Source organism: Pseudophryne corroboree, chromosome 1 (genome assembly GCF_028390025.1).
Source record: "Pseudophryne corroboree isolate aPseCor3 chromosome 1, aPseCor3.hap2, whole genome shotgun sequence".
NCBI classification, from domain to species: domain Eukaryota; kingdom Metazoa; phylum Chordata; class Amphibia; order Anura; family Myobatrachidae; genus Pseudophryne; species Pseudophryne corroboree.
In genome coordinates this window covers 522,390,620-522,534,798 of record NC_086444.1, presented here as the reverse complement: position 1 = coordinate 522,534,798, position 144,179 = coordinate 522,390,620, and the positions used below count along the sequence as shown (strand labels likewise).

Below are 144,179 nucleotides of genomic sequence, written 5' to 3'. Positions count from 1 at the left end.
GCACTCAGCTCAGCCCAGTGTGCTGCACAGTCATCAATGTATAAATTAAAAGCTTATAATTAATTGTGGGGGAGACTGGGGAGCACTGCAGGTTGTTAGCAGGAGCCAGGAGTACAATTATATTAATTAACAGTGCACACTTTTGCTGCAGGAGTGGTGACCAGTGCCTGACCACCAGTATAGTATTGTTGTATACTACTAATATCTCTTTAAATATCAACCAGTCTATATTAGCAGCAGACACAGTACAGTGCGGTAGTTCACGGCTGTGGCTACCTCTGTGTCGGCACACGGCAGGCAGTCCGTCCGACCAGAATTGTATTATTTATTATTATATACCTACCACCTAACCGTGGTTTTTTTTCCATTCTTTATACCGTCATAGTGTCATCCTAATTGTTACGAGTATACTACTATCTCTTTAACAACCAGTGTACAGTGCGGTAGTTCACGGCTGTGGCTACCTCTGTGTCGGCACACGGCAGGCAGTCCGTCCGACCAGAATTGTATTATTTATTATTATATACCTACCACCTAACCGTGGTTTTTTTTTCATTCTTTATACCGTCATAGTGTCATCCTAATTGTTACGAGTATACTACTATCTCTTTATCAACCAGTGTACAGTGCGGTAGTTCACGGCTGTGGCTACCTCTGTGTCGGCACACGGCAGGCAGTCCGTCCGACCAGAATTGTATTATTTATTATTATATACCTACCACCTAACCGTGGTTTTTTTTTCATTCTTTATACCGTCATAGTGTCATCCTAATTGTTACGAGTATACTACTATCTCTTTATCAACCAGTGTACAGTGCGGTAGTTCACGGCTGTGGCTACCTCTGTGTCGGCACACGGCAGGCAGTCCGTCCGACCAGAATTGTATTATTTATTATTATATACCTACCACCTAACCGTGGTTTTTTTTTCATTCTTTATACCGTCATAGTGTCATCCTAATTGTTACGAGTATACTACTATCTCTTTATCAACCAGTGTACAGTGCGGTAGTTCACGGCTGTGGCTACCTCTGTGTCGGCACACGGCAGGCAGTCCGTCCGACCAGAATTGTATTATTTATTATTATATACCTACCACCTAACCGTGGTTTTTTTTTCATTCTTTATACCGTCATAGTGTCATCCTAATTGTTACGAGTATACTACTATCTCTTTATCAACCAGTGTACAGTGCGGTAGTTCACGGCTGTGGCTACCTCTGTGTCGGCAGTCGGCAGGCAGTCCGTCCATCCATAATTGTATTATTATTATAATATATACCACCTAACCGTGGTTTTTTTTTCATTCTTTATACCGTCATAGTGTCATACTAGTTGTTACGAGTATACTACTATCTCTTTATCAACCAGTGTACAGTGCGGTAGTTCACGGCTGTGGCTACCTCTGTGTCGGCACTCGGCAGCCCGTCCATAATTGTATATACCACCTAACCGTGGTTTTTTTTTCTTTCTTTATACATACATACTAGTTACGAGTATACTATCTCTTTATCAACCAGTCTATATATTAGCAGCAGACACAGTACAGTGCGGTAGTTCACGGCTGTGGCTACCTCTGTGTCGGCACTCGGCAGCCCGTCCATAATTGTATACTAGTATCCAATCCATCCATCTCCATTGTTTACCTGAGGTGCCTTTTAGTTGTGCCTATTAAAATATGGAGAACAAAAATGTTGAGGTTCCAAAATTAGGGAAAGATCAAGATCCACTTCCACCTCGTGCTGAAGCTGCTGCCACTAGTCATGGCCGAGACGATGAAATGCCAGCAACGTCGTCTGCCAAGGCCGATGCCCAATGTCATAGTACAGAGCATGTCAAATCCAAAACACCAAATATCAGTAAAAAGCCTCTTTTTTTCTTTGCGTCATGTGCTGTTTGGGGAGGGTTTTTTGGAAGGGACATCCTGCGTGACACTGCAGTGCCACTCCTAGATGGGCCCGGTGTTTGTGTCGGCCACTAGGGTCGCTAATCTTACTCACACAGCTACCTCATTGCGCCTCTTTTTTTCTTTGCGTCATGTGCTGTTTGGGGAGGGTTTTTTGGAAGGGCCATCCTGCGTGACACTGCAGTGCCACTCCTAGATGGGCCCGGTGTTTGTGTCGGCCACTAGGGTCGCTAATCTTACTCACACAGCTACCTCATTGCGCCTCTTTTTTTCTTTGCGTCATGTGCTGTTTGGGGAGGGTTTTTTGGAAGGGACATCCTGCGTGACACTGCAGTGCCACTCCTAGATGGGCCCGGTGTTTGTGTCGGCCACTAGGGTCGCTAATCTTACTCACACAGCTACCTCATTGCGCCTCTTTTTTTCTTTGCGTCATGTGCTGTTTGGGGAGGGTTTTTTGGAAGGGCCATCCTGCGTGACACTGCAGTGCCACTCCTAGATGGGCCCGGTGTTTGTGTCGGCCACTAGGGTCGCTAATCTTACTCACACAGCTACCTCATTGCGCCTCTTTTTTTCTTTGCGTCATGTGCTGTTTGGGGAGGGTTTTTTGGAAGGGACATCCTGCGTGACACTGCAGTGCCACTCCTAGATGGGCCCGGTGTTTGTGTCGGCCACTAGGGTCGCTTATCTTACTCACACAGCGACCTCGGTGCAAATTTTAGGACTAAAAATAATATTGTGAGGTGTGAGGTATTCAGACTAGACTGAAAATGAGTGTAAATTATGGTTTTTGAGGTTAATAATACTTTGGGATCAAAATGACCCCCAAATTCTATGATTTAAGCTGTTTTTTAGTGTTTTTGGAAAAAAACACCCGAATCCAAAACACACCCGAATCCGACAAAAAAAATTCGGTGAGGTTTTGCCAAAACGCGTTCGAACCCAAAACACGGCCGCGGAACCGAACCCAAAACCAAAACACAAAACCCGAAAAATTTCAGGCGCTCATCTCTATGATTTAGACCTGATTGCTGCTGTGCGTTTTCACACAGCAGGCGATCAGGTACTAACTGCACATGCGTATTCACCGATGGGATGGTGCAAAAAATCCGATTGCACGGGCATTTGCAGAGTGATTGAAAGGAGGAAGCAGTTTGTGGGTGGTAAATGATCGTTTATTGTGATTGTCCGGAAAAACGCAGGCGTTCCCAAGTGTTTTCAGGGCAGTTGTGTGACATCAGCTCCGGACCCGATCAGCCTGTTCTCATCGCACTGTAGGAGTAAGTCCTGGGCTGTGCAGAGACCTCACACAGTGGATTTTTGCAGCTAAGCGTACACATCGGATCACACACTTGCACAGTGAATTTACACTCCCCCTGGAGGCAGTGATTATCTGAACGCAGGACAGCAAAGTTTGCAGCCCAGCGATCAGGTCTGAATGACCCCCATATTTAGATCCTGCCCCCATGAGCGTGACCTAAACTGAGTTACATTTCCAAAATGTAATATCCTGATCTGCCAAGAAGCCAGTAGTCACTAGTATAGGGAATGTTCCTAAATCCTACTGGGGAGACAGTCAATCATAGAGATAATTTGCTGATGAAATGTTAGAATACGGTTATTACATAAGAAAGCATGGTGCAAGGATGAATGATGTATGTAATGCCTAATCTTTGTGTCTATACCGACAAATATTAACCTAACTTGGATCTCCAACATATTCCGCAAAAGTCGTCTGTCCAGCAGGAATATCCATTTACTGTAGATAAACTGAGGTCCAGGACCTTGTTGATGTTCCCCAATCAAATAGTTGGAATATTTGGAAACTGAGACACAAGTAAGAATCGCATTATTATAAGAGTGACTATTGATAAAGCCTGGGCATTTTGGGGCATATACCCTAAACCCCCTCCTAGTACACTGACTAGAGGGAATCGTATCTTACTTATCAAGTTGGCTGCGGACATGAAAAAAAACAATACTCTCCCAATGGATTTCCTCTGAATCTGTTCACATTTCCTTATTACACCCTAGAACAGTGATGGCTAACCTTGACACTCCAGCTGTTGTTGAACTACATATCCCAGCATGCCTTGCTACACTTTTGTTATTTGGCCATGCTAAAACTGATGCAGGGCATGCTGGGATGTGTAGTTCAACAACAGCTGGCATGTCAAGGTTAGCCATCACCTCACTAGAATCTCATATTTGTTTCACTTAGATTGGACCGATAAGACGCTTCACAAATAAAAGTTGATGGAAATATTTTGACACATGGCTCCCGTACGTTCACACTCTATCCCCGCCAATTAAGGAGGCACTACGGAAATGCTTCCAGTCTACTAAATGGTATAATTTAGAAGTCCTAGACTCTGGTGCTCCATTCTGAATTTCCTTTGGTCATGGGATGTGACATCACATACCCAAAACAGTGATATATTCATACTATGTCTGTTTTCTTCTGATTTTGCATATCAATTTGTATCTGTTTTAGTCTATTGTTAGTTTGAGGTTGCTTCTCTTATTTGATGTACTGTACTACGTGCACATATTGTATTTAGTCAGTGTATTTGTGCTGTATGTGTGTATTGACTATTTTTTATTTTACCTGTCAATAAAAACATTTTGCAAAAAAAAAAAAAAAAGAGTGGGAATGTAAGCACCTATCAGTATGAAGGTGGATACAATTAGGCTCTGAGGAAAATGTTACGTCAAAGTGGGTCAATTTGAACACTGTTCAAAATGAAAAATACCTGCTTATGAATTAGGATTGTGACCCTTTTAGAGCTTAGAGTGTTTGTGATGTGATAAATACACCCCACACTTGTTTTTTTTTTACACAAAATCCCTTCTTCCCATTAGATGAGTCTTCCCCAAACAGAATATGTCAGGGTCACTGTAGCAGGTAGATTTCAGGTGATCACCGGAGACTGAAGTGCTTAAAAATAAGAAAAGAGGAGGCAGGATCTGTTGCACAGGAAGAAATTATTAAATACAATTTACATTTTGAGAAAATCCCCTATTAATAACATAACTCTATTAGTGTGATTAATCAGGGGTGCTACCACAGATCCATAAGAATAGGTACAGCAAACTAACACAAAGAAGATTTGTTTATGGTGCACCCCAACAGATCTTCTTTGTGTTAGTTTGCTGTTCTTCAAAATAAGTAAGCTTTTATTCCTGCAAAATGCCAGAGCCACTGCAATTGCTTCTTATTCAGGAATACCAACAACAATTCAGGAACAGAAAGTACAGCTTCACAGGAAAACACCAGTAAAAGCAGTACAGCATTTACAGGACTGTAGCCCAGATTTATCAAGCCATGGAGAGTGATAAATAGCACGGTGATAAAGTACCAACCAATCAGCTCCCAACTGTCATTTTTCAAACACAGCCTGTAACATGGCAGTTAGGAGCTGATTGGCTGGTACTGTATCACCGTGCAATTTATCACTCTCCAAGGCTTGATAAATCTGGGCCTCTATGTCAAGGTCTGTAGTATTCAGCACCCCTCACAGCAAAAAGGTAAATCAGGGTCTCTAGTATCCAGCGATGGGTGCTAAAGGTGTGCATCCTCCTTTCTCTCCCCAGTGACTACTCATACAAGCAGGTTTATATAGCTGAACTCCCATTTACAGAGCAAAGGGTGTATTTATTCCCCCAGAACCACAGAAGGTTAACCCTTTCCACAAATGCTGGTGAGATCCACTCTGCCACATTTCTCCCCCATTCAAAGGTAATTCTGAATCACCCTCGGCTGAAGCCAGACTCCCCAGCCTTGTCCGGGACAAAAAGTCTACGTTCATATGCAGGAGTCTCGGTTGCTGAGGCCCCTCGTCTCATTTCCCCTTTGAAAGCCTATAGGGACTTTGCTGCACCAACATGCCTTGTGGTTGAAGTGGATCCACTAAATCAACCCCTCTTTTATCAAAGGAGACCCCCTACAATCGGGAGGGGAATCAATGGAATAGGGTAAGCCATTTCACCCTTTTTTTTACACTTTGAGCAGGCAGCACAAAATCAAGCAATTTATCTTCCATACCACCTCCACCATCTGTTTGTGCTTGTTTAGATGACAAAAGGCTCTTGGAACAACATAAAACAGGGATATCTTAGTTCTGTTATATGGGGCAACATGACACCATCTTCTGAAAGTACATCCTCAAAGTCCCCTGCTTCTTAAATCAGCCTGAGGCACAATGGCAAGGGTCAACACCTCTTCATAGACACTACTTGTCTGCACCTCAACACTATCATCACTACTACCATGGTGACGGGGAGTGGCCTGGCCACAGACACCGGACTGGCTGCTAGGCACATTACTCTTACTAAACATTTCAGCACTAATAAGCACAACATCATGGTTAAATGAACCAGCCTTAGCAGTCATATTAGCATAGTTGGACTAATCATCATTAGCAGGCAGATTAACATTGCTAGGTATACCCACAATAATGGGTACAGTGTCTTGGTTGGATTTATCAGCATTCACATGCACATTAGCATTATTAAGTATGAGTATATTAGCACTAGTGGATTCATGGTTAGATAAATCAGCATTTATAGACACTTTAGTATTGCTGAGTATATCAGCAGTATTAGGCACAGGATTGTGGTTAGATATATCAGCATTCGTAGACACATTAGGAACAAGCCTGACTACGAGATCCCTCCTCTATTGTCACTTGGGTTTAGGGGAATTTACCCAAATCAGAAACAAATACAGGGTGAAGAGAATATCTCTCCAGGAGTCATTGCAGGTACCTGGGCAGACACCTGTTAATTAGGCAATACAACAGCCTGAAACTGAGGCCAATATATTAACACAGGGATGGATAACAACAGACACACACCCACATGTAATTCAGTATTATTTCCCCTTATTGTCAAAGAAACCACAGTGACAGGATATGCCTGAACATTACCATGCACACAACAAATGCAAAGTAATTTTTTGTGGTGCAACAAGCACTTTGATGAAACCAAGTCCTTTTTTATCAGGGTAGCAACAGAGCCAGAGTTCACCAAACCTTTGACCAGTCTGTTTCCCACCTGTGCATGTATCTGTAGCAGAGGTGGGGCAGGTTTCAGCAGTGGTAAAGACTTGAGAAAGGAGATAGCCTATCTGCGGACACAATATTGATGCCTGGTTTGGCCACATGAAAATCACATCTGAGGTAGAGGTACTGGGGATGTCTCAAACACAGGATTTCTGACTTCAGGGAAGTGGGCAGTCATCACCTACCCTGTAAAAAGATTCTTAGGGCAAAAAGCCTCCCAATACATAGGGAAATGTGGACCTGTGATTCTGGATCTTTCCTGGGATTCACTGTTGAGGGGATTGTACCTGTCCAAATCCAGACTTGGTGACAACTTACACAGGGGCGCCAACAGCCATGCTGGACCGAGGGACTGGGGAGGGGGACGAGGCCAATGAAGGGAGACGTGGCCAGTCCCCCTCCCTAGGATATATTAAAATAGTTAAATAGTTCTGTACCGCTGCATGGGGGGATGCCAGATAGATACTAATGGGCAGAGGCAGCCACTGCTGGGGAGAGCGGGTGGGATCGCGATCACTTAACCCTTTCGCATCATGCAGGGAGAGAGAGGACACTGCTTCTGCTTCCAGTACAGCACACAGCAGCGTGGGATGTGTGCTGGGGAGAGAGGCTGCTGCAGCAGCAGCAGCATCAGGGAGTCCTCTTACTCCCCACAACTAAGTGGCCTCATGCTGTCTACAATAGGGAAGGTGGGGAGGGGGTAGTGGGCACCGGGACCCTCCAACAAGCCTGGGCCCGGGTTAAGAGTACCCACTCAGCTCCACTGAATTTGCACGACACTTGCATTTTGCTGTAGAGGCAGACGGTGAAACTCTGGCCTGGATACAGAACTGAACCTTCATCGGTAATCCTCCGAATAGGGAAAAAGCAGTCCATTATGGCAGCTTTCACTTGGTCATAAACCTATGCATTCTCCACAGAGAGGGCCGCATATGTAGTTAGGGTCTCCACAGTTAGCAGCAGGGCAATCTCTTTGGCCCTGAATAATTTGTTCTATAAGTCCTGAATACATTTGTACAATATGCCAGTTTTAGGGATGAGTTCAGGGTGTGAAGCCCCCTGGGTTGGTGTGGTCTGGTTGATTTGGAATATGACATTGTAATACTTAATATAGCACTTGTTTAGCACCTTATTATTTTTCTACCTTTTTAACAACTTTTAATTTTTTAATTATTCCTCCTCTCCTATGTAACACACTTTACACATAGCTTCTGCTTCAAACTTATGTGACACTAATTAACACTTTAACCTCTCATGAGTGTGATACCTTGGGCTGGTTGAGCTGTGCTGACTTAGGGGTCCCGTGCCCTGGACTTGAACCTTAGTGTCAGGGACCTACCAGATGAGATCACCTGGTTGCGGTTTGTGGGACCATATTTTTGGCAAAAAAAAATAGGCTAAGTACCTCAATTTTGCTCTTTGTTAGGTTGCAGAGTTTATTATAATTATTCTGATTAGCAGTGCTTAGTACTATAGAGTGTGCATCAGCATTTTTTTCTGTGTGGAACTACAAGTCTCAGCTTGATAGCACCTTATTAAGCTTGGAAGTGGGGTGTGCAGTCCAGTCCAAGTCATCCCCCCCTCCCCCCAGAGTTACAAAAATGTATGACCTGTGTTCTACTTCTCTGAAAGTCCACAGAGAAATTAGGAAAGACAGCAATGCGACTATTGAAGTGAGAAGAAACTTCAGTCTTGCCAACCAGAAAATAGCCTCTCAATCCTTTAAAGGTAGCACCTTAGCAATAAAAGTGTGCAGAAGCTCCCGATGGATGGATGGGTGAGTTGGATTGTAATCCAGTGCGTGTACCCCACAGCAAAGAGGGGCAGATGTATTAACCTGGAGAAGGCATAAGGAAGTGATAAACCAGTGATATGTGCAAGGTGATAAGGTCACCAGCCAATCAGCTCTGATATGTAAATTAACAGTTAGGATCTGATTGGCTGGTGCCTTTATCACCTTGCACATATCACTGGTTTATCACTTCCTTATGCCTTCTCCAGGTTAATACATCTGCCACAGAGTTCTGTAAAATAATCTCAGCCATATTATTTAAGAAGTCATTACTCTTGTTTTGTAGTAGCTGGCCCACAATGTCAGCCAGTTTTAGTTTGAATTTAAGGCACTATGGGTGGTGTAATGATTAGCATTACTGCCTCACATCACTGAGGTCATGGGTTTGATTCCCACCATGGCCCTAACTGTGTAGTATTTGTATATTCTCCCTGTGCTTGTGCGGGTTTCCTCCGACAATCCAAAAATATACTGATACGCTAATTGGCTCCTGACAAAAAAAAATAAAAAATAACCCTAGTGCGTATGTATGTGTGTGTACATGGGCAGACTAGATGGGACAAGTAGTTCTTATCTGCTGTCAAATTCTATGTATCTGTACTCCTAATGTGGCAATTTTCAAGTGCATTGAAGCCTTTTGACCCTACATAGGGGCTGTATCACTTCTGTATCACTTCTATTTAGGGTTACCACCTCATCCCTTTAATTCTGGACACATTCATTACACAGGTTCTGTGATTAAAACCAGGTGAGATGGAGTTTTGAAGTCAGCCAGCCACAGGACCTGTGTAATTAATGTGTCCAGAATTAAAGGGATCAGGTGGTAACCCTACTTCTATTGTACAAGTAGATTGTGTGAAAATCATGGCATAACTGGGACACATCAGATTTGTCCACCTTTAGTTTGTCAGATAAAAGTTTTTTTCCAAGGTGGTGATCGTCAAAAGGCAACAGAGTGGCTGGTTTTGCCCATGCTAAAACAGAAATATTAGAAACTCCATCAGGATATACAGTATATGTCAATGTTTTGCAATATAGGAGTGAGCAGGTTGTAATATACTTAGAGGCTTACACAAAATTAGAAGTAAATTAAAAAAAGTATCAAAAAAGGATAAAATTTGCATCTTGGCAAAAACTGTTGCACTGTAGGTAGGGCAGAATTAAAACTAGAGATGAGCGGATTCGGTTTTACTCGGTTTTACTCGGTTCTCAAAACGGCATCTTATTGGCTCACGGATGTCACGTGTTTTGGATAGCCAATAAGATGCCGTTTTGAGAACCGAGTAAAACCGAGTAAAACCGAATCCGCTCATCTCTAATTAAAACATGCAGATTAATTTATAGTAGGGGCAGCTTGTACTCAATCTGAATTCTACATTTTAATATAAAAGCCAAGATGCGCCAATATTTGTGCACTGCATGTAACAGCAGACAGTACTTTAACTTAATGCAAAATACAGAAAATAAATGCATTTCCACCTATTGCATTGGGTTCTTCCAGAAACAAATTAATGCCGTTATGCTCCTTTTTTATTTGCTCATAACTCTGCATAAACCCTTTAACCAGTGCTCAAGGAGTACAGTACCCGGGAAAATTACCTTCAATAAAAGCACAGAGAATCGTCATAGTTAATCCCTGAGATATTTCATATTGCAACAGTCAGATGTTATCAGAAAACAGCAGGTGTTCTATGGAATGTCATTAGACTACAGGTGTAACTAACTGCCAGGGGCAGTAAAGCAGATGGTGCCTGAGTGATTTCACATCATCTTAAATGAGCCACATTAAGATTTGGGAATAATAAGTGAATACAAAATGGAATCTGATTAATTTGCTACCTGTAGATGAAGATAATAAAATGTTAATATGACCCGCAGACCATGCTTGGCAGCATAGGCGCCGATTCCATGGTTACACCCATGGCTGGTCCCGGGACTCCCTTCTTACTGCAGTGCCGGAAGCCGGGTGGTATTCATGTGACCGGCGGTCGGGAGACCGACAGTCACATGACCTCCTTCACCATCCCGACCCCTCACTATCCCGATGGTCGGCATGCCAACTAACAGGGCCTATTTCCACTCGTGGGTGTCCACGACACCCATAGAGTGGGAATAGAACCCGTGGTGACCGCAGGTCGCCACCGAGCCCGCAGCGTGGCAAGCCCGCAAGGGGCTTGCTGCACTCGCCCCTCCCCACCGGGATCCCGGTGTCGGTATGCTGCCGGGATCCCAGCGTTGTTAAGCTGACTGGCGGTCTCCTGACCGCCGGTCAGCCATACTACACCCCTGGGAGCCCATTGCGATGTATGTTAACAGAGCCGAGAATGGAAGAGACGCCATGACATCTCTCCAGCTCTCGGCTCCCACAGTGCACTGCGTCTGCACCACAAGGAGTCGCTGAGAGCCTGAGCATAGCAGAGGGCTCAGGGCAGGCGGTAGGTAGGCAGAAGGTGGGGGAGAAACCGAGTGCTGCAAGGGGGGCATGTGGGGAGATGTCTCAGACTGACACAGGGGGCTGCAGCATGACCAGCAATACAATATACTCTGTTACCATGGCTGCCATCAGGGGGGTACAGGCTGCAGAACTCACACATCCACCCCCCCATGCAGCACTGAGACTCTCAGTGCTGCATGGGGGGAGATGTGTGAGTTCTGCAAGGGGGCAGAGATGCAAGGGGGGGGGTAGTGAGCAATGAGTGCTGCAAGGGGTTGAGCAGTAAACAGAGGCGTCACTCAGTGTTGTAGCTCATGGTGTTACCTTCCCATGCCATATATATGCATAATGCCCCCCAGCAGGGCCATATACACACAGAATGCCCCCCCCAGCAGTGCCGTATATAGACATAATGTCCCATAGCAGTGCCCTATATACACATAATGTGCCCCAGCAATGCCATATACACACATAATGCCCCAGTAAAAGTTCTCACCCCCCCTCTATAGCTTGTGCTGCTGGTGCTAGCACTGGTGCTGCTGCTGGTACTGGCCCTGCCAGTTGTGCTGCTGCTGGTGCTGGCACTTGTGCTGGTGCTTGTGCTGCGTCACCTGAGGAGAAAAGAGCACAGCGCTGTCTCCTTCCCCTCACTATGTCCCATCTCTGGCAGCCCTTTGAATTATGGTGCTGGTTTGTGAGCCACTCAAAGCTCACTGGCCGGCAGTCAATCATGAGCCGCCTCTGCTGGTCTGCGAGCTCTGTTTGGCCGGTGGGGATGGGACACAGTGAGAGGCAGTGTGCTTTCCTCCCCTCAGGCTCATGCAGCGGGGGTGCAGGTGTGAGTGCAGCTCATTTTGGTGTCACGCCCTTGAAGGCTGACAACCAGGTACCCCCCATAACCCCCTAATTATGCCACTGGCAGTGAGCAATGAGGGCTGCAAGGGGGGAGCAGTGAGAAAAAAGGGCTGCAAGGGGGAGCAGTGAGCAGTGACATTCTAAAGAGATTCTCACTGCCAATCAGTAAATGTAGAGGACAGTGTTATGACAGCGTGTCAAATGTTTCTGGCAGAACAGGTCTACAGGCTCTCATCCAGGAACAGGAGCCCCGAGCACTGCACATCCATTGCACTGCACATGTTGTCAATTTGGTTGTGCAGGATGTCACACAAAACATTCCTGCATGTCACAACTTCTTGGCACTTATTCGTGACATGATAACACTGATCAGAAATTCGCACAAGTGACTCACCTGGTGCCAAGAGTTTCAAGGCAAAGAAGCACCATCTTTGAGACCTCTGTGCCTGACATACTGGACCATGAAAATGGCCTCATTACAATCCACTGATTCCAACTACAGTGCACTAATGGAATTTCTCGAGGACTTGAGTTTAAAGGACATAGATGATGCCGTGGTCTGTTTTTGCAGCTTCATATAAAAAGTAGCACTTTTTTGTCATTGAAACTCATGCTGAAAATCTTCTCATACATGGAAACAGTTAATGCTGCACTCCAAAAGAGCCAGTTGTACCTACAGAATGCTAGACAGATGGTTGACATGCTCAGGGAAGACATATCGTGTCTTCGTGAAGAAGGGTTCCAAGAATTTTGGGAAAGCACTACCATAGCAGCACATGACCTGAACTTGGAAAGCCCAACAGTGCCAAGCCCAGGAAAAATTCCCCACCAACTGGAAGATGGAGGTGCGCCTCTACACAGCTTTCAAACACCAGAAGCTATGTACTGACAGCAATACTTCAAGGTCATGGGTACAGCATCAACGTCCCTGGATTGCAGATTTAGTCCATCAGCTTTCAAACACATACAAGATGTTGAGGATTTTGTAACTGGAAAGGGTGACTGCAAAAGGATTGTGCAGTTCCATCGGGATTATTTGGATGAGGTAAGGCTGACACTGCATATGTGCATGGACATAGCAAAACAATGAGGAGTTTGCCTAGCTACTTTTCAAGATGTAGTGGATTTCCTGAAAGATGACCAAGGGGAGCACTTGAGAGCCATGTTACCAGAGATCACCAAATTATTTATACTCACACTGATTGCTCCTGTAACATTCTGCAGTTCAGAAAGGTCATTTTCAAGCCTGCAGTGTCTTAAAATGTACAGTATCTGCGGTCCATAATGGGGCAAAGGGGCACAGTGGGGCCCACCATGGATCTTTGCCAAGAGAAAGATGAGAGATATGAGGCCGAACAATGCATAAGAGCTGAAGGCCGCTATTGAAGCATCCTGGTCTTGCATAACACCTCAGCAGTGCCACAGGCTGATAGAATCCACCTGCATTGAGGCAGTAATTCATGTAAAAGGGTCCCAAACCAAATACTGAGTACATATGCATAATTATACTTTTCAGAGGGACAACATTTCTGTATTTAATATCCTTTTTTAATTGATTTTATGTAATATTCTAATTTTCTGAGATTTGGGATTTGGGGTATTCTTAAGCTGTAAGCCACAATCATCAAAATTATAACAAATAAAGGCTTGAAATATCTCACTTTGCATGTAATGAGTCTATATAATATATTAGTGTTACAAACCTGCAGCGGCCGCGGCGGCCGCGCTTGTCCCTACGGGTGGTCTGGTCTGCCCGGCGCCTCGTTCCCCCTGGCGGTCTCCGGATTCAGTGGCGGGTCGGCGCTACTCCCCGGCGGCTTCCCGGAAGCAGGGACGCCGCCATCGCAAGTGAGGGCAAGCAGGCGGAGCAGGTCTGACGTCACCTGCCTGCTCCGTCAATCAGGCTGGGGCGGGGAGTTTAAAAGCGGATACCAGGCAGAGATCCGGTGCCTGAGTATCTTCGTTTCTCCTTCGGAAGCTGTGATTCCAGAGCTCCCTCGTCCTGTGCCTCCAAGCATCCTGTGCCTCCAAGCTCGTCCTGTGCCTCCAAGCATCCTGTACCTCCAAGCATCCTGTGCCTCCAAGCTCGTCCTGTGCCTCCAAGCATCCTGTACCTCCAAGCATCCCGTGCCTCCAAGCACCTCCGTGCCTCCAAGCACCTCCGTGCCTCCAAGCACCTCCGTGCCTCCAAGCACCCCGTGCCTCCAAGCACCTCGTGCCTCCAAGCACCTCCGTGCCTCCAAGCACCTCCGTGCCTCCAAGCACCTCCGTGCCTCCAAGCACCTCGTGCCTCCAAGCACCTCCGTGCCTCCAAGTACCTCCGTGCCTCCAAGTACCCTCGTGCCTTCAAGCACCTCCGTGCCTCCAAGCACCTCGTGCCTCCAAGCACCTCCGTGCCTCCAAGCACCTCCGTGCCTCCAAGCACCTCGTGCCTCCAAGCATCTCCGTACCTCCAGGGGCCTCCTAGCACGCCCTGTACTTCCAGCACCTCAGAACCCCAATACCGCGGAGCCTCCGACATCACGGTACCTCTAATATCTCAGTACCCCAGCCTTCAGTATTTCTACGAGTCTTGTCTTACAGGAGACCGTCAAGAACTCCTCTGTGCCTCCCGCCTGCCGACGTAGTCCTGCATGAGGAAGTCCTACATCCGGCCATCCCTACTGCGACCCAGTGGCGGTTCCTCTTCCCGGTCATCGGAAGAAGCCCCGAGTCCACAACACTCCCAAACCAGGTCAGTGATAGTATACTCAGGCCAAATGGACTCGGGGATTCGGAACACGGACTCGAGTGCCATCCAGAACCTGGCTTCCCGAGTACAAAGTCAGGAGGCGGCGCAAGGCCAGGTGATGCAGTACCTCCAGCAGTTGTCCGGACGTCTGGATCAGATCCAGGCGTCTCTGGCCTCAGTAATTCCGGCTCCTGCTCCAGTGGTCGCACCAGTTGTCGTTGCCAGTAATGTTCAACCATCGGCTGGTATCACTCCACGTCTTCAGTTGCCTACTCCGTCCCGCTATAATGGGAATCCCAAAAATTGCCGCGGTTTCTTGAACCAATGCGAGGTACATTTCGAGCTACTTGCACACAACTTTCCTACAGACCGGTCCAAGGTAGCATATATCATTTCTTTATTGGAAGGTTCTGCTCTGGATTGGGTGTCTCCACTATGGGAACGGTCCGATCCCATGGTTTCCAACTATACCAACTTCATCTCGTCCTTTCGAAGGATTTTCGACGAACCCGGCAGAATGACCACGGCTTCTTCCGATTTGCTCCATGTTCGGCAAGGCGCCCGTTCCGTGGGCCAGTATGTGGTTCATTTCCAGACCATTGCTTCCGAACTACGCTGGAATAATGACGCCCTGAGAGCTGCCTTCTGGAACGGTCTTTCCGACCGGCTGAAAGATGAGCTGGTTACTAGAGATCTGCCGGATCCATTAGAAGATTTGATTTCTCTGTGCGTCAAGGTGGATCTTCGGATGCAAGAGCGTGGAAGAGAACGTAGCCATTCAGATCGTCCCAGGCTCCGGAATCCTACTCCTAGGCCGGTGGCCTCACCTAGCTCAGATGAGCCCATGCAAATTAACCGCTCCCGACTGTCTCCAGAAGAACGACAGCGTCGTCGTGAGGGTAAACTCTGCCTTTACTGTGGAGCCGCAGATCATTTTCTTAAATCTTGTAAAGTCCGTCCGGGAAACGGGCAGTCCTAGCTTGTTCCGGAGGAGTCAAGCTGGGAGTTGCGACAAAAGCTTCTCCAACTTCGGACTGTTTGCTTCCAGTAACTCTAGTCTCCAACTCAGTCTCCAAGTCTTGTGAAGCCCTATTGGACTCCGGAGCTGCGGGGAACTTCGTTTCTTCCATCTGTGCCCAAAGTTTGGGTTTGAAGTTACGGCCTATCAAGCGGCCAATCTCACTGACGGCTATCAATGGGACTAGAATTGCCAAAGGTCTTATAAGGTGGCGCACGGGGCCAGTTAAGCTGCAGGTCGGGGCTCTACATCAGGAAGATTTGGAACTCTTGGTAATCCCAGAAATGTCCCATGATCTGGTTCTTGGAATACCTTGGCTAAAAAGTCATAATCCCCACATCGACTGGAAGTCGTCACAAATTCTGTCCTGGAGTTCCTTTTGTCACACTAATTGTCTTACTCCTGTCTGTCCGCTCCGTGTCACTTCCAAGACGGATGAAGAGCACATTCCGGAGGCATATCAAGGGTACAAGGACGTGTTTTCGGAACAAGCTGCGGACCTATTACCACCTCACAGGCCTTGGGACTGCTCTATTGACCTTGTCCCAGGGAAGACGCCACCCCGTGGTCGCACATATCCTCTGTCTCTTCCTGAGACCCAAGCCATGTCGGAGTATATTAAGTCCAATCTGCTCAAAGGATTCATTCGCCCCTCTTCCTCCCCTGCTGGTGCAGGCTTCTTTTTTGTGAAGAAAAAAGACGGAGGGTTGAGACCATGCATCGACTACCGCGGCCTAAATGACATTACTATTAAGAATAAGTACCCTTTGCCACTAATCACAGAGTTATTTGATAGGGTTCGTGGGGCCCGCATTTTTTCCAAACTCGACTTGAGAGGAGCTTATAATCTTATACGCATCCGAGAGGGGGATGAATGGAAGACTGCCTTTAATACCCGAGATGGGCATTACGAATACTTGGTGATGCCATTTGGTCTTAGTAATGCTCCCGCGGTTTTCCAGGGATTCGTCAATGAAATCTTTCGTGATATGCTGTATCAGAGCGTTGTGGTATATTTGGACGACATATTGATTTTTTCCAAGAATCTTGTCGAACACAGGTTACAAGTCAAAGAAGTACTACACCGTTTACGAGAGAATCATCTCTACGCCAAGCTCTCCAAGTGTACATTTGAAGTAACATCTATTCCGTTCCTCGGTTATGTCATCTCGGGGACGGAGCTTCGCATGGATCCGGAAAAGTTATCTGCCATTCGTGACTGGACTCAACCTCTTTCCCTGAAAGCAATACAAAGATTCCTGGGCTTTGCGAACTACTACAGGAAATTCATTAAGGGTTTCTCCACCATTGTTGCGCCCATTACTGCCCTGACGAGGAAGAGTTCCAATCCTAGTCTGTGGTCCCCGGAAGCCATTTTAGCTTTTTCTCGTTTAAAATTAGCCTTCATGACGGCTCCAGTTCTCAAACAACCAGATTTCGATGAACCCTTCTTCTTAGAAGTTGATGCGTCTTCAGTCGGAGTTGGGGCTGTTCTCTCCCAGTATTCCTCTGATAAGAAACTACATCCGTGTGGCTTCCATTCTCGTAAGTTCTCTCCGGCCGAACGGAACTACACTATTGGAGACCAGGAACTCTTGGCAATCAAGTCTGCCTTGGAAGAATGGAGATATCTTCTGGAAGGGGCTAAACACGTGTTTACTATCTACACAGATCACAAGAATTTGCTGTACATCAAATCCGCACAGTGCTTGAATCCTCGCCAGGCAAGATGGGCACTTTTCTTTTCCCGATTCTCGTTCATTATCAAGTACCGGGCCGGGAGTCTCAATATTAAAGCAGATGCACTTTCTCGTTCACAAGTTTCCTCTGACGAGGATGAACCTCCGGAGCGGGGTTTAATTCTGAATCCAGTTTCTGTCTCTGTTGCTTTAACTACTCCAGCTCCTCCTCCTGGAAGAATGTCCGTACCAGCTAGATTCCGCTCAAGGATACTACTGTGGGTCCATAACTCCAAGTTTTCCGGTCATCCCGGCGCTCAGAAGATGTACAAGTTTCTGCAAAGATCTTACTGGTGGAACACCATGAGGAAGGATGTACAAGATTGCGTTAATTCCTGTCCCCAATGTACACAACACAAATCTCCTCGTTTGCCTCCTGCAGGGTTACTTCGTCCTCTGCCTATCCCTGTGAGACCCTGGACTCACATTTCCATGGACTTCGTCACTGACCTGCCCTGTTCCAAAGGTTTCAACACCGTTTGGGTTATCGTTGACCGTTTTTCGAAGATGGCACACTTTGTGCCCTTGACTGGTCTTCCAACAGCACCGAAACTGGCACTACTGTTTATCCGAGAACATTTTCGTTTGCATGGGTTGCCACAAGAGATTGTTTCTGACCGAGGAGTACAGTTCACCGCCAGGTTTTGGAAAGCCCTTTGTTCGACTCTGCAAATCAAACTTAAGTTTTCGTCTGCTTATCATCCCCAAACAAATGGACAAACGGAACGTGTCAATCAGGATCTAGAGACTTTTCTTCGTCTGTACCTCTCTCCTTCACAGGACAATTGGGTGGAGTTGCTGCCTTGGGCGGAGTTTGCCCACAACCATTTGTTTCATTCTTCCACTGGGGAATCACCATTTTTCGTCAATTACGGGTTCCATCCCCGTGTTCCGGAATTTCCAAGCCTTCCGTTAGTAGAGGTTCCTGCTGTAGTATCCACTCTACGACACTTTGGACAAATTTGGAGGAAGGTTCATGCCAATCTTAAGCAGGTTTCGGCTCGGTACAAGTTCTTCGCAGATAAGAAACGGCGAGCTGCACCTCAATATAAAGTTGGGGACAGGGTATGGCTGTCCACACGGAACCTCCGGCTGAAGGTGCCTACCATGAAATTCGCTCCAAGGTTCATCGGGCCCTACCCTGTGCTAAAAGTCTTAAATCCTGTGGTCTGTAAACTGGGTTTGCCTGCCCATCTTCGAGTACCTAACGCCTTTCATGTTTCTCTACTCCGTCCCCTCGTTCTGAATCGGTTCCACTCAGCACTCCCTAGGTCAACGTCAGTAGTGGCAGAAGCCGGAGCAGAGTTTGAAATCAAAGCTATTCTTGACTCCCGTTATCTTCATAAAAAATTACAGTACTTGGTGGACTGGAAGGGTTACGGTCCTGAGGAAAGAAGTTGGATTGGAGCTACTGAAGTAATGGCTCCTCGTCTGATTCGGATCTTCCACTCCAAACATCCGACTAAGCCCGGGAAGTGTCCAGGGGCCACTCCTGGAGGAGGGGGTACTGTTACAAACCTGCAGCGGCCGCGGCGGCCGCGCTTGTCCCTACGGGTGGTCTGGTCTGCCCGGCGCCTCGTTCCCCCTGGCGGTCTCCGGATTCAGTGGCGGGTCGGCGCTACTCCCCGGCGGCTTCCCGGAAGCAGGGACGCCGCCATCGCAAGTGAGGGCAAGCAGGCGGAGCAGGTCTGACGTCACCTGCCTGCTCCGTCAATCAGGCTGGGGCGGGGAGTTTAAAAGCGGATACCAGGCAGAGATCCGGTGCCTGAGTATCTTCGTTTCTCCTTCGGAAGCTGTGATTCCAGAGCTCCCTCGTCCTGTGCCTCCAAGCATCCTGTGCCTCCAAGCTCGTCCTGTGCCTCCAAGCATCCTGTACCTCCAAGCATCCTGTGCCTCCAAGCTCGTCCTGTGCCTCCAAGCATCCTGTACCTCCAAGCATCCCGTGCCTCCAAGCACCTCCGTGCCTCCAAGCACCTCCGTGCCTCCAAGCACCTCCGTGCCTCCAAGCACCCCATGCCTCCAAGCACCTCGTGCCTCCAAGCACCTCCGTGCCTCCAAGCACCTCCGTGCCTCCAAGCACCTCGTGCCTCCAAGCACCTCCGTGCCTCCAAGTACCTCCGTGCCTCCAAGTACCCTCGTGCCTTCAAGCACCTCCGTGCCTCCAAGCACCTCGTGCCTCCAAGCACCTCCGTGCCTCCAAGCACCTCCGTGCCTCCAAGCACCTCCGTGCCTCCAAGCACCTCGTGCCTCCAAGCATCTCCGTACCTCCAGGGGCCTCCTAGCACGCCCTGTACTTCCAGCACCTCAGAACCCCAATACCGCGGAGCCTCCGACATCACGGTACCTCTAATATCTCAGTACCCCAGCCTTCAGTATTTCTACGAGTCTTGTCTTACAGGAGACCGTCAAGAACTCCTCTGTGCCTCCCGCCTGCCGACGTAGTCCTGCATGAGGAAGTCCTACATCCGGCCATCCCTACTGCGACCCAGTGGCGGTTCCTCTTCCCGGTCATCGGAAGAAGCCCCGAGTCCACAACACTCCCAAACCAGGTCAGTGATAATTAGTTTCACCTTTTAAGTTGAATTACTGAAATAAATGAACTGCACAATATTCAAATTTTCTGAGTTTCACCTGTATTTCACTGCATGGAGACTTGTATGCTTTCATTGCACATGTAACTTGTTCAGTTTGACAATAGGCCCCATGTAGCCTATACTGTTATGTTGAGTTCACTATATCAGCAGTGTCTCACAGTGTTGGATTGTGCACTTGGTCTGTGTCTGTGTTGTACATACAGTATAGTCATGTGAGAGTTAATACTAAATAATTTTGATGGAATTGATTACTTTCTGTGCATTTCATGGTGTGTATCGTAACAATGATACTATTGTTGCCTCAACATTTGAGCTCCAATCCTTGTAAAGTGTTTGTGTGTGTGCGCACAAGCAGAGGTGTCAGTCACTGTTAGTTTCCTGTGGTACTGAAATACATCCAAATCTGCATAGCAACAAGTCATGAAGGCTACTGCAGAAGGCTTATAGTGGGGATGGCGCATTGAACAGGCTTGAGCACCCACCAGCAAAAACATAAATTGGCACCTCTGCTTGGCAGGACTGATCTTGAGAATAATAAACTGTATATCAATTGGTAATGGAGGCATATAATGTATTTTCAACTTATATTGTGCAACAAACCATACTGAAATACTTGCAGAGGGAAAAATGATTGAATCTTATATGCATCCCTCCTTGCTAGCACACCCAAAAAAGTAATGCCTATTTTAGTTGCCATAAGCTGCTATAAACCTGTCTGATGAAAAAAAAAAAAAAAAAAAAGCAGCTCTACTTATTTGTCAGAAATCTTGATATGTCACTGCTGTATGCTTGTCAAAATGACACCTGGTCCTCATTCTGGCCCTCACTACTAACATTACGCTGGTCAAATGTAATATTTTGAACCCAGATGCATAACTACCAGTTAATTTAATTAAGTCTCGGAGAGAGGAATGAGGGGAAGAAATGCAACTACTCATGATTGCTGAACATTCGTGGATGAACAATCCACTCCTAGGAGGGGATTTTGAAGAAGCACCAATCCAGAACCCTGACTTAGGGCTTTATTCAGCTTTAGTTGCAGTTTTGCTAAAACAGCAAAACTGCAACTGCTATCTCTCACATTTGGGGGGCCGCCCAGCACAAGGCAATGCCACCTAGCATGCTAATGGTGGCCAGTGATGCGATCGCATTGCTCACTTAGAGAAGCCCCCTACCTCCACAGCCTGGCTGCGAAGACAATCAGGGTAAGGCTATGCTGTGGCTAGTGCAACAGAATCAATCACTGCTAATAAACTTGCACAGGAATCTGTCAGTAGATATGGTATACATTATGTAATATCATTGACCACGGCACACATTTTACTTGACTGTTTTTGTTTTTTTTAAACCCAGAAGTGTTAACTTCTTGGAATAAAACAACAGCTGCATACAGCATGTCATCCACAATCCAGTGACAAAGTTGATCACTACAATGGAACAATTAAGAACAAACTTTCTAAAATATGCAGAGAAACTAGTTTGCCGTGGCCAGAAACACTGCCATTATTACTGCAGCCTATCAGAATAACCCCTCAAATATTTTCCCCTATCAAATGCTGTTGGAAAGCTATCCAATGTTTTTATTGCACCCACATATGAACACAGAAAGAGATATCACTCAACTGCAAATTTTCTCATCTCAATAAGCAATCAGCTGATGATAAATGCTGCTGTGATCAGTACACAACCAATCACTGTGAAAATGCTTGCCATGATCTATAGCCTGGTGATTAGGTGATGGTCCACAATTTCCTGAAAACAGGCTCATCGCTACATAGAAATATGCCACGGGGTGGGGGGCGACGACAATTTACAGCTTTTGTGGTAACTTGATAGGTACATCACTACATAGAAATATGCCAGGTATGTCCTTTGGACATATCTGGTACTAATCTTTCTGCTCCTGGCAATTGTTCTCATCATATTCACTGAGAACAGGGTGTGCTGGCTCTGGAAGCATATGCTCCTTGATATGTCACTGCAATCAGAGCATGCACATTATGTTACAAGCTGAAAATGGTCTTTTTGTCAAGCATAGCAATAGTTGCAAGCAGTGGCGTCTCCTATTGTGGGTCTGCAGCACTCTCCAAAATTCAAATAGAAGAGCCCCACCAACTGCCACTCCAAACACTGCCAAACAACACCATCTGGGACTCAATGGCAGTTTGTGTGGCTCACCCACCCTTGGAGCCACCTCTGTTGTAAGTGCAAATTAGGACAGTGCAATTTTATTACTGTGCCAATAGAATAGTGAAAGGCAGCTATGGCACTTAGTAGGGGCGGTTCCTCTAAGGTCCTCACCTCATTGTCCCATTAATGGAGTCCGTTGCAAGGATAATCCTTCAATTCAGTAGGTATTCTTCCTTGGGTAAAGTGGAAGATCATCATTGGCATTCTTGGCCTCAGATTCCGAGTTTCACCTATGGGTTCTTGCGCACTAGATGGAAGCTGTAACCTTACACCAGTATGTAAGGCCCACTTTTACCCAGAAGAGTACAGAAAAGTGGGCAAAACAAACACGGAGGTTCAAACCCTGAAATTTCCTTACAGCTATATCCTAAACATGTGCCACACAAAACTAGACTCTAGATTCTAAGCTCATGTGCCTAATGAAACAAACAACAAACCTGACTAACACATGTGATGCACTATCTAGAACCTGAATGCTTACTATAAGTTTTTCCCTCCTGTGCGGAGACACAAAGACAAATACACAAATATTCTAGGACCCAGTGGCATGCAGTGAGGTGAGGTAGAGCCTTTCCTGTCATACTAATGTATAATTTGGAGATTTGAATATATAAAGTATCTGAAAAATACAAAGAATATATTATAAATACCTTTTTTGTATTATTATAATCATTTTTATAAGCAAAACTCTAGAGCAAAAAGTCTATGGCAGGTGAGCCTATCTGTTCTGCCCATCTCCGATAAAAACTCACCAAACTTTCGGCAGTATATACTGCTGCACCTGTGTATAATGCCCACATGCACACTTTGGCTAATATATTGTGTGTAAATCTGGCTCCGGTACTAGCCAGTGGCTCCTCAGCCATTTTTTTTACTGCACGTCCCTGCTAGGACCACAATAATAGAACAACTCAAAGACAGTGGGGGTAATTTAGACTGGATCGCTGCAGCGGCAGCGATCACAGTCTGAATCCCTATGTGGAGTGCGCCTCAGGAGCCCAGTCAGATTGTAATATCATCTCTGGGCTGCGATCGCCTCTTCCTGGTTGACTGGCAGAGGCGGTCGTGGGGCTGGAGCGGGCATGTCAGGATCGTTGGGGGGGCAGGCCGTGTCAGCTGCGTGACATCACACGTAGCTGCTGCGACCTGTGATGCAGTGGGTAGCCTGCAGGAGCTGTGCTGGCAGGGAGCTACTCGCCAGGTGCAAAAGCATTGCCACAGTGTGATGCTTTTGCACCTGTGTGGGGGTAAAGTGTAGGGCCTGACATGCAGGGTGGACTAGCTCTGTGCTGGGCATCCCCAGCACAGGGCTAGTCCACATGTCTGAGAAACTGGTCGTAGATGTGCTAAATTTAGCACATACAGATGGGTCCATGCTTATCTTGACCTTTAATAGGATTAACTGACACTGGGCAGTCGAACTTAATCCCCTGCTGTAATGACTTAATCCCCCACTGTATTGTTCTCTGTATTGTATTGCAGCTGAGAACAATAGATGAAGGGTTTATGTTAATAAACCATGTTGTGTCTAGGCACAGCAAACCAAGATAACCGTGGACCCATCTGTATACAATCAGATCTGAATTAGGCACAGTATTTGGCAAATACCCCTTTTTTGTCCTCCTATTTCCTTCCTACAGCCAGCCTGCCAGACCCTCCTTATCCCAAGGCCAAGTGCCCTTTTCTCTCAGTGCATAATTCAGGTAAAGGAAAAAATGGTTTTGATTGCACTGGGCCTGCAAACCTTTTCTCTCTTTTTTGAGAACCCCATGACCTGAGCCTAGTGTCCAAATCTCATGTCCACAGGCCTAATGTCAGAATCTATGCTTGCTAAATGACCTGGGCCTAATGCCCAGGTTTACTTAATGAGAGCAAAGTCTACTTAATCTGGGACTAATGCCAAGATACACTGGTGGATAAGGGCCTACTGCCCGCATATCTGTATGTCAGGTCTGAGGCCTAACTATGACCAATGGGCCTAGTGCCCAACTACCCTGGTTGTCTAGGAGGATTACATGGAGCTAGTATTGCCCAATATCACAGGGGGAGACTGCAGTAGGGAGCTTCATATAGCCCTTTTTCTTTTAACTACTGCAAGCCTCATTGATCCTCAGCTTCAGTTTTCTGCCGCTGACCAGTCCTGGCCATCGGTGCATTCTCTTATTTTCTTCTGATGTCATGCTATAATATAGCTAGTGTAAGTGGGTGGAACGCTAATGCAGCTGCTTCTAACTGGCTGTCAGTCTACAAAGCCATGATTGGACCTTCACCAAATAATTAATGCCACCACTGCTCCTCTGGCATTGGGATCTGATGCTCTGTCCCAGTGATGGCCGCTGATGTGTATCCAGTGGTACACATCTCTTCATTATGTCTCCACTGCTCATCCAGCACTAGGATCTGACACTTGGTCCCAAAGCCAGCTATCACCATATTCCTTAGTTGGACACATCTCCATTGTGAAAGTCAGATTGCATATTCGATATTTAGAACACCATGATATTTATGGATATAATGGATGCGCCTTATACGCGTTGTATAGGTAATACGGTAGGGCATGAATTACCGTAACGACGAATTACCACACACTGGGCGGATTATGGTAGAAGAAGCATTTTGTTCATAAATATCATACTGTAACACATGGCAAACATTTCTATATTTCACATAAAATGCACATATCCACCATCAACCCAAAACACAGATTTAAAATATAGCAACATATGTTTAACAGCAACAAAGTTGCATTAAAGATTGTATACGCATAGGGATGTATTATCTCACTATGTATGGTATCCAAATGTTCGTCATTTGAGGATCCGGCGACTGAGATTTGCCCAAGAGGGAATTACATGTGGATGAAGAAGACTAGGGGGCTGGATATAATTCCTTCTCATGAGACAGGAGATCAATGGAGGATGTAGGCGGAGCTAGGAGTTAGTGAGTTGTAACTTGAGAAACGAGACTGAAAGGCACAGCAGGGAATGAACTGTGGACAGTGATTTGTGGTTGAAAAACGCGACTGAAGAACCCTGAAGGTGAATTGCAGGCTTGTGAACTGTGGCTTGAAAGACGAGGCTGAAGAATACTGAAGATAAAGAACTGCGGACTTGTGAACTGTGGCTTGAAAGACGAGCCTGAAAAATGCTGAAAATAAAGAACTGTGAACTTGTGATCTGTGGCTTGAAAGATGAGGCTGAAGAGCACGGGGACTGTCTGTGACCTTAGACCCTTATCGGGTCGTGATTCCCAGGTGCGCTCTCACAAGCGGCGGTAGGTTAGAGATGGCAGGGATGCTGCAACTTGTAAATGAAGAAATAGCAGAGCCAGGGAGTAACCAAGACACTGAAGCAATCCTGGGAGCACAGAGCTATAGCACCTACACCTAGGTAAACTAAAGCACTGGCACCACTGTCATGAACCGGCCCCCTTTTATAAGGAGAGGTCTCGCTGGATTGGCCGGACACAACAAGGAGCCTGCACCATTGGCTCAGAACTGGTGTCCAACATGGTGGCTCCCTGAATGGCTGACACATTTAGCAGTGCTATAATAGCCTGCAATCCCTGGCCTCCCAGCAACCGCATCCAGTGTGATCTGATGCAGCAGCTTCCCACCACCGCAAGCGGACCCACCACAGCCGCATTACCGCAGCAAGTGGACCTGCTGCAGCAGCCCTCCACCACCACTGCCCACCAGCCGCCTGCATGGCAGACCCCGCGGCCTCGGCATCAAGGTAAGATCCCGAACGCTGACATCAGATTCCTGGGCTCCATGATCTCCAAGGATCTAAAGTGGAAGTCTAATATTGAGAGCTTTGTAGGGAAAGCCCAGCAGAGACTGTACTTCTTATGCCAACTAAGGAAATTTAAACCACCGCAGGAACTTCCGATCCTTTTTTACTCAGTAATTATCCAATCTGTTCTCTGCACCTCGATAATAGTGTGGTTTGTCTCCCTCAACCCACAACAGAAATAGGCTACAATGAATTGTAAGGTTAACGGAAAAAATCTTCCAGCAGTTGAGGATATCGGGAAAGGGTTACGAAGCAGGTGGGGAGGATCATTGATGACCATTCCCACCTGTTATGAGCCACCAATGTGACTTATTCCTGTTTGTGTTCTGTCTCCTAGCAACCTGGAAGCCGGCTGCTACGTATGTAGCACACCTGTTTGAATTGCTTTTGTTACCTGACTCCTGTGATTTGTCTCTTTCCCTTTCATTTGGAATTCTGCCCTGTTCCTGGATCCGGTGATATTACTTAGTTTCTGCACTTAGGGGGTAATTCCAAGTTGATCGCAGCAGGAAATTTTTTAGCAGTTGGGAAAAACCCTGTGCACTGCAGGGGGGGCAGATATAACATGTGCAGAGAGAGTTAGATTTGGGTGGGTTATTTTGTTTCTGTGCAGGGTAAATACTGGCTGCTTTATTTTTACACTGCAATTTAGATTTCAATTTGAACACACCCCATCCAAATATAACTCTCTCTGTGCATGTTATATCTGCCCCCTCTGCAGGGCACATGGTTTTGCCCAACTGCTAAAAAATTTCCTGCTGTGATCAACTTGGAATTACCCCCTTAGTGAGCCTGTCACGTGGTTGCTGCATGCTGTGCAATTCCCTGTTCCTGTAACCCTGGCCTGTCTGTTCCTGAGTCCTGGTCCCCGCCAGTCTTATGACCCGTGACCTACAACCATAAAAACTATCAATGCAAAGAAAACCCATACAAACTGATTAAGGATTCATTTGAATCAGGAAAACACACAGCACTAGATAAAGAAAACAAAGAATATGAGTAACTATTATAGAAAATTTCAAAAAAAGACGAAGACACATACCAACAACGGATAATGAGAAAACAGTCTGAAACATAATCATTGTGAAGCAAGTGAAGGAGAGAGTGATGAGAAAGACCTGGAGGATTTTTTAGAACTCAGTGTGGGAACAAAGAAACCACCAGATTACACCCCGCAGTACAAGAAACAAAGGAAATTTATAGGACAAGAAAGAGGTGAAAGAGAGGAGGTGCAAAATTCAAGAAACAACGGGGTAAATTTACTAAGATTCGTGTTTTCCCGTTTGAGGTCAAAGTTCAATCACGAATGACATCGAAAGTGTAAATATGCAACTTTTTGAATTGATTACGACTAATTTACTAAGCTGCCGTATTCTGCATTTTCGGGTTTTCCGATGTCAATGTCATTCGTTTTTTTAGGCAGTGTTTTACGTGAGTGACTTGTAAAACACTGCCGACTTTAATACAATGAATCTCGGCCGGATCTGAGAGATCCGTGCTGGGCTTCATTGTGCACTTTGTTAATCAAAAAAATAAAGTTTAAATGTAAAAAAAAAATTGCGTGGGGTCCCCCCTCCTAAGGCAAACCAGCCTCGGGCTCTTTGAGCCGATCCTGGTTGCAGAAATATGGGAAAAAAATGGACAGGGGTTCCCCCATATTTAAGCAACCAGCATCGGGCTCTGCGCCTGGTCCTGGTTCCAAAAATACGGGGGGCAAAAAGAGTAGGGGTCCCCCGTATTTTTGAAACCAGCACCGGGCTCCACTAGCTGGACAGATAATGCCACAGCCGGGGATCACTTTTATACAGTGCCTTGCGGCCGTGGCATCAAATATCCAACTAGTCACCCCTGGCCGGGGTACCCTGGGGGAGTGGGGACCCCTTCAATCAAGGGGTTCCCTCCCCCAGCCACCCAAGGGCCATGGGTGAAGCCCGAGGCTGTCCCCCCCCCATCCAATAGGCTGCGGATGGGGGGCTGATAGCCTTTGTGAAAAGTGATTGATATTGTTTTTAGTAGCAGTACTACAAGGCCCAGCAAGCCTCCCCCGCAAGCTGGTACTTGGAGAACCACAAGTACCAGCATGCGGCGGAAAAATGGGCCCGCTGGTACCTGTAGTACTACTACTAAAAAAATACCACAATAAAGACATTACACACACACCTTGACAGTATAACTTTAATACATCCATCCACACCTCCATATACACATACTTACCTTATGTTCCCACGCAGGTCGGTCCTCTTCTCCAGTAGAATCCATGGTGTACCTGTAGAAAAAATTATACTCACATAATCCATGGTTGAAGGCTCCTCGGTAACTCCTTTTGTAATCCACGTACTTGAAAAAATAAAAAAACGGATACCCGACCACGAACTGAAAGGGGACCCATGTTTTCACATGGGCCCCCTTTCCCCGAATGCCAGAAACCCACTCTGACTGATGTCTAAGTGGGTTTCTTCAGCCAATCAGGGAGCGCCACGTTGTAGCACCCTCCTGATCGGCTGTGTGCTCCTGTACTGTCTGACAGGCGGCACACGGCAGTGTTACAATGTAGCGCCTATGCGCTCCATTGTAACCAATGGTGGGAACTTTCAGGTCAGCGGTGAGGTCACTTTCGGTCATCCGCTGACCTGAAAGTTCCCACCATTGGTTACAATGGAGCGCATAGGCGCTACATTGTAACACTGCCGTGTGCCGCCTGTTATACAGTACAGGAGCACACAGCCGATCAGGAGGGTGCTACAACGTGGCGCTCCCTGATTGGCTGAAGAAACCCACTTAGACATCAGTCAGAGTGGGTTTCTGGCATTCGGGGAAAGGGGGCCCATGTGAAAACATGGGTCCCCTTTCAGTTCGTGGTCGGGTATCCGTTTTTTTATTTTTTCAAGTACGTGGATTACAAAAGGAGTTACCGAGGAGCCTTCAACCATGGATTATGTGAGTATAATTTTTTTCTACAGGTACACCATGGATTCTACTGGAGAAGAGGACCGACCTGCGTGGGAACATAAGGTAAGTATATGTATATGGAGGTGTGGATGGATGTATTAAAGTTATACTGTCAAGGTGTGTGTGTAATGTCTTTATTGTGGTATTTTTTTAGTAGTAGTACTACAGGTACCAGCGGGCCCATTTTTCCGCCGCATGCTGGTACTTGTGGTTCTCCAAGTACCAGCTTGCGGGGGAGGCTTGCTGGGCCTTGTAGTACTGCTACTAAAAACAATATCAATCACTTTTCACAAAGGCTATCAGCCCCCCATCCGCAGCCTATTGGATGGGGGGGACAGCCTCGGGCTTCACCCCTGGCCCTTGGGTGGCTGGGGGGGGGACCCCTTGACTGAAGGGGTCCCCACTCCCCCAGGGTACCCCGGCCAGGGGTGACTAGTTGGATATTTGATGCCACGGCCGCAAGGCACTGTATAAAAGTGACCCCCGGCTGTGGCATTATCTGTCCAGCTAGTGGAGCCCTGTGCTGGTTTCAAAAATACGGGGGACCCCTACTCTTTTTGTCCCCCGTATTTTTGGAACCAGGACCAGGCGCAGAGCCCGATGCTGGTTGCTTAAATATGGGGGAACCCCTGTCCATTTTTTTCCCATATTTCAGCAACCAGGATCGGCTCAAAGAGCCCAAGGCTGGTTTGCCTTAGGAGGGGGGACCCCACGCATTTTTTTTTCTGTAAATTTAGAACATTTCCCCCCCCTTCCCACTGAAAAACATGCACGGATCTCATGGATCCGTGCATGCCTATACAAACACGGGATAAAAAAGCAGGTCTGGTTTTTTTTTAGCACTTTTTCACGATTTGTATTTTATCACGGCAGTGTTTGGCTATTGTCGGCAGTGTTTGTGTTTTGCACTTTTTAGTAAATTCCCGATTTCTAGCAAATTGCAGGCGTATTTGACCGATGGTGTATTGATTCGTGATTTTTTCCTAGGACTTCCAAAATATTACGAATGCCCTCATCACTGCCGTGATTTTTGCTTAGTAAATTACCGAGATGACACTTTGATGAAAAAACGGCATCTCGGTCAAAATCGGGACCTTAGTAAATATACCCCAACATATGGAAATAGAAGAGAGCAAAAGAAGTTTATTAAACGCAGAAACTATCTTGTTGCAAAAAGGCTTGAAATTTGCTCCGCAATGAAATATCAACAAGTTTAAGATCTACATTGTTGTGCATAGATTTGTCAGAAATTGATGCATAAAAAACTATTTTCAAGAAACCCATTGACAAGGGAAACCACCAACCACATCAACAATATCTGCATACGAAATTCAAACCCCTTTCAACATTCAACCCGACACACTGCAATAAATTAACTACTGGACAAACCAAGAATGAAATTCTACTTATCTACTTAAAAAGAGCATTGAAAACACTGAAAGAAGTTACAATGATAATAATAAAACCAGCTGACAAAGGCGGAGGTGTAGCCATCTTAGAATTGGAGGGTTACGAAAAGGAAGTACAACGGCTACTGTCAGACACAACTACATATAATAGGATTTTAATACCTACTGGTAAATCCTTTTCTCTTAGTCCGTAGAGGATGCTGGGGTCACATCAAGAACCATGGGGTATAGACGGGATCCGCAGGAGACATGGGCACTTTAAGACTTTCAAAGGGGTGTGGACTGGCTCCTCCCTCTATGCCCCTCCTCCAGACTCCAGTTATAGGAACTGTGCCCAGGGAGACGGACATTTCGAGGAAAAGGATTTAATTTTTTAACTAAGGTGAGATACATACCAGCTCACACCTCAAACACGCCGTACAACATGGCATTCAACACAACGCAAGTCAACGGCATGAACAACATCAGCAACAGGCTGACTATAAATGTAACACAACATGTGTGTAACCACAACTAATAACTGCAGATACAGTACGCAGTGGGACGGGCACCCAGCATCCTCTACGGACTAAGAGAAAAGGATTTACCGGTAGGTATTAAAATCCTATTTTCTCATACGTCCTAGAGGATGCTGGGGTCACCACATCAAGAACCATGGGGTTATACCAAAGCTCTAGAATGGTCGGGAGAGTGCGAACGACTCTGCAGCACCGATTGACCAAACATGAGGTCTTCCTCGGCCAGGGTATCAAACTCGTAAAACTTTGCAAAGGTATTTAAACCCGACCAAGTAGCTGCTCGGCAAGGTTGTAATGTTGTAATGCCGAGACCCCCCGGTCAGCTGCCCAGGACGAACCCACTTTCCTGGTAGAATGGGCCTTCACCGAATTCGGTAACGTTAATCCAGCCGTAGAATGAGCATGCTGAATCGTATTACAGATCCAGCGCTTGGAAGCAGGAGCGCCAATCTTGTTGGGAGCAAACAGGACAAACAGCCTCCATTTTCCTAATCTGAGCCGTTCTGGCTACATAAATTTTCAAAGCTCTGACTACATCGAGAGACTTCGATTCCACTAAGGCGCCAGTAGCCACTGGCACCACAATAGGTTGGTTCATGTGGAATGATGAAACCACTTTCGGCAGAAATTGCTGATGAGTCCTCAACTCTGCTCTATCCTCATGGAAAATCAAGTAGGGGCTCTTGTGAGACAAAGCCGCTAATTCAGACACCCACCTCGCAGATGCCAAGGCCAACAACATGACCACTTTCCAAGTGACGAATTTCAACTCTACCTTCTGCAAAGGTTCAATCCAATGTGATTGAAGGAACTGCAACACCACGGTAAGATCCCATGGAGCCACTGGGGGCACAAAGGGAGGTTGGATGTGCAACACGCCTTTCACAAAAGTCTGAACTTCTGGAAGAGAGGCCAATTGTTTTTGAAAGAAAACCGATAAGGCTGAAATTTGTACTTTAATTGAGCCCCACTTTAGGCCCGCATCCACACCTGCTTGTAGAAAATGGAGAAAATGTCCTAAGTAAAACTCTTCCGTAGGAGCCTTCTTGGATTCACACCAAGACACATATTTCCTCCAAATACGGTGGTAATGTTTAGACGTTACCCCTTTTCTAGCCTGAAGAAGTGGGGGAATGACTTCACAGGGGATACCCTTTTGGGGTAGGATCCGGCGCTCAACCGCCAAGCCGTCAAACATAGCTGCAGTAAGTCTTGATACACGCACGGTCCCTGCTGTAACTTTTAGAATGAGAGGAAGCGGAGGGAATACATACACCGACTGAAACACCCATGGTGTTACTAGTGCGTCCACTGCTATTGCTTGAGGGTCCCTCGACCTGGAACAATATCTCTGCAGTTTCTTGTTGAGACGAGACGCCATCATGTCTATTTGAGGAATTCCCCAACGACTTGTCACTTCTGTGAAGACCTCTTGATGAAGACCCCACTCCCCTGGATGGAGATCGTGTCTGCTGAGGAAGTCTGCTTCCCAATTGTCCACTCCTGGAATGAAGTTCGCTGACAGAGCGCTTGTATGTCTTTCCACCTAATGGAGAACTTTTGTGGCCTCTGCCATCGCCGCTCTGCTTTTTGTTCTGCCCTGGCGGTTTATGTACGCTACTGCTGTTATATTGTCCGATTGAATCAGGACGTGCAGATTGCGCAGAAGATGTTCCGCTTGAAGAAGGCCGTTATAAATGGCCCTTAACTCCAGAACGTTTATGTGTAGACAAGTTTCTTGGCTTGACCATCTTCCCTGGAAGTTTTCCCCCTGTGTGACTGCCCCCCAGCCTCGGAGACTCGCATCCGTGGTTACCAGGATCCAGTCCTGGATCCCGAACCTGCGCCCCTCTATGAGGTGAGAGCTGTTCAGCCACAACAGGAATGAGATTCTGGTCTTGGAAGACAGGATTATTCTTTGATGCATGTGCAGGTGGGATCCGGACCACTTGTCCAACAGGTCCCACTGAAACACTCTGGCATGGAATCTGCCAAACTGAAAAGCCTCATAGGCTGCCACCATTTTCCCCAGTAACCGAGTGCATTGATGGACTGACACACTTGTCAGTTTCAGAATTTGTTTGACCAGGTTCTGAATTTCCAGAGCTTTTTCCACTGGAAGAAAAACTCTCTGTAATTCTGTGTCCAGAATCATTCCCAAAAACGACAGCCGCATCGTCGGCACCAACTGTGATTTCAGCAAGTTTAGGAGCCAACCATGTTGTTGCAGAACTGTCAGGGAGAGAGTAATGTTCTGCAGTAACTGGTCCCTAGATCTCGCCTTTATCAGGAGATCGTCCAAGTACGGGATAATTGTGACTCCCTGCTTGCGCAGGAGAACCATAATTTCCGCCATTACATTGGTGAAAACCCTCGGAGCCGTGGACAGACCAAACGGCAACGTCTGAAATTGGTAATGACAATCCTGAACGGCAAACCTCAGGTAAGCCTGATGCGGAGGATAAATGGGTACGTGCAAGTAGGCATCCTTTATGTCTACCGACACCATAAAATCCCCTTGCTCCAGAGTGGAGATCACTGCCCGGAGAGATTCCATCTTGAATTTGAATTTTCTTAGGTGGAAATTGAGGGATTTTAGATTCAGGATTGGTCTGACCGAGCCGTCCGGCTTCGGGACCACGAACAGGCTTGAATAAAATCCTTCTTCCTGTTGTGACGGGGAAACCTTGATAATGACCTGATTTAGACACAACTTTTGTATTGCGTCACGTACAACCTCTCTGTCTGGAAGAGAAGCTGGTAAGGCCGATTTGAACAATCGGCGAGGGGGAACGTCTTGAAACTCTAGTTTGTACCCCTGGGATACTATTTCTAAAACCAGGGATACTATTTCTAAAACCAATGGGTCCAGGGCCGAACGAACCCAGAACTGACTAAAGAGTTTGAGACGCGCACCCACCGGTGCGGACTCCCAGCGTCATGCGGAGGATTTGGCAGAAGCCGGGGAGGACTTCTGCTCCAGGGAACCTGACTCTGCCGGTGACTTTTTTCCTTTCCCCCTTCCTCTAGTAGCAAGGAAGGAAGAACCTTGGCCTTTCTTGTATTTATTGGGCCGAAAGGACTGCATCTGATAGTGGTGTGTTTTCTTTTGTTGTGCAGGAACATAAGGTAAAAAGGACGACTTACCTGCGGTAGCCGTAGATACCAAATCGGCGAGGCCATCACCAAACAAGACACCACCTTTATACTGCAGAGACTCCATATTTTTCTTAGAGTCGGCATCAGCATTCCATTGATGAATCCACAATGCTCGTCTAGCTGAGACTGCAATGGCATTGGCCTTTGCACCCAAAAGGCCAATATCCCTTGCAGCTTCCTTTAGGTATGCTGCAGCGTCCCTGATATGACCTAGTGTCAAGAGAACGCTCTCCCTATCCAGGGTATCTACATCAGATGACAAATAATCTGCCCATTTTTCGATAGCACTACTCACCCACGCAGATGCAATGGCTGGCCTGAGCAGCGTACCTGTGGTGACATAAATGGATTTCAATGTAGTTTCCTGCCTACGATCCGCCGGACCCTAAAGGGCTGCCGTGTCAGGGGACGGAAGAGCCACCTTTTTGGACAGCCACTTTTCCCTATCCCCAGAGGGAAACGGATACGCCACCGGAATCCTTTTGGGAATCTGAAACTTTTTGTCAGGATTTTCCCAAACCTTTTCAAATAGGGTGTTCAGTTCATGAGAGGGAGGAAACGTTACCTCAGGCTTCTTCCCCTTATACATGCAGACCCTTTTGTCAGGAACAAGAGGGTCCTCCGAGATATGTAATACGTCTTTTATCACCACAATCATGTACTGAATGCTCTTTGCTAATTTTGGATCTAATCTGGTATCACTATAGTTGACACTGGAGTCAGAGTCCGTGTCGGTATCCGTGTCTGCCAACTGGACTTGTAACAATACATCCTCCACAGATTTCTTTCATGCCTGGTTCTGAGACTCCGATTTATCCAATCTCTTATTAATAAGAGCCACATTAGCATTCAAAGCATTCAACACATTTACCCAATCAGGAGTCGGCGGTGCCGACAGGTTCACTCCCACAGTCGTTTGTGTCCCTAATACAACCTCCTCCTGGGAAGAGCACTCCGCCTCAGACATGCCGACACACGTGTATTCACCACTCACAGACACATTGGGCATATAGGGGACAGACCTACCTAAAGTCTGTCAGAGAGACACAGAGGGAGTTTGCCAGCTCACAACCCAGCGCTTCACCAACGGTTCTGAAAACACTAATACCCCTTTTACACTCGCAGAAAAATCCCGGGATATTGCACGTGAACGCGCATCATCCCGGGATTTTTGTGAGTGTGAATGGTTACAGGGACAATTTCCCGGGACGAGCATCCCGGGATTTCAACCTAGGTCTCGAATCCGGGACAGTCCCGGGAAGCTGTGCAGTGTGAACGGGTATACCGGGTCAAGGCGACCCGGCACCCGTTCTCTGCATATGAGGAGGCGGTGCTTGGAGAAGATTATCTCCAAGCACTGCCGCCGCTAGAGTCAGCGGTGACGTCACCGCTGACGTCAATGACGTCAATGACCCGCTAATGTGAAAGGGTCATTCCTGGGAATGTGTCCCGGCAAATATACTGGGACACATTCCCGGGAATGACCTTTCACTGTGAGTGTAAAAGTGATATAAATAATGCCCCAGACCTGCAGCGCTTTTATAATCAACATATATTGCACCAAATTTACTGTGCCCCCCCGTTTTTCACCCTGATACTTATGCAGCAGTGAGACGAAGGACCAGCGTCTCTGCAGCCTGTGCAGAGAAAATGGCGCTGGGCTGTGTGAGCTGTGAGGGCTAAGCTCCGCCCCGTAATGGCGCGCTTCAGTCCCGCTATTTTTTCAAAACTTTTATACTGGCGGGGGTTAGGACAGTGCCCTGGCGCTACATCCCTTGTTGCCAGTGTCATATAGAGGTTTATATGCTGCCCAGGGCGCCCCCCGTGCCCTGCACCCTGTAGTGCCGCTGTGTGTGGGAGCATGGCATGCAGCGCGATCGCTGTGCTGTACCTCAGAAGCCGTCACTGAAGTCTTCTTTGCTTCTTCTACTCACCTGTCTTCTGACTTCTGGCTCTGCAAGGGGGGTGACAGCTGGCTCTGGGAACGAGCATCTAGGCGTACCTAGCGATCAGACCCTCAATAGCTAATGGTGTCCTGTAGCCAAGAAGCAGAGCCTTTAAACTCACTAGAAGTAGGTCTAACTTCTCTCCCCTAAATCTCACGAAGCAGGGTGCATCCAGTCTCCCTGGGCACAATCCTAAACTGGAGTCTGGAGGGGGGCATAGAGGGAGGAGCCAGTTCACACCCCTTTGAAAGTCTTAAAGTGCCCATGTCTCCTGCGGATCCTGTCTATACCCCATGGTTCTTGATGTGACCCCAGCAGAACAATGGGTGACAAAACAAAGAAGTCACTTAAAGAATACCATGCACACACTTCAAATATTAGACAACTTCATTTGGGACAGATATGACACACCGGGGACAAATTATGTCACCTCCTTGTATACATGTATCTCCCATGACACTGGATGCCAACATGCACAACATTATCTTTCAACGAACACAAACATGCCTAACCAACAGATTAACTTTATTATGGACAATACTGATTTTATATTGAGACACAATTACTTTTGGAATGATAATAGATTATACCTCCAAACTTGTGGTACAGACATGGGAACGCCTTTCGCAACTTCGTATGCATACCTCTTCATTGCGAAATGGAAAGATGACTACATCTGGTCTAATAATAAATACAGAGATAACCTGATGATGTTCCACAGATACATTGATATTTTCTTCGTTTGGTAAGGGACAGACAATGACCGTCAAGATTTCACAAGGTATTTAAGTGAAAACTCTATTAATTTGAAATTTAATACAACAAGCAGAGAAACAGTAACATTCCTGGAGCTGGAGATCTTTATAAAAGACAACAATTTCATACTAGAAACCATATAAAAGAAGTTAATGGGATAATATATTACCAGTTTGCAAGCAATCACAACAACAATTGGGTGAAGAGCATCCCTACAGGACAATTTAGAAGACTTAAACGTAACTGCACTGAGAAGGAGATTTTCAAGCAACAAAGTACAGTCATGATAACAAAAACTTTGTACAAAAGGGATATAAAGAACAAACCTTAACATACTGTTAAGGTAAATATCACAAGTTAATCCGAAGGCATTATCTACTGTATCTATTGCAATGTTCCTGTGGGATGCATTATATAGAACAAACCAAAAGATAGTTCAAAATCAGGGTAGCGGAACTTGTATATAACATCAAAAGGGGACTCTTGACCCATAGTCTATTGAACCACTTTTTGCAGAAACATGGAAAGAATTTATGGCAATTCAGTAAATCAAGCCAAACTGGAGAGGGGGAGATATAATAAAATAATTAAAAAGAAATGAGTCAAGATGGATTTTTGAACTACAAACCCTGGAACCCAAGGGATTAAATATTGACTTTGAATTCAATGCTTTTTTATAGCACATAACACATATTCATATCTCATTACTAACATAACCATTATACTTTCACGTTAATTGTGGCACCTAGTAAGTATTAAGTATATATTTTTATTACCATTACCTTTTTTTTCTATATACCGTATATACTCGAGTATAAGTCGACCTGAATATAAGCCGAGGCACCTAATTTTACCACAAAAACCAGGGAAACTTATTGACTCGAGTATAAGCCTAGGGTGGGAAATGCAGCTCTAGCCGTACACAGCCCTCATACTGCCAGATATGCCCTCATAGTGCCAGATATGCCCCCACAGTGCCAGATATGCCCTCATACTGCCAGATATGCCCCCACAGTGCCAGATATGCCCTCACACTGCCAGATATGCCCCCACAGTGCCAGATATGCCCTCATACTGCCAGATATTCCCCCACAGTGCCAGATATGCCCTCATAGTTCCAAATATGCCCCCAAGGTGCCAGATATTCCCCCACGGTGCCAGATATTTCCCCACAGTGCCAGATATGCCCTCATAGTTCCAGATATGCCCCCACAGTGCCAGATATTCCCCCACGGTGCCAGATATGCCCTCATAGTGCCAGATATGCCCTCATAGTGCCAGATATGCCCTCATACTGCCAGATATGCCCCCACAGTGCCAGATATGCCCTCATACTGCCAGATATGCCCCCACAGTGCCAGATATGCCCTCACACTGCCAGATATGCCCCCACAGTGCCAGATATGCCCTCCTACTGCCAGATATTTCCCCACGGTGCCAGGTATGCCCTCATAGTGCCAGATATTCCCCCACGGTGCCAGATATGCCCTCATACTGCCAGATATGCCCCCTCAGTGCCACATATGCCCCCCCAAGTGCCAAATATGCTCCCCCAGTGCCAGGTACAACTTACCCTCCCATGCTCCACCGCTGTTTTGTGAAGGAGGGACACGGAGGGCACAGTGCGCGCCTCTCCTGTGTCCCTCCTGCGTCTCCGGCAGCGGGTCTGTTAAATGAAGTGCTGGTTCATGAGCCAATCAGAGCTCACGAACGGGTACTTCATTTAATAGACCCGCCGCTGCCGCCGGAGATGCAGGAGGGACACAGGAGAGGCGCGCGCTGTGCCATCCGTGTCCCTCCTTCACAAAACAGTGGGGGAGCGTAAGTTTTCCCAGGCAGCAGTTACGGAGCATCACTCGAGTATAATCTGAGGGGGAGCTTTTTCAGCACAAAAAAATGTGCTGAAAAACTTGGCTTATACTCGAGTATATACGGTAAATAAAAAAAATCAAACAAATATGGAGTAACTGAAGAGCAAGTGGTTCCCACTGTTTTTAAGGACTTACGGTGACCATTTCCATTTTTATCAGTAACTTTTTTTACTATAAAGGAACAGCATGTCTCTTTACCAGCCATCCTTGATAAAAAGTGTGCCTTGCACATTAAAACGCATTTGAGGCATACTTGGAGTCGACCTGTGATCAGAGTTATCACTACCGGCATATCTAATCACACTGCCTGCCTGGTGTGATGTCATCACCCAGCAACCGCCAATAACAGAAGCGGCAACAACATCAGCAGCAGGACGTCGCTATCACAATCAGCATCACTGGTGCATTAAGCTGCAGCACCTGTCTGCTTGGCGTGGCGTCATCACCCAGTTCCTGCTGACAACAACTGCAGCAAAGGAAAGGGAGAAGGACCCCAGATAAATTTAAAGCTCTCAACATCTACCTGAATCCCGAACTGCTGACTAGAGGTAGGTACAATCAGGTTCAATAGGTGCAGCCAAGCTTTAAAATCACTGAGGACCACTCCACAATTATCAATAAAAAGCATAAGCATTTTTGATAATCAAAAACTTTTTTCCTTACAGGTGCCACACTATAATTTATTTTAAGCACTCTTTTTTAATTTATACATTTGGGAAGTGGTTGGCATCAGCCTGTTGGCAGGTAGCTCTGGGAGACTAGCCCACTCTTCGGGGTGACCAATTTTAATGAGGCTTCCAGTCATTCCAGGCAAATAGGCAAATATGTGTACATGTATACTGTATGTGGATGACAAAAGTTGCATCATTGCTATTCCTTGTTATACAGGAAGTGTTAATAACACAGGAAGTGATTCTGGGACTATTCAGCATGACAGCAGCTAGTAAAGACACACTTCTTTGGCTCTCCAGAGTCATGTGGTTGTTTTCATACAGAACACTTGACTGGCATCAGATATCTGGCTGCGATGGCACTTAGTCTCGAATGCATATATCCGCTGGGTTTCAATTGAGCTATTGTGGATATATACTGCTGTGCTGGACTCTCGGGTATACAGGCATATACCTTGCTCAACTTAACTGATGCTGTGGCTTTTGATAAGGCAAAAACATTTGTCTATGACTATGTAGAGGGGGAAGATCAGGAGAATCCGGAACCACTAATAAAAAGTTTGATGAGTTTGATTATGCTAACCAGTGAAAAATATTATAATGGACAGACATGTTTTTAACCCCTCTGAGAGTATCCAGTCATATGCTGCCAGATTAAAACTATTAGCAAAAATTTTTGATTATAGTGCATTAGCAAGTGAGCTCATCAGGGACAGGATTATGTATGGAACTTAAAATCATATAACTTATGCATATATATTTACTGAGAAGGAATTAACACTGGACACAGCTATACACATATGCATGCTACATGAGCAGTCCAGTAAAAGTGCTATGGAGTTTAAAAGAGAGACTGATGTATGTGATGCCTGGCAGCCAAGTGCAGCAATATACATGCAATCTGAATTGTGGTGGTTGCCATTCCCATGAATGTCAAATGTCCTGCTACACTAAATACTGCAGTGCTTGTGGCAAATATCATCATTTTGCATGCTGTTGCAAGTCCAAGCATAAAGCTGATGACAGAAAAACTTTAACTGCATGTTCCAATAGGCCATTGCACACTGTTGGACGTTCCACCAGAAAACACCCCAAATACTGACTTCTACTTCAAGAGTATTGTCCTCATGCCTGAAAAAGGTGAACTACTTAACATCATAATAGATAAGGAGACAAATAATAAAAATCGACACTTGCGCTATGAGTAATCCACAAGAACTCCTCCAGTGCATAAACCCAAAAACACCTATTGACCTCTCTCACACGGAATATACTGTAATTGCTTATGGTGGCCATGTATAGAATACCATGAGCATTGTCATGATGTAATCCACAAATTTCCTGTTGCAGTTTCATATAGTGGACAATAATGTCACACCTCCCTTAGGTTTGCCAAACATCATAAAATTGTGGTCAATAACTTTAACTGCTGTTGTGCATGACATTCTTCAAGATGTATTAGAATTAGAAGACTTTGATAATCTGTTCAGTTGGGAAACCCCATTCATGTACAGTATCACATACATTTATATGAGATTGTTTGTCCCTGTCATGATATCCTCGTTTGGAGTCACACCATGGAAGAACATGACATGCACCTCCACAAGGTCCTCCAAAGAATCTGTGAAATCAATATTCAGTTAAACACTGACACGTGTCATTTCAGTGTCATGGGGTCCCATATGTTGACCATCTCCTAACTTCAGATGGTGTTAAGTCAGATCATGACAAGACACAGGCTATCCAACACACGCTTGCCCCCACAGGTAAGTTGAGTCTGCAGCATTATTTTGTATGATGAACTACATTGCAAAATATCAACCATATAGTGAGGTTACAGCCAGCCTATTCCAGCTTTTGCACAACAACGTTGAATGGTGTTGGTTGGACTGCCATTCTGCTATTTCTTGCCTCAAGGCTATGTTCACTTCCAACCCAGGTCTCCAGTTTTTCAATATGCATATTCCTGTGATGATCTCTGCCAACACCTCAAAGCATGTTCTTGGTGCTGTTTGCCTGCAGCTTAACAAACCCATTGGTTTTGCACCAAGGGGGTATATTTCCTAAAATTTGATTTTGGGCTTTCAAGGGATTTGGCATTCGATTTCCATTTGATTTGGATTGAAGAGATTTATCAAATCATATGTCAAATCAATTCTAAAGCCAAATTCAACTCATATCCCAATAGAAATTGATGTTTTCCTATATCCTAACATAGAGTCCCCTCATTTACTAAAATTCGATTTGCAAATCGATTTTAAAATCAAGCTCAAAATCAAACCTCAAATCCCCAAAAGTTTAGAATGATGTTAGACATTCGATTTTGAATTCTAAACACCATTCTAATGATAGGAAATTGATAATGATGACTTTTTAAGTACCCAAAAGCATGTAGGGCAGTGTGGAATTAGTAATAATGGATGACCAATGTTATGATATGTTGTGCACCTACCTGCACAATGCAAATCACCACCTGAATGAGATAACCCTGGAGGATCAATCAGAGCACCATCAGCATTTTCATGAGTTGAATAATTCACATATTTGTACTTGTAGACATTCTACTTATTCCAAGAATGTTCAATAGATAGCATCAAAGCACAATTGGGCCATTTGGATGGAAGAAATAATGAATGTTAAAATAACAAGTGTTGTGATTGGCTATCCTGGTTTGTTTTATGATGCCTACATCCTCAGCAATTCATCTCTGTCTGCAAAAAATCTGGTGGGACAATTGCCAATTGTGGGGATGGCTGTTGTGTAAGATACCAGTATGTGATAATAAAGCAGCTAATAGTAATATTTTACTATATTGTTCTAATTTGTTCCACTTCCACCAAAAACGGTTATTTAGGCAATGGCTGTTGCTCCTGGCTTCTGACCCCATTGTCAAATTTACAAACATCTGCTGAGCATAATTATAAAGAGACACATATAGACACCCAACTCATTATGGAATGCACCTTTGGTTTATTTAAAAAATAATATTCGAAAGACATATTATTATATAATTTGGCAAAAGTGTTCAATATTGTACTGCCGTCTATTGCATAATTGTGCATTAAATAAACCACTCCCCCCAGATTATGCAATAAACAGGGAGCAGTCAAAGGTTGTTGTTTTTTTACCAACAACTATGTGTGCACATTGTGGAAGGCAGCCATGAAGGCAGATTAGAGCTACGCTAATTGCCAACTATTCAGCTGTATTAAAAAAAATGTAATCATCAGTTAGGTTTTCATGTATAAAACAGTGTAACGAGAGAGCTTCCCCTTTAATGAGTGTGCATGTGATACATTTGGACCAATAGGAAGCAATGAAGAAGTTCTTTTCGATTTTGCATTCGATTTTGCTGGGGATTTTAATGGTGATTTGAGGTTAAATTTTGGAAGGGATTTCATAAATTCAACTCAAAATATTTTCCAAACATGAATCCACATTGAATTTGTTTTGAAAATTGAATGCAAAATCGATTTTTAGTAAACTAGGTTGTTTTTAAGTATTTTAGAAAATAAAAAATAATCAATTTCAATCGATTTTGAAGATTCATAAAGATGATTCCAAAATCTAATTTTAGTAAACATACCTCCAGGTCCCTAACTGAGACTCTCACACTACACTCAAATTGAAGAGGCACAATTGTTTGTTGTCCCCTGGGTAGATCGTCTGCATCCAGACCCCTGTTAGGTTTGATAGAGGTGGGACTGTACATGGATATTCCAACAGACCCAACAGCCATGTGATGCAATCTGATGATGTTTTGTATGAGCGCAATAGGCAACATCTTCTCAGTGTGTGTGTGAGCAAACACTATCCACCTCAACTGACACTGATTGAGTATGTCAGAACACCCATTATCCCATGCTCAAACCCCACCCACACAACTATCCCTTTTCATTTTCACCAAGTCTGGGAGAATTTCCAGGCTAATCAATAATTCCAGGACTTCTGACATTTTTTAGTTTGTCCTTTGTTGCACACTGTTCCTGCATCCAATACCTGTCACACTGTCTTACTCCCACACGCAAGTTTATTGTTCTTTATGTTAAAAAAGGGGCATGTAGGTGTATGCTGTATGTTGATGTCAGAAGCTGCATAATTGCCATCCCTTTATTATAGTTGAAGTGTTTGTTATACAGGAAGTGCTTCTGCAGCCATTGTTCACCACAACTTACAACTAGTAAATTTACACTTCTGCAGTTCTCCAGAGTCCTATGGTGATTTGTACACAGACCGCTTTTCCTCCACCTGGCATGGGGTAGGTGTAAATTGTGTTATTAATGAAGATGTTTTTTTTATCATAGACAGAGGGTTGAGAGTAGTGTGATCACATATATGTGTATAACTCAGAATACAAGTATAGTTGCATAGGATTTATGATCACATTAGGAGTCTGGCTTTGTCACCACATTATATGTAACTTAGCTTAGCCCTTTATTGTTCAGAAGATTCATTGTTGTTTAAGAGAACCATTTCTTGATTTGGTAGTAACCTAATCTCATTTGCTGTTTTTTTCCAATAGTACGGGAGAGTGGGGTAAGATGAGCCAATTTTTACTTATGTTGTCCCCTAGGCAAGGAAAAATGAGACAGAAGTAAAATGAAAATCTGCCTTTATTTTAAGATCTATCCTGTCAATCAAAATTATAAGAATGCATCTATGACAAAGGGTTATGAAAATATGACTTCTCAAATAAAAGTAGCCTTATGGCTTAACTTGCCCCATATTAAAGGTAAATTGATTCAAGTCAATAGGTAAATTGAGCTATCTGGAGATAAATTGACAAATTGACTTTTTCAAGTTTAAACATGAGCATCATTTAAAAGTTATTAATGGCTTTTGCTTTTCCAAATAGTCTTATTTCTCATCACTTTGGGGGAGATTTATCAAATCTTGGAAAGAGATAAAATGGAGAGAGATAATGTACTAACCAATCAGCGCCTAACTGTGACTTTACAGACTATGGGGTCTATTCACTAAGCCTTGGAGAGGGAGAAAGTAAATGGAGATAAAGTACCAACCAACCAGCTCCTGTCATTTTTCAAACACAGCCTGTAACATGGCAGCTATAAGCTGATTGGCTGGCACTTTATCTCTGTCCACTTTAACTCTCTCCAAGGCTTAGTAAATACTGTAGACCCTTAAGTTTGAAAAAAGACAGGAGCGAATTGGTTTGGCCTTTACTCTTTCCACTTTATCTCTCTCCAAGCTTTGGCACATTATTTTCCTGAGTTTTGCCAGTGCTCCCCCAGATTCTTCTTAGAAATCCTGCATTCACTGTCTCCTGGCTCAATTAACTCCAGAGCTACCATTTTTTGGGGGAAAAAATGCCTATTTTAGTAATCCAGCCTATTCTTTACTTAAATGATTCATATGCTTTTCTACATTGTCAAATCACCAACATGTACAGTACAGTATGACATACATTATTAGACCGGTATAAATTTGATTTTACAAAACAGTCATTATACTTGACATGTAGAAAATGTACTTTGCTTAGCAAAAACTGTTTCTTGTGAAATACATTTTACCATGAGCTCCTCTCCATCACAGTATGATAGAAATGACAAGTGCTTCTTGAATTTATGGTAGCACGACAACAAAAGTGTACCATAGCCTAGATACAAGAAGTGGGTAAACATTCTCACTGCACTGGTACATCTTGCCCTACTCTCCCCTAACAGAAACTTAACTTGAGTGTGATGGATGTAATACAACAAACTTTAAATTGGCATTTAATTCATCACATGACATTCATATTACAGGACAAGATGCATTTAGCTATCTGTACTGTAGGTTGGGTTTTAGGCAAGTTCTGATAAGCACTACATCAGCAAAACTCCTCAGTACTGGTTTTGTTCCACATTAAAACTGTTTCCATAGATATTTTTTCTTTATTGTGAGGAGGAATTTTACTGTGTTTAGAATATGACATTGAGGGTTTTTTTTTCAAGCTGTTTTAGTTTTTAAATGAAAAGTAAAAAATATAATGTACAATGGAATTATGCTCCTCTCTAATTACACAGTATTATTGTTGTCATTTCTATGGCAAGTATGTTGAAGTGTATAATAGTAAATGGATTAAATAAACGTTCAGCCATAACAACCAGTGTAACATGAGAATTTGTTTTCTGTCATTGTCACATTCATAGTTCTGTAAAGCTTTTTTGGATAGCCTGTCGCATTACATCTCACCTATTTGTAATCCTGTCACCCCTTAAATTGCATGCCATTCATATTACAATTAAGTATTCAATCCTGAATGCATGATTCATGATGTGGAACAAAATATTCAAATTTTGTTCAAGGAAGAGAAAAACAGCTCTAAAAAGCTAATATTGCTTTTATTGTTCCAGATTAGTCCCAGGACTTTTCAAACAATCTCTTCTCTTCTCTCTCTCTCTCTCTCTCTCTCTCTCTCTCTCTCTCTCTCTCTCTCTCTCTCTATTAGATATAGATACAGTAGAACAGTAGATATATACATACCTACCAGTGGCGGAACTTGTGAATTGTGGGCCCAGATGCAAAACTATCCTTTGAGCCCCCCTCATCCACCCCAAGTTCACAATATGCCACAAAACAGTGAGTGTCAGGGAGAGGTACAGGGTGGCAGGGAGGAGCAGAGGATGATGCCAATGAGGCAGAGGACGACAGGGAGATGAAGAGTTAGTGAAATGGAGAGGCAATCGGTGACTGGAAAAGGGTGAGAGGGAGAAGCAGTGGATGCCAGGTAGAGGCATTGGAGATGGAGAGGGTGACAGGGAGAGGGTAACTGGAGAAGTTGAAGAGGAGAGGTCTCTGTGGGAGGGAAAGGGTTTACTGGGACATGGAGGTAAAGTATCAATAGGGGGAGATAGGCAGGAAAAAACATGTGGCTTTAACATGAGAACTGAGGAAAGACAATGATACTGTGGTGGAAGAATTTACTAAAGGAATTATGTTAGGGAAGCGGAGAGCAAGGGAGGGAGATATGGGGGGGGGGAGAGGGTTGAAGAGGAAGTAAGAGAGGTGTAGTGGAACAGAGTGAAAGAGACAGGAGATGGAGGGAGAGAGAGAAGCAAGAGAGAGGGGGGTCAGAGAGAGAGAGAAACAGAGACGGAGAGAGAGAGAGAGAGAGAGACAGAGAGGGAGAGAGGGGGTAGACAGAGAGAGAGAGAGGGGGTAGAGAGGGGGTAGACAAAGAGAAAGGGAAGGGGTAGACAGCGAGAGACAGGGGGAGACAGAGGGAAGGAGAGATAAAGTGGTGAAGAGGAAGGAAGAAAGGTGCAGGGGAACAGAGAGAGAGACACACAGAGGGAGAGAGTGAGGGGGCGGAGACAGAGAGAGAGAGGGGTGGAGATGGAGAGAGAGACAGAGGGGGGAGACAGAGAGAAAGGGATAGAAGAGAAATTATATTAGGGAATAGGAGAGAGAGTGGGGGAGGGAGGGATATATGTGGGGAGAGAGATGGTGGTGAAGCGGAAGGAAGAGAGGTGCAGTGCAACAGAGACACACACACACACACACACACACACACACACACACACACACACACACACACACACAGAAGATTGAGGGAGAGAGAGCAGTGGAGAAGTAGAGAGAGGGGCAGAGAGAGAGTGAAGCAGAGACAGAGAGGTAGACACAGAGGGGTAGATGGAGAGAGAGAGGGGGGAGAGGGGGTAAATAGAAAGAGAGAGGGGAGACGGAGGGAAGGAGAGAGAGTGGTGAAGAGGAAAGAAGAAAGATGCAGGGGAACAGAGAGAGAGATGGAGATAGAGGAGGGAAAGACAGAGAGAGATAGACAGAGAGGGTGGAGATGGAGAGAGAGGCATAGAAGAATTATATTAGGGCACCTAACCCTTGGTTTCTCATACGTCCTAGAGGATGCTGGGGACCACATCAAGACCATGGGGTATAGGCGGTGCCACAGGAGCCATGGGCACTCTTAAGACTTTTCAATGGGTGTGAACTGGCTCCTCCCCCTATGCCCCTCCTCCAGACCTCAGTTTTAGAAATGTGCCCAGGCAGACTGGATGCCCTCTGAGGAGCTCTACTGAGTTTCTCTGAAAAGAAGAATCTGCTGGCAACAGACTCCCTGCTTCATGGGACTGAGGGAGCAGGAGCAGAACCAACTTCCTAAAGAGTTTCATGGCTTTGCTTCTGGCTGACAGGACACCATTAGCTCCTGAAGGGTACTGAACGCTAGCCGTGTCTAGATGCTCACTCCCACAGCACGCCATCACCCCCCTCGCGGAGCCAGAAGTCAGAAGACAGAGATTCCCCCTTCTTTGCAGGTAGGGGAAGGGGAAAGGGAAAGAAGCCCGCAGCGGCTCTCGGTTCCCAAGAGCAGAAGTCTTCCCCTACTCCTGCCAAATCCTCAGCATGACGCTGGAACTCCCTTGCGGGAGGCCGCTCGGATGGGGGCACGTCTCAAACTGTTCAGCCAAGGTTGGATTCTGTCTGGCCTGGATCCCTGGGTGTTGAAAATAGTAGCCCAGTTATACAGGCTGGAGTTTCAAGATGTTCCCCCTTGCCGATTTTTCAAATCAACCTTGCTAGTTTCTCCGCCAGAGAGAGAAGCAGTTACAGCGGCAATCCAAAAATTATGTCAGGACCAGGTCCTAGTCCTGGTACCGTGGTCACAACAAGGACAGGGTTTCTATTCAAGCCTCTTTGTTGTTCCGAAGCCGGACGGCTCGATCAGACCGATCCTAAACCTAAAAGATCTGAATTGGAATCACTTCGGGCGGTGATTTCCAGTCTGGAGGAGGGGGACTACTTGGTGTCGGTGGACATAAAGGATGCTTACCTTCATGTTCCCATTTATCCTCCTCACCAGGCGTATCTTAGATTCGTGGTTCAGGATTGCCATTACCAATTCCAGATGTTACCTTTAGGCCTCTCCACAGCGCCAAGGGTATTCACCAAGGTGATGGCGGAGATGATGGTCCTCCTTCGTCAGAAAGGAGTCGATATAATTCCTTATCTGGATGATCTCCTGATAAAGGCGAGATCCAGGGAGCAGTTGTTACAAAACATCTCGCTCTCTCTGTCGATACTCCAACAATACAGGTGGATCATAAATTATCCAAAGTATCAGTTGGAACCGACGACAAGGTTGTCTTTCCTCGGGATGATTCTGGACACAGAAGTTCAGAGAGTATTTTTGCTGTTAGAAAAGGCTGTGGAAATACAGAAAATGGTAAAACAGATACTGAAACCATCCTGTGTATCGATCCATCAGTGCATTCGGTTGTTAGGGAAGATGGTGGCGGCCTACGAGGCCATACAGTTTGGCAGGTTCCATGCCAGAGTATTCCAGTGGGACCTGTTGAACAAGTGGTCGGGGTCACACCTGCACATGCACCGAAAGATAATCCTGTCATCAAAAATCAGGATTTCACTCCTGTGGTGGTTACACAGCTCTCACCTACTAGAGGGATGCAGTTTCGGGGTTCAGGACTGGGTCCTGGTAACCACGGATACAAGCCTCCGAGGCTGAAGAGCTGTCACTCAGGGAGAAAACTTCCAAGGACGTTGGTCACATCAGGAAGCCTGCCTTCACATAAACGTGCTGGAGCTGAGAGCCATTTACAATGGCCTTCAACAAGCGGTACATCTTCTTCAAGACCATCCCGTGCAGATCCAGGCAGACAATGTAACAGCAGTCGCGTACATAAACAGGCAGGGCGGAACAAAAAGCAGAGCGGCAATGGCAGAGGCAACAAAAATCCTCCGCTGGGCAGAAAAATATCTACAAGCTCTGTCGGCAATATTCATTCCGGGAGTAGACAACTGGGAAGCAGACATCCTCAGCAGACACGATCTCCATCCAGGAGAGTGGGGCCTCCACCAAGAAGTCTTCGCAGAGGTGACAAGTCTTTGGGGAGTTCCTCAAGTAGACATGATGGCATCTCGCCTCAACAAGAAGCTTCAGAGATACTGTTCCAGGTCGAGAGACCCTCAAGCAGTAGCAGTAGATGCACTAGTGATCCAGTGGGTTTTGCCATCAGTGTATGTCTTCCCTCCACTTCCGCTGATCCCAAAGGTACTCAGGATAATAAGAAAAACAAGGGTTCGAGCAATCTTCATTGCCCCAGACTGGCCAAGGAGGGCTTGGTACCCAGATCTTCAGGAGTTGCTCATAGAAGATCCTCGACCTCTTCCTCTTCGCGAGGACCTGCTGCAGCAGGGGCCATGCATGTATCAAGACTTACCATGGCTACGTTTGACGGCATGGCTGTTGAGCGCCGGATTCTAGCCAGGAAGGGTATTCCCAAGGAAGTCATCCCCACTCTTATTCAGGCCAGGAAAGGGGAAACGTCGAAACATTACCACCGTATTTGGAGAAAATATGTGTTTTGGTGTAAATCCAAGAAGGCTCCTACGGAAGAGTTTCACTTAGGACGTTTCCTCCATTTTCTACAGGCTGGTGTGGAAGCAGGCCTCCGATTGGGATCAATCAAGGTTCAGATTTCGGCCTTGTCAGTTTTCTTCCAAAAACAATTGGCCTCTCTTCCAGAGGTTCAGACCTTCGTGAAAGGGGTTCTGCACACCCAGCCTCCATTTGTGCCTCCAGTGGCACCATGGGACCTTAACGTGGTATTGCAGTTCCTTCAATCAGATTGGTTTGAGCCTCTACAAGAGATAGAGTTGAAGTTTCTCACTTGGAAAGTGGTGATGCTTTTGGCATTGGCATCCGCGCGGCGGGTGTCTGAATTGGGGGCCTTGTCTCACAAGAGCCCTTACCTGATCTTCCATGAAGATAAGGCAGAGTTGAGTACTTGTCAACATTTTCTTCCGAAGGTGGTTTCATCTTTCCACATAAACCAACCTATTGTAGTGCCAGTAGTTACTGACACATTCACTGAATCAAAGTCTCTAGATGTGGTTAGAGCTTTGAAAATCTATGTGGCTAGAACGGCTCGTATACGGAAAACAGAGGCCCTGTTTGTCCTGTATGCTCACAACAAAATTGGGTATCCTGCTTCCAAGCAGACTATTGCACATTGGATCAGAAATACGATTCAGCGAGCTCATACTATGGCTGGATTGCCGCTACAGACATCGGTAAATGCCCACTCCACTAGGAAGGTGGGCTCATCCTGGGCGGCTGCCCGGGGGGTCTTGGCATTACAACTGTGCCGAGCAGCTACTTGGTCAGGGTCAAACACATTTGCAAAGTTCTACAAGTTTGCCACCTTGGCCGATGAGGATCTAAAGTTTGGTCAATCGGTGCTGCAGGGTCATCCGCACTCTCCCGCCCATACTGGAACTTTGGTATAAACCCCATGGTCTTGATGTGGTCCCCAGCATCCTCTAGGACGTATGAGAAAACAGGATTTTGATACCTACCTGTAAATCCTTTTCTCCTAGTCCGTAGAAGATGCTGGGCGCCCGTCCCAGTGCGTATTTTACCTGCAGTTTTAGTTATTAGAGTTACACAAGTTGTGTTATCTTAGTTCAGCATGTTGCTGCAATTAGTTCATGCCTGTTGGCATGTGTTATGTTAAATGCCATGTGTGCGGCATGGTTGAGGGTGTGAGTTGGTATGTATCTCACCACTAGTATTAAAGTAAGTCCTTCCCTCGAAATGTCCGTCTCCCTGGGCACAGTTCCTATAACTGAGGTCTGGAGGAGGGGCATAGGGGGAGGAGCCAGTTCACACCCATTGAAAAGTCTTAAGAGTGCCCATGGCTCCTGCGGAACCGCCTATACCCCATGGTCTTGATGTGGTCCCCAGCATCCTCTACGGACTAGGAGAAAAGGATTTACCGGTAGGTATCAAAATCCTGTTTTTCTGTATATACCTTGTACTTGTCTCAAACTTTTTTCTTCTTGTTTTGCTCATTTGTTTATGTACTCTGTAATGTGGATCCCTTGTCGCACCATAAACAACAACAACAAAATCCTTATTTAAGTCAGTCCAGTATTTACTGCAGCCGTAGCTCCTCCCCTCTTTACCTTTCCCCAAGGGCAGCATAAGATCCTAAAATAAACAGGGGGCGCAGATAGCGCAATATAATTTTAGGCCGGGGTAGGCAAAGCGTGCAGGGAGGCATAACGTGGCAAAAAGCACAGAGTCCCCCTTCATACATTAGGTGTAGTTCGCCTTCCTATGCACACAGCGCGGGATACGTTACAGTCCTGAGCGCTGTGTGCATTCATTAAAACTATGCTGACAGTCGGTTCTTACATCAGGGAGAAGCGGAGAAAGCAGTACTTAGCGCACGTTCATACATATGTCCCAAAATTCTCTCACATCAGACTCCGGCACTGGCCTCAGTGTCGGACTCCTAAAAGTATTCTGTTTTTAAAAGTGATAATGCGCTATCTGCGCCCCCTGTTTATTTTAGGAATATATGTATATTATTTATTAACAGTTTCTTATATAGTGCACCAAATTCTGTTGCGCTTTACAGTTGGAAACAGTAATAAAACAAAACTGGGTAATAACATACAGCAATAGAGGTAGGAGGGCCCTGCTCACAAGCTTACTATAAGATATATAGCTCAATCTTTATTAGCGACAAAGGCTATACATTCAACCCATGGGACCGGACATAATGCAGTGCGAGACGGTCGGAGCTCCGAGATTCCGGACGAACTTGTACGTTTATTTTTTTTCAAGTGCCAATCGTTTACAAGGCAAAACTAAACTGGTTTTGCCTTGCAAAGATTTGCTACTTTAAAAAAAAAAATATGGGTTCTGTCGGAAATGGAATAAGGGAGATCCCTAACAGGTGGCAATGATGCCAAAAATAGAAAGAGACAGGAGATGCAACCAAGTACTTTTACGAACTCACAAAACAAACAAATTCTGCCACTGACACCCACAAGCGACGCTGCACAGAAGAAAACCTTTTTTTGTTAAAATACAGATTAATAAACATATTTGTGTTTACAGTCACATATGCACATAAAAAAACATGTTAATGATAATCAATTTCCTACCAGGGGCTGCTGCTGCGCGGGGAAATGGCTGACTGTCTGTGCCAGTCACACACACACCTCACAGGGCATGATCTGCGGCTCCTCCTTCCCTCCCACTATGACAGTAGGTGCCGGGGAAGGTCACATGCATGCCGCTGTCAAATCCCCGGCGCCTAAAAACAGAGAGAGTGAAAGGAAGCCGAGGGGGTCTGAATATAAACAGTAAACGGGAAGTGCTGAGATAGCTGCCCCTCTTCCCCCTCCAGACAGACTGTTGTATACTCAGCTGCTACTGCTGCACTGACTGGAGTGGGAAGGGGCTTGAGAGAGCGGCCCCTCCTTCCCTATCGGAGGGGAACGCCACTCAGTGCCAGCAGCAGCAGCACTTCTGTGAGGCTGAGGCGCTGGAGAGGGGAGGAGATGGGAGAGCGTCCACTCCTCACCCTTATTAGCAGCGGTGATTGACGTCCAGGGCATGTACGCCACTGGTAAGTTTGCTGGCCCAGGGCGGAGACGAGAGGAGGCGCTCGATAGATGGGAGGAGAGGGAAGAACGTCCCCTCCTCCCTCTCCAGCTAGACTGCCGCTTATTAATAGCAGGAGAGCTGGGAGCGGACAATGGCAGCGGGCGAGGTTCTGACTACGACGGCGGCATACAATTAGTCTATGTGACTCATTGTAATGCCGGCGGCTCTGGGCCCCTCAGTCCGGCTGCACCGCTGTAAGTTCCGCAACTGATACCTACACACACACATATATATATATATATATATATATATATATATATAGCATTCATAAATATAGATATATGTATATAATTCAAACATGTCAACACTCAGGAATACAGTGGTAGTTGCCCCAGTGAACAATTCAAATAGTGTAGATATTCTTGGAAACAGAACGGTACTCATAGACTTGATGCATATAAAAATTTGATATTTTGAGGCAACATTTCAGGGTATGACCCCCTTTCTCAAGCCCAACAGAAAAAGAAAAGGCAAAAGTTATAAACATTCATCCCGATGACGCACTTCCGTCCTCTGCATTCCACCATTACCCGGCAATGTCTATGTGCGTTCCAGGGCACGTAACCCACTTCCTGCATGCATTGACAGCCTCCGCACGGGACAGCGCTGTATCAGGTCGCTTTCCAGGAGGACCTGTAAGGCAAACAAGGAGGCTAGACGTTAAAATACACACCCAGCAGCTAATAAAAGCATACATATACAGAGCCAACATAGAAAAAAGAAAGAATTATACAAGATAAAAAAGAGACCCACAGATAAGAAGTGAAAGATTATACATTTATAAGGTGTTCCAATTAATTTTGTCATTCAACCCATTCGGATGTGAAGAATTTAATTAAAAGATCCACTTTGTCTTTTTATTTAGTAAGATCTTGGCTCTGTCAACCCCTCTCAATGATTCTGGGACATAGTCGATCATTATATATGTTAGAGAGCCCAGCGAGTGTCCAGCCTCTTTAAAATGGCGAGCAACTGGTAATTCACTGTCTCTGCCCAACAGTGCCAATTTAATGGATGTAGGGCCATACACTGCCGAAATTTCGTAGTAGTTTGACCTACATAATAAAGTTCACAAGGACACATAATGATATATACTATGTGAGAAGTAATGCATGTCAGGACATAATTGATTTTGTATTCAATGTCCTTCTGAATATGCTTGAAAGTTTTACAATTAATCAAGTATTTGTCTGTCTCGCAGTTCATACACTGTCACTTATAGCATCCTGAGGCTTTTGTGTATACGCTAGGTGGTCGTGGTGCATTGGTGCATTCCTCCCCGTAATATATAATAAATCACATACATTTTGTCAGCGTCGAAAACCAACCACTGGCCTAGATGCCTTAAAAGTAGGATGCTCATCTAATTATAGGGCTGGCAGTTGTAAAAGCACTGGTCCAGGAGATTCTTTTCTTTGTATCCCAAATTCTGGATTTTCCTAACTCTTCCCTACTTGTACTGAGAACTTTTTATTTTTGATGTTCAAAGAGAGATTTTTCATATCCCCTGTTCGTGATGCTTTGATACCTAAATTTCCAATAATACCAGCTTTATATACAACCCCAAAAATTAATAAATCATTAATCCAGCCACTAGGACGACTTATTATTTCTGCTATAAAATCGCTTTTTCAATCAGCTGCTTTTTACTTGGACTCTATACTTCAACCATGTATTCAATCCCAGCCTTATTTTTTACTTGATATTAGTGCATTTACTCAGAAAACTAAGTTGTTTACCAAAATTTCAAGATGACGTTCTTTATGCAGTATTGACCTACAGAGCCTATACACTGTCATTCCACATACCTCTGTCCTATTGGCAGTTGAACATTTCCTTGAGGGACATCCTCAGTTCAATGGCCCAAATTTACAATTATGTCTACAGCTCCTTAAAATGATCCTCACAAAAAACTTTTTTTTATATGATGGCAATATATATCTTCAGTGTAACGGGTATGCCATGGGTTCTCCGGTAGCTGCGGCATATTCGAACATATTGTCAAAGTCGAAAAATATAGAAACCTACATTGCCTTGTTTTATCCCCATGCGTGTGCCCGCTGCACATGCACAGGCCCTCCCGTGTGTGCGCATATTCGCAGTCGCGTGCACGCTCAGGCACACGGTATGTGCATTTACGGTAGAGTTTGTGCGCGTCTAGCATGCGACTCGATCGCTACATATTTAATCAAAATAATGTATTTTAGAAGTTAATATTCCCCTGAGTTCAGCAGGTATCAGTGGGTTTAAAATGGCTCTTTGACCTTAGAGATTCCCCTTTGCATGTTGGGAGGGCTTCACATATCTTATGCATAGTTAAGCACAGGAATAGTAATTAAAGATTAATTATATTCCGAATAAATTACACCTAAGACCAGTCAGTTTCTTTCCCGCAGACGGAGTAAAATAGCCTTTAATTACTCTACGCTGTGAGATTCAATGAAGAGGACTGGCACCTTTGTTTACGAATGGGTCTGGGTTTCTCTCCAGAAGAATGATTGCTGAGATGTCATTGTCTCAACTGAAAGTGGACAGTGAGAAAACAAAACAAAACCCAGAGACAGGGTTTGTTTTGTATTCCCCAAACAATAGCTTTCCACAAGACAGGAATTTGAAATAATAACAAGTGTTAGTCATCACCCAATTTTTTGAATAACCAAGATCACATGGCCAGCTCAGCTCACTGATGCAGCTAGCCCACATGGTTGCATGCATACATGAGAACTTGATATCAGAGCCCACTCTCCCAAAACCACTGGGGCAGATGTACAGTAGCTGCACACAGCTACACAGCTCTCAGAAGCATGGCTTGCTCATCACCAGGACCGATCTCCTTACTAAGGCTAAGTATCATACCCAATATCTCATAGATAAATAACATAGAATAGTTAAATATGTGTTTGTGGTAAAGTAGTTGTGAAATGATTGTCATAGAATAGTTGATATGGAGATACAAATGGCTTGGGGTTGGTGGTGCTTGTGCAGTTATGTGATTGTTGTGTGTTTGTGATGATACTCTATGAAAGCTGTAATGAATTGGAACAGTAGACAATCTGTAGCATAGCATCTCTGGTATACATTTATGGATGGTGATTTATAACAGATTATAGTAGTTTTACATGATGCATCTTGCTGAAGGTTAGAAGTCAAAACATACTTCCTTTTGTTACTGTAGTCATGTGCTTGTAGCAATAGCAGGCTGATACTTGTGGGTACCTGGTGATCTGGTCTTGTGATGGCTCATATGGACAGCATGAGATATGTGGTGCTGATTCTGGAAGGATAGCATAGTCAGCTTACCATATGCTCTGGTTATTGAGATACTGTGTTGGCTTGAAATTGTGAAAGGTGATTAGATGGTTTGGAATTGTAAAATCAGCACATATGCATTATATTGAAGCTTAGACATTTTGGAATATAGTGGAGTCTTATGTCTTCTGCTATGTGATTATGGTGTAGCAAAGAATGCCATGTGTTTGGACTTGCAAATCTAAAATGGCTGCTGGCATTCCCTTTTGAACCATATGTTACAGACTTTGGAATCATGGGAGTTTTTCCCAAAATGGAGTCTAGCTTCTGTCCCATGTGGTATTGTAGGGACCATTGTATTGTTACTGTATGTTATGTATATAAGGACAGCCATCCTGGGTGAGCTCACTTTTCTCTCCACAAAGGTTCTCAGCATTGACTAACTGCGCAGCGATCATTCCCACATGTGTAAGTTCTCTGCAGCCATTTTACCTCCTATTTGTTGTAAGCCATTCTCTCTCTCCTTCCCCTTAAATGTAATTGTGCCACTATTGTATATTAACGTGTAGTTCTTCTGTTAGGTATTTATGTTAGCATGGTAGTGTATAAACTGTATTGTATATTCTTTTGCAATTGAACATTCATTCTCTCCCTTAAAGGTGTTAGAACCTTAGACCGGTATTTGAGTGTTTATTATATTGCTAAGGGTTCTCTGAGCGTCTCAGTCGCTCATACAGCTTTTAAACTAACAAGGTTACACTGCATTGCATCTACACATTATCACTGCACAAAGGTTTACAGTATAAGTACATTCGTTAAGGTATCGTTATTAAGGTTTAATTCTGTGAGCGTCCGTGCCGCATGTGTTCGTTTCCTGTTCACAAGCGTCCGTTACGCTATTAGCGTAACATTACGGTGATCAACCGCCTGTAGTGTGCCCGATATCAACAGCGTATTCTCGCGAGCGGCTCGCTCCCGATACAGCGTTTGCTACGCTAAGGGCGTACCCTTACGGTACCTCGTGCGCCAATTGCGTACTGTGTCTCTTAACCTTTTAGAGTGTTTAATATAGGATATATATTAGGCTTTATCAATTGGGGGCTCCTCCGCTCTTCACATATCTGCACTAGGTAACTTTAGCAGACATTATCGGTCAGCAAAGGGTGGGAAGGTGGTATCCCTCGTAGTGCTGACCAGATAAGCGTCTGCTTCGCTTAGTAAGGAGTGCTGAGGGAATCCGGAACCGGAAGGTAGGAACAGTACGTTATTGTCTTTTAAAACTGTTTAATTTCTGTTTTGCGTACGTATGCATAAGCACACACACCTGTATTTCTTGCTTAGTAGTATTTGTCCGTATCTCATTCTCCTGATTGCCACATACCAGTGATAACGTGCTGAGAGATTTGTTGTTATTAATAGTTAAAAGATAAAAAGTAATATTTAAGGGAATAGTTGTAAAAGCACGCACACAGTCTCGCCTAGAAATACAAGGGAGATTTGGGTGGTGTCCAGTAAATGATTACACTTAAAGATCATTTACATTGATAAACGTGTAGTTGTGTTACTGTGGATGTACTTGGTCTGTGTACACGTGTCCTTACAAGGGCGGGGCGTACACGACGCAAGGGTCGACGCACGGAGCGTATATTACACAACGGAGCGTACGGATACGCCCACATAATACAAACCGCACGATAGTATTGTTTTAGTAGGCGATAAGGAAGTAACGCGATAATAACGCAAATCTATCTCAAATCCAAAAGTTAAAGTTAAAAGAAAAACCTTCTCTGTTGCAATTCTTCTGGGTTAGACTAATACCGAATAAAAGGAATTCTGTACAGAAATAAGAGTGTTCGAATGTAAGAGTGTGTATATATAAGATTTCTCTCTTTTTACGGACGTGGGAACCATAGGAAATTAGAAAGAGGTACACCAGCGAAAGTGATAGCGCGGGGTGGCTTGGGAGGCGTCCCTTGTTAGTCTCGACATATTATGAGCAGTAGAGTCTGCTGTACATAACAGACCAGGAGGTCACGGACCAGGAGGTTCAGGTACAGTAGACTAGAAGTAGAGAGCACAACCGAAGAGGGTTGGTGCGAGACCCATATAGGCCAACAAAGCTCATTGCTGAAGGAATTTGCAGCCGAAATTTTCAATTCCGTTGATCGTTCCGCACATAAGATTAGTTGCTTGTGTGCAGATACGATTGTACCGCATGTGATTATGTGCATTAGCGTGTCTTGAATATTCATAAGAACGCTACTTGCACATTGTTAACGTGATTTGTGTAATTTTTTTATTTTAAGGGAGGTAGCCTGATCACTCAGGGACACTCCAACGACTGATACTTGCTGGGGAGGGTAACATACTCCCACACGCCCGAGCAAGTAGACGTTCATAGGGGCCCTAGGTTGGGTACGGAACCTCTGGGAACTTTGGTCGCCGTATTGGCCAGCGTGGGCGGAGTTAAGTGGGCGGACCTCGGTGCAAAACCCCCACCGCAGCCTTACCCCGGACATCTTGGTTTTTGTAAGGGTTGCCGAAGACCCTGATTTGAAGTCAGAGGTAGTGAAAGCAGCACCTGCAAAGATGGGGGCCAGTTGTTCAGGTAAGGGGCGATCAACCGAGGTTCAGGTTGATTTGGTAAACCGACCAATCGGGTCGGCAAGGTATATCATGTGTGAGAAATATGGTCATCACACAGAGATGTTGTGCAATGAATGGGAAAGGATGACTGTGCATGACGGGGAGAAGTTTCCCCGGGTAGGTAGTTTTAACCCAGAAGTATTACAGAATTTAAGGAGAAGAGTTTGCCTGATTAAATCTTCAAAAAGGCGTATTAGACATTATGACTATTTACAATTGTGGCAACAGGAAAGTGAAATGCAAAGAAATTTAACTTACATATCTGACTCTCATCTTGGGAAGAGAGACATGGCAATGAATGGAGAGGATTATGGCTGCAGAGAATGGCGCGATGGTGTACGATAAAAATGCAATTAGTAACTGTATTAAGAATGAAAGTAACAAATGTAATAATGTTTATAAAAATGAAAGTGTCCAAATTACAAATGTTAACCTGTGCAAGTCGCACCCCATGTTAAGCTCCCCTCAGGATTACCAGAGAGAAGGTGAAACCAACACGATGTCAACACTCTACCCAGCAGTCATCATACGAGACACCCATAGGGACATGGCCAAGTTGGTAAAGGCAATAGCAGAACCCCCTAACGGAGGGTCAGGTGAGGTCGTGTCAACAGGTAAGTACGGTATTGTATGTTACTCACAGACAAATGCATCTTACACCAAAGAGTTAACACAAAATAGCATAATGGAACAAAATCCTGTCAGGGTGAACACAATATATTAAAACAAATGTACACTACAGGAAAGTAGCAGTTTATGTGTTAATAAATGGTTTAAAGGAAGTATTAAGAACGAGTATACAAGCCTCTCTACCTAACTGGAGAGATATCTCAGTGGCCGATTTGAAAGAGTCCGCTATTAATCATGACCGGAACATCAAAAGCAAGCCACAAACCCCTGTGAATAGGTCAAAAGTAAGAAGGTGTTACAACTGCTTAAGGGATTGTCATGTTGCACGAGATTGTAGGTCTAAAAACACACACAAGGTATATACACCCCCTAGACAACGACATGACCATAATAATCAAAGAACCAGGGAAACACAGGAAGAGCGGTTGATGGTGATGAGCATCCAAGCATTAGAGGAGGCATCAAATCAACCAAAACCCCAGGCCATTGGCACATGGAGGAAACCAAGGATTTGTTATCGTTGAAAAAAAAGAAAGAAGGGCATTATGCCAGTAACTGCAACAGCCCACATAAAGTCAGACCCCCTAGACAGAAACACGAGCAGAGTTACGACACTCGGAAGTATAATCAGGTATCACACATGTCAAATTTTGGTCCACACATATAATTTATGATTAGGAAAGTTGATCATTAACCTTGATAAAGCCTGAGGTAACAGTTAATAAATTGGGAGGTCATTCCTTGAAGACACAGGAATGACCGGGTAAAATTTGTAATGTATCTGTAAAATGTTTCTTTTTCCCCATCTCTGACGTTCACCACAACAGCTCCAACATCACCTGACTACCTGACCTTTTCAGAAGTCTACCAAACCCCAGTATGACCTACCAGCATCGATGTATCCTGGCCAGATACAAAGGGTGGAGTATGGAAATACTGGTGGGAGAGACTATGCAAAGATACCATTGGACATGTAGATGTGACAGCCTGATGGTGAACGGAAGATCTGACAATGTTTTTTTTCTCTCCTGAAAAATGTTTGAAAAATGTTTTTTTTTTCTGTTGTTGTTTATTGTTGATTTATGTGACGCATATATATATGAACGGTTCTCTCTCTCTTGTTGTTTTTTTTTCCTCTCTCTTTCTTCTTTCTCTTTCTCATGTTTTAAAGATGGTATGTCACACATCAGTTAGACAAATGGTAATGCAAGATTTTGCTCCTTACAGAGAGATCGCTGATTTGGAAGGAATATTGTATCACCGGAGTGTTCGTTTGGAAGACTGAGAGATAGCACCTTTGAGATGACAACAGAACAAGAAGAACAACAAGACTAGAGAACTAATTATCGTAACAAGTTTCTCTCCCCCTCAAACTGTTTTTCTGTACCCCCATTACAAATTTCTCCTTTCTCCTCCTGTAAGATGGACTCGCCTCAAGAGACTGTGATCCGTGTTTTCATGTTGACCCTGATGTTGACCAGAGCAGTCTGTTTCGGTGAGAGTACCAGTGAGGTCGAGAAAGGATCCAGAAAGGTTCTGATGACAGAGATGGAGGCGTAGATTTCCAAGAACAACATAATCACCAAGCAAAGGCGAGTATCAGAAAACGATCTGGTAGCATTGACCATAGAAGGAATTGTGAAGGATTGTTAGCTGAAGAAAATTGCATCTGTAGGCATTGTGATAACTTAGTTGAGGATGGGTGCATCAAGAAATGTCAGTCCAGTTTTAACATTAACATGGACCAGCATCCATTGGGTGACTAACACTCAGGTGTTAAACCAAACAGACTGTTGGGTATGCTCTCAAGTACCTCAAGGTCACAGCAAGTCAGGAATAGTACCATTAACGATAGGGGAGGTACTTGAGTTAAGTGGTGGGAGACCGGTGGACAAGAGGTTTAATATCTCTAGTCCTCCTAGTTTGAAGCTCCACCAATATCATGTGGATAGGTCCTTAGTGTGTTTTAACATTTCCAATCCCCGAAAGCCGGGAAATTGGGAAGTGTCATGGAATAACAAAACCATGACCTTTTCATATAGAGCCGATAGAATGCCTACAGATACAGAGCTTATACACCACATAGCCGATAGTGGAAATATTTCCGATATAGGTATACCCTAGGAAGTAGGACCATGAGAGTTGGAGAAGTATCACCAGGATACTGTGCACATATCATACAACCGGATACGTGTACTAGACAGATGGGAGAATTAGGGTTAGGAGAGTCCACATGGAAAATGTGTAACATGATTATGTCACACTCCGTCCCATATGTTCTCCCCGATGATGCATATTTCATATGCGGGAGAAAGGCGTATGAGCGGCTTGCCCCAAACTCAGAGGGATTATGTTATATTGGAAAAGTACCGCCTGAAGTAATGACTGTATCGCATAACAAAATTAATTTGATTTACGACCCAACCATTGAGACCACGCTGTGATAAAATGTGATTCCACAATCCGTTTCTTTCACCTGTTTCTCCTTTGTTTTTCTCCAAGGTACAAAGACTCGCTTGGAAGAAGGATTTGAAGACCACATTTATACAAAGACCTTTTTTTATGGACTATGTTGCCGGCCCCCAATATCCCTAGTGACTTTAATGAAAACGCTAGCCCAGAACTTTAGTGATTTAAAATTTTATGGACATTGGAATGGCTTTTTGCTCGCATTATAGTAAAAGCCCAAAGAGACACCAGGCAACATTTACATCGAGACCAGACTTCAGACAAGACTTCAATCGGCGAAATGTAAATTAACTTCACATAATGGTATCTCTACCCCGTAACGACACTTCTTATTTTCACCCCTACAACCTCTAGGTAACGACACACATAGTTGATAGGGAATATAGACACAGATATCAGCACTCACATATTCCCCCATTCATGTATCATCAACTAAATGTGCTCCCCATTTGTTGCAACCAAAAGCCAAGAAGAGCTCGGTAGAGTTTGACAGCCCATCCACAGACCCTTAATACGGGATAAGAAGGATTCAAATGTATACTTCGCAATACCTTGAAGCTTGATTTAAAACACGTATGGCACGATGATACATGACCCCTCAGACATGGATCTCATACACACACGCTTTGCTATCTCATTAGGTCATAACTTTTCCCACCTTCTCCTCTCTTTCCCCTCCCAATCATAAAAAAAAGGTATTTGATGATGACATATATTTTTCTGTTTGAAATGTTTAGGAAGTGGCAGTTATTGGTGACTGCCAAAGTGTGGAACTGTCAAAGTCGAAAAATATAGAAACCTACATTGCCTTGTTTTATCCCCATGCGTGTGCCCGCTGCACATGCACAGGCCCTCCCGTGTGTGCGCATATTCACAGTCGCGTGCACGCTCAGGCGCACGGTATGTGCATTTACGGTAGAGTTTGTGCGCGTCTAGCATGCGACTCGATCGCTACATATTTAATCAAAATAATGTATTTTAGAAGTTAATATTCCCCTGAGTTCAGCAGGTATCAGTGGGTTTAAAATGGCTCTTTGACCTTAGAGATTCCCCTTTGCATGTTGGGAGGGCTTCACATATCTTATGCATAGTTAAGCACAGGAATAGTAATTAAAGATTAATTATATTCCGAATAAATTACACCTAAGACCAGTCAGTTTCTTTCCCGCAGACGGAGTAAAATAGTCTTTAATTACTCTACGCTTTGAGATTCAATGAAGAGGACTGGCACCTTTGTTTACGAATGGGTCTGGGTTTCTCTCCAGAAGAATGATTGCTGAGATGTCATTGTCTCAACTGAAAGTGGACAGTGAGAAAACAAAACAAAACCCAGAGACAGGGTTTGTTTTGTATTCCCCAAACAATAGCTTTCCACAAGACAGGAATTTGAAATAATAACAAGTGTTAGTCATCACCCAATTTTTTGAATAACCAAGATCACATGGCCAGCTCAGCTCACTGATGCAGCTAGCCCACATGGTTGCATGCATACATGAGAACTTGATATCAGAGCCCACTCTCCCAAAACCACTGGGGCAGATGTACAGTAGCTGCACACAGCTACACAGCTCTCAGAAGCATGGCTTGCTCATCACCAGGACCGATCTCCTTACTAAGGCTAAGTATCATACCCAATATCTCATAGATAAATAACATAGAATAGTTAAATATGTGTTTGTGGTAAAGTAGTTGTGAAATGATTATCATAGAATAGTTGATATGGAGATACAAATGGCTTGGGGTTGGTGGTGCTTGTGCAGTTATGTGATTGTTGTGTGTTTGTGATGATACTCTATGAAATCTGTAATGAATTGGAACAGTAGACAATCTGTAGCATAGCATCTCTGGTATACATTTATGGATGGTGATTTATAACAGATTATAGTAGTTTTACATGATGCATCTTGCTGAAGGTTAGAAGTCAAAACATACTTCCTTTTGTTACTGTAGTCATGTGCTTGTAGCAATAGCAGGCTGATACTTGTGGGTACCTGGTGATCTGGTCTTGTGATGGCTCATATGGACAGCATGAGATATGTGGTGCTGATTCTGGAAGGATAGCATAGTCAGCATACCATATGCTCTGGTTATTGAGATACTGTGTTGGCTTGAAATTGTGAAAGGTGATTAGATGGTTTGGAATTGTAAAATCAGCACATATGCATTATATTGAAGCTCAGACATTTTGGAATATAGTGGAGTCTTATGTCTTCTGCTATGTGATTATGGTGTAGCAAAGAATGCCATGTGTTTGGACTTGCAAATCTAAAATGGCTGCTGGAATTCCCTTTTGAACCATATGTTACAGACTTTGGAATCATGGGAGTTTTTCCCAAAATGGAGTCTAGCTTCTGTCCCATGTGGTATTGTAGGGACCATTGTATTGTTACTGTATGTTATGTATATAAGGACAGCCATCCTGGGTGAGCTCACTTTTCTCTCCACAAAGGTTCTCAGCATTGACTAACTGCGCAGCGATCATTCCCACATGTGTAAGTTCTCTGCAGCCATTTTACCTCCTATTTGTTGTAAGCCATTCTCTCTCTCCTTCCCTTTAAATGTAATTGTGCCACTATTGTATATTAACGTGTAGTTCTTCTGTTAGGTATTTATGTTAGCATGGTAGTGTATAAACTGTATTGTATATTCTTTTGCAATTGAATGTTCATTCTCTCCCTTAAAGGTGTTAGAACCTTAGACCGGTATTTGAGTGTTTATTATATTGCTAAGGGTTCTCTGAGTGTCTCAGTCGCTCATACAGCTTTTAAACTAACAAGGTTACACTGCATTGCATCTACACATTATCACTGCACAAAGGTTTACAGTATAAGTACATTCGTTAAGGTATCGTTATTAAGGTTTAATTCTGTGAGCGTCCGTGCCGCATGTGTTCGTTTCCTGTTCACAAGCGTCCGTTACGCTATTAGCGTAACATTACGGTGATCAACCGCCTATAGTGTGCCCGATATCAACAGCGTATTTTCGCGAGCGTTTGTGTCGCTCGAGCGGCTCGCTCCCGATACAGCGTCCGCTACGCTAAGGGCGTACCCTTACGGTACCTCGTGCGCCAATTGCGTACTGTGTCTCTTAACCTTTTAGAGTGTTTAATATAGGATATATATTAGGCTTTATCAATATATATGTTTGAGGTAGAACAGTCAACTTTCTTTGTAGATCCTGTGGTGTTATCAAATGTATTATTTTACTGTCGTTATTTTGATGATTTGTTGCTTTTGTGGAAAGGTACTCGTGATGAGCTGGTTGAGGTTATTGATAGACACAATAAATTAGACCATCCTGTGAAATTAACCTATACAATATGCTATGATAGCCTGAATTATTTGGATGTGCAGATCTCACTCAAAAATGGGGAGATTAGCACATCGCTTTTTACAAAGCCAACAGATAGGAACAATGTGCTGCATTACGATAGTTTCCATCCTAGGCCCCTGAAACAGCGCCTCCCATATTCACAATTGCTCCATATCAGACCGATCACGTCTGATCCTATATTAGCAGAACAACAAATGTGTGAAATGGTGTATAAATTCACTATGCGGGGGTATCATCCAACATTGCCAGCAGAGGCTAAAAAGAAAGCACTACGGGCTAACCGCAATCAGTTGATCTTGGACACAACCATTACAAATAAAAAGAACATGAAAACACCCATGATTCAATGGGTAGGCTATTAGCGCAGTTATCCCAGGCATTAATATAATTTCTAAACAACTATGGCCCATCATCCAGCCTGATTCTGAATTGAACTTAGGGCAAATTAAAGTTATGGCCCTCATTCCGAGTCGTTCGCTCGGTATTTTTCATCGCATCGCAGTGAAATTCCGCTTAGTGCGCATGCGCAATATTCGCACTGCGACTGCGCCAAGTATCTTTGCTATGAAGATAGTATTTTTACTCACGGCTTTTTCATCGCTCCGGCGATCGTAATGTGATTGACAGGAAATGGGTGTTACTGGGCGGAAACATGGCGTTTTATGGGCGTGTGGCTGAAAACGCTACCGTTTCCGGAAAAAACGCAGGAGTGGCCGGAGAAACGGGGGAGTGGTTGGCCGAACGCTGGGTGTGTTTGTGACGTCAAACCAGGAACGACAAGCACTGAACTGATCGCACAGGCAGAGTAAGTGTGGAGCTACTCTAAAACTGCTAAGTAGTTTGTGATCGCAATATTGCGAATACATCGGTCGCAATTTTAAGATGCTAAGATACACTCCCAGTAGGCGGCGGCTTAGCGTGTGTAACTCTGCTAAATTCGCCTTGCGACCGATCAACTCGGAATGAGGGCCTATGTCTTGTTATAAGCGAAAGAGAAATTTAAGAGACATCTTGGTTAAAATAGATTTAATAGACCTTCCTAGTAGTGTTATAATAAGGGATGCATTAGATGCACATGTACTACCTGCCAATTCATGATACCAGGTATTACCTTACAACACCCACATTCTGGTCATACATTTTCTATTAACCATACACTAACGTGCAGCTCACGTTTTGTCATTTACCAACTGTTGTGCCCCGGTGGGCTGTCATACATTGGGAAAATGGAGCGTATGTTTAAGGAGCATATGGCAGGCCACAGGTCGGCGATTAAGATGGCCATCACCAAGGGTACTGGGGAGCAACCTATTGCAAGACATTTTTTGAATGCACGTCATTCATTGTTATCTTTGAGATATCGGATGATCGATCAAGTACCCCTACTTACCAGAGGTGGCAATAGAGGGGAAAAATTTCTTCAGCTCGAAACAAGATGGATCCACCGACTAGGCACGTTATAGCCTAGGGATCTTAACGACCATCTAGGACTTAGTAATGTTTTATAATCAGGCCCATTGTTAGTACTTACCTGTAGCTATAATTTTCTTACTTATAGTGTGGTTATTGCGTTGGGATAAGCGTTATTATGATTTATTTGTTTATGTATATTACAGAACTGTATATACTTACCTTGCTTATATCAGTACTTATATATTAACTGGGACAATTAAGGGCAAATTTGAGTTAAATAGTCATCTGTATCCTATGTCCTATGTCCTATGTTCAATTCCTATTGCTACGTATATAGCTGTTTTTTTTGTGCAAATGGAATCACTGCCCTGGGTTTGATACTTTGTTACCATACTGTTCGTGGAAGGAGATACAATGTAATTTGTTTACATCACAGACACTTGTGCGGTCTAGTTGCTATGGTGACAGGTCCTGCACTGATGACACATTCTCGGTGTGCGATGCAGGAGCCGGGCGGGAGCTCCAAGTTCTGGATGCTGTGATTCACTGGTGATGGGTACTTAAGATAGGACACTGTTTTGTACTATTGTTACATGATGAAAATGCTGTGATGAAAGCATTGAAATGTTGTTAATCTACATGCTGCTGTAATGTCTCTTTGCTCAAGATGCCAGTAGTGCCGCACCCCCCCAAGTTGTATATGCTTACTCTCTAGTGAAGACACCCGGTGCAGTAAAGTTCTGACTAATGGGAGAGCAGGACCCTGCAAGTTGTTTATATATATATATATATATATATATATATAGAGTACATACTGTGTATATGATATGCATGTGTATATGTGTGTGTATATGTATATAGGGTGATTCAAAAGTCGCAGTACACCCTTTTGTTTCAAAAACTGTGCAGGAAATAGGAAAACTTAATACTCCAGTTAGGTATGGGTGAGGTGGGCTATCTTTTAGGGTATGTACCGAACATGGGCGCCATCTTGTATCTAAGTCAGTTTTCCAATTTTTTGCACAGTTTTTGAAACAAAAGAGTGTACTGGGACTTTTGAATCACCCTGTATATCTCATATTTAAGTAAAAAAAAATTGTTTTAAGAAAATAAAAAGTACAGCAGCCAACAAATTGTGTTGGCCCAGGCCAAGCAAGTGGCATCATTAGGCCACGCCCTCTCACATCATAATGCTTCAATTCACTTGTGTATGGGAGGGGGCAGAGCCCAAATTTCCTCAGTGGTGAGTCTCCGATTGTGGTCAGGTGGGGAAGGGGGGGGGGTGTGTGTTTCTAGTTACTCAGAAACCCCATTGCGTGAGCTACTGAATTATTCTCTGAAATTAAATAGAATTGGAATTCACAGATCGACAATGTCAATAGCAAACAGAATAATTAATGTCCTTAAATTCAAATTGTGTGGTTTTCTTGTATATTAAATGCATTTAACATGGAGTTTTCCTTGCTGCCTCTGAGAAATCCCCCAACTAATTGAATCAGGCAGTGAATAAGTCCAAAACGAGCATAGTATGAAATACAAATAACAGTATGCATTCGGGCAGGAAGTATTCATTGGCAAACTCAAATTCATCCATCAGACTGCCAGACACTGAAATATGATTTATGATTTGTCACTACAGAGGTATTTCCAATGCTCTAAAGTCTAATGGCCCTGTGCATTATACCACTCCAGCCAACGATTGCGAAAGATTATCTATGGTGATCTGAGGCGTGTAATATTAAATGATCAATACAGACAAAGTACATGGACTATATTGTATAATGTAATGAATTTCCAACTTAGAAAGATCTCAGCAGGACAACAATCATGCAAGTTAACATCATATTGTTCTTTTCCATGAATGAATGAATTAATTAATTACTTTTTACTTTTTGTTGTACAGTGTCATGCAAAATAATGTTTTATTTTTATAGCAATATTCTTTTAAATATGTATTTCCTATCACAATTACATGGCCATATATTGCAGTATTACAGCTGATTTTACCAACATGAAAAAGAGTCCCAAAAAACAAACATTAATATATTATTTGGAAAAGCCTAATTCAATGAAATACAGATGTACCATGAGGCGATTGTAGTCCAAACTCTCCATTTCACTTGACTGGGAAATTCTGCCTTGGGGGAGTGCATTTATTCTTTAACCTTTTGGATTCAGAAAAGGTCAGAGGTAGAAATTATAACTAAATGCAAAAACAATATCCTTTTTTTTCTTTTGCCTTTAGCAATTTGTTTAAGTAATACAACATATTACTTGTAATGTACAGTATGTCATCATGTTTTCAAACATGAATACAGCTCTTGTATCTGTTATTTCTCTATCTTACATAATCTATCTGTATTCACGGATTGTTATGTTATAAATGTCTTACGTCGACTCACTCAGCAATTACTTCCTTAATAGCTTTCAGATGTCGGTGTATATTAAGTTTTTAGGACAACAATCTTCCATTTTTATTAGATTAAATAATGTTTTTAGAAAACTGATATTTTGTATTACATTTCATTTAAGATCTTAAGTGGTTACATTTCTGCTTGTCAGCTAAAATGGCAGAACACCATTATTCACCACCACAAATGCATTATAATAACCTTCCGAGCTAATGGACAAAATACTTTTTATCTCACAATAAAATATTCCATATGCAGTATATGCTAAAATATTGTTTAGTGCAAAACTGCCACGGAAAACCTTGACAGTAGGGTGTATACTGAGTAGTCACACTCTTTCAGCTTATTAAAAGTATAACAGGCTTAAGCTAGTGTTAAAAATGTGATTCAACTTTGGCTTTCATATTTGTTTGAAAAAAAAAACTATGCAAAATATTCTGTTATTTTATAGAAAATATGTAATAAACATAAAAATATATTTCATATGAATAACAAGAAAGAATTTCCCTGGGGAAGTAGTTTAAATGGCCCAATTAGTGTCAACTTTTAAAATTAAATTTGATTTTGAAACATAAGCTTTTTTTTTTTCTTAAATGTTTCCTTTATTGTTCACCATCATTTTGGAACACATTTAAGTAGATATTTAAGGGAATTTATGAATACTTACACTGTCAAGTAAATCATTTCTATTTTTACATGACCACCATTAAATATTACACATTACAACATGGAAAGCAGATTTAATCTAATTTATTGTAATATTTAACTAAATGCCAAATGATGACCCCTTGGATAGAATAAAGATCTATGAGTATATGTGGTAATTATTTCAAATTCAAGTTCCTAAGTATTTTCCTATCTATATTATGTAATGGAATAACATTCTCTTTCCATTCAGATAAGTTGTCGCACAAAATATATATTCAAAAAGCAATTATAGGTAAAAAACAAACAAGGTGGTGAGAGAAAGTTTGTTTACCTTTTGAAGTAATCTATATTACTGTATTTTTCTTAAGGTGTGTACACACGGTGAGATTTCTCCTTTCGATTTTGACTATATAGTCAAGATGGCAAGGAAAGTTAGTGCATATCTCAAAGTGTTAGGCAGCTTGCGATCCCTATTCGATCCCGATGTGCACTCCCACGGGGTCGGTATCAAAAGGCTAGATAGACTGTGCAGGCAAGTCAATCTTGACTATCTAGTATACTATCTTGTACAAAGTATAGTCAAAATTGGCACTTAGTCAAAATAGTACATAGTCAAAATCGAAAGTACAGCTAGTCAAAATCAGTGCTTCTAGGAGAGTTCAAGGGAAATCGTAAAGTCAAAATCAGGCACAGTCAATATCTCACCGTGTGTATGTACCTTAACTACAAATTTTATATGTTCTGGTAAGTCCATACAATAGATAAAGTGAATGTTACTAAAATAGTCCACAAAAACAATGCAAACTTTCTTTGTTCTAGGGGGAATAGGACTGCCATGTAGCAACAGCTGGTGGGTAAGTTGTGCATGCCTGCCAACAACGGCAGGATCGAGATGTAAAAAGATTTTACTTTTCTGTTCCACAGACCTAGGGAGCTGGCATGCATGCACGCATATTGGTCATGTGCACACTGCACAGTCATATATGTGCTGCTAACTCCGATTTTATGGAAGCTTAAAGATGGCAATCCAGTTGTACAACAGGAAAAGGGAATCTCTTACTCTTATGATCCATGGCGAAGAATGACATTGACACAGTGAAATTCAACATAAAAGGTGTTTAGTAATTACTGGTAATATAATACCTCAGTTTAACATGAAATTGCGAAAAGAGCTGAGGAAGGCAAAAACTTAGGGATAGATTAATCAGTGCTTGGAGAGAGATAAAGTTGAGAGAGATAAATACTAACCAAGGTGGAGAGAGATAAAGTACTAACCATTCGGCTTCTATCATTTTACTGTATGTGTTTAAAAAAATGATGGCTAGGTGCTTATTGGAACTTTATGTTTCTCCATTTTATCTCTCGCCCCCCCACAATCTATAAAGGTAGTATGTGAACTTAGTTACAGTGGGAAAACTGAGGCGTGAGATTTCTAAATTATTGTGTATAAAATATTGTGTATAAATTTATTTTGGAATTCAGATGCACAAAATTTGCAAATTGTGAATCTTCTGAAATAGAACACTTTCTGAATACAACCTCAGAAACATGCACTTTTATAAATGTCACAATTTCAAAAGGAAAGCATTATTAACATTTACTTGGCTGATATTTTCTAAGGGAGTAAACCTGTGACATCAGGGACATATATAAGTGGATTATGATATTAGTAATATTATGACCTTTTAGCATATTTTCTAAACAAAGAATACTTTCTGTGGTTAGACAAATAACATATAAAAAGAGAAGTATATTGTATCAGAAAAGCATCTGTTTGCTGAGTTAGACACTGCCACTTATTGTGACCATATCCAAAAGGAGCCTCCTCTCTGGCCTTTGCTGGAGTCTCTGTGTTCATGGACTGCTAGCTGCTACGGTTTGACCCTTCTGGAAGATTAATGTTTTATAAGGTCCGGAAAAGACTTGTGTACCCTTTAATGAATTTTAACAATATTAATAAATTTGGAGTCAAATAGTTGATGAGGTTAAAAAGAGACAAAAAGTCAATCGAGTTCAGTAGATTGGGAATGCTTAGAGGCTAGGTTAGTCAGATCTACTTAAGTCAGCTTGTGGGTCCTGTGCATGTTAGATATAAAATCAAAGGTCTGACCAATCATTAAAATGGATTTTGGGAGAGCACATTTGGAGGCCATTGTGTAGCTTAAGGAACCGCTAGAGATGCTCCTCCTTTTTTGGCCTTATCTGGAATTTACAATAAGGGGTCGATTGCATCTGAGATTTTAACCACTTAACTGGTTAATAATTTTTCATAAAACCGCTCTGAAATAGTTTTTTTTTCTTATTGAATTCGATTAAGAACATCTATGTAAAACTTAACTAACACAATTTAATTTTTATTTTTTTCTCCTCAAATTCTTTTTTAGAAATTATTGATGGAAAAAATATCAGACCATTGTTGATCAGAACATCATGATCATCACTAACCTACATTTCTCTCTGTATTCACCGGGTGTACACAGGCAAGGTAAGGGCGATTTCTATTACATTTCCCTGGTATCTGCTAATCTCTGCAGCTGCAGGGTGGGGTGTGGTGGGGGTGGGGTGTCGCCAGGCTGCCCAATCAGCAGTGATCTGCTGCATGGCAGACACTGGGGGAGAGAGCTAGGAATCAGAGGGGCTGGGAGGTCCCCCTGAGAGTGGCAGCTGCTGAAAAATTCTCTTCCAACAGCCGTACATTTCTGACTGTCACATCAGATGTGACCATTTCAGGGAAAGCTCACCCTGGTTTGGCTGCATCTGATGTAACCATTCCAGTCAAGTGGTTAAGGTGTATCTTTCTTAGTAGCTTATCTATAGGGTCCTCATGGTCCTTTGTTTCCAATGACTAAAGGCCATCAATTTTCTGGGGGCTGGGACATTAGGTATACTAGTATGAATAGGAGAATCATCCCATTCTTTTATAGGTGTGCGCAGAAGTTGATACGTGGGTGCCGCTTCGGGACTTCCCTCCGCCGTTGCATTATGGTATTCTCCCCAGCCCACCCCCTCCAGGACATAGACTGCTTACCTGGACAGCCCAGAGTCTATGTTCCAGAGCAAAGGGTGGAGGAGGTAGTCCACTACCCGGTGGCAGGGGGAAGTCCCAGAGCAGCCCCCCGGTGTCGACTTCTATGCGCACCTATACATTCTCTAATGAGTGCAGTTTGGAATGCTAATTGAACTGCTAAAACCTCTGAGCATTTGTTAAAAGCCCAATGAAATGTAGATAACTTGTTTGACAGAATTATACTTGTTACTGCCACTCTGGACAGTTGCAGGTCACTATATTTGACCCTTCCAGTGGATATTTGACCTGGAGGGGCCGCTAAAAAAACAAATCCACCAATAATCAGCTGATTATTTGTGAATTTGTTTATTTAGCGGCACTTCCGGTCCGCAATGCACTTCCTGTTGGCTTACCTATAAATATCCGGATTTTAATCTTCCCTGTACTGCCAGCATTGGTGAGTGTATGAGATTTGGTGAGTAAATATATTTAACGAATTGTTGTGGTAGTAGCAAGTATTGATATCTCTTTTGGCTTCTTTATAGTTTGTGTCGCTGAGAGTGGAAGTATTTCTCATATCACACTAATCAAGTTGTCCCTGTGGTAAATAAGTACTAGGTATTGACCTATAATATTTAATTTTCTGATTTAATATGGACTATATACTTGCATAAGTTGATACACAGTGGTACTGTATTATTTCTAGAAGCATGCTGGCAGTCCTGGCTTTAATCCACATTATTAGAGTATCAAGTTGGGCTCATGTGGATTTTACATATAGTAAGTTAAGCTGTTTGGAGTCTGCAACTTGGTGATAATGATGTAATATGTAGTAACACTATAACGGTGGTGGTATTTTGCCATTTTTGATATAACATGCTCCGTGGTGGCCTGGCAGGCTTAGTCTTATGTCCTTATGTGTTTTTCTTTGTTTAGACGCTGATTTCTATCTGAATAATTTGTGTCTACATATCTGTATGTTGAAACCATATAAGCCTTTTCCTGATGAAGATCCATATTTTTGGAATCGAAACGTTGAGAGTATGAGACTATTTGAATAAACCGATGAAGCTTTAATGAATTGCAGTCGAGTATCATTGGAGAGTGCACCCCTCCTCCGCGTGGTGGAACTGTGTGTATTGTGGACCACCTTTGTGGATCTATTGGGAGCACCCTGAAAGTTGATTGAATAAACTTATGCGAGTGCAGGACCTATGTGGATATATATATATATATATATATATATATGTATATATACATTAAGATAAAATGTTCGATTGCGCAGGAAATTCCTGAAAGTATCTTAGTGTTTTCTTTGCATTAAAGTTTTCCTTTGCTCCCAATGTTTTTAGATGTCAGTGCAGCCTTTTCAATTAGCCTTCCCCACAGGCTCAGAGAAACATGCAAAAGAACAGAGTGGGGGGCGCACAGCGTGAGTAATGAATAAAAACACTTTTACTAATTGCAATAATTAACATATTTCTTCAGTTTTCAAAAACCAGCTACCGATTTGGCCGTTCAGCCTCCCGGCGGCATGCAGTCACTAATTGCCACAGCTTGGTACAGCGGGTTCTTTCATAGGATCTCCCGCACTCCATGATGCACCACGTCCAGTTTTCTACAGGCCACGGCCATACATACACACATTAGTCGGTTTCATTTTTTTTTTTAGAACTTCCAGCAGATACATATACTGGAGAGCATGTAGTAAGGTCTTACATCAGTGATATAGTGATATAACATGTGCAACATAGCTGTGCAGTACAGTTTAAAGGTAGGGAACACTGCCTTTAATGACTACAATGTACAATGACTACCTGTGGGCATTTGTGTGGGTATGCACTCAGATATGCCAGTGACTAGTCCTACGTCTCATGACATGACTTCTGCCCTTACCTCATCTTTCAGGGTAAGCACTAGCTCCATGACAACCTGACCTTATGGCTGAGAGTAAACACAATAAAACAAAAAACAAAAAAAGGTTTAGGCGCTCTGGTGGGTAGTGTTATATAATGTATGTCAGCAGCCACTGGGAAGAGGGAATTGCCAATCCATTAAAACAAAGTACACAATAACAATAAGTCTATGTGGCACTTAACAATACACAAATTTTAAAATATTTATTAAAGCAAAACACAATATCAATGAACCTCCTGGGGGTTTGGTACAGATTAATTCACATAAATGTAAAAAAACAAAAAGATACAATATTGTTAAAACTGAAATGAGACTAGTTATTAGACACATGTCACAATATGTAACAGTCAATGTACAGAGGCTCTTTTTCATGAGATGTAAAGTACCTCAAAAGCAGTGTGATAAAGTGCAGGCTCCAAAGGTATTGCGTAATTGTGATGATATGTAGCACAAGGGTTTCAAAAGTATTTGCATGTCACTCACTGTAAATATGAAAATCTTGGGCAGTCTGGTTCCATTAGTATGTGGGCCGGGTCCAGCACTCCAATAGGAAAAGGACTCCCGGTGGTCAGCAGCAATGAGCTCCAGTGCAATGTCCACGTCTAGCCGGTGCAAAGTGCCGCTACAATAGAGGTTTAGCTCCGGTCACACTGTGTTGTAGTGAGCGGTGGAAAGGGCTCAGATTCGCTTCCGCTGAACCCTTTCATTTGTAGCATCTGTATTTGCAGCGGAGAGCAGGCACCAGCGTCCACGGCCAAAGTGCAGAGCATTGAGTATACGCTGAGTGTATGCAGGCTCACACAGTGGGGGAGATAAATGGTCACACTGGAGGGTTGAATGTGGATAGACAGTGTGCAGCCAAATAAAGGTAACCCGTTATAGTGCTGGCAGGGGTAAAAGTGTTCCACAAATCAGTAAACCTGTGTCCTTAACATGTTTCAACGCCAGCAGGGCGTTTCTTTTTCAAAAGGCAGGTATACCAGGAAGAGGGAGTCTCCAGAAATTATACCTGTTCAATAGGTGAATCTGGATGTTGGTAACTTAATTGATTCCTCCTCCATATATCCCATAGTGTTTGTATTTTCAGCATAGGTAATTAGAATAAAAATAATAAAAAATATTTGGTTAAATCTGGACAGGGCACTTCAAATGAAATGATCCAAGTGCACCTCCCTAAATAAAAGCTATGCATATTTAAATGTCCACGAACATGAGGACATAACGGAAGAATCAGCTAGACTGCACACTCCTAACATAGTGTAGCATAGCGTATATTCAAAGATATCAGAAAAATATTTAAACCCCAATCCGGAACAGAGAGAAAAAAGAGACTGGGGTACATTCCATAATTCAAGACTGAATAAAATGATCACAGATGCAAGCATTGAGAATAACAAATATTTTCTCAGAGCTCGCATTACTACAAGGAGAGAGATTTTTCTGAAGAGGACAAAAAGAGAACAATTAACCGGGTATGGGAATGTAGGCTGATAGAACAGAAGTAATAGAACCTTAGCTCAGAACCTAAAAAACAGTATTGGTAAAGACTGATACTAGATAATACTGATGCTAGATAGTCTCATTAAGACCCTGGGGTTTGAGTGACTGAAGCTTGAGAATCCAGGCAGTTTTTTGTCTGCACAGGATTCTGAAGCGGTCACCTCCCCTGCTAGGGACTGGGACATGTTCCAGTCCAACTAGCAGTAGTCCCGTAGAGTATCCCCCGTGTATTTCCAGAAAGTGTTGAGGAATGCTATGATTTGTTAATTTATTCAAAATATTCCTTCTATGCTCCATTAAGTTTTAAAGAACACATGTGCACAAACTAGGATATCTGGAAAATATGCACTGTTAGGGGTACACTGCTACATCAATATAGTTAATTAATAATACAGTATATAAATATTCACTATCCAGTGTATAAGGAGACCAATGTATACATATATGTCAAGGTTCTTCTGCAGCTCCAAAGTGTCCGCAGTGGGGGAAAAAATCCTGCCCTTGCGGACTGGCCCTACTGCCACATCTTATGGCATACGCTGATCATTGGCCCTGTATATGCCTGATATATTACATACACTGCATTTTATATGAGGCAGACGATAGTGGCCTGAGTGCTAATTATGCCCTTTTAATAGATGGCCTCATTTGCTCTAAAATCAATCACTTGTAAACCACCCTCTAGAAATCCTGCATTTGCCCCTGCATTGGAAAAACCAGAATCCTAATACTTCAGCCTGTTGCTTTGAATGTTTCAAATCCCTATCTAAGTAATTTACTATAGCTCATATGGCTCAATTGTGTTTTAGTTTTGTCATGCTTGGGACTGTAAGTGGGATTGCAAGATGTAATGGGCTCAGGTGACTCTTGCTCTTCTCTGGAATGGTGAATGGGGGAACATGAGTGTCAAGGTCATGTGTATATAGCGCTGGTCTTATTAAAGATAGGAAACTGGGATATTCAATGTTGTTAACTTTACTTTTCTTTGAAATTCCCTCAATTTGTGTTAGACAGATTTTACAATCTTCTAAGTAACCCGTTCTTGTCAGACCATTGAAACTTCAACAGCCATACTATTCTTGTTCCCCTTTATTTATTTCATCAGACTTACATAGCATGTTTTTTTCCCCAAAATATATTTTATTGAGACGTAGTACAAACCAAAATACGTAGTACAAAAAGCAAAGACAGAGCCGCACATAGATGACAAAAGACATATGGACAAATAGATATAAGATGGTGATGGCAGAGTCTTGAATCATACCTCAAATTTTCCATTTTCTAACATAAAACATACACATTAGAAAGGTGACAATTGTAGAGCATACTAAAGTAGAATGAAAAAAGATAAGAAGATACTTCTATAGAGCTATAACAGGTCTGATATAATAAGAGAACTTTAAACATATAAAGTCATCCAACTACGTGGAGGACACATAACATAAACAATAAACAAATAGAAAAAACAGTAAAAACAATATCTGCCAAGGTCAGGGGGCCATCAACCCATCCATGGAGAAATCATCAGAGCAAGATAAAACAATTTAGGGAAGCTTGCCATTTTAACAAGATTACACCGACCTAGGAGATTGAGTTCAGTCTGGATTTTAGTGAGAATAGCATGAACGTTGTAGGAATAAAGAAGGGCAGGATCCGAGGGTAATAAAACCCCTAGATAAGTGAGGTGAGTAGGGGCCCACCGGAATGGGAAAGGGGGGTCCCATCCTATAGTAGCTTGTTGAAATATGGCTAGGGCCTCCGATTTGTCATAGTTAATAGAAAAGCCTGCAAAGGAAGAGAAGCATTCTATAGCTTCCTGTAGCACCGAGATGGACTGTTTAGGGTTTGAGGTGAGGAGGAGAATGTCATATGCGAATGCTATGATTTTCAATTCTTGAGTACCAATTATAATACCCCTGAAATTAGACAGGTTGATAATATAGCGTATAAAGGGTTCTAAAGCTAAATTGAAGAGGAGGGGGGGAAAGAGGACAACCCTGCCTAGTCCCCGTTTCAAGGGTAAAAGGAGTTGAGAAGATATTATTACCATCACTTGCGCAGTAGGGATGGTATAGAGGGAGCTGACAAGGCCACAAAACTTCTCCCCAAAGTGTTGATGATGCGGGACTCGATCAAGGTGAGGCCAGGCGATCTTATCAAAGGCCTTTTCCGCATCAAGATTGATTAGTATATTATTGACAAGGTTGTGAGAACGAGAGTAAGTGATGGTGGCCAAAGCTGCCCTAAAGCCCTGTACCGACTGTCTATTCCTAAGGAAGCCCAGCTGAGCAGGTGATATAATGTGAGATAGACATAGTTGTAGGTGAGTGGCCATTAATTTGGTCAAAATTTTAAAGTCTTTGTTGAGGAGGGATATTGGTCTATAGGTGCTAGGGAGGGAAGGGTCTTTGCCAGGTTTTGCTAAAACAATTATCATAGCTTCATTAAAGCTAATAGGGGTTTGTTTGGAGGAGAGGATATGATTATAGAAGGACGTGAGAGTGGGGGCCAAGTCATCACAAAGCATTTTGTAGAATTCCGCGCTAAAGCCATTGGGACTGGGACTCTTATTATTTGGCAAGCTTTTAATAGTGTCCATAACATCTTCAGTAGTAATTGGCCTTTATAATAAGTCCCTCTCTTCTTGGGAGAGGACAGGGAGATCAGCTAATTCAAGAAAAGAATTGTTAGCAGCAATGTCATCGGGGCCTTTAGTGTATAAGGAACGATAAAAGTGCATAAATTCAGTACAAATAGATTCGGGGTCTGAAACCAGTTTCCCTGAAATATTGATGGCGTTAACCCATGTACGGGATTTGGGTCCTTTGATCAAATTAGCTAATAATTTACCCGATTTATTGCCCCATCTGTGAAACTTATTCCGCTGGTAGTCATAAGAAAGTTGGGCTCGTTCAGTAAGGAAAGTGTCGTCAATGAGTTTTGCTGAAAGATAAGATTCTTTATGGGCAGGAGTGTCATGTTGCTTATATCTCCGATAAGAGGAGGTTAGCATCATACTCAGAGCCTGCAATTGCAAGGAGAATATTTTCCTTTTAGAGTGAGTATAAGACATAACGTGCCCCCTAAGGACCGCCTTAGCAGCACCCCAAAACAACGGGGAATCTAGATTCTGGTCGCTGTTGTCTAAGGTGTAATTAAGCCAGGATTGTTTGAGGTGAAGGAGGAAGTCAGTGGAGTGGCGTAGGTATACAGGAAAGCACCAGCATGGGGTAAAACAAAGAGGTAAAGTCAATTGAATGTGTAAAGATACAGGGGCATGATCAGAAATGATGATGTTGGCAATCGACGTGTGAGTAACCTTAGGAAAGAGGCATGTGGAGGTGAAAATGTAGTCAATGCGAGAGTGAGACGAGTGAGGGTGAGAGTAGAAAGAAAAGTCTTTCTGTGTCGAGTAGAAGATGCACCATGGGTCAAGTAAGTCGAGTTGTGTGCACAAAGAAGACAGTAGATGGCAGGTAGGGGTAGTAGTGCAAGTACTTACTCGGGATCTGTCCATGGATGGGTCAAATACCAAGTTGAAATCCCCGCCTACATCAGATTTCGGCTACCCCACATAAAGAGTGTCGATAAAAGAGCTGCAAAAAAAGAGTCAGGGGAGACATTGGGTGCATAGACATTAAGAAGAGTATATACAGTGTTATCAATTAGTACATCATGCAATATGAACCTGCCTTCAGGATCGAGAAACTTTCTACTGATTGAATGTTGTAGGTTGGCATGGAAGAGGATAGCCACTCCTCCGAAATTAGAATGGTACGGGGCTGAAATACATTCCCTTATCCAGGGGGCTCATAGGGAATTCCTAGGGTCATCTAACCAGTCTGTCTCTTGAAGGAATACAACTTGAGGGGCCATATGTTTTAAATGTGAAATTACTTTCCTTCATTTAACAGGGTGATTAAGTCCCTCTACATTCCAGGAGACTAGACGTAATGAAGTATTACTAGGGTCCCCATCTACATGAGAATGTGGGGAGGCTACAGAGGCCATATTAGCCTACATCCACAGTCAGAAATAACAAAGTGAGTGTGTATAAGGTGAGATAGGGCCTCTCCCCATCCCAGCGAGCGGGGGGAGGGTACCACAGGAGAGGAAGCGGACCCCGGCCTAGGCAGACTGTTAGGGTCTCCTGCCCTGTGCTGCCACGTCGTCATGGCAACCGGGAGACAAGTGCTAGCGGAGTAACCTGAGCGCAGCTGATACTCCGGTTCGGGTCTTTTGCTGTGCAGTGGTTACAGGCAGGGGATCCGGTGCTGGTTTTTGTGCTCACAGTCTGTGAGGTCTGAGGGGGGCGTGGACAGCACCTGCTTTATAAGGCCTCTTCTCAGGTTAAGCAGATGCTGCTGAATCTTTGTTGGTTAGTCAGTTCCTGAAAGTTAGCCAGTACTGTGTAGCTTTGTATTTGTTGTTGCTTACTGCAAATAGGCCTGGGGATTTGGTACTACACTCTGCCAATCCAGACCTAGCAGTAAGACTGGAGTCAGTCGTTTAGCCTGCTGAGGTTCTTTTGATATTCTGTGAACCCAGCAGGTTTGTGGCTGTACTTTCAGACCTGCCTGCTTAATCCTCTCTCACTGTGCAGGGTGTCCATGTGTCAGTTTAGTGGCAGTAAGCTGTACCTGGGCCCTGCAAGTGAGAATTAGGATTGTGGAGACTCTCCTTGTGTCTATTATTCCATCTCTGACCAAGGAGTTTACTGCCACACCCGTTGGTAACCCTTTAGGGTTTTGCTGTTGCCCTTAGCAACAGCATTTCGGGTTCTCTACGTATTAAAACACAACATCTTGCTTTTTCCATCTGAGCATTTCTAATACTAGGGAGACACCCAGTTTCTTAGCCTCTGGGCTTCTCTGTTCACTCTGTGTTGGTTTTGTTACCCTATCACCTTCTGTGTACGTTATGTCATATTTCCCAGTCTGTCTGTGAGTTCATTTGTTTTGCATCCCTCTCTGTTCAGACACCAGTACATTCCTGCAGGCACTGGTGTGCATAACATATTCAGCAGCCCAATACTCCTGTTGAAATTTTGTGGGAATATGGAGCATACCCCTCAAAATACGTTGCAACAGGTGGTCGATCAGGTGCAGGTCCTGACTCGTCAATTTAATGATTTGTCCATTAAAATGCACACCTCCCAGGCCGCTGGCGGAGCTCCCGCAGCAGCAGCACCTTCAGGGGTTAAGGAGCCGAAAGTAAATCTTCCGGATCGTTTTTCTGGAGATCGCTCGCAGTTCTTTTGTTTCAAGGAGAGCTGCAAGTTATATTTCCAGCTTAGGCCTCAGTCTTCTGGGTCAGAGATTCAGCGGGTGGGCATAGTGATTTCCTTGCTACAAGGAGACCCACAGGTCTGGGCATATGGGTTGCAGCCTGACTGTCCGTCGCTTAAAAGTGTTGATGCTTTTTTTACGGCACTGGGCATGTTGTATGATGACCCTGACAAGACGGCCTCAGCCGAGGCTCAGATTTCGATCCTTAAGCAAGGGCGAAGGCCAGTTGAGGTTTACTGTACGGAGTTTCGGAGGTTGGCCCATGATACCCAGTGGAATGACCCAGCCCTGAGACACCAGTACCGAAGAGGTCTTTCTAACCAGATAAAAGACCAACTGGTACAATATCCCTTGCCTGATAGCTTGGATCAGCTCATGCAGTTATCCATCCGGGTGGATAGACGGCTGAGAGAGCGTAGGCTTGAAAGGGAGACCGAGGTTTCCTTATTTCCCAAGGGAACCTCAGACTCTGAGGAATTTTCCGAGGAGCCTATGCAGATTGGGGCTACCCGCCTCTCCTCGCGTGAGAAGACGCGGAGGAGACAGCAGGGGTTGTGTTTGTACTGTGGGAATAAGGGTCATGTGGTAGTATCATGCCCAGAAAAGCCGGAAAACTTCAGGGCCTGAGGGTGATGGGAAATATCCTGTCAGGCCAGAAGTTAGAATTTCCCAAGAAGACTTTTATCATTCCGGTGACCTTGAAGATCCTCGGTCAAACTGTCAAGACTGGGGCCTTTGTGGACAGTGGGGCCGACGGGGTTTTTATGGACCGCCAATTCGCCCTGAAACACTCTGTTTCCTTAGTACCCTTGGCGTCGGAAATTGAGATTTGTGGGTTAAACGGGGAACCATTATCCCAGGGTAAAATTACCTCTTGCACTAGCCAGATTTCTTTGTTCATTGGAGCCACACACTCTGAAAAATTGTCCTTTTATGTGACTGTCTGTACTTTTGCCCCATTGGTGTTGGGGTTACCCTGGTTAAGGGCCCACAATCCTCAATTTGACTGGGTCTCTGGGGAGATTCTTAGTTGGGGTACTGATTGTTTCAGGAGTTGCTTGAGCCTTCCAGTCAGGCTCTCGCAGCTAAGTTTGCCAGGATTGCCAGGGTGTTATGCAGATTTTGCGGACGTGTTCTCCAAAAAAGTTGCAGAGGTACTACCTCCCCATCGCCCCTATGACTGTGCCATTAATTTGTTGCCGAATGCTAAGCTTCCCAAGAGCAGGTTGTACTCCCTGTCACGTCCTGAGACTCAGGCTATGGCAGAGTACATTCAGGAGAACTTGGCTAAAGGATTTATCAGACCTTCACAGTCTCCAGTTGGGTCGGGGTTCTTCTTCGTGGGTAAAAAGGACGGCTCATTGCGACCCTGCATCGACTTCAGGGAATTGAACCGTATCACGATTAAAAACTCATACCCACTGCCTCTCATTTCGGTCTTGTTTGACCAGCTTCGTACTGCCACCATTTTTTCTAAGATTGACCTACGCGGTGCGTACAATCTAATCCGAATAAGAGAGGGGGATGAATGGAAGACTGCCTTTAATACCCACTCAGGGCATTATGAATATTTGGTGATGCCTTTTGGGCTCTGTAATGCCCCGGCAGTCTTCCAGGATTTCATGAACGATGTGCTCAGGGAATATTTGGATAGATTCTTAGTTGTATACTTAGATGACATCCTAATCTTCTCCCATTCCCTGGAGGAACATCGGAAGCATGTACGCTTAGTCCTCCAGAAACTCAGAGACCACCGGCTTGGGGCGAAGCTGGAGAAGTGCGAATTTGAAGTTCAGCAAATCGCATTTCTAGGATATATTATCTCCCCAGAAGGTTTCCAAATGGAGGGTTCCAAGGTACAGGCAGTCCTGGATTGGGTGCAGCCCACTAGTTTGAAGGCGCTTCAGCGTTTCCTGGGCTTTGCAAATTTTTATAGACGATTTATCGCTGGATTTTCGTCTATAGTGGCGCCCTTGGTGGCACTCACTAAGAAAGGGGCGGATGTTGCTCACTGGTCTCGTGAGGCCAAAGCGGCTTTTGCCCGTCTCAAAAGGGCATTTGTCTCGGCCAAGGTGCTGCGACACCCAGATCCAGAGCGTCCTTTTGTGGTGGAGGTGGATGCCTCTGAGATGGGTATTGGGGCAGTGCTCTCTCAGATGGGAGTGTCTGATAATCGCCTTCATCCCTGTGCTTACTTTTCCCGTAAATTTTCGCCTGCCGAGATGAATTATGACGTGGGTAACCGGGAATTGTTGGCTATTAAGGATGCACTCGAGGAGTGGAGACACTGGCTTGAGGGGGGCTAAGTTTGTGGTCTCAATTCTCACCGACCATAAGAATTTGGCATATTTAGAGTCAGCGAAGCGTCTCAATGCCAGGCAGGCACGATGGGCTTTGTTTTTTGCTCGCTTTAATTTTTTGATAACATATCGCCCTGGGTCAAAAAACATCAAGGCTGATGCGCTCTCGCGGAGTTTTGCTCCAATCCAGGAGACCACCGAGGAGCCGTTGCCCATTGTGTCCCCATCATGTATTAAAGTGGGCATTACCCAGGACCTCTTGTCATTAGTCCTTAGAGCACAGGAGCAGGCTCCTCCAGACCTTCCGGTAGGTCTTTTGTTTGTGCCTCCTAGGTTAAGACAGCGAGTGTTCCTGGAATTCCATGCCAAGAAGTCGGCAGGTCACCCGGGTATTGCCAGAACTCGGGAGTTGCTATCTAGGGCGGTGTGGTGGCCCTCGGTGGCTAAGGATGTGGATCAGTGGGTTCGGGCATGTGACATCTGTGCCCGAAATAAGACTCCTAGAGGGGTTCCTGTTGGCCCATTACATCCACTCTCTATTCCATCTAAGCCATGGACCCACATTTCAATGGATTTTGTTGTGGACTTGCCCAAATCCTCGGGGATGACAGCCATCTGGGTTGTCGTTGACAGGTTTTCGAAGATGGCGCACTTCGTTCCACTGGTTGGGCTGCCATCGGCCAGACGCCTGTCTGAATTATTTATGCTGCATGTTGTGCGTCTCCACGGGTTGCCACTTGATGTGGTCTCTGACCGCGGATCCCAGTTTGTGGCCAAATTCTGGAGGGCATTTTGTTCCGATCTCCAGATTTCTGTCAGCTTGTCGTCAGGCTACCATCCGCAGTCTAATGGGCAGACTGAAAGGGTGAACCAGTCCTTGGAGCAGTTCCTCAGGTGTTATGTCTCCAAGTGTCAGACTGATTGGGTTGCTCATCTGTCAATGGCGGAGTTTGCCTATAACAACGCGGCTCACTCTGCTACAGGGATCTCTCCCTTCCTTTGTGTGTATGGGCATCATCCTAAGGCCAATTCTTTTGACCCCCTGGACTCCACGCCTGGTGGTTCCTCTGTCGTTTCGGTCCTTAGAGGTATTTGGAGGAAAGTGAAGAAAGCCCTTGTGTCTGTGTCATTAGTGACCAAAAGGGTTTTTGATAAGCGGAAAAGACCCTGCAGCTTCAAATTAGGAGACTTCGTCTGGTTGTCTACCAAGAATTTGAAGTTGAGACAGCCATCTCATAAGTTAGGCCCCCGGTTCATCGGCCCTTATAAGATCACCAGGGTTATCAATCCGGTGGCATTTCAGTTAGATCTGCCCCGTTCTTTGGGTATCAATAAAGCATTTCATTGTTCCCTTTTAAAACGGGCGATTAGTAATCCTTCTTCCAGAGGAAGACCTTCCCCTCTTCTGATATGTGGCCAGAGGGAGTTTGTTGTTGAAAGGATTCTTGACTCCAAGATGGTTCGGGGTCGGCTGTCATTTTTGGTGCACTGGAAGGGGTATGGCCCGGAGGAGCGGTCGTGGGTGCGCAGTTGTGATCTTCATGCCCCCAGACTGATACGCTCTTTCTTCTCGCAGTTCCCCGATAAACCCGGTTGTAGGGGTTCTTTGACCCCTCGTCAGAGGGGGGGTACTGTTAGGGTCTCCTGCCCTGTGCTGCCACGTCGTCATGGCAACCGGTAGACAAGTGCTAGCGGAGTAACCTGAACGCAGCTGATACTCCGGTTCGGGTCTTTTGCTGTGCAGTGGTTACAGGCAGGGGATCCGGTGCTGGTTTTTGTGCTCACAGTCTGTGAGGTCTGAGGGGGGCGTGGACAGCACCTGCTTTATAAGGCCTCTTCTCAGGTTAAGCAGATGCTGCTGAATCTTTGTTGGTTAGTCAGTTCCTGAAACTTAGCCAGTACTGTGTAGCTTTGTATTTGTTGTTGCTTACTGCAAATAGGCCTGGGGATTTGGTACTACACTCTGCCAATCCAGACCTAGCAGTAAGACTGGAGTCAGTCGTTTAGCCTGCTGAGGTTCTTTTGATATTCTGTGAACCCAGCAGGTTTGTGGCTGTACTTTCAGACCTGCCTGCTTAATCCTCTCTCACTGTGCAGGGTGTCCATGTGTCAGTTTAGTGGCAGTAAGCTGTACCTGGGCCCTGCAAGTGAGAATTAGGATTGTGGAGACTCTCCTTGTGTCTATTATTCCATCTCTGACCAAGGAGTTTACTGCCACACCTGTTGGTAACCCTTTAGGGTTTTGCTGTTGCCCTTAGCAACAGCATTTCGGGTTCTCTACGTATTAAAACACAACATCTTGCTTTTTCCATCTGAGCATTTCTAATACTAGGGAGACACCCAGTTTCTTAGCCTCTGGGCTTCTCTGTTCACTCTGTGTTGGTTTTGTTACCCTATCACCTTCTGTGTACGTTATGTCATGTTTCCCAGTCTGTCTGTGAGTTCATTTGTTTTGCATCCCTCTCTGTTCAGACACCAGTACATTCCTGCAGGCACTGGTGTGCATAACACAGACATAACAAAACAAACAAAAAACAACAGCCATAAAAATCAGAAATATTAAACAATTAGGGAATGAACTAGGAGCATACATATGTTACAAACATAATACTCTGCATGTGAGACCCGAAGTTTGAAATCAGGACAATAATGAATAACAAGCCAATAGGTATTAATCACAGTCAGGTGTTAGGAAAGGAAAAGTGTAGCTTTGACTCTCTGGGGTCATCAAAGAACAGCGGTTTGCCATTCTCAAAGACCCGGAGGCGTGCCGGGTAGAGTAGTGAGAACTTGACCTTGGTATCAAAAAGGTGCTTGCATATGGGAGCAAACTCTCTGCGTTTTGTAGCCAAAAGGGCAGAGAAGTCTTGAAAAATGAGGAGGCAGTCGCCATTGTAAGAAAAGGAGGCCGTCTTGTGAAATTGATCAAGAAGCTTCATCTTATCAGCATAGTTTAAGATTCTCATTATGACAGGGCGGGGATGTCCAGTGGGATTTTTCCATTCAGGTCCGATCCTGTGGGCTCTCTCAATGACAAGTGGGACTCCTTTAAGGTCCATGGCCCAATTGTTCTGGAATGCCAGAGGAGAGGAGATCCATAAGTTCGTGACCTTTAACCGATTCTGGGATGCCAATGACTCTCAAATTGTTACTCCAACAGCGATTTTCAAGGTCATCGATCTTCTCAGAGGTCTGCAATCTCTGATTGATTAGCTTGTATGGTTCGCTGGGCCATCAATAAGTCATCCTCTAGCATAGATATCCACTGCTCTGCTTCATCTAAATGACTAGAGTGTTGGTTGAGTTGGGTTAGGGTGGACTCGATGGCTTCCTTGATGCCAGCTAATTTTTTGTCTAAGAGGGGGCCCAGGACAGCCACTAAGTCATTGTGCTTCATTTTTGGCTGTTTAACAGGCAGTCTGGATCTACATGTGTGCTGAGATGCAGAGCGCTATGCCGAACGATCTGAGTCACAGGAATTACCACAAGGAGTGTTTTCACGTGGCGGCAGTGGAGCCCCCGCTGAAGTAATTGGCGTAGGAATTAGGAACTTTTTGATGCAGAAATGTTGAGGTATAAGAACAACAGGGGTGTGCAGAGAGTAAGATACATTGAGAGTGTATCAGGTTTCACATGTGAAGCATCAGGCCGCAGGGTTGCCACATCACGGCAAACATAATGTAGGATACAGCCAGAGTGAGGACCATCCCATATGTAGGGAGAGATGAAATAGTCACAAAGTGCCTACATGGAGCATCCAGCAATTATAAACAAATAAAGGCAAATAGTGAGTGGAGCATATGATCAGAGAAGTTCTTCTGCAATGCCGGACAGCAGAATGGGGGGGAGGATCAGTGTCCGAGGTCAGAGATGAAGGAGAGGTGATAGTGATGGGCCACAGATGCCTTCTCAGAGGCAGAACTAGGCAGCTAATGATGGGGGGATAATGAGGAGGGCCCGGGATGAAAGAGGTTCCTGTGTATACCGGACTGGAGGAGGCTGAGCCACTGCAGTGACCATCCAGGCAGAAGGCAGGAACAGGGTATAGATGCTGCAGGATCACAGAGCGGAAGTTCCCAGGCTGGAGGGGGGAAGCCATGGTATGAGCCTATAGGCCCATCCGGAACTCCCTGCCAGCGCGGCGCCCTCGGTGGGGATGGCCAGGAGATCAAGGCAGCTGCCTGGGTAGTGGTGGCGGGGTCCAGGCCACGGTCGCATAGTGGAATATCCCACGGGTCCTCGGAACGGGAGAAGCAGCGATCCGGTCACAAGGAGGTGGGGGGTTGTAGGTTTTATGCCGAGGTAGGTATATCCCAGCCAGAGCAGGACTCTCAGTGGGCCTCCATGCCAATATGACAGCTGTAGCGGGGAATAGCTGGGAAGTGGGATCCGCGACCGTGGGTATAGTAGCAGGCTCTAACCCAATACCACGTCCTGGATGGCTCCACAGATGTGCGCAGCACCTGCAGCCGAGACAGCGGTCGGGTCACCAAGTGGCAGGAGAGGATACCTTACTGGCTTGTCTATGTGCCGTGCGGTGGTCAGTGAAGCTCTCCCTCTCTCCAGGGAGCAGCGTGCAGCGCTGTTTCAGCTGAAGCAAGATGGCAGCCAGTCAGTGGCATCCTCCAGGGAGGCAGCGTCGCTCACTCCCAGCTGGGCAGCAGAGATGAGGAAGGCATCCGCGGGTCACTCTGGGCACTCCACGGGCGATGATGGAGCTGGGGGCCGCAGAAAGAGGTGAGGCAGGCCCAATCGTGGCTGATACGGAGCGTCCAGCGGTCCGGCGGATCAGCGCCAAAATCGAGGCCCCGGCTTCCGGCAGATGTCTTGGCCTAAACCCACGGGAGCCTCCACAGCACTCCCCGGCTCAGCAGCACTGGTTGGATCGTGGTGGGGGCTCTGTGGGGGGATGCAGGAGGGAGATTGGGGTGCAGGGCTAGGATAAAGCAGACCTGGAGGGTACTTAGATGGTGCTAAAGCAGGAGCTAATGAAAGCTGCGAGTGCTCTCCCCCAGTGCTAGGCCACGCCCCATTACATAGCATGTTATACAGCACAAAACAGTGCCCAAGTGTTATCTTGGTCACCAACACGGCAGCCGAAATAAACATAACAAGCTCGCAAAACCTTCTGCTTGATTGACCAATTTTGTGACTTCACTCTGAATTGTCTACAAATATAGCAAAAACTATTTGGCTTGGCGAATTTATACATGTGCAATATTTCACCCTATTTTAAAATATTTAACAAAAAAAACCACTGCACTCAAACTGGACAAATTGCCATTACAGCTTACTAACCGACAAAATGTATTGCTTAATACCCTCCTGACAGCCACTTAACACAGATGACGGTGGTTCGGAATATTTTCCCAATGTTTTTATTTAGGCAATACATTTGTAGCCTGTTTTCTTCTCCTGAAAAATGACCCATTTTGAGATGCTAAGTTCTCAGACCTATGTGTTTTTGCAGCCTCGATCATGAAAATATGTCTGTTAGCAGCGCTAAATTACCATATCTAATTGAATACCCCCCTATGACTGTTTCAATTTACATATGCTGGTAGGGTCATTTACAGTCATATGTCAGGTGGGCTTGATGGTTTATTGCTGTTAGACACAAGCAGGTAATGGGACATCAAGGAGAATGATAAATTATGTATCACGTCAAACACATATAAGGTAGGCATATGTATGTACTATGTTTTCTATGGTCTTCTGTACCTTTTATGTTATATTTTTAGATTTATATTTACTTCTTTTAATAATACTTTCATTTATTATTAAGCAATATTAGCACAAGACTTTGAAGACTTATAGTGAGTTTCTGCTGGCAACCAAATTCATAAATAGTACAGTACTTTTAACCTCTTTCAGGCGTGAGAAAGCTTCTTACTGTAAGTATGCAAATAATCACACAGCTATTTTGTTGAACTTCAAAGAAAGTGTCAGAGAAGTAATTTGCCATTATCGCCTTATGACAAAATTACAAGGATAAAAGTATTTATTGACAACTGGCATAAATAGAAGCTATTAATAGTATCTTGCCTCTGTCGTGACTAGAGACGAGCGCCTGAAATTTTTCGGGTTTTGTGTTTTGGTTTTGGGTTCGGTTCCGCGGCCGTGTTTTGGGTTCGAACGCGTTTTGGCAAAACCTCACCGAATTTTTTTTGTCGGATTCGGGTGTGTTTTGGATTCGGGTGTTTTTTTCAAAAAACACTAAAAAACAGCTTAAATCATAGAATTTGGGGGTCATTTTGATCCCAAAGTATTATTAACCTCAAAAACCATAATTTACACTCATTTTCAGTCTATTCTGAATACCTCACACCTCACAATATTATTTTTAGTCCTAAAATTTGCACCGAGGTCGCTGTGTGAGTAAGATAAGCGACCCTAGTGGCCGACACAAACACCGGGCCCATCTAGGAGTGGCACTGCAGTGTCACGCAGGATGTCCCTTCCAAAAAACCCTCCCCAAACAGCACATGACGCAAAGAAAAAAAGAGGCGCAATGAGGTAGCTGTGTGAGTAAGATTAGCGACCCTAGTGGCCGACACAAACACCGGGCCCATCTAGGAGTGGCACTGCAGTGTCACGCAGGATGGCCCTTCCAAAAAACCCTCCCCAAACAGCACATGACGCAAAGAAAAAAAGAGGCGCAATGAGGTAGCTGTGTGAGTAAGATTAGCGACCCTAGTGGCCGACACAAACACCGGGCCCATCTAGGAGTGGCACTGCAGTGTCACGCAGGATGTCCCTTCCAAAAAACCCTCCCCAAACAGCACATGACGCAAAGAAAAAAAGAGGCGCAATGAGGTAGCTGTGTGAGTAAGATTAGCGACCCTAGTGGCCGACACAAACACCGGGCCCATCTAGGAGTGGCACTGCAGTGTCACGCAGGATGTCCCTTCCAAAAAACCCTCCCCAAACAGCACATGACGCAAAGAAAAAAAGAGGCGCAATGAGGTAGCTGACTGTGTGAGTAAGATTAGCGACCCTAGTGGCCGACACAAACACCGGGCCCATTTAGGAGTGGCACTGCAGTGTCACGCAGGATGTCCCTTCCAAAAAACCCTCCCCAATCAGCACATGATGCAAAGAAAAAGAAAAGAAAAAAGAGGTGCAAGATGGAATTGTCCTTGGGCCCTCCCACCCACCCTTATGTTGTATAAACAAAACAGGACATGCACACTTTAACCAACCCATCATTTCAGTGACAGGGTCTGCCACACGACTGTGACTGATATGACGGGTTGGTTTGGACCCCCCCAAAAAAAGAAGCAATTAATCTCTCCTTGCACAAACTGGCTCTACAGAGGCAAGATGTCCACCTCATCATCACCCTCCGATATATCACCGTGTACATCCCCCTCCTCACAGATTATCAATTCGTCCCCACTGGAATCCACCATCTCAGCTCCCTGTGTACTTTGTGGAGGCAATTGCTGCTGGTCAATGTCTCCGCGGAGGAATTGATTATAATTCATTTTAATGAACATCATCTTCTCCACATTTTCTGGATGTAACCTCGTACGCCGATTGCTGACAAGGTGAGCGGCGGCACTAAACACTCTTTCGGAGTACACACTTGTGGGAGGGCAACTTAGGTAGAATAAAGCCAGTTTGTGCAAGGGCCTCCAAATTGCCTCTTTTTCCTGCCAGTATAAGTACGGACTGTGTGACGTGCCTACTTGGATGCGGTCACTCATATAATCCTCCACCATTCTATCAATGTTGAGAGAATCATATGCAGTGACAGTAGACGACATGTCCGTAATCGTTGTCAGGTCCTTCAGTCCGGACCAGATGTCAGCATCAGCAGTCGCTCCAGACTGCCCTGCATCACCGCCAGCGGGTGGGCTCGGAATTCTGAGCCTTTTCCTCGCACCCCCAGTTGCGGGAGAATGTGAAGGAGGAGATGTTGACAGGTCGCGTTCCGCTTGACTTGACAATTTTGTCACCAGCAGGTCTTTCAACCCCAGCAGACTTGTGTCTGCCGGAAAGAGAGATCCAAGGTAGGCTTTAAATCTAGGATCGAGCACGGTGGCCAAAATGTAGTGCTCTGATTTCAACAGATTGACCACCCGTGAATCCTTGTTAAGCGAATTAAGGGCTCCATCCACAAGTCCCACATGCCTAGCGGAATCGCTCCGTGTTAGCTCCTCCTTCAATGTCTCCAGCTTCTTCTGCAAAAGCCTGATGAGGGGAATGACCTGACTCAGGCTGGCAGTGTCTGAACTGACTTCACGTGTGGCAAGTTCAAAGGGCATCAGAACCTTGCACAACGTTGAAATCATTCTCCACTGCGCTTGAGACAGGTGCATTCCACCTACTATATCGTGCTCAATTGTATAGGCTTGAATGGCCTTTTGCTGCTCCTCCAACCTCTGAAGCATATAGAGGGTTGAATTCCACCTCGTTACCACTTCTTGCTTCAGATGATGGCAGGGCAGGTTCAGTAGTTTTTGGTGGTGCTCCAGTCTTCTGTACGTGGTGCCTGGCCACCGACAGCATCTCTTGCATGCCCCTGTCGTTTTTTAAAAAATTCTGCACCACCAAATTCAAGGTATGTGCAAAACATGGGACGTGCTGGAATTTGCCCATATTTAATGCACACACAATATTGCTGGCGTTGTCCGATGCCACAAATCCACAGGAGAGTCCAATTGGGGTAAGCCATTCCGCGATGATCTTCCTCAGTTGCCGTAAGAGGTTTTCAGCTGTGTGCGTATTCTGGAAAGCGGTGATACAAAGCGTAGCCTGCCTAGGAAAGAGTTGGCGTTTGCGAGATGCTGCTACTGGTGCCGCCGCTGCTGTTCTTGCGGCGGGAGTCCATACATCTACCCAGTGGGCTGTCACAGTCATATAGTCCTCAGTCTGCCCTGCTCCACTTGTCCACATGTCCGTGGTTAAGTGGACATTGGGTACAACTGCATTTTTTAGGACACTGGTGAGTCTTTTTCTGACGTCCGTGTACATTCTCGGTATCGCCTGCCTAGAGAAGTGGAACCTAGATGGTATTTGGTAAAGGGGCACACTGCCTCAATAAATTGTCTAGTTCCCTGTGAACTAACGGCGGATACCGGACGCACGTCTAACACCAACATAGTTGTCAAGGCCTCAGTTATCCGCTTTGCAGCAGGATGACTGCTGTGATATGTCATCTTCCTCGCAAAGGACTGTTGAACAGTCAATTGCTTACTGGAAGTAGTACAAGTGGGCTTACGACTTCCCCTCTGGGATGACCATCGACTCCCAGCAGCAACAACAGCAGCGCCAGCAGCAGTAGGCGTTACACGCAAGGATGCATCGGAGGAATCCCAGGCAGGAGAGGAATCGTCAGAATTGCCAGTGACATGGCCTGCAGGACTATTGGCATTCCTGGGGAAGGAGGAAATTGACACTGAGGGAGTTGGTGGGGTGGTTTGCGTGAGCTTGGTTACGAGAGGAAGGGATTTACTGGTCAGTGGACTGCTTCCGCTGTCACCCAAAGTTTTTGAACTTGTCACTGACTTATTATGAATGCGCTGCAGGTGACGTATAAGGGAGGATGTTCCGAGGTGGTTAACGTCCTTACCCCTACTTATTACAGCTTGACAAAGGGAACACACGGCTTGACACCTGTTGTCCGCATTTCTTTTGAAATACCTCCACACCGAAGAGCTGATTTTTTTGGTATTTTCACCTGGCATGTCAACGGCCATATTCCTCCCACGGACAACAGGTGTCTCCCCGGGTGCCTGACTTAAACAAACCACCTCACCATCAGAATCCTCCTGGTCAATTTCCTCCCCAGCGCCAGCAACACCCATATCCTCCTCATCCTGGTGTACTTCAACACTGACATCTTCAATCTGACTATCAGGAACTGGACTGCGGGTGCTCCTTCCAGCACTTGCAGGGGGCGTGCAAATGGTGGAAGGCGCATGCTCTTCACGTCCAGTGTTGGGAAGGTCAGGCATCGCAACCGACAAAATTGGACTCTCCTTGTGGATTTGGGATTTCGAAGAATGCACAGTTCTTTGCTGTGCTGCTTTTGCCAGCTTGAGTCTTTTCATTTTTCTAGCGAGAGGCTGAGTGCTTCCATCCTCATGTGAAGCTGAACCACTAGCCATGAACATAGGCCAGGGCCTCAGCCGTTCCTTGCCACTCCGTGTCGTAAATGGCATATTGGCAAGTTTACGCTTCTCCTCCGACAATTTTATTTTAGGTTTTGGAGTCCTTTTTTTTCTGATATTTGGTGTTTTGGATTTGACATGCTCTGTACTATGACATTGGGCATCGGCCTTGGCAGACGACGTTGCTGGCATTTCATCGTCTCGGCCATGACTAGTGGCAGCAGCTTCAGCACGAGGTGGAAGTGGATCTTGATCTTTCCCTAATTTTGGAACCTCAACATTTTTGTTCTCCGTATTTTAATAGGCACAACTAAAAGGCACCTCAGGTAAACAATGGAGATGGATACTAGTATACAATTATGGACTGCCTGCCGAGTGCAGACACAGAGGTAGCCACAGCCGTGAACTACCGTACTGTACTGTGTCTGCTGCTAATAATATAGACTGGTTGATAAAGAGATGTCGTAGTAGTATGTATGTATAAAGAAGAAAGAAAAAAAAACCACGGTTAGGTGGTATACAATTATGGACGGACTGCCTGCCGAGTGCAGACACAGAGGTAGCCACAGCCGTGAACTACCGTACTGTACTGTGTCTGCTGCTAATATAGACTGGTTGATAAAGAGATGTCTATGTAACTATGTATGTATAAAGAAGAAAGAAAAAAAAAACACGGTTAGGTGGTATACAATTATGAACGGACTGCCTGCCGAGTGCAGACACAGAGGTAGCCACAGCCGTGAACTACCGTACTGTACTGTGTCTGCTGCTAATATAGACTGGTTGATAAAGAGATGTCTATGTAACTATGTATGTATAAAGAAGAAAGAAAAAAAAACCACGGTTAGGTGGTATACAATTATGGACGGACTGCCTGCCGAGTGCAGACACAGAGGTAGCCACAGCCGTGAACTACCGTACTGTACTGTGTCTGCTGCTAATATAGACTGGTTGATAAAGAGATGTCTATGTAACTATGTATGTATAAAGAAGAAAGAAAAAAAAACCACGGTTAGGTGGTATACAATTATGGACGGACTGCCTGCCGAGTGCAGACACAGAGGTAGCCACAGCCGTGAACTACCGTACTGTACTGTGTCTGCTGCTAATATAGACTGGTTGATAAAGAGATGTCTATGTAACTATGTATGTATAAAGAAGAAAGAAAAAAAAACCACGGTTAGGTGGTATACAATTATGGACGGACTGCCTGCCGAGTGCAGACACAGAGGTAGCCACAGCCGTGAACTACCGTACTGTACTGTGTCTGCTGCTAATATAGACTGGTTGATAAAGAGATGTCTATGTAACTATGTATGTATAAAGAAGAAAGAAAAAAAAACCACGGTTAGGTGGTATACAATTATGGACGGACTGCCTGCCGAGTGCAGACACAGAGGTAGCCACAGCCGTGAACTACCGTACTGTACTGTGTCTGCTGCTAATATAGACTGGTTGATAAAGAGATGTCTATGTAACTATGTATGTATAAAGAAGAAAGAAAAAAAAACCACGGTTAGGTGGTATACAATTATGGACGGACTGCCTGCCGAGTGCAGACACAGAGGTAGCCACAGCCGTGAACTACCGTACTGTACTGTGTCTGCTGCTAATATAGACTGGTTGATAAAGAGATGTCGTAGTAGTATGTATGTATAAAGAAGAAAAAAAAACCACGGTTAGGTGGTATACAATTATGGACGGACTGCCTGCCGAGTGCAGACACAGAGGTAGCCACAGCCGTGAACTACCGTACTGTGTCTGCTGCGACTGGATGATAAATGATATAAAAAATATATATATATCACTACTGCAGCCGGACAGGTATATATTATATATTATATAATGACGGACCTGCTGGACACTGTCTGTCAGCAGAATGAGTTTTATTTTTATAGAATAAAAAAAACAACAACACACAAGTGAAGTCACACGACGAGTGTTTAACTTTTTCAGGCAATCACAATATAAGTATACTACTAACTATACTGGTGGTCAGTGTGGTCAGGTCACTGGTCAGTCACACTGGCAGTGGCACTCCTGCAGCAAAAGTGTGCACTGTTTAATTTGAATATAATATTATGTACTCCTGGCTCCTGCTATAACCTATAACTGGCACTGCAGTGCTCCCCAGTCTCCCCCACAATTATAAGCTGTGTGAGCTGAGCAGTCAGACAGATATATAATATATATAGATGATGCAGCACACTGGGCTGAGCCTGAGCAGTGCACACAGATATGGTATGTGAATGAGTCACTGTGTGTATCGCTTTTTTCAGGCAGAGAACGGATATATTAAATAAACTGCACTGTCTGGTGGTCACTCACTATATAATATTATGTACTCCTGGCTCCTGCTATAACCTATAACTGGCACTGCAGTGCTCCCCAGTCTCCCCCACAATTATAAGCTGTGTGAGCTGAGCAGTCAGACAGATATATAATATATATAGATGATGCAGCACACTGGGCTGAGCCTGAGCAGTGCACACAGATATGGTATGTGACTGAGTCACTGTGTGTATCGCTTTTTTCAGGCAGAGAACGGATATATTAAATAAACTGCACTGTCTGGTGGTCACTCACTAGTAAACTCTCTGCACTCTCTACACTTCTACAGTACTCCTCCTAGTCCTAAACTCCAGTAAATCTCTCTCTCTTATAATCTAAATGGAGAGGACGCCAGCCACGTCCTCTCCCTATCAATCTCAATGCACGTGTGAAAATGGCGGCGACGCGCGGCTCCTTATATAGAATCCGAGTCTCGCGAGAATCCGACAGCGTCATGATGACGTTCGGGCGCGCTCGGGTTAACCGAGCAAGGCGGGAGGATCCGAGTCTGCTCGGACCCGTGAAAAAAACCATGAAGTTCGGGCGGGTTCGGATTCAGAGAAACCGAACCCGCTCATCTCTAGTCGTGACCCCACTTAGTAATCTATTGATGACAAAAGACAAGATCAATGTAGTCTTTCTAAAAATAAGATTTTACTCACCGGTAAATCTATTTCTCGTAGTCCGTAGTGGATGCTGGGGACTCCGTAAGGACCATGGGGATTAGCGGCTCCGCAGGAGACTGGGCACAACTAAAGAAAGCTTTAGGACTACCTGGTGTGCACTGGCTCCTCCCACTAAGACCCTCCTCCAGACCTCAGTTAGGATACTGTGCCCGGAAGAGCTGACACAATAAGGAAGGATTTTGAATCCCGGGTAAGACTCATACCAGCCACACCAATCACACCGTTCAACTTGTGATACTATACCCAGTTAACAGTATGATAACAACTGAGCCTCTCAACAGATGGCTCAACAATAACCCTTTAGTTAGGCAATAACTATATACAAGTATTGCAGACAATCCGCACTTGGGATGGGCGCCCAGCATCCACTACGGACTACGAGAAATAGATTTACCGGTGAGTAAAATCTTATTTTCTCGGACGTCCTAAGTGGATGCTGGGGACTCCGTAAGGACCATGGGGATTATACCAAAGCTCCCAAACGGGCGGGAGAGTGCGGATGACTCTGCAGCACCGAATGAGCAAACTCTAGGTCCTCCTTAGCCAGGGTATCAAACTTGTAGACTCTTGCAAGAGTGTTTGACCCCGACCAAGTAACAGCTCGGCAAATTTGTAAAGCCGAGACCCCTCGGGCAGCCGCCCAAGAAGAGCCCACTTTCCTCGTGGAATGGGCTTTTACAGATTTAGGGTGCGGCAGTCCAGCCGCAGAATGTGCAAGTTGAATCGTGCTACAGATTCAGCGAGCAATAGTCTGCTTAGAAGCAGGAGCACCCAGCTTGTTGGGTGCATACAGGATAAATAGCGAGTCAGTCTTTCTGACTCCAGCCGTCCTGGAAACATATATTTTTCAGGGCCCTGACTACGTCCAGAAACTTGGAATCCTCCAAGTCCCAAGTAGCCGCAGGCACCACAATAGGTTGGTTCACATGAAAAACTGATACCACCTTAGGAAGGAATTGGGAACGAGTCCTCAATTCCGCCTTATCCATATAAAATACAGATAAGTGCTTTTGCATGACAAAGCCGCCAATTCTGATACACGCCTGGCCGACGCCAAGGCCCACAGCATGACCACTTTCCACGTGAGGAATTGTAGCTCCACGGATTTAAGTGGCTCAACTCAATACGACTTCAGGAAATCCAACACTACGTTGAGATCCCACGGTGCCACTGGAGACACAAACGGGGGCTGACTATGCAGCACTCCCTTAACAAAAGTCTGAACTTCAGGCAGTGAAGCCAGTTTTATTTTGGAAGAAAATCGATAGAGCCGAAATCTGGACCTTAATGGAACCCAATTTTAGGCCCATAGTCACCTCTGACTTGTAGGAAGTGCAGAAATCGACCTAGCTGAAATTCCTCCTTTTGGGGCCTTACTGGCCTCACAGCACGCAACATATTTCCGCCATATGCGGTGATAATGGTTTGCGTTCACTTCTTTCCTAGCTTTAAATAGCGTAGGGATAACTTCCTCCGGAATGCCCTTTTCCTTCAGGATCCGGCGTTCAACCGCCATGCCGTCAAACGCAGCCGCGGTATGTCTTGGAACAGACAGGCCCCCTGCTGCAGCAGGTCCTGTCTGAGCGGCAGAGGCCATGGGTCCTCTGAGATCATTTCTTGGAGTTCTGGGTACCAAGCTCTTCTTGGCCAACCCGGAACAATGAGTATAGGCCCTCATTCCGAGTTGATCGGTCGCAAGGCGAATTTAGCAGAGTTACACACGCTAAGCCGCCGCCTACTGGGAGTGAATCTTAGCTTCTTAAAATTGCGACCGATGTGTTCGCAATATTGCGATTACTAACTACTTAGCAGTTTCAGAGTAGCTCCAGACTTACTCTGCCTGTGCGATCAGTTCAGTGCTTGTCGTTCCTGGTTGACGTCACAAACACACCCAGCGTTCGCCCAGGCACTCCCACCGTTTCTCCGGCCACTCCTGCGTTTTTTCCGGAAACGGTAGCGTTTTCAGCCACACGCCCCTGAAACGCCGTGTTTCCGCCCAGTAACACCCATTTCCTGTCAATCACATTACGATCGCCGGAGCGAAGAAAAAGCCGTGAGTAAAAATACTTTCTTCATAGTAAAGTTACTTGGCGCAGTCGCAGTGCAAACTTTGCGCATGCGTACTAAGCGGATTTTCACTGCGATGCGATGAAAAAGAACGAGCGAACAACTCGGAATGAGGGCCATAGTTCTTACTCCTCTCCTTCTTATTATTCTCATTACCCTGGGTATGAGAGGCAGAGAAGGGAACACATACACCGACTGGTACACCCACGGTGTTACCAGAGCGTCCACAGCTATCGCCTGAGGGTCCCTTGACCTGGCGCAATATCTTTGTAGCTTTTTGTTGAGGCGGGACGCCATCATGACCACCTGTGGCCTTTCCCAACGGTGTACAATCATTTGGAAGACTTCTGGATGAAGTCCCCACTCTCCCGGGTGGAGGTCGTGTCTGCTGAGAAAGTCTGCTTCTCAGTTGTCCACTCCGGGAATGAACACTGCTGACAGTGCTAACACATGATTTTCCGCCCATCGGAGAATCCTTGTGGCTTCTGCCATCGCCATCCTGCTTCTTGTGCCGCCCTGTCTGTTTCCCTGAGCGACCGCCGTGATGTTGTCTGACTGGATCAGCACCGGCCGGTGTTGAAGCAGGGGTCTAGCCTGACTTAGGGCATTGTAAATGACCCATAGTTCCAGAACATTTATGTGTAGGGAAGTCTCCTGACTTTTCCATAGGCCTTGGTAGTTTCTTCCCTGTGTGACTGCCCCCCAGCCTTGAAGGCTGGCATCCGTGGTCACCAGGACCCAGTCCTGTATGCCGAATCTGCGGCCCCCTAGAAGATGAGCACTCTGCAGTCACCACCACAGCGACACCCTGGCCCTTGGAGACAGGGTTATCCGCCGATGCATCTGAAGATGCGACCCGGACCACTTGTCCAACAGATCCCACTGGAAGATCCTTGCATGGGACCTGGCGAATGGAATTTCTTCGTAAGAAGCTACCATCTTTCCCAAGGCTCGCGTGCATTGATGCACCGACACCTGTATTTGTATTAGGAGGTCTCCGTCTAGAGACGCCAACTCCTTGGACTTCTCCTCCGGGAGAAACCCTTTTTATCCTGTTCTGTGTCCAGAACCATACCCAGGAACAGTAGATGCGTCGTAGGAACCAGCTGCGACTTTGGAATATTCAGAATCCAGCCGTGCTGTTGTAGCACTTCCCGAGATAGTGCTACTCCGACGAACAACTGCTCCCTGGACCTCGCCTTTATAAGGAGATCGTCCAAGTACGAGATAAGTACTTCGGCCATTACCTTGGTAAATACCCTCGGTGCCGGGGACAGACCAACGGCAACGTCTGGAATTGGTAATGACAATCCTGTACCACAATTTTAAGGTACACCTGGTGAAGAGGGTAAATAGGGACATGCAGGTAAGCATCCTTGATGTCCAGTGATACCCTGAAATTCTCCAGGCTTGCAATAATCGCCCTGAGCGATTCCATTTTGAACTTGAACCTTCGTATATAAGTGTTCAAGGATTTCAATTTTAGAATGGGTCTCACCAAACCGTCTGGTTTCGGTACCACAACATTTTGGAATAGTAACCCCGGCCTTGTTGAAGGAGGGGTACCTTGATTTCACCTGCTGGAAGTACAGCTTGTGAATTGCCGCCAGTACTAACTTTCTCCGAGGGCAGCAGGCAAGGCTGATGTGAGGTAACGGCGAGGGGGAGTCGCCTCGAACTCCAGCCTGTATCCCTGTGATACTACTTGCAGAACCTAGGGATCCACCTGTGGGCAAGCCCACTGGTCCCTGAAGTTCCCGAGACGCGCCCCCACCGCACCTGTCTCCACCTGTGGAGCCCCAGCGTCATGCGGTGGACTCAGAGGAAGCGAGGGAAGATTTTTGATCCTGGGAACTGGCTGCCTGGAGCAGCTTTTTCCTTCTTCCCTTGTCTCTGTGCAGAAAGGAAGCGCCTTTGACCCGCTTGCTTTTCTGAAGCCGAAAGGACTGTACCTGAAAATACGGTGCTTTCTTAGGCTTTTGTGAGGAAACCTGAGGTAAATTTTTTTCTTCCCAGCTGTTGCTGTGGATACGAGGTCCCAGAGACCATCCCTAAACAATTCCTCACCCTTATAAGGCAGAATCTCCATGTGCCTTTTAAAGGCAGCATCACCTATCTACTGCCGGGTTTCTAATACCCTCCTGGCAGAATGGACATTGCATTAATTCTGGATGCCAGCCGGTAAATATCCCTCTGTGCATCCTTCCTATATAAGACGACATCTTTAAAATGCTCTATGTTAGCAAACTATTATCCCTGCGTAGGGTATTAATATCATCTGACAGGGTATCAGACCACGCTGCAGCAGCACTGTTTTGCTGAGGCAAATGCAGGTCTCAGTATAGAACCTGAGTGTGTGAATATACAGACTTCAGGATAGCCTCCTGCTTTTTATCAGCAGGCTCCTTCAAGGTGGCCGTATCCTAAGACGGCAGTGCCACCTTTTTTGACAAACGTGTGAGCGCCTTATCCACCCTAGGGGATATCTCCCAGCGTGACCTATCCTCTGGCGGGAAAGGGTACGCCATCAGTAACTGTTTAGAAATTACCAGTTTCTTATCGGGGGAACCCACGCTTCTTTACACACTTCATTCATTCATCTGATGGGGGAACAAAACACTGGCTGCTTTTTCTCCCCAAAAATAAAACCCCTTTTATGTGGTACTTGGGTTCATGTCAGAAATGCGTAACATATTTTTCATTGCCGAGATCATGTAACGGATGTTCCTATTGGATTGTGTATATGTCTCAACCTCGTCGACACTGGAGTCAGACTCCGTGTCGACATCTGCGTCTGCCATCTGAGGTAACGGGCGTTTTTTGAGCCCCTGATGGCCTTTGAGACGCCTGGGCAGGCGCGGGCTGAGAAGCCGGCTGTCCCACAGCTGCTACGTCATCCAGCCTTTTATGTAAGGAGTTGACATTGTCGGTTAATACCTTCCACCTATCCATCCACTCTGGTGTCGGCCCCACGGGGGCGACATCCCATTTATCGGCCTCTGCTCCGCCTCCACGTAACCTTCCTCATCCAACATGTCGACACAGCCGTACCGACACACCGCACACACAGGGAATGCTCTGACTGAGGACAGGACCCCACAAAGTCCTTTGGGGGGACAGAGAGAGAGTATGCCAGCACACACCAGAGCGCTATATAATGCAGGGATTAACACTATAACTGAGTGATTTTTCCCCCAATAGCTGCTTGTATACATATATTGCGCCTAAATTTAGTGCCCCCCCTCTCTTTTTAACCCTTTGAGCCTGAAAACTACAGGGGAGAGCCTGGGGAGCTGTCTTCCAGCTGCACTGTGAAGAAAAAATGGCGCCAGTGTGCTGAGGGAGATGGCCCCGTCCCTAATTCGGCGGACTTTCTCCCGCTTTTTCTGGAATACTGGCAGGGGTAATTTTACATCTATATAGCCTCAAGGACTATATATGATGTAGATTTGCCAGCCAAGGTGTCATATATTGCCATCAGGGCGCCCCCCCCCCCCAGCGCCCTGCACCCATCAGTGACCGGAGTGTGAGGTGTACATGAGGAGCAATGGCGCACAGCTGCAGTGCTGTGCGCTACCTTGGTGAAGACCGAAGTCTTCTGCCGCCGATTTTCCGGACCTCTTCTTGCTTCTGGCTCTGTAAGGGGGACGGCGGCGCGGCTCCGGGAACGAACACCAAGGTCGGGTCCTGCGGTCGATCCCTCTGGAGCTAATGGTGTCCAGTAGCCTAAGAAGCCCAAACTACCACCTGTTAGGTAGGTTCGCTTCTTCTCCCCTTAGTCCCTCGCTGCAGTGAGTCTGTTGCCAGCAGATCTCACTGTAAAATAAAAAACCTAAATATACTTTCTTTCTAGGAGCTCAGGAGAGCCCCTAGTGTGCATCCAGCTCAGCCGGGCACAAGAATCTAACTGAGGTCTGGAGGAGGGTCTTAGTGGGAGGAGCCAGTGCACACCAGGTAGTCCTAAAGCTTTCTTTAGTTGTGCCCAGTCTCCTGCGGAGCCGCTAATCCCCATGGTCCTTACGGAGTCCCCAGCATCCACTTAGGACGTTAGAGAAATGCTGGAAGGATAGAAATTAAAACACAATCCAAAATGTAAGATTAAAACAGGTACAAATTAAAAGTGTAAAGAAAACCGGCAGGCAACTGTGGGATGCCTAACACTGCACGGATCCTGATCACTATGCAATGGTGAACGCAAGTTGGCCATAGGTGCTGCCGCATTGCATGCATGGAACTGAATGCAGATATTAACTCATATGCTGAGTTGCATGTACTGTACTGTATCTCTGAGTGGGTCCTGTCACATGGAGTGTTTTATGCCCTCTGGCTTAACGTTTTAATTGCTTATTCCTATATCAGAAAATGTACCTTCCTTTAAGATAGAAATTATGGGACCGAAAATACAATATGGATGATCTGCTAGCTAGTGAGATTCAGTATAGGAAGACCTTTAAGCTTTAAAATTGAATGATAATTGGAACAAAGTTGCTAAAGATCCTCACAGGGTAGAAGTGCTTGCAGTATTAAACTCCTTCACCAGTTGACATCTGCAGTTTGCCTTCAAATCTAGGAGAGAGAGAAAGTACCAGCCAGTCAGCTTCTACTTGCCATGTCACAGGCTGTGTTTGAAAAATGACAGTTAAGAGTCGATTGGCTGGCACTTTATCTCTCTCCACATTATCTCTCTCGTAGGTTTGATACATCTCTCCCAAAATAACTCTACTTTTCTAAAAAATAAACACACCAGATTACAGGAGTTGAGATTCATTTTGGTTAAATTTATTTTAGATAATCTAATTACATTTTCTTGAATCATTAATTAAAGTAATGGGCCCTACACCGAGTTGCCCGACGGTGGATACGGCTGACGGGCGACCCGGCGGCGGGGGGGAGGTGACAGGGGTAGTGAAGTTTCTTCCACTGCATGCTAATATGGACAATTTCGTTCATATTGGCCTGCATGCATAAGTGACGGCGCCGCGCACCGTTAATCGTTGGTGCCTACACACTGCACGATATAAACGTGTTCTCATTCATTAATGAACGAGAACATTTCATATCGTGCTTTTTATCTGCCAATGTGTAGGACCCTTTAGTATGGTTGTGGGCAAAACTGAGCGTATGGTATAACAAACACAAACATGCATGAAAATCAATAGATATTCAACTCTCCTGAAAAACACACCTGGACGAGCTGTGCCATTTCCTGACAGGGAACATTGCCCTATAATCAAATAAAGGAGAGAGCACCCAGCTAAAACACCAAACCAACTAAAGACTTCTGTTTTTTTCCCACCACAAGAAAGCATCAACATACTTAAAAAAGGATGGAAGGGAAGGATTTCTAGAAGCAAGAGAGACTGTTAACCAAGAACATGCACTAACACAGTATAACACCCAAAAGATGCCCCTAGAAACCATATACTGTAGGCTATATTTAAATAAAATGACCCCAAGAGGAAAGGAGTTAATAAAAAATATTAAAGGTGCACTGCTCCTCCTACCATGGCACAGAGTAGCAGTGGCATCACTAGGGTGGTGCGGACCACACCGGGTGACACCATCTAAGGTGGTAATACCAAGTGCTGGGAGAGTCTCTGCGGTCAGCCCAGTATCTCCAGGAGTGTTAGGGACACCCCCCGCAGTGATGAGAATGGGGGTGGGGGAGATGCAATCCCACTTACAGTCCAAAGCATGACAAAAGTAAAACACAATTGAGCAATACGAGCTACAGTAAATTACTTAGATAGGGATTTAAAACACTCAAAGCAACAGGCTGAAGTATTAGGATCCCGGATTTTCCAATGCAGGGGCAAATGCAGGATTTCTAGAGGGTGGTTTCCAAGTGATTGATTTTAGAGCAAATGAGGACATCTATTAAAAGGGCATATATAGCACTTATGCCACTATTGTCTGCCTCATATAAAATGCAGTGTATGTAATATATCAGGCATATACAGGCACAATGATCAGCATATGCCATAAGATGTGGCAGTAGGGCCAGTCCGCATGGGCAGGATTTTTCCCCCCGCTAAGGACATTTTGGAGCTGCAGAAGAACCTGGACTTATATGTACACATGGGTCTCTTACAGTGGATAGTGAATATTTATATACTGTATTTTTAATTAACTATATTAATGATTTATAGCAGTGTACCCCTAACAGTGCATGTTTTCCAGATCTCCTAGTTTATGCACATGTGTATTCCTTACATGCTGTTACAGTTTAAAAAATTCACAGTTGATGTTTATTTTTTAATTTGTGATACCGAGGAGATACACAGCTCTAGTAAAATGTACTATTGCCAGGGATAGACTAATGCTTGTTTTTGCCCCTGGCATTTGTGCACTTGCACATGCTGAAGGCATGCGCACTACACTGGGATGCCCACATATCACGGGGGGGGGAGGAGAAGTGGCTCAAGAGGGCATGCTGTGAGTCAAATTTGCCCATCAAGGAGCTTTGGCTGCTACAGGGGTTCCTGTGTCCTCCAAGGGTACTCTCTCTGTCATCATACACCTAGTGTGACTCTGTTGGTGGTCCATGCTTTGTTGTACATAAAGGGGTCCTCTGCCAATATACAGTTATAAATTATACAATAATGATTATATATATATATATATATATATATATATATATATATATATAAATATAGACAAACTGGTATGGGCGGCACTCAGGATATAAATAAAAATGATGAAATCACTACTGGTACAGTCGACATTTCGGGGACTTCTCCCCTTTATCAAGACACAACCAGTACAATTGCAGCCAACACATATAAATACAGAAACTAGACTCACCTAACACCAATTGTGAAGCCCTGGCCCGCTCATTCCAGACGCCCGACTATGACATCACCTGCGCGATCCTGTGCGTGGATTCACAGATAGCTCGGATAGAGATGCGGCTCAACAACTGCATGTAGCGGTTGCCTATCAACCACCCTGCGAGAGCATTCAGTTAAGCTCAACTCGGTTCTCCGTTCTCAGTTAAGTTGAGCTTAACTGAATGCTCTCGCAGGGTGGTTGATAGGCAACTGCTACATGCAGTTGTTGAGCTGCGTCTCTGTCCCAGCTGTCTGTTCCTAGTTTGAGTCACATAAGAGTCACCCGATTATTTTATCATTTTATTTTTTTGCTTTACTTTCAGTTATATTTCATAATCTATATATAAATGCAAAAGCCCTCACTCACTGTTATGAGCCACGGCTGTGGCTCATTCCTGTTTTGCATGTCAGTTAGGTATTTTATGTTATTCTTCTGTTCATGTTCCCCGTGGGTGTCATGGGGTGCTCGGAACTCACCCTTAAGGAGGGGATACTGTTATGAACCACAGGTAGTTGTTCATTCCTATTTTATGTTTATTAGTTGTTTCGCAGGCCAGGATTTCCCATTGCTCTGTTTAAGAGTACTCTTGGTTGCTGCCGCTGGTGAGTCTGTGTAATTGCAGCTTGTTCCCATGTGTTCAGCCTCACCTGGCTGCTAGTTGCATCTTGTCAGTTTGGAGTCATGCAACAGGGCAGCTGCATTAGATTATTAATTAGGCCTCTCTGTTATATGCTGGCTCAGTGCTATTCACAGACGCTGGTGATATTTCTGGGTTTCCAGTCTGCTTGAGTTCTGAGCTTGGTTCCTGCTAGTTCCTGAGCTTCCTGTGTCGATTCCTATGTCTGATCCCGTGTCCTGCCGTGAGGCGTTCCTGTCCTGAGGTCCAGTACCTTTGCCTGTGCCTGGTCAAGTTTCTGGCTTCTTGGTGTCCACCGGTCTGTCGTTTGGGATTCTGCCTGTCCTCCAGTTCTGAGAGTCTGTGTCAGCAGCATTGGGACTGGAGTTCCTGTCCGTTTGCCAGTATTCGTACCGGTACCGTGAGTAGCGGCACTGCCGCGTCCGTCGGCCTAGGCCGCTGTATTCCCTTATTATTTCTGTCACTGGTGTTTTGCAGAGGGTTCTGCTTATGCTGTCACCGCCGGTACACAAAAGTATTGTGTCGGCGTGTGGTCAGCATTTCCTTTGTTGTTCTTTTCCTTTGGCGGCAAGCCGCACATACTTTGGTTTTAGGTTTGTTAGTAGCCCCTGGACTTGTTGTTTAGTCAGATGGCCCCTTGTTATCACCCTGTCTCGGTTCACTCTTTGTCTCTCATTAAGACCTGAGGGGGCATCGAAGTTGGGCAGACGTAATCCGCCCTTCAAACGCGGCTGCCATGGGCTCAAGCAACCATAGTCTCGCAAGAGTGTACTGACAGCACGGGCGAGACAATGGAGATAGGGCGCCAGGGGCTATTCCCTTTCCATTCCCCTTTCCCAGCATTACGTCCTGGTGCTCTGGACTCGCTTCATAACATCTCCCTTGTTCTGAGCACCAGGAACCTAACACTCACTCACTCACTCACTCACTCACTCAATCACTCACTGACTCATCACTAATTCTCTTAATTCCCGATATGTTAAAATGTTTATAAACCTCCCCTAGGGGCTGAAAAGGGGGTTGACGTAATGATGTCATCGCCGATGCGTGGCTTGCATTGCAGGAATGATAATACCAAAATGGACAATCAGATCAAAGTTTGGATTGCACCTCCAGTGTGTAGAATTTCATTAACTATAAAAATGGTCCTGTCACTTTTTACCGTATCTCTCACTCACTCACTGACTCATTACTAATTCTCTTACTTCCCAATATGTTAGGAAGCTGAAATTCAACATAGGTAGTCTTCAGGTGGGAAATTGGAAAACTACAGTACGTAATTAGAATTGTAATAAACCTCCCCTAAGGGGATGAACAGGTGGTTGACATAATGACGTCATTACCGATGCGTGGCTTGTGTTGCGTGAATGATAATGCCCAAACGGACAATCGGATAAAAATTTGGATTGCACCTCTAGTGGGTAGAATTTAATAAACTACCATCTCTGCTACGTGTGCTCCTTGGGTAACACCAAGAACCATTGATTAATTGTTACTTACATTAAGAAGTCTCAAATTTACATCTCTATAGAATTACCAAATTTTCAGCTAGTACTTTATATAGAGGTATTTTTAACCAAATATCTTATTATGCTAAAATTATTTATATTACCTTATAAAAATAAGTAATCAGGGGCATAGCCAGAACTTTATGGGCCCCATAGCAAAATTTTAATGGGCCATTTTCCAAAAGCTACTGTCCCAGTTGTTTTTCTGAACAATAGTAATGTCTTAGCTTGGTTAATGTTATTCCCCATAGTAGTGCATAGTTTATTTTATGAACCATAGTATGTCCTAGTTCACATTATGTCACATTCTAGTGCTACACAGTAACCCCAATTCACATTATGACATCCAGTGCCCCAGTTCATATTATGGGGCATATACATCAAAAGCTTGGAGAGAAATAAAGTACCAAACAACCATCTGCTAATTGTCATTTTTCAAACACAGTCTGCAAACTGAAATAGGAGCTGATCAAGCCATGCCACTATGTAACATTATAATGCCCCCCAGTTCATGTTATACCACATTACAATGAGCCGGTCTAGGGGCATAACTAGATATACTGCAGGCCCCAAGGCAAATGTTTGTATGGGCCCCTATGTATCTACTACTGGTGAAAAATATATATAACACATGTAACTCTAACAGGGAAGGTGTCCCCTCTCAGCTCTAGACCTCATAGCAGCTGCACTACATGCAACTATGGTAGTTATGCCCTTGCATGTACAGTAATACAGCAAGAGTGGAAAACACAGGATTTCTAGAGTGGAGTTAACAAATGCTTGATTTTAGAGAGAGTACAGCCAGCCCATGAAAGCTATAGGGGATATTCAAAAAGCTATGATAGCCGCTGATAATTCTCCATAGGATTTATCGCAATGTCTTTTCATCACCTCTGTGCAGGTGAAAAGTTTGGGGAAATCCCTATTTTTAGGTAAATTGGTTGTGATGTGATTCATAACCCCTGGGACAATCCCCTGAATTACTAATTAGGCACTTAGAATATTTTAATTATTATTAATTAGCCAAAAACGACATGTCATTTTTGCTAAATTATGGAAATTTGTGTACAAGGTATGGGACAGGAGATCAGGGTGCTTTATGTGTGCGACAAGTGTCTTTAGGCTTGCAGGTGGGACTCATTTTTTTTTTACTTTTATTTTTTTTAAAGTGGCCTAAAATGACCTAAATATATACTTATACCTAATTTTATGTACCACTAATTTAATATGAGTACTTATTTTGCATCAAAACACTTGCCTTCTATATGTTATTACCTTTATCTTTATAAATGCATATAGCAGCCATTTGCCCCAACTTAAGTATCAAAAATACTTTATTTATGACCACTAATACACTTCTATACTGTTATCCTATATTATTTAGACTTTTTGGGTTACAGGCAGATTTCCCCATTTCCATCTATACTTTTCACTGGTTTTGCCAGCAAGAATTATTGTGCAAATCCCATTTTCGCACATTTGCAATTGTATAGGTTGAAAATGGGAACGCGCATAATGGCACTTTTTATACGATAAGTGTAAAACGTACAATCGTGGTAAATTGCCATGTTTTCATGGTCAATTGAATATCCCCCATAGTCTGTCTCATACAAAGTACAGTAGTGTATGTTACATTTCAGACATACCTGTCTCCACTCTACAGAGCATTGGTGAAAACTGGGGAGTCTGGGGGGGAGCAGCAGAAGAATCTAGCACTGGCCCTGGATATACTGTATATGTACACATAAGCCTCCTTATACACCGGAAAGCGTATGCAAATACATTATTAATAATTAGAGATGTGCACCGGACATTTCGGGTTTTGTGTTTTGGTTTCGGATTCGGTTCCACAGCCGTGTTTTGGATTCGGACGCGTTTTGGCAAAACCTCCCTGAAATTTTTTTGTCGGGTAAGGGTGTTTTTTTCTCAAAACCCCCTCAAAAACAGCTTAAATCATAGAATTTGGGGGTCATTTAGATCCCATTGTATTATTAACCTCAATAACCATAATTTCCACTCATTTCCAGTCTATTCTGAACACCTCACACCTCACAATAATATTTTTAGTCCTAAAATTTGCACCGAGGTCACTGGATGACTAAGCTAAGCGATCCAAGTGGGCGGCACAAACATCTGGCCCATCTAGGAGTGGCACTGCAGTGTCAGACAGGATGGCACTTAAAAAAATAGTTCCCAAACAGCACATGATGCAAAGAAAAAAAGAGGTGCACCAAGGTCGCTGGATGGCTAAGCTAAGCGACCCAAGTGGCCGGCACAAACACCTGGCCCATCTAGGAGTGGCACTGCAGTGTCAGACAGGATGGCACTTAAAAAAATAGTCCCCAAACATCACATGATGCAGAGATAAATAATAAAAAAAAAGAGGTGCAAGATGGAATTGTCCTTGGGCCCTCCCACTCACCCTTATGTTGTATAAACAGGACATGCACACTTTAACAAACCCATCATTTCAGTGACAGGGTCTGCCACACGACTGTGGCTGAAATGACTGGTTGGTTTGGGCCCCCACCAAAAAAGAAGCAATCAATCTCTCCTTGCACAAACTGGCTCTACAGAGGCAAGATGTCCACCTCCTCCTCATCATCCGATTCCTCACCCCTTTCACTGTGTACATCCCCCTCCTCACAGATTATTAATTCGTCCCCACTGGAATCCACCATCTCAGGTCCCTGTGTACTTTCTGGAGGCAATTGCTGGTGAATGTCTCCATGGAGGAATTGATTATAATTCATTTTGATGAACATCATCTTCTCCACATTTTCTGGAAGTAATCTCGTACGCCGATTGCTGACAAGGTGAGCGGCTGCACTAAACACTCTTTCAGAGTACACACTGGAGGGGGGGGGGGGGGGGGAGGGCAACTTAGGTAAAATAAAGCCAGTTTGTGCAAGGGCCTCCAAATTGCCTCTTTTTCCTGCCAGTATACGTACGGACTGTCTGACGTGCCTACTTGTATGCGGTCACTCATATAATCCTCCACCATTCTTTCAATGGTGACAGAATCATATGCAGTGACAGTAGACGACATGTCAGTAATCGTTGGCAGGTCCTTCAGTCCGGATCAGATGTCAGCACTCGCTCCAGGTTGCCCTGCATCACCGCCAGCAGGTGGGTTCGGAATTCTAAGCCTTTTCCTCGCAGCCCCAGTTGCAGGAGAATGTGAAGGAGGAGCTGTTGACGGGTCACGTTCCGCTTGACTTGACAATTTTCTCACCAGCAGGTCTTTGCACCTCTGCAGACTTGTGTCTGCCGGAAAGAGAGATACAACGTAGGCTTTAAACCTAGGATCGAGTACGATGGCCAAAATGTAGTGCTCGGATTTCAACAGATTGACCACCCGTGAATCCTGGTTAAGCGAATTAAGGGCTCCATCCACAAGTCCCACATGCCTAGCGGAATCGCTCCGTTTTAGCTCCTCCTTCAATGTCTCCAGCTTCTTCTGCAAAAGCCTGATGAGGGGAATGACCTAACTCAGGCTGGCAGTGTCTGAACTGACTTCACGTGTGGCCTGTTCAAAGGGTTTGCCGAACCTTGCACAATGTTGAAATCATTCTCCACTGCGCTTGAGTCAGGTGCATTCCCCCTCCTTTGCCTATATCGTAGGCAGATGTATAGGCTTGAATGGCCTTTTGCTGCTCCTCCATCCGCTGAAGCATATAGAGGGTTGAATTCCACCTCGTTACCACCTCTTGCTTCAGATGATGGCGGGGCAGGTTCAGGAGTGTTTGCTGGTGCTCCAGTCTTCGGCACGAGGTGGCTGAATGCCGAAAGGGCCCGCAATTCTTCGGCCCACCGACAGCATCTCTTGCACGCCCCTGTCGTTTTTAAATAATTCTGCACCACCAAATTCAATGTATGTGCAAAACATGGAACGTGCTGGAATTGGCCCAGATGTTATGCATGCACAATATTGGTGGCGTTGTCCGATGTCACAAATCCCCAGGAGAGTCCAATTGGGGTAAGCCATTCTGCGATGATGTTCCTCAGTTTCCGTAAGAGGTTGTCAGCTGTGTGCCTCTTATGGAAAGCGGTGATACAAAGCGTAGCCTGCCTAGGAACGAGTTGGTGTTTGCGAGATGCTGCTACTGGTGCCGCCGCTGCTGTTCTTGCTGAGGGAGGCAATACATCTACCCAGTGGGCTGTCACAGTCATATAGTCCTGAGTCTGCCCTGCTCCACTTGTCCACATGTCCGTGGTTAAGTAGACATTGGGTACAACTGCATTTTTTAGGACACTGGTGACTCTTTTTCTGACGTCTGTGTACATTCTCGGTATCGCCTGCTTAGAGAAATGGAACCTAGATGGTATTTGGTACCGGGGACACAGTACCTCAATCAATTCTTTATTTCCCTGTGAATTAACGGTGGATACCGGATGCACGTTTAACACCACCGCAGATGCCAAGACCTGAGTTATCCGCTTTGCAGCAGGATGACTGCTGTGATATTTCATCTTCCTCGCAAAGGAATTTTGGACAGTCAATTGCTTACTGGATGTAGTACAAGTGGTCTTCCGACTTCCCCTCTGGGATGACTATCGACTTCCAGCAGCAACAACAGCAGCGCCAGCAGCAGTAGGCGTTACACTCAAGGATCCATCGGAGGAATCCCAGTTAGGAGAAGACTCGTCAGACTTGCCAGTGACATGGCCTGCAGGACTATTGGCGTTCCTGTCTAAGGAGGAAATTGACACTGAGGGAGTTGGTGGTGTGGTTTGTAGGAGCTTGGGTACAAGAGGAAGGAATTTAGTTGTCAGTGGACTGTTTCTGCTGTCACCCAAAGTTTTTGAACTTGTCAATGTCTTCTGATGAATGCGCTCCAGGTGACTTATAAGGGAGGATGTTCCTAGGTGGTTAACGTCCTTACCCATACTTATTACAGCTTGACAAAGGCAACACACGGCTTGACACCTGTTGTCCGCATTTCTGTTGAAATAATTCCACACCGAAGAGGGGATTTTTTTTGTAATTTGACCAGGCATGTCAATGGCCATATTCATCCCACAGACAACAGGTGTCTTCCCCGGGTGCCTGACTTAAACAAACCACCTCACCATCAGAATCCTGCTTTTCAATTTCCTCCTCAGTGCCAGCAACACCCATATCCCCACCCTGGTGTACTTCAACAGTGACATCTTCAATTTGACTATCAGGAACTGGACTGCAGGTGCTCCTTCCAGGACTTGCAGGGGGCGTGCAAATGGGGGAAGGCGCCACCTCTTCCCATCCAGTGTTGGGAAGGTCAGGCATCGCAACCGACACAATTGGACTCTCTTTGGGGATTTGTGATTTAGAAGAACGTACAGTTCTTTGCTGTGCTTTTGCCAGCTTAAGTCTTTTCATTTTTCTAGTGCTTCCATCCTCATGTGAATCTGAACCACTAGGACAGGGCCTCAGCCGTTCCTTGCCACTCCGTGTCGTAAATGGCATATTGGTAAGTTTACACTTCTCATCAGATGCTTTTAATTCTGATTTTTGGGTAATTTTACTGAACTTTTGTTTTTTGGATTTTACATGCTCTCTGTTATGACATTGGGCATTGGCCTTGGCAGACGATGTCGATGGCATTTCATCGTGTCGGCCATGACTAGTGGCAGCAGCTTCAGCACGAGGTGGAAGTGGATCTTGATCTTTCCCTATTTTACCCTCCACATTTTTGTTCTCCATTTTTTAATGTGTGGAATTATATGCCAGTAAAATATCAATAGCAATGGCCTACTGTACTGTATTATATATGTATACTGTTGGTCACCAAAATGCTGCAGTGTAATACTAGAAGCTATAGAAAAGTATATATATTATTGTATATATATCAGTACAGAGCGGTGTAACTGTGACCCATGTGTCCTGACAAGCAGTATAGAAGCTATAGAAAAGTATATATATTATTGTATATATCAGTACAGAACGGTGTAACTGTGACACATGTGTGTCCTGACAAGCAGTATAGAAGCTATAGAAAATGATTTAAAATTATTGTATATAATTCAGTACAGAGCGGTGTAACTGTTTACATATGTGTGTCCTGACAAGCAGTATAGAAGCTATAGAAAATGATTTAAAATTATTGTATATATATCAGTACAGAGTGGTGTAACTGTGACACATGTGTGTCCTGACAAGCAGTATAGAAGCTATAGAAAATGATTTAAAATTATTGTATATATCAGTACAGAGCAGTGTAACTGTGACACATGTGTGTCCTGACAAGCAGTATAGAAGCTATAGAAAATGATTTAAAATTATTGTATATAATTCAGTACAGAGCGGTGTAACTGTGACACATGTGTGTCCTGACAAGCAGTATAAAAGCTATAGAAAATGGTTTAAAATTATTGTATATAGTTCAGTACAGAGCGGGTAACTGTGACATATGTGTGTCCTGACAAGCAGTATAGAAGCTATAGAAAATGATTTAAAATTATTGCATATATCAGTACAGAGTGGTGTAACTGTGACACATGTGTGTCCTGACAAGCAGTATAGAAGCTATAGAAAATTATTTAAAATTATTGTATATATATCAGTAGAGCGGTGTAACTGTGACACATGTGTGTCCTGACAAGCAGTATAGAAGCTATAGAAAATGATTTAAAATTATTGTATATGTCAGTACAGAGCGGTGTGACTGTGACACATGTGTGTCCTGACAAGCAATATAGAAGCTATAGAAAATGATTTAAAATTATTGTATATAATTCAGTACAGAGCGGTGTAACTGTGACACGTGTGCCCTGACAAGCAGTATAGAAGCTATAGAAAATGATTTAAAATTATTGTATATATATCAGTACAGAGTGGTGTAACTGTGACACATGTGTGTCCTGACAAGCAGTATAGAAGCTATAGAAAAGTATATATATTACTGTATATCAGTACAGAGCAGTGTAACTGTGACACATGTGTGTCCTGACAAGCAGTATAGAAGCTATAGAAAAGTATATATATTACTGTATATCAGTACAGAGCGGTGTAACTGTGACACATGTGTGTCCTGACAAGCAGTATAGAAGCTATAGAAAATGATTTAAAATTATTGTATATATCAGTACAGAGCAGTGTAACTGTGACACATGTGTGTCCTGACAAGCAGTATAGAAGCTATAGAAAATGATTTAAAATTATTGTATATAATTCAGTACAGAGCGGTGTAACTGTGACACATGTGTGTCCTGACAAGCAGTATAAAAGCTATAGAAAATGATTGAAAATTATTGTATATATCAGTACAGAGCAGTGTAACTGTGACACATGTGTGTCCTGACAAGCAGTATAGAAGCTATAGAAAATGATTTAAAATTATTGTATATAATTCAGTACAGAGCGGTGTAACTGTGACACATGTGTGTCCTGACAAGCAGTATAGAAGCTATAGAAAATGGTTTAAAATTATTGTATATAATTCAGTACAGAGCGGGTAACTGTGACATATGTGTGTCCTGACAAGCAGTATAGAAGCTATAGAAAATGATTTAAAATTATTGCATATATCAGTACAGAGTGGTGTAACTGTGACACATGTGTGTCCTGACAAGCAGTATAGAAGCTATAGAAAATGATTTAAAATTATTGTATATAATTCAGTACAGAGCGGTGTAACTGTGACATGTGTGTCCTGACAAGCAGTATAGAAGCTATAGAAAATGATTTAAAATTATTGTATATATCAGTACAGAGCAGTGTAACTGTGACACATGTCTGTCCTGAAAAGCAGTATAGAAGCTATAAAAAATTATTTAAAATTATTGTATATAATTCAGTACAGAGCGGTGTAACTGTGACACATGTGTGTCCTGACAAGCAGGATAGAAGCTATAGAAAATGATTTAAAATTATTGTATATAATTCAGTACAGAGCGGTGTAACTGTGACATACTGTATGTATGTGGACACATCTGTATGTGTGTCCTGACAAGCAGTATATAAGCTATAGAAAATGATTTAAAACTATTGTATATATCAGTACAGAGCGGTGTAACTGTGACACATGTGTGTCCTGACAAGCAGTATAGAAGCTATAGAAAATGATTTAAAATTATTGTATATAATTCAGTACAGAGCGGTGTAACTGTGACACATGTGTGTCCTGACAAGCAGTATAGAAGTTATAGAAAATGATTTAAAATTATTGTATATAATTCAGTACAGAGCGGTGCAACTGTGACACATGTGTGTCCTGACAAGCAGTATAGAAGCTATAGAAAATGATTTAAAATTATTGTATATATCAGTACAGAGCAGTGTAACTGTGACACATGTCTGTCCTGAAAAGCAGTATAGAAGCTATAAAAAATTATTTAAAATTATTGTATATAATTCAGTACAGAGCGGTGTAACTGTGACACATGTTTGTCCTGACAAGCAGGATAGAAGCTATAGAAAATGATTTAAAATTATTGTATATAATTCAGTACAGAGCGGGTAACTGTGACACATGTGTGTCCTGACAAGCAGTATAGAAGCTATAGAAAATGATTTAAAACTATTGTATATATCAGTACAGAGCGGTGTAACTGTGACACATGTGTGTCCTGACAAGCAGTATAGAAGCTATAGAAAAGTATATATAATATTACTGTATATCAGTACAGAGCGGTGTAACTGTGACACATGTGTCCTGACAAGCAGTATAGAAGCTATGGAAAATAATTTAAAATTATTGTATATAATTCAGTACAGAGCGGTGTAACTGTGACACATGTGTGTCCTGACAAGCAGTATAGAAGCTATAGAAAATTATTTAAAATTATTGTATATATCAGTACAGAGCAGTGTAACCATGACACATGTGTCCTGACAAGCAGTATAGAAGCTATAGAAAAGTATATATATTATTGTATATCAGTACAGAGCGGTGTAACTGTGACCATGTGTCCTGACAAGCAGTATAAAAGCTATAGAAAAGTATATATATTATATACTGGTGGTCCCCAGTCCCCACAATGCAGCACACTGATCAGATATTTTCAGCACACTGAGCACAGATTATTTGCAGCACACTGAGCACAGATATTTTCAGCACACTGACCACAGATTACGGAGCTTTTCAGGGAGAGAACGCTGCCACGTCCTCTCCGTTCAATCTCCAAAGCACGAGTGAAATGGCGGCGATGCGCGGCTCCTTATATAGAATACGAATCTCGCGAGAATCCGACAGTGGGATGATGACGTTTGGGCACGTTCTGGTTAACCGAGCAAGGCAGGAAGATCCGAGGCTGCCTCGGAACCGTGTACAATGGGTGAAGTTCGGGGGGGGGGGGGGGGGGGGGGGGTTCGGATCCCAAGGAACCGAACCCGCTCATCTCTATTAATAATTAACAGTTAGGGGTCAATCCAGTTAGGTGCAAGTTGTGAGTTTCAGGTTTGTTTTATGAAACACACGAATGCGCGCACCCCAAGAATTCTCCAATCCAATTAAAAATGCCTATTCCAGTACTTCATACAGTACAGAATATCTTAAATCAAACAATTCACAGGATCCAAAACAGCATGGATTTACTGGTGGGAGATCATGCCAAACAAATCTTATTGACTTTTTTGACTCCGTGACGAAAATAATAGATCAAGGGGGAGCTGTAGATGTAGTATATCTAGACTTTAGTAAGGCATTTGACACTGTCCCACATCGCAGACTGTTAAATAAACTTGAAAGCATGGGGGTGGATTATAAAACAGTTAAATGGATAAGAACCTGGTTGCAGGATAGGAAACAGACAGTTGTAGTAAATGGAGTGCAATCTATGGAGGGAAATGTTACCAGTGGAGTACCCCGGGGATCTGTACTTGGTCCAGTTCTCTTTAATATCTTTGTTGGTGACATTGCAAATGGTATTGAAGGGAAAGTATGCCTTTTTGCAGATGATACAAAGATATGCAACAGGGTAGACACACCGGGAGGGGTAAAACAAATTATTAATGACCTAGGTAGGCTTAAGAAATGGTCAAGAACATGGCAACTACAGTTTAATGCTAAAAAATGCTAAATCATGCACTTGGGTTTCAAAAACCCAAAGGCTAAATATAGTATCAAGGGTACTATAATGGAAACTACCGAGGAGGCAAGGGATTTAGGAGTCACTATTTCAAGTGACTTTAAGGCAGGAAAGCAATGCAACAAAGCAATGAGAAAGGCAAGTCAGATGCTTGGTTGCATAGGGAGAGGAATCAGTAGCAGGAAAAAAGAAGTAATAATGCCACTGTATAGGTCATTGGTACGGCCCCATCTGGAATACTGTGTCCAGTTCTGGAGACCATGGGGGTCATTCCGAGTTGTTCGCTCGCTAGCTGCTTTTAGCAGCCGTGCAAATGCTAAGCCGCTGCCCTCTGGGAGTGTATCTTAGCTTAGCAGAAGTGCGAACGAAAGGATCGCAGAGCGGCACCAAAATATTTTTGAGCAGTTTCTGAGTAGCTGCAGACCTACTCCTAGCTTGCGATCACTGCAGACTATTTAGTTCCTGTTTTGATGTCACAAACACGCCCTGCGTTCGGCCAGCCACGCCTGCGTTTCCCCAGGCACGCCTGCGTTTGTATCTGACAATCCTGCATTTTTACACACACTCCCCGAAAATGGTCAGTTACCACCCAGAAACACCCACTTCCTGTCAATCACTCTGCGGCCAGCAGTGCGACTGAAAAGCGTCGCTAGACCTTGTGTGAAACTGCATCGGCTTTTGTGAAAGTACGTTGCGCATGCGCATTGGGCCGCATACGCATGCGCAGAAGTGTCACTTTATTACCTAATCGCTGCACTGTAAACGAAAACAGCTAGTGAACAACTGGGAATGACCCCCCCCCCCCATATCTCCAGAAGGATATAAATACATTAGAGAGTGTACAAGGAAGGGCAACTAAAATGGTACATGACCTACATCACAAAACGTACCCGGAAAGGGTAAAAGATCTTAACATGTATAGTTTGGAGGAGAGAAGGGAAAGGGGGGACATGATAGAAACTTTCAAATATATCAAGGGTCTTTACAAAGTTCAGGAGTGAAACACTCTTCAAAGGAAGAGAAGTATTAGAACTCAAGGACATACACTGAAACTGGAGGGAGGCAGGTTCAGGGGAAATTTAAGGTAAAATTACTTCACAGATTGGGTAGTGGATAAGTGGAATAGCCTCCCAATGGAGGTGGTAGAGGCTAAGACTGTAGAGCAATTTAAACATGCATGGGATAGGCATATGAATATTCTTACAAAGAATAAAGGTTCAAAAAGGGTAGAGATTACCTTAAGGATAAAAAAAGGGGCAGACTAGATGGGCCAAGTGGTTCTTATCTGCCGTCAAATTCTATGTTATGTTTCTATGTTACTTGCAGCGGTGGGATGATAATTTTCTAGAATATGCAAAGTGGCAGAAGTACATGAAAAAATGGGGAGAACTTCCTGGACCGCAGAAAAGTGACAATTTCTTTAGCAGAATCATATCAAAGGACGTTAGTGAGAAAAAAAAATCAGATGCTTTAAAGATGTCAAATCTCTGATTTGTGCTTTTTAAAAAAAATTTTTAAAAGAATTAATCGAAAAATCCAAAAATAATTCAAAAAAGGTGCATATGGGGTAATTTTGGGCCATTTTAAAGTAAAAAACAATGTAAAAATTGATCCAAAGCAATTATGGCTTTAATAAATGCTTACATTCAATTTGGGGTGCATAATCTAATGAGGTTGCTTTTGGAGTAATTTGGGGCCATTTTTTTACTCCCAAAAAGAATATGTAATTATTTGTCCAATTAAGCTAATTGAAAACTTCCAAATGCCTCCCAAGCGGGGGAGGGGTGGGGGTGGGGGGGTAGATAGGGGTTCTAATTGGACTGCTAAATGAATCTGCAATGTGATCCACTGTTAGACAGTATAGGCTGTAGCGGTGTGGGTATAAAAAATATTCTTTCTGTATCAAACATACTGTATTTATCTCATATAATAAAGTGGTCATGAAGAGGTTAAACATACCTTTACTAATATACGCACATACTGTAGTACAACCAGTAGGAAACAGAACTGAGCTTAAGGCTAATCAGATTTTCTCCTTCCTAATGTTAATACTCCTGTCTCTTCTAGCAGGCAGCTGCTCTCTGAGCTGTCTGGTCTGGTGTGCTAATTGAGCACTAAGATCCATACATAGTAGACTTTGTAGAAAAAGCTGCTACCACTAGACATGGGCAATAGATCCGTTCTGTCCTTTATACTGCATACTATGGCATACATTTGTATTATATACAGTACTTCTTCTGTTGTGGTGATTCAAGATGAAGGCTAAGCTGGAGGTAGGGAGGGGGGCTGGTGGCATGGGCCTATAGAAATAGTTTGTGGCAAATGGTCAATGAACAGTTGTAATTGAGATGTGCGGCATGTGAAGTGTATTGGAAATGTGCTGGGCGTTCAAGAGCAGTGACTGGGAGGTCGTTATTTATATACATAAAGATGGACCATTTTATGGGCATATTATGGGACTGTTGCAGGCATGTTACTAAACTAGCTGCAAGCTCAGACACATAATCACTCATACTGGAGCCTATACTCTGACAGAGAATCTGCACCTAGATCTGCACCGGAATCCAGACAGTCAGCAATGCCGACAGCAGGAATCCCGGCAAACAGATCCACGACACCCATAGAATGAGAATAGAACCTGTGGCGAGCATAGCAAGCCACTGAGCCTGCAATGTGGCGAGCGCAGCGAGCCGGCAAGGGGACTCGTACCACTTGGCCTGCTGCCGGCATTCTGGCAGGCAGGATGCTGCTATCGGGATCTTGACAGCCAGCATCCCACCCGCAGGTAAATAGTATGTATTCCGCAGCTAATATGGTCCTGGTTCAAGTTTCCATTGTGCAACTGAAGGTTGCATCTACAGATGTACCAAGTGGTATTTCAGTGTCTGAAGATGCTCAAAGAGGGCGGATCAGTCCTTGCACATTCAGATCTAGTAGTGGTATTAGGATAAAGTTGCATACACAAGACTGGCAAAAGACGCACACACAGATGCTGCAGCATCCAACACAAAATCAGCCGATATGTCTCTAGTGTCCTGTTCTTTTTTCTGTACAAACACCTCTTTGTGTAATTTTCAAATTGCCATTTCTTCCAAATAGTCTTACATTTTGAATATAAATGGTAACACCAATTAAAAACTATCAGTAAAGTCAGGGTCAGTTCCTAAAAACTTTTGCGGCAAATGTTTCTGCTTTAAAGTAAAATAATTTTTCAGCTGAGTCTGTTATGTTACAGAATGTACTCCTAATAAGCCAGTCTTTTGAAGTAAATTGTTGTTTTAAACAAATGATCAAAATTGAATGATTGCTAGTTTGATTTATTTATGGTATCATACACTGCATGAAAAGATCAAAGAATGTAGTAGAAAAAGGTGGACAAGGTATTCACCACTCAATTAAAAATGTATATTTATTGATCCAGATTAATTTAACTAAAACACTTCCAGAAAGCAGGTCATCCAAGTTCATATAAGTTAATAGTTAATTCAAGTCCAGTTTCACATATATACAATACAGCTTTCTCAATACAGTTGAATACTGTATAATGCTAACTGCATATACGGGGGATGTAGTTATGTGATCGGCGATCAGGAGACCACTGGTCACAATACCAATGCCTATACTGCGTGATTAAATTGCCACATAGCAGCGTTCTATCAGCGTTCAATCGAAGTGAAAAAGAAGGAAAACAGAAGCACACCAATCTAACAAAACAAAGAAAACTGAAGAACTAATAACAAATGTGAGTCACTTACTCTTCATATCACTCACCTCCTGATTGTTCCATCTGATTAAATAGCACGGAACTACCTTACTTGGACAATTCAAAAATCATCCATTTCACCTACAAATGCTTGTATCTGTATTATTGTAATTTTGTTTTTTAAGCACAGCTGCACCAATGCAATTTTACCTGCAAACACTTAAAACATCTAACATAATTACCATAGCTTCTTAAACCTCTCACCAGAGGCGTAACTAGGGTTTTTGGAGCCCAGGGCAAGATCAATAATGGCGCGCCCCCCAAAAAAACAAAAAACAAAAAAAAACTACATAAGGAAAGTATGTGCACACGCTACCGGTGTCACTGTATATAAAGATGTCAGAGTGTGTATGTATAGATGTAGGTGCAGTGGTGGAAGTGGAATTTTTGAAGGGGGAATGAAAAAGTGAAGGTAGCAAACATGCGCGCGCCTTCGGCGCGCGCTCCGGAAAAGGGGGCATGGTCACTCAAAAGGGGCATGTCCTTCAGTGTAGTAGGACCCCTTATACTATTTGGTACTGGTGCCCCTTTCACATTATAGCACACGGTATGAGCCGAAATTCACATTATAGCACACACGGTATGAGCCGAAATTCACATTATAGCACACAGTATGAGCCGAAATTCACATTATAGCACACAGTATGAGTCGAAATTCACATTATAGCACACACAGTATGAGCCGAAAGTCACATTACCCCACTCGGTATGAGCCAAAATTCACATTGTAGCACACGGTATGAGCCAAAATTCACATTACCCCACACGGTATGAGCCAAAATTCACATTATAGCACACACGGTTTGAGCCGAAATTCGCGTTATAGAGTGAGGGGATCCTACCCCCTTAATTAACAAGGCCTGTGGGGCACTGTGGTGTGGGGAGCCTACCCCCTTAATTGACTAATTGCAGTGTTTAGCAGCGGAAGGGTTGCAGCAGTTTCTCAACCCAAGCTGCGGCACTTCTGCCACCTCCGACACTCCACGTCTTGGGCGCCACCCGGGATGCAGAGCACCGCACCAGGGATGCACCCTTTTCAGTGTGGTCTGCTGCGCTCCGAAGGGGGATCTAAAGGAGGAAATAAAGGGGAACACACAGGAGGAAATAAAGGGGAACACACAGGAGGAAATAAAGAGGAACACACAGGAGGAAATAAAGAGGAACACACAGGAGGAAATAAAGGGGAACACACAGGAGGAAATAAAGAGGAACACACAGGAGGAAATAAAGGGGAACACACAGGAGGAAATAAAGAGGAAGACACAGGAGCACTCTGAGTGCATGCAGAGAATCAAAATACGTCAAACAACACAACAGTTTCATTTTCGAACAGTGATTTAAAAAGTGCAGTATTTCATGGTGCAGTACAGAAAATGACAGCAGTAGCCCCAGGCTGCCCTTAGAGGCACGCTGAAACTTGTAGTTCCACCGCATCTTGCGGAAGCCTGTCCAAACGATGCAGTTTTACAATTCCTCCTACAATGAGCTGCTCCTATTGTTTAATAGTTATTTTGTTGTTTACTTGATCCCTTCCCCCAGCAAGCACAGCAAATCCCTGAGCAGCACAGAACATATATGGCTAGTCTGCAATAATCCCCGCACACAAGCACAGGAGGTCTCACCATGTCAGGGTTCAACTCACTGCTGGCCGCTCGGTACATTGTCAGGCGTGGGCCGCCACGGTGGTCACTCACGGAGGTATTAGAGAGAGCCCCACGAAGTAGCGGCAGGAAGTCTCACATGCGCTCTCATCCACTCGCTGCTGTCGGTCCCTGTGTGTGATGCGCATGTTCTCCCCGGTGCAGGCAGGCGCGCGATACGGACACTGCAGGGGGAGGCTTCTAGCTGCCGCTGCCTGTACACTGTACAGTGTGACAGGCACAGCAGCTGGGGGAGACAGGGAGAGCGGGTAGCGCCGAACCCCTGTCGCATGGTGCGAGGTTGACAGGCTGGGCTGGTCACAATATACTGTAACAAGTAAACAGCACAGAGGCCCCCTGCCATGCCTGTTCAGCATACTGTAGTGCTGATTTTCTTGATCAAATCAGGTCACATCTCCAGGGAACAAAATATAACTTTGCTGAAAGTGGAGAAAGAGAGAGAGAGAGAGAGAGAGAGAGAGAGAGGGGGGGGGGGGGGTGAGGATGAGAGAGAGATGAGGACAAGTGAGAGAAAGGAGGGAGGACAAGAGAGAGAGAAAAGGAGAGATATTGGAGGAAGAAAGCAGAGAGAGATGGCAAGCAGAGCAGAGTAAGAGATGAGGAAGATGAGAATAGTGGGGAAGAAGAGAAAAAGAGATATGTGAGGAAAAGGGAAAGAGAGAAAGAGATGGTAAGATGATCTGGAAGAAACACGGGAAGGTGTTGAAAAGTATAAAAAAATTCTGGCAATGCCAGAAAGACTCGCAAGTGATATGGCAAATGCTAGTTACAGTATGTAGTACTAATGATCCAAGAAGTCTTCATTGCTATAAACTGCTTAGGTATTGTGGCACTTGTAGAAAATAGAAATACAAGTGGCAGCTTACCCTATGCTACTAGAGCAGTTGTACAAGGGCCAAGCATGCCTCTGCATTCAGGGAAAATTGCAACCTATTGTGCAACTTTGGACTGTGCCACATAGGTAAGTAATACACACCAGAGAGAGAGCCCCACGAAGTAGCGGCAGGAAGTCTCACATGCGCTGTCATCCACTCGCTGCTGTCGGTCCCTGTGTGTGTGATGCGCGTGTTCTCCCCGGTGCAGGCAGGCGCGCGATACGGACACTGCAGGAGGAGGCTTCTAGCTGCCGCTACTTGTACACTGTACAGTGTGACAGGCACGGCAGCCGGGGGAGACAGGGAGAGCGGGTAGCGCCGAACCCCTGTCGCATGGGGCGAGCGGGCCGTGCAGGTGCTGGTGGCGCCCCCCTCTGCTGGGGCTGCCACGGCGCCCAGGGCACGTGCCCTGCTCGCCCCGTGCTAGATATGCCTCTGCCTCTCACAATCCTTTCATTTCTTACACTCCAGATACATTTCTGCACCCACTTTATCTACGCTTTTGACTCATTTCATACTAAATCTACACCCATTAAGCCTACACTGCTTTTCTCACCTGCATTTCTGCAATTCTTCTGCTCGGATTCCCTTACACTCTCCATCAACCTATTTACCTACTTAACACTATGTCAAGGCTTTCTTATACTCCCTACATCACTCAGTGTCTACCTAATAATGTATCTTTATCCTTCCCCCCTAGTCTCCTACACCTCCTACTCTCTCCCCTCCTCTGTCTCCCCTCCATCTCTGTTTCCTTCCCCCTCCTTTCCTGTTACCCCACTTTCATTCACCTCTGCCCCATGGTCCTGCTACCCCACAACTCAGCCCTGCTCCCTCTCTCCCTTCCCTGTCACCTCCCCACACCCCCATCCACATCACACTGACCTCCCCCCCTGCCCACCTCCTGCAGTTTCCCCTCCTAGCTCAGGTACCCGCACCATCACTGCTCTCTCATCATCCCTGCCCTCAAAGTTAATCTCACCTCATCGTTACAGCAACCCTGATAATCTCATTCACATCTCTCCCACAGACTCCTACCCCCTATCCTGTGCCCTCTGGAATGCCAGATCTGTTTGTAACAAACTGGTCCCCACTCATGACATTTCCAACTCCCTACACATACTAGCCATTACTGAAACTTGGATTACGCCCTCTGACACTACTTCTCCTGCTGCTCTCTCTGCTGGGGGCCTCACATTCACACACACACCCTGACCTGGGGGTCGCCATGCGGGTGGTGTTGGGGTCCTTTTACCTTCTATTTACTCATACCAACTCATACCACCAGAACCATCCCTTACATTCTCTACATTTGAGGTCCATACTATACGCCTCTTCCAACCAGTACATCTTAGAGTAGCTGTCATTTACTGCCCCCCTGGCACTGCTTCCAAATTCATCGACAACTTTGCTTCCTGGCTTCCTCACTTCCTCTCTTCTGACATTCCCTCCATTATCCTAGGTGATTTCAACATCCCTATTGATATCCCCACACAATCCCCTGCCTCTAAACTCCTTAACCTCACCTCTTCACTTTGTCTCTCCCAGTGGACCTCCTCACCCTCCCATGTGAATGGGAGCTCACTGGATCTGGTCTTCACTCACCGCTGTGATATTTCTGATTTTTCCAAATCCCCATTTCCCCTCTCTGACCACCACCTGCTCTCCTTTAACCTATCTCTCTCGACTTCCCCATCTCTACCTCCTAAGGCTACCATCACTAGGCGTAACATTGAAGCTATTGACACCACATTCCTTTCCTCCTTGTTTGACTCACTTCTCTCTCCTATTCTCTCTCTCTCTCATGCCCTGAACAAGCCACTTCCACATACAATGCATCCCTTACTTCTGCTCTTGACTCTGTTGCTCCACCAACCACTATTCACCCTCGCAAATTAACACCTCAACCCTGGCACACCAAATGCACCAGATATCTGCAAAAATGCTCACGTACTGCTGAGCGACACTGGAGGAAATCACGCTCTAAGGCAGACTTTCTCCATTTCAAACGTATGCTCTCATCCTTCAGTGCTGCCCTTTCTCTTGCTAAACAGTCATACTTCAAGAACCTCATCTCCTACCAGTCTTCCAACCCCCGGCACCTCTTTACCACTCTCAACTCACTCCTCTGCCCACCTCCACCTCGTCTCCCTTCCTCACTCTCTGCTCTTGACTTTGCCACTTACTTCAAATCCAAAATTGACTCCATACGTCAGGACATCACACCAGACCATCAATAACCAGCCTTCTCCCATCCCTTACCAACCCTCCCCATCCCCCACACCAACTCTGACATCTGGAGAGGAAGTCATGGCCCTCATTTGTTCCTGTCCCCTCACCACCTCCCCACTTGACCCTATCCCCTCCCGCCTCCTCCGCTACCTCTCTCCTTCTGCTTGTTCCCATCTTTCCCACCTTCTCAATCTCTCCCTCTCATCAGGCACTGTCCCTTCTGCCTTCAAGCATGCACTCATCTCTCCTATTCTTAAAAACCCTTGACCCAAACACTCTCTCCAACTACCGACCCATCTCTCTCCTCCCTATTGCCCCCAAACTCCTTGAGCGTATTATCTACAACTGCCTTACTTCCTTTCTTTCCTCACACTCACTGCTTGACACATTCCAGTCTGGCTTCCGTCCTCTCCACTCCACTCCACTGAAACTACCCTTACAAAAGTATGCAATGACCTCCATGCTGCTAAATCTAAGGGACACTACTCTCTACTTATTCTACTGGATCTCTCTGCTGCTTTTGACTCTGTGGACCATCCTCTCCTACTGCAAATCCTTCACTCCATTGGTCTGCGTGACACTGCCCTTTCTTGGCTGTCCTCCTACCTTTCTGACCGTTCATTCTCTGTCTCCTCTTATGACTCTACCGCCCCCTCACTTCCACTAACTGTAGGGGTACCCCAAGGTTCTGTCCTTGGTCCTCTTCTCTACTCTCTCTATACGTCCTCACTAGGTAAGCTCATTAGTTTTTTTGGTTTCCAATATCATCTCTATGCTGATGACACTCTAATCTATCTTTCCTCTCCAAACCTCTCCCCTGCTCTCCTCACTCGTATCTCCAACTGTCTCTCTGCTACCTCTTCCTGGATGTCCCAGCACTTTCTTAAACTTAACATGTCTAAGACCGAGCTGATCATCTTCCCTCCCTCCCGCATAACCTCACCTCCTACAATCTCATTATCTTTTTTTGATGGCACTACTATCTCCTCTAGCCCCCAAGTGCGCTGTCTTGGAGTAATCCTTGACTCCTCCCTCTCCTTCAAACCACACATTCAGCAACTCTCACAAACCTGCCGTTTTCATCTAAAAAATATTTCCAGGATCAGACCCTTTCTGACCCAGGATGCTACTAAGACTCTTATCCACTCACTGGTCATCTCCAGACTGGGCTACTGTAATCTCCTCCTAACTGGCATTCCTGACAAATACCTCTCTCCACTCCAATCTATCCTCAATGCTGCCGCCCGGCTCATCTTCCTCCCCAAACGCACTACGTCCACCTCTCCTCTCTTACTAGACCTTCACTGGCTCCCCTTCCCTTTCAGAATCCATTTCAAGCTTCTCACACTTGCTTACAAAGCCCTCACCCACTCCTCTCCCATCTACATCTCTGACCTTATCTCCCTTTACACTCCCACCCGTCCTCTTCGCTCTGCTAATGCACGCCGACTCTCCTGCCTACGGATTACTTCCTCCCACTCCTACCTCCAAGATTTTTCACGTGCTGCACCACTTCTCTGGACTTCCCTACCTCTCCCCCTCAGACTCTCCACCTCTCTACAAAACTTCAAACGGGCTCTCAAGACCCACTTCTTCACCAAACCCAGCCAAATCTCATCCTAAAGCTCTTTTCCACGCTCTCTATGTACCCCATCTGTCTGTCTACCCCTCTCCTTTAGAATGTAAGCTCTCACGAGCAGGGCTCTCTTCCCTCATGTGCTTATCCGTTTCTTACTTTAATAATATTCAACTGCACCAAATCCAGCAGTCTTCTGCCACCTGATACTTATTCCAGTGTCATCTGCTGATGTAACTATGTTTATTTACCCTGTACTTGTCCTATATTGTCGTCAACTGTAAGTTGCTGTTTTTCTGCTTGATTATTTGTTTATGTACTCTGTAATTGGGCGCTGCGGATCCCTCATAGCGCCATAAAAATAAAGGATAATAATAATAATAATAATATATTCCGCCCCCTCAGCATCCTGACTGTCAGCATGCCCGCTAACAGGGACTATTCACACTCATAGAGTGGGAATAGAACCTGTGGTGAGCGCAGCTTGCCATCGAGCCCGCAAGGGGCTTAGTTGCCCTTGCCCCGCCCCCCCCCCCCATGGCATTCTAATCCTTGGGATCCCAGCATCGGTCTGGTGACCAGTGGGATCCCAAGCACCGGTCACCCATACCCATATAAGGCTATCTACAAGGCTACACCAATATACTTCTCTTTGCTTATATCAGAATACTATATCTCCCTACTTGACCTGTCCACTCTGTGAAAGATCTGCTTCTCTTATCCATACTCATTACCTGTTCCCATGCACGGTTCAGGAGTTGTGTGGGCTACATCCACCCTGTGGAATGCCCTCACTCATACAACACTTACCTCTAGCTTCCAAAACTTCAAGCATTCACTGAAACCTTGCCTCAAAATGAAGCACTTATCCCAGAGCCGGTCCTAATCAATATGATGCCCTAGGCAAGATTTTGGCTGGTGCCCCCTAGCACCGCTGCTAGTCCCGCCTCTGACCCTGCACCCCTTTCCCATCACCCCTCAGTCATAGCAGTCCTCATTTTCGTGCTCCTACCCCCTATATTTTAAATAGTAACAGTGCGCACATTCATTGCGCAGCCCAAAAAGCGGCGTGTTCTTTTGGGAAGGGGCATGGCCACACAATAGTGCCCCCAATTCAAATTTGCCACACCATATTGCTCTTTATTCACATTAGAGCACACAGTAGTGCCTTTTCTATACATTACGCCACGCAGTAGAGCACCTTATACACATAATGCCACACATTAGTAATGCCTTTCTACACATAATACCACACAGCAATGCCCCTTACACATATGACACACATCATTAATGTCCTTATAAACATAATACGCCTTACACATTATGCCAACCTTTATTAATGTCCTTATACACATAATGACACACATAATGCCTCTTACACATATGTCGCACATTATTAATGCATTTATACATATGACACACATAATACCTTTTACACATATGCTGAACACTATTGCACAACGAACCTACACAGCACTCACATGGCTGCTAACACTGTGACCACTTCCTCTGCTTGGATACAGATGTGTCCTCAATACTTCTTGCCTCAATATGCCATGCAACTCCCGTCCAGCTCTGCTAACGTTGGATGACTTTTTTTTGGAGAAAGTGCATCTAGTTTTCATTGCTATGTGACTAGAACATACAACCAGCTTCTATTGATTAAAATTATATGTAGCATGTCTATATTATGTGTGCGACTGTGGCTGTATCTGAATACGAAATGCTACGTTACAGTGATTTCCAGGAATACACTGTAATGTAGCATTTCATATGCAGATACAGCCACAGGCACACACATAATATAAGCATGCCGCATATCATTTTAATCAGCAGAATCTGCTTGTGCCCCATGGCATTCCAAATGCCCTAGCCATTTGCCTAGTTTGCCTATGCCTAGGGCCGGCTCTGACTTATCCTCATGTATGAAACTAAAATATCTCTATAGATTTTAAGCTTACGAGCAGGGTCCACTTGCCTTATTGTATTTGTGTTGTTTTATTACTGTTTTGTAAAATTAAATATACTGGCGATATACAAATAAATGTTAATTAATAAATGAATAATATCTTAACCAAAAATAATAACACCTGATAACATAAAATGTTAGGTAACCTTCAAAGAATGCTCACTTACCAGTCAACACATTTTTATCATTAAATATCATAAGACCAAGAATTCAAGAAACAATATTGTATCTGCATTATTCTGATCTGCATTCTAAAAGTGATTGTAGGTTAATGTAATTTACAGATGTGTCCTCTTACATCCAGGGCCGGCTCTACCATTAGGCAGCTTTAGGCGGCTGCCTAGGGGCACTGGCTCCTGGAGGGCGCCACTAAATTCATATAGCATAAAACTGAAGGATGTCACTGTGTGTGGCCTCTTCCTTACACTGCACTGGCTGCTGCTGCGGGTCTAATCAGGTGCAGCCATTGCTATCAGGCTGTACCACAGAGTGCCTCAGCACTTCCTCCGTGCTAACAAGGGTAACATCATGTCATATGAAGGCACATATGAGGCGGATGTAACTATGGCTCCCCAAGGGGGCCCCCACGGCCGCTCCTCATAGCCCTGATGCACCTCCTCCAGGCCCATGGATCCCGATTCTGCAGCATCGTTGTAATGCTGCTGCCGCCTGTAAGAGGAACCATACCAATTATGAGGGAAAACAAGCAAACAACTATTAGGTAAGTAACCACAGACAGTACACATCTTACAGCCTGGTGGGTGGTTTGCACTTGTAAACAGCATAATAGGGAAACACAGGCACTGGGGTACAATACAGTACATATGGAGGGGGGGGGCGGGCAGTAATTTACTTACAGATGGGGGGATGGAACACAATAAGGAGCATACAAATATATGTATGTATATAATACTGTATGTATGTACAGGTATACACATGCAATTAACTATCCCACCAGACCCCATATACAGATGCAGTGTATACAGGATAGATAGATAGATAGATAGATAGATAGATAGATAGATAGATAGATAGAAGGATAATTATCCCAGCACTCAGCAAAAACATTTTTTAAATTGGCCTCAGTGTCCTATGCAATTGCCAACATGCCAGCTAGCATGTATACATAGTCAGAAAGAACGGTCATCACTCAGGGATTTGAAAGTAAAAGTACTGTATAGTGTGAACAAAGTCAAGAAAAAATACTTTTTCACTTTAAAAGTCCATGAGTGTTGTTTCTTCTTTCTGTATACGTATAATAATAATAATGCAATATACCCTAGTCCACCTAGTGGACACCTGCATTTCCCCTCCGAAAGATAGGGGGGGTTGCAGGTTAGGGGGAGCTGGGCTGGAGATTTGCCTAGGATGCATAGAGACCTTGCACCGGCCCTGCTTACATCTTTCTTCTATACGCCATGCTGTGGGAGATGCCTGGCATGAGTGAGCTGACAGGTCCTATGCATATCCGTTAGCGCCGGGCATCTTATTCGCATTGTGATGTAAGATGCATAAACAGACTCTAGTCATTAAAATGATATGCGGCATGCATATATTCTTTGTGCGATGGTACCTGTATCTGCATATGAAATGTCACGTACAGTGTTTTCTAGGAAACCACTGTAGCGTAGCATTTTGTATGTGGATACATACAGAATATAGGCATGCCGCATATAATTTTAATCAGCAAAAGCTGCTGGTGCATCCTATTTGCTATCAATAGTGATTAAGATGCATTTAATGGAAAATGTCTCACAAAAAGACGCTCTGCGTTTAATGTGCAGAGAGGCTAGATGTAAGTGGAAACTAGAGATGTGCACCGTAAATTTTTTGGGTTTTATGTTTTGCTTTTGGATTCGGTTCCGCGGCCGTGTTTTGGATTCGGACGCGTTTTGGCAAAACCTCCCTGAATTTTTTTTGTCGTATTCGGGTGTGTTTTGGATTCGGGTGTTGTTTTTTTTTAAAAAACCCTCAAAAACAGCTTAAATCATAGAATTTGGGGGTAATTTTGATCCTATAGTATTAACCTCAATAACCACAATTTCCATTCATTTCCAGTCTATTCTGAACACCTCACACCTCACAATACTATTTTTAGTCCTAAAATTTGCACCGAGGTCGCTGGATGACTAAGCAAAGCGACCCAAGAGGGCGGCACAAACACCTGGCCCATCTAGGAGTGGCACTGCAGTGTCAGACAGGATGGGACTTAAAAAAATTGGCCCCAAACAGCACATGATGCAAAGAAAAGAGAAAAAGAGGTGCACTGTGGTCGCTGGATGGCTAAGCTAAGCGACACAAACACCTCAATATCACAGGAATTATTTGTTCTAATCAATGGTATTATTGGTCCAAATCACTGGAAGAAAATGACAAAATCACTGGAATTATTTGTTCTAATCAATGGTATTATTGGTCCAAATCACTGGAAGAAAATGACAAAATCACTGGTATTATTCGTTCTAATCAATGGTATTATTGGTCCAAATCACTGGAAGAAAATGACAAAATCACTGGAATTATTCGTTCTAATCAATGGTATTATTGGTCCAAATCACTGGAAGAAAATGACAAAATCACTGGAATTATTCGTTCTAATCAATGGTATTATTGGTCCAAATCACTGCAAGAAAATGACAAAATCACTGGAATTATTCGTTCTAATCAATGGTATTATTGGTCCAAATCACTGGAAGAAAATGACAAAATCACTGGAATTATTTGTTCTAATCAATGGTATTATTGGTCCAAATCACTGGAAGAAAATGACAAAATCACTGGAATTATTCGTTCTAATCAATGGTATTATTGGTCCAAATCACTGGAAGAAAATGGAATGGATGGATACTTGCAGTGACACAGAGCTGCAAGATACAGCAATGGCCTACTGTACAACTATATACTGTTAGTCACCAAAATGCTGCACTGTAATACTGGAAGCTATAGGAAAGTATATATATTATTGTATATATCAGTACAGACAGAGCGGTGTAACTGTGACCCATGTGTCCTGACAAGCAGTATAGAAGCTATAGAAAAGTATATATATTACTGTATATCAGTACAGAGCGGTGTAACTGTGACCCATGTGTCCTGACAAGCAGTATAGAAGCTATAGAAAAGTATATATAATATTACTGTATATCAGTACAGAGCGGTGTAACTGTGACACATGTGTCCTGACAAGCAGTATAGAAGCTATAGAAAATGATTTAAAATTATTGTATATATCAGTACAGAGCAATGTAACTGTGACACATGTGTGTCATGACAAGCAGTATAGAAGCTATAGAAAAGTATATATATTACTGTATATATCAGTACAGAGCGGTGTAACTGTGACACATGTGTCCTGACAAGCAGTATAGAAGCTATAGAAAAGTATATATATTATTGTATATATCAGTACAGAGCGGTGTAACTGTGACCCATGTGTCCTGACAAGTAGTATAGAAGCTATAGAAAAGTATATATAATATTACTGTATATCAGTACAGAGTGGTGTAACTGTGACCCATGTGTCCTGACAAGCAGTATAGAAGCTATAGAAAATAAGAAAAGTATATATATTATTGTATATATCAGTACAGAAAGAGCGGTGTAATTGTGACACATGTGTCCTTACAAGCAGTATAGAAGCTATAGAAAAGTATATATATTATTGTATATATCAGTTCAGAGCGGTGTAACTGTGACCCACGTGTCCTGACAAGCAGTATAGAACATAAGAAAAGTATATATATATTATTGTATATATCAGTACAGAGTGGTGTAACTGTGACACATGTGTCCTGACAAGCAGTATAGAAGCTATAGAAAATAAGAAAAGTATATATATTATTGTATATATCAGTACAGAAAGAGCGGTGTAATTGTGACACATGTGTCCTTACAAGCAGTATAGAGGCTATAGAAAAGTATATATAATATTACTGTATATCAGTACAGAGCAGTGTAACTGTGACCATGTGTCCTGACAAGCAGTATAGAAGCTATAGAAAAGTATATATATTATTGTATATATCAGTACAGAGCGGTGTAACTGTGACCCATGTGTCCTTACAAGCAGTATAGAAGCTATAGAAAAGTATATATATTATTGTATATATCAGTTCAGAGCGGTGTAACTGTGACCCACGTGTCCTGACAAGCAGTATAGAACATAAGAAAAGTATATATATATTATTGTATATATCAGTACAGAGTGGTGTAACTGTGACACATGTGTCCTGACAAGCAGTATAGAAGCTATAGAAAAGTATATATATTATTGTATATATCAGTACAGAACTGTGTAACTGTGACCCATGTGTGTCCTGACAAGCAGTATAGAAGCTATAGAAAAGTATATATTATATACTGGTGGTCCCCAGTTCCCACAATGCAGCACACTGATCAGATATTTGCAGCACACTGAGCACAGATATGGAGCGTTTTCAGGCAGAGAACGTAGATATTTTCAGCACACTGAGCACAGTTTATTTGCAGCACACTGAGCACAGATATTTTCAGCACACTGAGCACAGATTACGGAGCTTTTCAGGGAGAGAACGATGCCACGTCCTCGCCATTCAATCTCCAAAACACGAGTGAAAATGGCGGCGACGCGCGCTCCTTATATAGAATACGAATCTCGCGAGAATCCGACAGCGGGATGATGACGTTCGGGTGCGTTCTGGTTAACCGAGCAAGGCAGGAAGATCCGAGGCTGCCTCGGAACTGTGTAAAATGGGTGAAGTTCGGGGGGGTTCGGATCCCGAGGAACCGAACCCGCTCATCTCTAGTGGAAACATCTGTACTTTTACTTTTTTTTCTGTGTGAGTAGGATTTTGATGTTATGAGGATGCAGTTGTTAACATTGCTGCCATAGAAATTTGTTCCAAGCAGGGCACTATATGTTTGGAGTTTGTATGTACTGCTCGTGCATATTTAGGTTTCCCTGGGTGCTCTGGCTTTCTCCCACAGCCCAAAAATTTACTGGTAGCTAATTGGCTTCACATGAATTTACCTTAATGTGATTATTATTATTATTATTATTATTATTATTATTAAAAATAATAATAATAATAATAATAATAATAATAGTAATTTAGTTTATATGCATGACGGAATTTGTGTATTTTGATGGCCACCGAAAAGCACATATGCACCTGTTTGGAGGGACATGACTTGTGTGTGCTCAGAACATGGTGTAAGCTGTATGCTGATGAAAGTGATGGCTACAAGCCGGTCTGATTCGCTGATTAGAAACATACTAACCTTTGCAAATGTAGTGGAAATACTAGGGGTAATTCCAAGTTGATCGCAGCAGGAAATTTTTTAGCAGTTGGGCAAAACCATGTGCACTGCAGGGGGGGCAGATATAACATGTGCAGAGAGAGAGAGATTTGGGTGTGGTGAGTTCAATCTGCAATCTAAATTGCAGTGTATAAATAAAGCAGCCAGTATTTACCCTGCATAGAAACAAAATAACCCACCCAAATCTAACTCTCTCTGCACATGTTATATCTGCCTCCCCTGCAGTGCACATGGTTTTGCCCAATTGCTAAAAAATTTCCTGCTGCGATCAACTTGGAATTACCCCCGCTGTACATGCAATATAATAGCAGGATTACAGTGCCCTTATCTATTTGTGCAGGGGAAGCCTATCCATATGGTTGTTAGTGTGGACATTAAACTAATAAAATTTTGATATTTGCATCTTATTTGATAAGTATTTATCAGGCTTTTATTACCTACCCTTTCTGGTCATTTATTATAATGTGTATAATTGTGTACAGTGGCGGAACGGATGGCAGTCGTTAGGTCGACATGGATTAGGTCAACATACATTGGGTCGACCACTAATGTTTGATATGCATTAGGTCGACATGTACTAGGCCGACATGGAAAAAGGTCGACATGAGTTTTTCACAAATTTGTTTTCCTTTTTTTTGACCTTTTTCATACTTAACGATCCACGTGGACTACAATTGGAAACGGTAACCTGTGCCGAGCGTAGCGGTAGCGGAGCTTGGCACCTTGCCCGAAGCATCGCGAGCGAAGCGAGCCAGGCGAGCAGACACGGTGCACTAATTGGGGTTCCCCGTCACTTTACGAAGAAAATGACACCAAAAACAGTAAAAAAACTCATGTCGATCTTTTTCCATGTCGACCTTGTTCATGTCAACCTAATGACCATGTCGATCTAATGACCATGTCGACCCAATGACCATGTCAACCTACTGCATGTCGACCATTAGTGGTCGACCCAATGTATGTCGACCTAATGCATGTTGACCTAATGAACCACACCCGGGGGAACTAGCGAGTGATGAGCCCAGGGGCAAAAATATGCTTCAGGAACCCCACACGCCACCCCATGCAAAATTTATTTTATTTTTTTGTATAATGCCACTGTCATTGATATATTTATTTGGAGTTTAAACATCTCTCCTTGACAGTGGCATCATGTGGAAAGAATAAAACAAATATTGTAATACGCTACTTTGTTGCGGGTTATGGCTTATCTTCTAACATTGATGAAAAGTACAATAACTCATAGGAGCTAATAAAAAATATACTGTATGTGTGCGTGTGTGTGTTTACTCACACACATACACACACACACATGCAGTATATACTTAGAAAGGATCAGCGACCCTCTGAGACTTTGTATAGCATAAATGTATTAAATCAACATATCACAAACAGTAGTTGATATTTGGGGGCTCACTCACCCCTTTGTCAAGGTGAATAATGCATAAACACACATGTACGTTCACGTTTGCATACAACTAAATCAGAATATTAAACCATTTAAGCATTCCGGAAAAAAAATACAGTTAAATAAAAAAAGGAAAGTAAGTATGATAATTACAGCAATGGTGAGGCAGGTAGGTTATCTGCTTAGAGGAAGAAGAATACAGGTTCACTTACCCTTCATAGCAATCATAGCTGTGCTTTCTATCCTTCTGTTAGAGATAGAGAAGGTGCAAGCTGTAGGGTACAGGCTTGCCGGCCTATGGCACCGGGGTGCATTTTTCTTTAGGCAGCTCGGCTCCTCATCTTCCAAGCAGATGATACAATGATGTCGTAACGTGTTGACATCTCATCTCCCCACAGAGTGTGCGGAAGGTGGTGCCCGGGACAGTAGAATGGAGCAGGGGACAGTCGGGGCCGGGCACACCGTTTGTGTATCAGCTATCATAGTAGGTGCAAGGCAATTATTTTAACTACAGTAGTGAGTATTATGGGCTAGGGTGGTGGCCTTGCCCTGGGCTGTATCACTGTCCTTACAGACCCTGCAAGCGGGTCCCCGATGCTGTGCACCAGCTGCACCACTGGTAGTTCTGCCACTGATTGTGTACTGTTTTTTGGAGTATTTTTTATGCTCATACTAAAGCCATTCTTACTGCCATATTCTTGGCCCATCTACTCTTGCTACATACATGGGGAGGGAGTTGTACCTTGCTACCTACATGCTGAGTTGGTCCCATCTCAAGGTTGCATCCAACTCTGCATGGGTAGCAAAATGTGACTTTTTTCAACAGATGCATTTTTACACTTGTGGCCAAACATAGCTTGTGTCCAATAATGAATAAGTCCCACAGTTGTCAGGAGATTGCTGAGCACATGATGATGTGGATATTTTAGATGGAAATTTTACTGCAATTCATGGTTATCACTCATGCTTATTTCTTTAAGTATTCTGGCATTAGAAACATTGGGGCCTATGTACTATACCTTGGAGAGAAATTAAGTGGAGAGATATAAAGTACCAGTCAATCAGCTCGTAACTGACGTTTTTCAAACACAGCCTATGACATGGCAGGTAGGAGCTGATTGGCTGGAACTTTATCTCTCTCCAAGGCTTAGTACATAGACCTCTGTATATACAAATCCCAGTGCTGCTGAGCTTTGACATAAACAATACTGGATACTGTTTTTGAGGGAGATTGCTCCTCAAGACAAAGGGCCAAAGACACAGAGAAACTAGATGTATGAAGATATAGGGGAGATGTATCAAGCAGTGAGAGAGTGGAAAAGTGAACCAGTAAAGACGTCGCCCAAGACAACCAATCAGTTACTACCTATGATTTTATAGAATATACTTGATAAATGTTACCTGATTGGTTGTTATGGGCAACTTTTCTACTGATCCACTTCTCAACTCTGGGTGGTCTTCAGATTGCCGGCTATCGGGATCCCGGCGCACAGTATACCGGCGCCGAAATCCCGTCAGCCGGCATACCAACACTTTTTCTCCCTCATGGGGGTCCACGACCCCCCTGGAGGGAGAATAGACAGTGCGGAGAGCGCAGCGAGCCTGCAAGAGGCTCATTTGCGCTCGCCATGCTGTCTGTATGCCGGCGGTCGGGCTTCCGGCGCCGGTATGCTGGTCGCCGGGAGCCCGACAGCCGACATACCATACTACACCCCTCAACTCTTTTCACTGCTTCATGCAACTACCCCATAATGTAAAAAAAAATAATGACAATTTTATTTTCAAACTGACAAATGTTTCAAACTATTTTGTGCATTTGAAGTTAATAAACTTCTTCCAGAACATCTAGGAGAGCCATACGAGATTCTGGACCCCAACCCCACTTACACTACCAGTAATAAGGGAACTGTATTGCAGAGGTGGAGCTACAATGAAGCTATCACACCCCTACACCAGCCACCTTTACCTTTCCACGTCACACAGTTTGCAAACTGGATGCCCTTCTCCCGGAGGCAGCAGACCAGATGTCAGCAAGTACTGAATGTAGTAATACTAATCCCAGAAGTAAAGTAAAATGCTTTGGCATATATTAAGGTTATAATTTAAAAGACTGATTTACTATACACTATATAATTGGAGATTTATCTGGAGTTATTAAGTTAAATACAGTTTTAAGACAATGTCCATCATTTTTGCACCGTGGCTTTGAATGTTAATAAATATAATGCAAGCAAAAAAAAGTGACATAGTTGACACAATTGTTCACCTACTTTGCATTTGTAAATTTCCACGAAAATATTAGAAATCAATTTAATCTTTTGTCAGATAACTCCTTTGCTAAGCTAACTTGTTTATTCAAGATCAATATAGAATTTAAACATATGCTTTTACAGCAGTGGTAGACACACCAGAGTCCTAATCCGTTTTCAGATTTGTTTCAATATCTGGACACGCTCTCTTAGTTATGATTATGAACAAGAAATGGGCAAATCTCACTTGACAGAAGTAATTATCAGCAGAACACTATTCTTTAGAAAAGATTTCTGGTTTATTTTAGCTATTTGGAGTATTTGATATGGGGGCGGAACAGGTATAATTATATACATGCAGAATTTTATTGATTAAATATGTTTGACCTTACTTTATTTCATCTTAGGGTAAGGTTACAGAAAAACAAAAAAACAAAAGGCCCATCTGGAGAGAGAATGGTACGCAGGCAGCAAGGCGTCCCATAAGAACAGCATTATGTGGGGAATGCCAGGCGAGAGTTAAGTGAATGACCATGGTTTCTTGTCATACATAATAATACATATCAATCATCTACTGAGATATTATGAATAAAAGTAAATAGATTCTGATATACACCACAATATTTACTAGGGATGTGTTACCGCTTTGTGCAGGCTACATGTAGTTTGTATATGTTCCAGAAAGTTAAAATAAGACACACATGTAAGGTATCAACTGCTGTGTTATATTGTGTGTGTCCATCTCCACGGAACACATGTGTTTTGGGCAGTTCTGCTTCTAGGTGACCTAACACCTCTATGCACATGGAACTAAATTAATCAAAAGGTGAAAAGAACAAAATGGAATTATTTGAGCAATGATACACTGGATTAAAAACAGTTACTATTATTTGTAACAAAACAAAATGTTAGGTGGCTGATAATGAAGGTGGCTGATTAAGTGATAATGAAGCGAACTGTTGTATCTTTTTATTAAAATGACCCGAAATTCCTACAAGGAAGCAAGGAAGGATCACCTTTAGGGCTCCCGCGGAAGATCCCCGGTGGGCCGACGGTCACATGGCGCATGTTTTGTTTGGTCCCATTTATAGTCATAATGAATAAGTGCAAAATAATTTGCATATATGAAAATTACTTTGCCACTTAGCCTGTGCTAGGCATATGATTGGAGTAATATGCGAAAAAATATATTTTTCTAAAAAATTATATAGCGTCCCTAATTCTAAAAGTGTATAATATAATGTGCCCCTAATGTTTAATTTTATTTCCTTTTAACTACCCATTGATGCTAGACATGCCCACTCTCTGGCAAGTCTTGAGGGATGGTGTGGAGGTGCTGTTGCCATGGCCATTCCTGCCACCACACCTTACACCCCTGGTGCTGCCCATGTGAGGCCACCTCTAGAATTTTTTTTCCGGGCCACTTTTAGTTCCCTGCAAGGAAGCAATAGTATATCTCATAAAATAGATTGGTGCCAACCATCTCTGAGGAGATAAGCAGTCTGCCAATGTCCAGCCATTTAAGCATTACAGTAACGTTATAATAGTTAGGCTTAACATTCCATCCCTTTAAATTGGGACACTCGTGGATTACACAAATACTATGGCTAATTAAAACCAGGTGAAATGCAGGCTTGAAACCAGCCAGCCACAGAACCTGTGTAAGTCACAAGTGTCCCCATTTAAATGGATAGTATGGTAAGCCTAGTAACAGTCTTGTATTTTACATGGTTACAATCTATTATACTCCCAATCAGGCCTGGAATAACAGTTTTGGGGAGTGTGGAGCAAGTATCTTGCGAGTGCCTTTGCTACTAAAACATCAATGATAAAATGAAGCTTGTATCTGGGCATGCACAGTTTCTGCAGTAAAGCTCCTTGGCTCTCCCAGGGCAATGGTCACACAAGCCCTCTGACAAATATTTCTCTTTTATATGACAATAATGAGCCAACAACATGTATTAACATTTAAAAGAAAAAAAAGTAAAAGTCACCAAAACAACTGTAACCAAATGTAGACATACCGTACTGTACATGGATTCACATTAGGAGGAAATCCAGCTTTATGGTACAAATACAATCAGCTCAGTTAGGGCATTCGTATTATACAATTCTCTGTCTGTACAGTTTAAATCTCACTTCCCTATAATAGAACATGATGTTGACTAACTGCAAGACTGCACATTCTTGTTAAATTTAGTTCTAGCTCTAAATGAGGCTGATAGTCTGAATTTTTTTATTTATACACCATATACTGGCCATCCATAGCTCTATACAGCCCACATGTCACCAGCCTTTGCACTCTTGTATCAGTCCAGTGGCGTCACAAGGTGGGTGCTGGGGGTGCAACCTGCACCCAGGTGTGATGCCTGGAAGGGGTGACACCAATCTGTGGGCTCCTCTGCAGTAACAGGAGGCAGGTCCTGGAGTGTGAAAGTCTCCTACAGCACCTGGCTCCTGTCATAGAAGAGGAGCTGACAGCGCTGCAGATATTCTCTGGGGGCAGCCTAGTATAGCCCAGCATCTCCGGAGTGATGATCCCACAAGGCCACGCCCCTTTATTTGCAGCCACACCCCATTTTTGCCATGAGGGCACCTCCAGCACACTGGCATATCAAAGGTGCACACCGGGTGTCACCACACCCGGTGACGCCTCTGTTATCAGTCTATGGGCCTGATTCAAAGATGGGCACAATGTTGATGTTGTAAGCTGTGGAGTGATTTTTTTCCCACTACTCATGTGTATAAGTCACACTGCAGATGTTCCATGATGGTACTGCGATGAAGGACTGATGTGTGTCCGATGTCTGCATCTTCATGCACAAGCACCAGATTTCAGGCGTATCTAGTGGGTGCCTCAATACAAGTCCTAGTGAAAGGGACATCTGCATATTGTTGCGCAGATACTGTGTAATAAACCTAAGCTGCAACTGCATTTGTGACTGGAGTGAAATGGCGCAGAATCCCGGCCATGGCTCCTTATATGGAGTCTAAAACCGGCAAGAATCCGACGCTGGAAGAATGACGTTCGTCCTCGATCTGGAATCCAAGTCTGGCGGGAATACCCGAGCTGCAGCTTGGGTATCCGAACCACTAATCTCTACTTCTAACCGGGTTCAGCTGAAAATGTACCCTATAAAGTCTGATTATCTTCCATGCCCAGCCTCACCCAGAGAGTGAGCTATGAGATGATCCTGTATTTTCATCTTCTACATAAAGTCACTCACATGTTCAGTTATGTTTTTTGGCATATTTATTATACACATTTTGTGGGAAAACTCCTGAAAGATCGGTATGTCCTTAAAATGTAAGTGTCCCCTAAAAGCATTACAGGTGTTCTGCAGCATTGCTTTCCCTGTTTTCCATCTCTGTTATCAGTAGGCAGCTGTGCTTGAGGGGGTGACATTCAGCGATTTAGGGGCGTCAAAATTAAATTATATCTTGCCCCGTCCCAACCAAAAAGGTTGTGGTGCCACTGAATTATTACATAAAGACATATGAGCTAAAAATCAAATAAGTTAAACAGATTTCTAAAGAGACTCTCCTGGTTATTTCCTGTCTCTTAGATAGGAAGTGATGTCATCTTGTTTACTTCCAGTCTTGGATAGTTCCTGTCTCACTGACAGGAAGTGATGGCATCCTCCTCAATACAAACAATAAAACCTTTATGGAACAATGCATAAACACAGTGCTTATCAATGGTAAGTCCTCATAACAATAAAATCTTAAAAAGTTTTTACACATTTGTAGGTTCCTCTGCAATTAATACTTAATTGGTGTCTGTCCCACCTCCTTAGAAAACCAGAAGTGATGTAGTGCCATTTGTGTTCCATTCATTGGTGGTACTAGTGGGTGGGCTTCCTTCAGTCCATACTAATATGGCTCATGTCACCCGGACGGTGGTATCCTCCAGTGCACGCCCCCACTACTGACTTTGGTGGCCAGATCACCACACCAGAATTTCGATGTCGGCTAGTGATGTTCTTCCGGTTTACTGGTGGTTTGTAGTGTCTAATTTCTTGTTCCAGTTATAGGTACATATCTGGGACTTAAATTCCCATAAGTCCCTGGGTGTGCCTGTATTAAACTCAGTCCACAAGAGGTCTTAGTAGTAGCATTCCAATGGACATAAGATCTTTGTCATTAGCACTGTAAGTAAATCAAATGAGCATGTTACTGTTCTTATATATACTGTATATAGTCAGCACACCACTATGTCTCTACGAGTCGAAACACGTTGGAATTGTGTGTGACCAGACCAAACCACCAACCAGAAGGAGCAACTCCTTGGGACCCAGCTTACCTTCCCTAAGAGAAATCCTGAGCTCACATGGGCCTGCTGGTAGAAGAGTCCCACCAAACACCATCTTAGTATGATCCTTAAATTTCTTCCTGGAATGGATGCATATTTGTGCATTTGCACTTTCCCTCTGTTTGAAGGGTAATTTATTTGATTGTTATCTCATATATTTATGTAATAAATTGTTATACTCTTCAACATACTTAAACTGTTGAGAACTTTTCTTAGTACAAATATATTGTGCCTAATTTCTTGGATTTTGAATATAAAAAGGTGTTAGTGCCCTAAGGAACTATACGGTATCCGTTTGGATGGTCGACCATGTTATGGTTGACAGTCATTAGGTCAACCACTATTGGTCGACATTGACATGGTCGACATGGACACATGGTCGACACATGAAAATGGTCGACATGAGTTTTTCACATTTTTTTCTTTTGTGGAACTTTTCCATACTTTACGATTCACGTGGACTACGATTGGGAATGGTAATCTGTGCGAAGCATAGCGGTAGCGGTGCGATGCACCTTGCCCGATCGCTCGCCATGTGAGGTGACGAGGTACACTTATTGGGGTTCCCTGTCACTTTACGCAGAATAACGACATAAAAAAGTAAAAAACTCATGTTGACCTTTTCATGTGTCGACCTTTCATGTGTCGACCATTTGTTCATGTCGACCATTTGCCCATGCCGACCAATAGTGGTCGACCTAATGACTGTCGACCATAACATGGTCAACCATTTATACCGGAACCGAGCTATACACCCAGCTTACATTGACTACAGTATATCCCCTGATAAGGTGAGGGAATTTTTTGGCTTTTTATGGTACTTTAGATACACATACTTGTACCACTATTTATCTACTTATATCTCACTAGTCCATGCCCTAGATGCCCACTCTTCACCTGTATATACCCCACATGCCCACATCTTAGATGATCAACATGCCTTCCCCATCACATTATCTGCCACATGTAACTGGAGTCATCACATGACGTGGTGATGTTATGGTA

At 44.2% G+C, this 144,179-nt stretch overlaps 1 long non-coding RNA gene across 1 annotated transcript; it reads left to right on the top strand.

Moving 5' to 3' along the window:
• Positions 1–70,571: 70,571 nt before the first annotated feature.
• LOC134912876 (uncharacterized) lies at positions 70,572–140,404 on the top strand. Its single transcript, XR_010176995.1, has 4 exons — positions 70,572–70,744; positions 72,015–72,115; positions 73,990–74,069; positions 139,270–140,404. It is a non-coding gene; the product is annotated as an uncharacterized LOC134912876 (long non-coding RNA).
• Positions 140,405–144,179: the final 3,775 nt, after the last annotated feature.